At 42.1% G+C, this 119114-nt stretch overlaps 7 protein-coding genes across 16 annotated transcripts in view; 4 read left to right on the forward strand and 3 right to left on the reverse strand.

Moving 5' to 3' along the window:
- Positions 1-126, reverse strand: part of plekhg2 (pleckstrin homology domain containing, family G (with RhoGef domain) member 2) — a 54652-nt gene extending 54526 nt beyond the window's left edge. Inside the window, exon 1 of the mRNA XM_076146181.1 lies at positions 1-126. This exon is cut by the window's left edge and continues 90 nt beyond it. The gene's annotated coding sequence lies outside the window, so the exon portion shown is untranslated.
- An 11743-nt stretch (positions 127-11869) lies between these two features.
- Positions 11870-22212, reverse strand: spint2 (serine peptidase inhibitor, Kunitz type, 2). Of its 3 annotated transcripts, none has more exons than XM_076146215.1 (11): positions 21606-22212; positions 18402-18572; positions 16864-16932; positions 16619-16675; positions 15891-15926; positions 15527-15688; positions 15386-15436; positions 15035-15202; positions 14830-14874; positions 14639-14747; positions 11870-14521 (listed from the first exon to the last, which is right to left on the reverse strand). In XM_076146215.1, the coding sequence occupies exons 1-11, from the start codon at positions 22030-22032 to the stop codon at positions 14434-14436; spliced, it is 1383 nt and encodes a 460-aa protein (XP_076002330.1). In that variant the 5' UTR covers positions 22033-22212; the 3' UTR covers positions 11870-14433. The 3 variants fall into 3 exon arrangements, with proteins under 3 accessions (XP_076002330.1, XP_076002323.1, XP_076002315.1); XM_076146208.1 differs by having other exon boundaries at positions 14639-14744; positions 15386-15439; XM_076146200.1 differs by having other exon boundaries at positions 15386-15439.
- Positions 22213-23888: 1676 nt separating this feature from the next.
- On the forward strand, positions 23889-31909 carry ppp1r14ab (protein phosphatase 1, regulatory (inhibitor) subunit 14Ab). The gene is made up of 4 exons (XM_076141103.1): positions 23889-24424; positions 29334-29414; positions 29510-29542; positions 29743-31909. Exons 1-4 carry the CDS (start codon positions 24233-24235, stop codon positions 29878-29880), a joined length of 444 nt encoding a protein of 147 aa, XP_075997218.1. The 5' UTR covers positions 23889-24232; the 3' UTR covers positions 29881-31909.
- Positions 31910-35218: 3309 nt separating this feature from the next.
- Positions 35219-69203, forward strand: exoc3l2b (exocyst complex component 3-like 2b). 2 transcript variants are annotated; one of them, XM_076146234.1, is made up of 15 exons: positions 35219-35640; positions 47959-48444; positions 48540-48775; positions 61734-62011; positions 62161-62427; positions 63350-63468; positions 63807-63921; positions 64047-64157; positions 64669-64769; positions 64989-65105; positions 65249-65384; positions 65711-65833; positions 66076-66231; positions 66327-66448; positions 67240-69203. In XM_076146234.1, exons 2-15 carry the CDS (start codon positions 47996-47998, stop codon positions 67526-67528), a joined length of 2619 nt encoding a protein of 872 aa, XP_076002349.1. In that variant the 5' UTR covers positions 35219-35640; positions 47959-47995; the 3' UTR covers positions 67529-69203. The 2 variants fall into 2 exon arrangements, with proteins under 2 accessions (XP_076002349.1, XP_076002341.1); XM_076146226.1 differs by lacking the exon at positions 35219-35640 and adding an exon at positions 39830-39945.
- A 737-nt stretch (positions 69204-69940) lies between these two features.
- LOC142995254 (uncharacterized) lies at positions 69941-74618 on the forward strand. The gene is made up of 6 exons (XM_076146245.1): positions 69941-70253; positions 70669-70882; positions 71027-71421; positions 71591-71660; positions 71753-72518; positions 72994-74618. The coding sequence occupies exons 1-6, from the start codon at positions 70134-70136 to the stop codon at positions 73784-73786; spliced, it is 2358 nt and encodes a 785-aa protein (XP_076002360.1). The 5' UTR covers positions 69941-70133; the 3' UTR covers positions 73787-74618.
- Positions 74619-75194: 576 nt separating this feature from the next.
- On the forward strand, positions 75195-81727 carry rnf168 (ring finger protein 168). Of its 2 annotated transcripts, none has more exons than XM_076146264.1 (8): positions 75195-75361; positions 75994-76228; positions 76351-76549; positions 77218-77288; positions 77503-77658; positions 79215-79306; positions 79746-79818; positions 79981-81727. In XM_076146264.1, the coding sequence occupies exons 2-8, from the start codon at positions 76064-76066 to the stop codon at positions 80743-80745; spliced, it is 1521 nt and encodes a 506-aa protein (XP_076002379.1). In that variant the 5' UTR covers positions 75195-75361; positions 75994-76063; the 3' UTR covers positions 80746-81727. The 2 variants fall into 2 exon arrangements, with proteins under 2 accessions (XP_076002379.1, XP_076002371.1); XM_076146256.1 differs by having other exon boundaries at positions 75195-75318.
- A 5214-nt stretch (positions 81728-86941) lies between these two features.
- LOC142995280 (vascular endothelial zinc finger 1-like) lies at positions 86942-116842 on the reverse strand. 6 transcript variants are annotated; one of them, XM_076146291.1, is made up of 9 exons: positions 116755-116836; positions 110729-110880; positions 110380-110505; positions 100201-100949; positions 99165-99234; positions 94765-94933; positions 89959-90000; positions 88965-89033; positions 86942-88763 (listed from the first exon to the last, which is right to left on the reverse strand). In XM_076146291.1, the coding sequence occupies exons 3-9, from the start codon at positions 110395-110397 to the stop codon at positions 88399-88401; spliced, it is 1482 nt and encodes a 493-aa protein (XP_076002406.1). In that variant the 5' UTR covers positions 110398-110505; positions 110729-110880; positions 116755-116836; the 3' UTR covers positions 86942-88398. The 6 variants fall into 6 exon arrangements, with proteins under 6 accessions (XP_076002406.1, XP_076002399.1, XP_076002391.1 ...); XM_076146284.1 differs by lacking the exon at positions 110729-110880 and having other exon boundaries at positions 116755-116842; XM_076146276.1 differs by lacking the exons at positions 110380-110505; positions 110729-110880 and having other exon boundaries at positions 116755-116830.
- Positions 116843-119114: the final 2272 nt, after the last annotated feature.

A 119114-nucleotide genomic window follows, 5' to 3' on the forward strand; every position in this document is an offset into this window, starting at 1 on the left:
TCTCTCCTCCTCCCTCTTCTCCCCCTTTCTTTCTCTCTCTCTGTCTCTCTCCCCTCCTCTGTTCTTCCTCTGTTCTTCCTCGGCATTGGAAGGGTCACAAACTCTCTGTGTGCTGCAGGATCCGGGAAGAAAAACAGAAAATAAAGTCGTTTAACTGCAGAAACAGCAGTCCACCCAGTGTGTGTGTGTGTGTGTGTATGTGTGTGTGCGTGCGTGCGTGCGTGTGTGTGTTTCTCTCTCTCGCACATATACACACACACAGGCACGGGTACAATGTCTTTCAGTCCGATCTGAAGAGGGTGGGGAGGGAGGGAGAGAGAGAGAGGGACTCGAAATTGATCAGTCTACAGTGTTACCCTTCGAGAAGTTGTAATCATTGTGAGTTTTTTCCTCGGACATGTTCTGGTGGGGTGGGGGGAGGGGGGGGGATCGATGACTTCACTGCATGGGGGCACACAGAGCTGGAACAGATGCTGGGGAGACCCAGATGGGGCCAAAGAGGGAGAGAGGAAAGTGATTTTTTGCAACTTAACTAAACTGATGTTAAGCTGTTTCTGTGAAAAGAACAGCAACAGTCAATGTGGGGCGGCAGTAGCTTAGTCCATAGGGGACTGAGCTGGGAACCGGAGGGTCGAGTCCCCGTGTGGACCAAGAAAGTGGACTGTCAGCTGGAGAGTTGCAAGTTTGCCTCCAGGGCACTGCCGAGGTGCACGTGAGCAAGGCACCGAACCCCCAAATGACCAATGACCTGACTAAAATAAAGTATCTTATCTTATCTTTCCTCGAAGCTGCTGCAATGTCAAGAAAAATAATCTGCACTGGGAAAGTTGGAATTGGACAACTAATGGGAAATAGATGACTTCATTTCAACAAGCAAATTCAAGGTTTTGCACTGGATGACCTCAGTACAGTTGGTCTGTTGAGAGCAGCGAGTTGCTTCAGCATGTTTCAGTCAAAGGTGGAGATTTAACAGCAACGTAATGTTAGATAAGAGGAAAAGTTACTTAGTTTGGATTATTTACTGAAAATAAAGTTTGGAACAGGAATATTTACTTTATAGTGTTAGATCTGTAAGGTGTGTAAAGGTGTATGTGCAGATGTACTGGTGTCTCTTAGTGCACAGCTGTATTTTAATGGGTTCGTGTGTAAACTGGTGCGGCTCCTCAGACCTCATGTCTCAGTGTGTGTACATGATGTCACGTCTCCACACGTCCAGTAGTGGCTCGGTGACTGAATAATGTCTCATCCAAAAACTGTCTAAAGTTTAACTGAAGGAATCCAAGTGCTCCTGGATGACTCACACACACACACACACACACACACACACACACACACACACACACACACACACAGACAAACAAACTAATGACTACCAACAGGAGGTAAACACAGCGGGTCGCCAAGGTAACTACAGGTGTAGACAACACTGGAGTAAACTCACCCAGACTTTTAGACCTTTAATTAACTTATCTTCTTTAATTAGACTGATGGGTGAGTGCAGAGAACAAAGCCTGAAATAATCGGGCACATACCCTAATCTGGTCTTAATCCAAGATCTCTACTGCTGATCTTCTTTACTATAGCATTTAACAGAACTGTAAACTGTGTAGTTGCTTCCTTGTTTGCATTCCCAATACATTTCCATGTAAGTATGATGAAGGTTAGAGAATGTAAAGGAAGTGGTGTGTATCCCTATGAGCAGTGGGGGCAGGGCATTATTTGTCACATCTGTTTCTTCCTTGCCAGCAGTTTACCAGTCTGGACCAGTCAAAGCTTTATACTGGGAGGACAAACACACACAGAAAACACTTGGAATGCGTACACAAATAGAAGCAGATGTAAACAAGTGTGAACACTAAAAACATAGACACACACACACGCACACACGCACACACAGAGTCAGTTATTGCTGGTAAGCTGGCACCATTCCTGACTGTGTTATTCCAAACTCAGACATTCCACAAGTCACTTTCCTCCTGACAATTACCCTCCAAACGCTCAGTGTGTGTGTGTGTGTGTTTGTGTGTGTTTGTGTGTGTGTGTGTGTGTGTGTGTGTGTGTGCTCGCCTGTGCATGTGTGCATATGTGTGTGAAGTGGAGGTCAGAAGGTCGTCCTCAAACAAAAGTAAAAGGACAGTGAGTCTGAACTCTGCAACAGCCTCAAACATAAACAAGGAAATAACCTCAAAGTTAGTTATATTTAAACCTCTGCGAAACCTTTGCAACGCTTTAATGGGCAAAAACCACATTGAGCTCCTTCACATCTCTGTTGCTGCAGCATTGCAGTGCACACAGAGTGAAAATGTGTGCAATTTATGTACTGTCTCTTTAAGGCCACTTTCTGACAAGCTCTATTCCGAGTGGCCGGCTGCCTGTAGCCGACACCCTGAAACACAGATGCAGGCTCACTCGCTTCGCACCTACTGTGTCTCTAACAGGTATGTGAGTGGATACATTTGTGGGTTGGCGTGTTGATTTCAAAGCAACCATTCAGGACCTTCAGGTTCAAGCCCCAGGAGTGTGGCTTATGGGACACATCTCTATAGATGTAAAATGTTTATGCTTTGGCAACGTTCAACACCGACTACACCGTAACTCTACTAAAAGCACAAGATGTGCCCTTTAAGTATAACATGTGTTTAATATAGATAAGATAATACATATTGTTAGAGTTGTGCTTTATTGAAGTATACTATAAGTTAAGTGCACCTAAAGAAATTTAATTCAAAGATTTTCTACTGAAGCTGTAAAAGATTTATTTGACAACATAATATTTTACTAACATATATTTAAGAAGAACAAGGATCCTGGCAAAGGGAGGATAAAACATTTGCATGTTTCTGGGAATGATGCAGGGTGGCACGGTGGTGCAGTGGTTAGCACTTGTCCACGACACGAGTCCAGGCATTTCTGTGTGGAGTTTGCATGTTCTCCTCTTGTCTGCTCCGGTTCTCTCCGGGGACTCAGGTTTCCTCCCACAGTCCAAAGACACAGGTGTGAATGTGAGAGTGAGTGTTGTTTGTGTCTATGTGTGCCCTGTGATGGACTGCCCACGTGTCCAGGGTGAACCCTGCACTCGCCCGTTGACAGCTGGGATTGGCTAATTGATTGATAATGGATGGATGGACTAATGGATGTGAATGATGCCACTCTCGCAAGCCACGCAGCTGACAGAAAATAATGCATTGATAAAGAAATCTCTGAAAAAGTTCCTTCTTTCTCATCCCGATGATTCCAGAGTGATGATGGTCTGGTGGTTTCTGTGTGTGAGATCATCTAACAGCCACGCATGAAGTCACCAGCACTTGTATTGATATTCCATCTCCACTAACCAACCACATTTCCACTCCTAATGACATGGCAGCAGCCGTCTCGGCTCTGTTTTCCTTCTTATTACAGGCTATCTGAGAAAGCACCACGCACCCCGAACCAACTATTTGTGTGTGTGTGTGTGTGTGTGTGTGTGTGTGTGTGTGTGTGTGTGTGTGTGTGTGTATGAGTACAGATATGGGGAAATAGAAAATTAGGACACCAGAGATTGGGGTGTCATCAGCAGTTGTCTTTGCTGAAGTTTGCACGTGTGGTCGTACATGTGCATGGTTGAGTGAGTGTATGCATGTCTTACCTTAACTTGTAAATGAAGTCCATTTGCCTCTCCTTCTGGAAAAACATCTCTATGACTTTGGTGTAAGAGTCATCTTTATCTTCTTTTAGTTTTAAAAGTCTCTCTGTCTCAATAGAGATTATTGCTAGGGATGAAAGTCGTGATGCGGTGCACTTGACTTTCTCTACCTGACTTTTTTAGCCTCCCACAATGCCATTTGTCTGTAACAGCTGAAAAAGAACAATAGCAGAACAAGCCAGTGTGCTCACACAGACAGACACACACGCCCACCTCAGTGAGGCAGAGGTACCGGCTGCCTCCCCTCCTGCTTTTTCACTGCAGCGTTATGTCGGATCAGCAAGACTAGTAACAAGTCAAATATTTCTTTAATTATTTTTAGTCATTATATGTTGTTTTACATTTCATGATGACACAGGGGAGGCTCTGCACATTTAGTCAAGTCGAGTGACTAGCTCTATCTATCTATCACATAGAGCAGCATTTGAGTACCAGACAGCCGAGCGAATGAGAGCATGATGGGAGACAGAAGACACATAATAATGAATAACCCTCAAAAATGCACAAAATGCATGGTTCAAACACATACTGTGACATTAGTTCTGTGGCAGTAAATTCTGTTCATTAAATCACAACGCAGCTCAGATCATTGATGGTCTTTAATTAGCTGGCAATGTGTGTGCATGTGCACGTATGTGTGTGTGTGTGTGTGGACTGTGGCTTGGGCCGAGCCATTTTGTCCTAATCTCACCGTCTCTTGCCAAGAGGCACTTACATCTGTGGCATGTGGCATGTGGTGTGTGTGTGTGTGTGTGTGTGTGTGTGTGTACGTGTGTGTGTGTGTGTGTGTGTGTGTGTGTGTGTGTGTGTGTGCATAGTTTGACCTAGATGTTGTATGATCTTGAGACTCAACACCACTGCCAAGCCAAAAGAGAGAGCGAGAGGAAGGAGGAAATTCTATACTTAAAGAGAGACACTTTCCATAGTTCACAAACAGCAACATGGGGACAAAATGAAAACAAAACAACAAAGTGAGAGAGGTGAAACGAGGACTAAAAAGAGAGAAAATTGAGGAAAAAGAAGAGGAAAGGAAAAGAAAACAGACTATGAGTGAGATGAGTAAGGGCAGAGGGGAAGAGAGGATAGATGGAGAAAGAGGAGAGGACGGATGGAGACGAGAGATGGAAGTGAGCAAAGGAAGAAAGTATTGGAGAAGAGCGATAAGGATGAGACGATAGAGGAAACATTCATGAAATGTCTCCCACCCTGTCAGACACGAGTCCCAGTATGTGACAGGTGAGCAGCAGAAGACGGAGATGCTCGCTGTGATTGATGGGCTCTTAACTGTTCCACATATTTGCTTGCAATCTGAATCAGGTTTTGGTTGGGCCTTGAACCTGTATTTATACATGGGCCACAGCTGTCTATAAGTAGTAAATAGTAAGCCTTGGAGCTGCACAGACCTGCCGTTTATGGAATGCAATCAAACGTTACATAATGTGGGTTTCCTCCGAGCTGATACGGATACCTGTCCATTTAAAATGAATGTTGGGTCCAAACCCATGATTTATGTTTGCCATTGATATGCTGCCGCCTTTCAATCACTCATGGGAACAGAGAGCAACGCTAAATTCACAGACTGTGATTTGAGAGTTGAGGAAATAAATAAATAAATAAAAAATACTTTGAAATAGATGTATTTAATGACTCCCATGTGATCTAAATCTGACCTCAATATTTATATAAATAATCCAATTCATGACCACACAATATACCTGTAGCCTCCTGGGAACCGAGGGAAAAAAATGTCTTCCAATTCCCCTTTTAGTGTGATTTCCTACCTATTTAGGGTTTAAAAACATCTTTCAATTTATTTAAAAAGACCATTTTAGTGTGAAATATCATGTCACTGGAAAGCCCAGGATGTCTTCTGTACAATGCAGCAGGGATTGATAGAGTAGCTCACAAGAGTAAAAGGAGATGCATGTGAACAAAATGTCCACCAGAGAGGACACAAGTCAATTGGCTGGGTCTCAGTGGAAGGGTAAACATGCAGTCTGACTGTAGACTGTTCAGCTGATATACTGTAAAATATGTGTTTGGGAGCATTGCCAATTCACAACATGAAGCTGCCGTGTGTGTGTGTGTTTGTGTGTGTGTGTGGGTGTGTGTGTGCGTGTGTTACATTCCTGTATCCTGAGAAGCACTATGTCTTCCTGCTGTTTGAGTTGGCAGCTAAAAAGATAATGGCTGCTATTACAGCTAAGTGATGTATGAGAGCTGAGAGGACGCACACACACACACACACACACACACATATTTCTAGGAAACAGATTTCAGACAACAAACTACAACTGTTGTAATCTTCACTGTCAAAAACATATTCAGGTGTCATCTCTCCTACCCGTCTGTCCTATGCTCTCTGTCTCTTTACTCTTTCATCCTGTTCCTCCCCTCCTCCTCCTCCTCCTCCTCCTCCTCAATTCTTTTCTATTGCCTCCTTCTCTCTTCTTCCCTCAGAGGCTCAGGCAGCACAGAGAGTGATGAATCCTATGCCCTGACCTCAAGGTCAGTGACCAGGAAGTTGACAGGAAGTGACCCTCTGGTCTGTGTGGCTGAGAAGCAACAAGCCTCAGCTTCCTGTCCAGCCCGTCTGTCCTAAATATGAAACTATTCTTATCAGTATCACAGAAAACGTGTGATGACATCGAAATGACGTCAGGACTCTGAAACTCTTACACTGACCATGAACTTAAATTATCCAAATGCTAGACAGAACCCATGCGAACAGAGTGTGTCAGTGCTGCTGAGGAAGGCTGAGTCACAAACAGATTCAGTGTAAGGTTTGACTCACACGTACGGAATCATAAAAAGTGTATGACACATGGCCGATCCATGGGCCTAATGATAGGAACACGGTACAGTCATACCCCCCCCCCCCAAACACACACACACACACACACACACACACACACACACTTACTCACACACACACACACTCACACACTGTTCTCACCCAGTTCTTCACACAGAAGGTAAGGAAGTTATTATCTCCACCAAGAAGGTAATTTCCTATAAAATGTTGTTACTGACTGTCTGACTGATCTTTCTGAGGACACAAATCATCTCACTTTCTTACACACTGAGCTCTGACAAACGACGATCAGATAAGAGATTAATCAATAACAGATCAATACATTTATACCACAGATCTCAAGTGTTATTAGCATTATTAGTGTTTATTGAAGCGTGTTCAGTGTGTTAAATTCCAAACAGACGCTGGCACGGCCCTACTTCCTGGCAATGGCCGTAAAAACATAGGCATGGCAACTGCAGTGTGAACGTGTGCGTGTGCGTATGCGTGCGTGCGTGTGTGTGTGAGTGCGTGTGCGTGTGCGTGTGCGTGTGTGTGTGACAGAGAGAGACAGGGTGTAATATGGGACATATGTGAGAATGCTTTTTATCGACTGCAGCTCGGCCTTTAATACCATCATTCCCAGCAGGCTGGTCAACAAACTGCTTGACCTGGGTCTCGATAGCTCCCGTTGTATGTGGATTAAAGACTTTCTTTCCAACCGCACACAGACAGTCAAATTCTGTTCACAGCTCTCTCCCAGTCCTACCACCAGCACTGGGGCGCCGCAGGGCTGTGTCCTCAGTCCAATGCTGTATTCACTCTACACCTTTGACTGTATTTCCACACACCCAACTTACACAATAATCAAATTTGCCGACGACACAACGGTGCTGGGACTCATTTCAAACAACAATGAAACACACTACCGTGAGGAAATAGACAAGCTGACAGACTGGTGCATGGACAACAACCTCACACTCAACATTAGAAAGACAAAATAACTCATCATTGACTTCAGGAGACACCATGAGGACCACAGTCCTCTTGTCATCAGGGGAGAGGAGGTGGAGAGAGTTCGCTACTTCAAGTTCCTGGGGACTTACATTAGTGAAGACCTCAATTGGACTGTGAATACCTCGGCCCTTGTCAAAAAGGCGCAGCAGCGACTCTATTTCCTCGGCACACTGAAGAAGAACCACCTGTCTGCAGAGCTGCTCAGAGCCTTCTACCAATGCTGTATAGAAAGCGTTCCCAAATGGAAGCTCGGTATGCTTGGTATGCAAACTGCACTGAGGCAGATCGCAAAAAACTCAAAAGGACTGTTAAAACAGCAGGAAAAATAATTGGACTTCCCCTGCCCTCTCTGGAGGACATTTTTAAGACTCGTTCTCCGCAGAGCCAACACCATCCTGAAAGATGCATCCCACCCTTGTAATTCCCTGTTCTGTCTGTTACCCTCTGGAAGGCCATTCGGATCACTGATTAGCGCACCACCAGACTGTAAAACAGCTTCTTCGTAAGGGCTATAAGTGAACTCAACAAAATCAAACATTAGACAAGTTACTACCCCAAAAGTCAACTGCAATATTGGGACATCTTGAGCAATGGGACTACTTATGTTTTAATGTATGAATGGAACTGTGTGTTATTTATTTATTGTTATTTATTATTTATTGTTTATTTATTGTTGTTTATTTATTGTTTAATGCTGTTTATGTTGTTGATTTATTACGGTTCTAAGATTCAGGCACAGCACAAATGCATTTCATTGTATTCCCATGTACAATGACAATAAAAGCTATTCCATTCTATTCTATTCTAATATGACTCCATGGATTAGGTAGTTTTTGTTGAGTCAGCCTTTTGAGTGTAATGTTCTCACTGTGAGGTGTGTGTGTGTGTGTGTGTGCATGTGTGCGTGTGTGCGTGCGTGCATAGGTGTGTGTGTGTGCATGTACGCATCAGTGTGTGGTGTGTCAATGTAAACTTGTGGTGTCTTCAGTGTGCGGTTGTCTGTCTGAGAAAAACAAAACAAAAAAGAGAATGGTGTAGTGTTAATATCTCTCTCTCTCTCTCTCCATGTGTTCATGAAGTCAGCAGAAACTTTAAACGTGTCTACCATTTCAGCCTGGAGGCAACAGACACACACACACACACACACACGCGTCATAAAACACCCACACATAGACTATATACAGTCAGGCATCATGAAATTCACACACCAACCCTGTGGCAGAGTGGCATTGTCGTGTATGTCTTGTTTGTCATGTATTAACAGCAAGTGATTCAACATAAGAACACCCACACACACACACACACACACAAAACAAAAAAAACGGTGAAATCTTCATATGGGGAAATTGCCAAAATTATTTATTTATCTCCACTAGTGTCCTAAAACAATTACATTTTAGCACAATTCCAGACACTTTTAAAGTAAACGAGGACATCTAGTGGCGAGAGGAGAGAACACAGGCTTTGTTCCTCAAATTAACAAATAAACTACATTATTTCGATGGTCCAATTCTCACACTGATTGCTTTGCACATGTGGCGCAATGGAAAGCAAATTCATGTGCCTTCATGGTGCTTTCGTTTTTGTCTCTACATAAAGAAGCTTTCTGCCCAAAGTCACATTAAGTCATCAACACTCAGGTCAGGATAAGAAAAACTTGGTCACTGTCTGTCCATGTTTCTGTTTGTCTGTCTAGCTGTTTATCTCTCAGTCTGTCGGGTAGATATTTGCCCTGGTTGAGTCAGGCAGTTAAAGAGGTCAGACAAAGGGGCAGTCTAAACACACACGCACTATTTAAGCCTACATATTTCCATTATAACGTGTAATATTTCTCAGGCTTTTTATAGTCAACAATTTCCTTCACTGTGAACCTCTCTTACCCTCCTTCCCTCTCTCTCCCTGTAGCTATCTCTCTGTCCCTTACATTTATCTTCTGCCATCTTTCACCACAATCTCATCTCATCCCTTCTCTCTCTCTCTCTCTCTCTCTCTCTCTCTCTCTCTCTCTCTCTCTCTCTCTCTCTCTCTCTCTCTCTCTCTCTCTCTCTCTCTCTCTCTCTCTCTCTCTCTCTCTCTCTCTCTCTCTCTCTCTCTCTCTCTCTCTCTCTCTCTCTCTCTCTCTCTCTCTCTCTCTCTCTCTCTCTCTCTCTCTCTCTCTCTCTCTCTCTCTCTCTCTCTCTCAGGGATGTCTGGTGACATTTTGGCAACATGACAGGCTTGAAAAGGACAGAGAGAGAGAGGGGGAGAGAGAGAGAGAGAGAGAGAAAAACTTGGTCACTGTCTGTCCATGTTCTGTCTCTAAAAGGGTTGTCTGGTAACATTTTGGCAACATGTCAGGCTTAAAAAGGACAGAGAGAGAGAGAGAGAGAGAGAGAGAGAGAGAGAGAGAGAGAGAGAGAGAGAGAGAGAGAGAGAGAGAGAGACATGGAGTCATTCCATTTTGTGGGAACGTCTTTAAGAGCTATAAACCTCCTATCAAATCACACACACACACAGCTTCCACAACTGCTTTCAATTTGAGACAAGGTCAGTGACATTTCACTGCCTCCCTCTTCAAAACACACACATCCTCTACCTCTGTTCCTCTCTTACATGTGGTCTTAGCACGTGTGACACTAATAGTAACATTTCAAACCATTGGACAGGTGGTGGACACGAGTTCAGACATGCATGGCCCATAGAGGATGAACCCTGAACACACTGGAGATATCATCATGTCATTTGATGTCATCTCATATTGTGTTATTGCTGCTCACACTCAAGTCATGTGTTGCTATATCAGGATTCTGTATTATTTGTCAAGTTATTTCCTTTTCATCAGACCGTTTTCTTGCCATTTTTGTAAATGATCTTCTATTCTGTTGTATTGTATGGAAGGGGAGGTGACGGAAGAATAATAGAGATAAAGTGAGGGAAGATGGGGAGGGAGAGGGAGAGGGAGAGAGAGAGAGAGAGAGAGAGAGAGAGAGAAAGAGAGAGAGAGAAAGAGACAGAGACAGAGAGACAGAGAGACAGAGACAGAGAGAGAGAGAGAGATTGTAGAAGTAGAAGTGAAGATGTGGAGAATGAGGAGGCACCTTAAGATTGAGTCTACCCAGGGGGGAATGACGATTGATGGAGGGGTGCCCCACATACACACACACACACACACACACACACAAACACACGGCAGACAGGCTAGGATTAAGTCATGGCAGAGGAATGCTGAGTATCTCTCAGTCTGTCTGACAACCAGTTAAATGGTTTATGTATGTAGAGAGAGGGGTGGAAAAAAGAAAGAGGAGGAAAAAGAGAACATGAGAAGAGGTGGAGGGAGGGCGAGAGAGAGAAGGGAAGAGGAAATGTGAGCTGGTTAAGAGGAGAGGAGAAGAGAAGAGAAAAGGGGTATTCCTCACTAATAGGACTCAACATAGCCCAGATTGAAACCAGATGGCCAACATACACACAGCAACAGACATATTGCAAAATAGCAGGCATAACTTTTTACTACTTAAAGTCTTGCTATTAGTAACAATGAAAGAGCAACGAGTGACACTGGGAGTCAGCAGTAATATTAGAATAATACTGGAAAGGCTTTTGCAGCGTTTTCTTTCCAGATGTTTCCTATTGGATGGGACCATGGAGCATGGAGCCATGCAGGTCATAGTCATCCAGCTGGGATAAGATAAGGTGATTCCAATAATGACCTGTTGGTTCTGGCTAAAGCTGTGTTGAACAGTGGGAGGCAGTGGCTCAGTGGGTAGAGCTTCAATTTGGGAACCGGAGGGTCGCTGGTTCGAGACCCTGCCGGGGTGCCCCTGAGCAAGGCAACGAACCCTCAATTGCTCCCCCCTCTGCAAAGGGTGGTAATGTAATGTAAGTCGATAAAAGCGTCTGCCAAATGATCGTAATGTAACAGTGAACTCTACTGAGTGAGGACAAACACAGCTCACTGCTGCCCTCTGCTATCCACACAGGAATTGAGCTCCATCACACAACCAGGTTTCAAAGAGTTGTGAATTCAAAGCAATTTATAAATATCAATATCAAAGAACTTAAAACAAGACTAAAACTAGGTTATATATTTGTGTCACTATTAAAATGCCAGTTAATAATCAATGGGGGGCGGAATAAACAAATAATAAACAAGGATGGCTAAAATCATGGAAGATTTCTCACCAACTTTTACTTATTTTCCCATGAATATTTAGGTCATATTAAAGTGAAACGTTTCCTTCAAAGTTTCAGCCATGTTTCTGTTCATCATCGTCACTGTGCTGGTGACATGACCTGACTTAATTTGACATTACTTGAGTAATATTGTTTTGTGTGATTGAATTATTGAGTTCCTGTTTTTGTCAGGAAACATTATGTGATTTTAATATTGATCGAAGTGATTAGATGTCCAAATGGTCTCAATTTATTGATATAGATGAAAGTTACTTTACAGAGATTATACATACAAATAAATCAAAAAAATCCATCTAACATTGCACACATCTACATTCAGAAATCAATCAGATCACGGATCATGGATAGAACAGAGGGTTCTTTATCGGTGCTCAGACTGGCAACATTTCAAGTGTCTGTGAGTTTATAACTGTTTCTGTTACCTTTTCCACACACACACATGGCCTGATGCTGAATAGAAGCATTTTTATGTGGATTTTTGTCCTTCAAACTATCACAGTCATTTTCATGCTCAAAAAGCAGATACATGACAAAAGAAAGCTATGTGTGTTTTTTTAAACAAACATTCTTTGGGGTTGGTTATCTTAAAATTATGTCAGTAAAAACCACAAAATGTATAAAAAGTTGAATCCAAATGAACTGATAGTGACATAACCCCTTTGGGTCAATGCAAAGTTCATGTTCCCAACTGCAATTTTAATTCCATTGATAGTTCACTTCCTGCAAATACAGAAAAACAAAGTCAATGAATTTGTGGAATGCTACCAGTGTGTGTAGTAATTTCTTGCATGTTAAGCACACCTGAATAATCAACAGTTTTCATTTTCGGTTATGATTACAATATGCTGAATGCATAAATTGTAACTTCCATTATCTAAAAAAAATCATTAATATATAAATGTTGCTTATGTGATAGTTAAAAGCAGTGTGTCCATCTTCAACAGTAAATTCATTAATATGGACATAGTGCAAAGTCCCAAACGCACCAAAATTTGATAAATGCTGCTAAATCAAATGATGATTGGTTACCTGGAACATACTTATCTATAGGCCATAGGCACCCAAACACATCACAGGAATACAAACCTAAACTCAGTACGTTTAATGAGATCAAAAGGCAAACCCTTCCTATAAAGTTACACATTTCCCATTAAAATTAAACCAGATGAGTTAGTTAGTTAGTGCACATTAACCTTCACCTGCAGTGTGTGAAGCAGTGGTGGTTTGCAGCCAGCAGTAAACATTTGGCACAAGAGGTGATGAAAACATCTCAAGTCCTTTAAATGCATTTTCCGAATTGTTTTCACTTAAAAGCACAAATTGCAGCCCTAAGCTTTAAGATCTTACTTGGATTCAATTATTTGTTTTTCAACACCATTCAGAATATGAAATGGTTGCAGTAGTGATTTGCCTGATTTCATCTTGAGAATGAATGGATGAATTACCTCAACACAATGCCAGAAAGTCTTATCTCTTCCAATAAAAAATGTCTTGAATGTGAGCCCATAGAGGCCTAAATTAGTTGAATGTGTAAATACTTTATTATTTGTAGGTTTATCATTTATTGTGGGTTAAGAGAACCAGGCTCTTATGTCATGGACTTTTAATGGACTCAATTCCAATTCCATTCATGGCAGTTCTGCAGCCTGCCTGTTTAGTCAGTTAGGTAAATTAGTTTAGTAGAAACTTTTTATCAACTGTTCGAATTGATCAAATCCTTACCACTGGCTTTAGCTCTTTCAACTGAACTGAGAACCACCAACTGCGATAGAGTCCAACTTAATCCTATGTAGATTACACAGCAGGAAAACTCAAATCGAGACCAACATCGAGACGGATAGTAAAACCTGAAGTACAAACACCATTAACTAACTTTTGGTGAACTTTTAAATAATCAAGCATCTTCCTCTGTTTTTCGCTGTGACTGTGAGAGGTTGAACAATGTCAGGGTTGAGTTTGTGTATTACTGAGTCCGTTGTTTTAAAAGTCAGTCTCTTTTTCCTCCTCCATCTCCTTCTTTTACCAAAGTACGAAGCGAATAATCACCGTGTAGAGATTTGGCATAACCTTGCCTGACCAATAAGAAGGCCGTCTTGGACTATCCAATCAGAAAGCAAAGTCTATCTGTCCAAGACAAGACTGCCTTCTCATTGGTCCGTTGGGTACGGCAAGGTTCTGCCAAAGCGCTGCACTTGTACTTTGAGTTTGTGTTTGTTGCTACACAGAGTGGAAAAATCTGGAGCGCTTAGTGAAAATGTGGTCCGAACATTTGAAAACCGATTTTCTCAATTCAAATCTTTTCTACAAGTATGCAAAATGTATTAATAAGCACATATCATTTCCACACATTTGCATTTTCTTTACAAACTTAATTATTTCACAGGATATTGATCTCAAAGATGTGGGAACTATGGGGATGTTGTTGAGAAATAAACTGCTGAGTTTGGTGCTTTTTCTAATGTTATTTTAACTAAATGTCCACTGTAAAGGAATTAACCTGATTGTTTTTCCTACACCACCCTGGAGTCAATGCTTGTTCAACATCTTTCACTTTGTTTCTTAACTTGCTGTCTGCTGACATGTTTCAGGGGGTATCCAATGAGATTAAGGCATTTGTAAGGGTGGACCAATGGCTGAGAGACCATTTCACAGGCAAATCACAGCAATAACATTTTTCAACACAGGTGGAATAACATTTTGACCCTCCACCTTCCATCCATACAGCTGTCCAGGAGCCTGCATTGATCCCAGGTGAACGCAGGGTCTTGGTTCAGGCCTTGTCCACTGTAGGGATCTCTGGGAGGGACAGAGACTCCACTGAAGACTGATCTGGATCTGTAAGCAGCTCCTCCTTATCACTACGGAGAATAGAAGAAAACACAGGAAAACAGGTTCAATGGCAGCTAATGATGAAACGAGTGATTAATGGCTGGTGTAGTGGTTGGGTTGGGTTGGGTTCAGTTGGGCTCGCCTACCTGACAGAAGATGGCCTCCTGTGCAGTTTGTTGCGGCGCAGCACGATAAAGACGAGAGCAGCCAACAGCAGAACAGAGATGACAGCCAGCGTGGTGAAGAGGAAGACTGCTTCAGGAGGAAAAAGAAAAGGTGAAGACCGAGCAGCAGCTTTTGGAGTGCGAGGTGATGGTTTGTTTGTGGTCGAGTTTACCTGCAGTCCAGCGGCTACGAACTCTACCGCGTCCATCAAAGCGAGCTGATGGGGGCACCAGAGGAAAGCCAACAACGTTATTACACTCGTTAAAACATTAAATGTGGAATAAACGTTCACTGATCTCCACTCTCCATCACATTTATACAGCTGTGTATATCCATTCATACTTCGATTTACAGCAGACTGGTTAAACTGTATTTGCCTTCATCGTTGCAGCGGGCCATGCACTCCTCTGCAGTGACGAAGCGATTCATGTTTCCACCGCAGCCACCGTAAATGAACAAGCGGCATGTTCTGCTGTCTGGGTGGTAGTAGTACATGGTGAAGGCAGCGCGGCAGGGGCCAGTGGCTGAGGCTGCAAGACAGTGCTCTGGGGACAGGGGGCAGTGTAACATAAGTCACTGGAGGGTTTTTTTTTTTTTTTACAAGGGAGTTTGCTGAGGACATGATTTTTTAAACATATCATTTTATTCAAATCTGACAAATGAATGTTAACAATTTTAACTGAAAAGCCTTATGATGTGTAAGTGTAGCTTTGTTTGTGGGTTTGTACCTTTGTAGTCCTGTGTGGAGGGGCCTTTTCTGCCAGATGGCAACACTTTCACTGTTGGAGGAGAACGGAATGATTAACATCCAGTTATGTTTCGGGAACAAGAATGACAAAACACAATAATAAGAAGAAAGCACATCCCACCTGAACATGAAGACATGCAGCTCTCCTTGGTCTCGTAGTTGTTGTTGTTGCCTTGGCAACCGCCAAAGATGAAGGATTGACAGGTGCTTGTCTCGGTGTCGTAGTACCAGTGTTGAAATGCGGCTCTGCACGGACCGGCCTTTGGCTCAGCTTCACAATACTCTGTTTGGACAACAGCAGGATCAGTGCATGTCACTGGTTGATGCAGGTGGTAGTAATAATAAAGATGTTTCATATTGTTGATACATTAATGGAGTAGTGCCATCAGAATGAGACCCGTTTAATGGATATAAATACATTTAATGTTATCATATAGAAAATAAGATCTAAATTATAGTAAATACAGAGGAGAGGACAAACATACCAGCAAATGTTTCAGCAGATACTTCTTGACGAGAGGCTGAGAAAGAGACGAGACGGTGACGCAAGTTTTATGAGTCAATCATCAATGATCCTTTTATCAGTCACACACACACACACACACACACACACACACACACACACACACACACACACACACACACACACACACACACACACACACACACACACACACACACACACACACACACACACACACACACACACACACACACACACACACACACACACACACACACACACACACACACACACACACAGGGAGTGTGAGCTCATTCTGACAGCTTGTAGCACACATTACGGCTCATTCTGGCTTATAATTAACTAATCACAACCCAACCAAACACAACCAGAAGTCTAAAAACTAAAATGCTTGGTAAAGCTTTTGGGGAGGACTTTGTGGTCCTCCGCTGAGTATTAATGTGAGGGCGTGTGAGACGAACAAGCAATCTAGAACAGCACACAGAAGAATGTGACAAGACCGTAATGTACTGATTTATGACACGGACTTCTCTGATTACTCACACACCCTCCTTTCATTCCCAGACATTGCCTTTCACACAACCATAATCCAAACCCTTCACCTTAGACACACACACACACACACAAATCCCTGTGTTTGTATTACTTCAACTAAATATTACACAACAGGCTCATGAATAGCTTGTGGTGGAGTAGATGTGGTGTAAATACACCGCTTAGCTTTCTTACCATTTCGGGCAGAGACGCCATCTTCACTTTTAGCCTCAGATACATAATCCAAAGCAACTGGAAGGATGGAGGGACGGGTGGATGGAAAGGTGGAGAAAAGGAGGTAAAGATGGAAGGAAAGAGAATATGAACAAAGTCAAGGAGGGAGAATTAATACAATTAATTAGTACTACTATTACTGCCAAATACTGTTACTAGTAAAAGTAGTCAGTACTCGTATGACGATAGCTGTGATAAATGTATACCTGTATCCTGGATTAGAGCCCTTCGAATGGTTTTGGGCGCAGCAGTCGACTCATCGGGAAGCACAGAACCTGAACGTGCACGCGCACACACACAAACACACACACACGCCAAGCGCAAGGTTTGTATTGGTTACAGGCACAATGCGTTGCAATGTACAGTGCGTTAATTATTCAGCTTTGTTGTTGCTGCAAGGTCACACAAAGATAAAAGTCTGCAACCAAGACAGAAAACAAGAGGTTCAACTGAATACGGAACTGAACTCACATAAGACTTCATCAATAAAAGCAAAGTTTAAAATAAAAGTAAAGAAAACATTAAAATGCATTTTGTTTATGGTCTTTGACTCACGTGAAAAATTAGCACTGTCCTCTGTGTGTGTGTGTGTGTGTGTGAGGTGAAGTTATTGTTTATCTTTAGAAACACAGGTCACCAAACCAGCCTGACTAGTTACATGACACCTCTCACACACAGACACACAGTGTGAAGAAGAAACCCTTCTCACGTGGCTCTGTGGCACAATGGAGAGCGCACCAGAGTGGAAATTTCAAAGTTTGTACAGTAAAGCTACAGAGCACCGAGAACATGTTAGGTAAATGACACTGAATGGGACAAACAGGAAGCATGGACAATCACAGAGAGTCAAACTTTAGTCCATGTTTACTGTGCTGTGAGAAAAATCATCAAAACAGTGTTGGAAGAACCTTCTGGAAGATTTTACAGCGTGCAGTGAATGAAATGTTTAGGGTCTGACTGTTGCAGCCCCCCGACCCACAACAGGAAGGCACCTGACTCTGTGGTGCATTGGACTTCTGCTCAGACACTAGGCAAGGAATTCAAAGTTATGGGTTCCAGGTCCCACCACAGTGACATTTGTGGCGTGAAGAGGTGACAAAATTTGACATCAAGCAGGATACCTGGGATTTCATGAGGCTCAGTCAAGTATTTACTCCAGAAATGTGAGTGGAAACACAAAAACTGGTTGGTTAAGTTAATGCTTTAAGCACTTGCCATATAGAGTCCTGACTAGATTTGAAATCTTTAAAGGTTTAAAATGTCCTATTTTTCATGCTAGTATGTATAGTGATAAAATAAAGCTGGAATTGAATTGACATTTGCATAATAAAAGTTGTCTTCAGTGTCATAGCTGTCTTGCTGGTCAAATATCACCGGACTATTCTTAATATCAGTTGAGGGGAAAAAACATCAAGTTTGTGTGGCAGAGGAAAGGCTGTGTCATTCCCTACATCCAAAGTGTTCATCCTCTTCCTCTACGGTCACCGTTTCATAACATAACACACTCAGCCTGTTATGCTCGAATTTCATATTGAACTGAGCTGTTGCTTACCAGTAAATACAAACATACTGTCAAAGTCATTGGGATAAACGTCTTAAAGACCGGAAACATCTGAACCAAATTTAAGGACAATCAATGCAATTTGTGGGCTAAAATGTTGACAGAGAGACAGACAGACATTCTATGCCTCTTTAAAACTACACTGCTCTTGTTGCGACAAAAACAGTATTTTTGATGCGTTACCTGTGACTCCGCTGCAGGCAGCTTCACACTCCTCCTTTGTGTCGAAGTTATTGCGATTGGCTCCACAGCCACCATACTGGAATATTTCGCAGGTCCCATTGGTCACATTGAAGAACCACCTTGGGAATGCTGCCCGGCAGTTACCGATCTTCTTCGGCAGGCGACAATGATCTGCAAGAGGCGGCAGAAGAAAGCCTTTTAATGTCATTGCATCAGTACAATGACGTGGAATGAGAGCACGTACATCACACAAACTGCTCAGATATATTATAATATATAACGTTTAGATCTATAGTAAAGCTGCTGTTAACCAGAGAAGGAGAAAGCCAACCAACACACACGTCATTATTTAAATAAATTTGCATTTGTAAAGCACACTGCTTCCTCATTCTGCCAGAATGTCCAGTGCTGAAACCATGCTCCAGATCATGGCTTTTATAACTAATGTTTTTATTGGGAATGCAAAAATAAGTAACAAAATCTAACGTCAAAAGATTTTTCCATTTTTGTCTTGACAAGAATAACCGAAGGGGTTTGTGTTGTTGGAGCCACTGACACAAACATTGTGTGGCATGTTTCACTAAGCGGGAAGTAGCCAGATCGTGTTTCAATGCTGTTTACCAGGTTTCCTGTGCTTATCAATGATGTATGTATGATGTCATGATCGTCCCTGACAGCTTTATGTGCAGTCAAATATGTCACAAGACTGATAACATGTTTAAGCCAGCGAGTCATCACGCTTCAGCATACATCTGATTTACAGGGTAAGGTGAAACACTTCAGCGTGTACGTCACTGCCAGTATGAGTATTTAACCCTTTAGGTGAGAACTTCTACCTTTTAAAGGTTCCGTTTCTGTAAAGCGAGCAAACGGGTTATACCAGACACACCGCCTCTGACTGTACAACAAGCCAACACAATGCCACAAACGCTATATCGGGTGAGATGAAAAGTTTAATTCAGTGTTTGATTTAAGAGAAAAAAAACGTTTAGTAATAGTAATACCTTCCTTCTTTCTATCTCTCTCTCTCCTCTTCTCCCTCTTTCTGCAGAACAAATGATCTCCAAAATATCCTACAGTTGTGTGAGCAGTGTCATGTAAAATGTTTGCTTCGATAAAAACAAATAGCAAAAAAAAATGACTGGGACCAATGTGACAGGAAAGCAGGATTGATCAATCAGCTACTAGGGAAAGGTGAAGTCATGAGGTGACGTTGCGTGTGGGAACACAGCAGAACAGGACCGGCTGCATTCCCTCATTTCCATTCACATCAACAAGGAAATGACCAACTTTAACCTGGAGCAGCAGCGGCCTGACACTGAATCACTCACTGTCCATGTCCTGCTTGTCTTTGTGTCTCTGATCACTGCAACCTTTTAAAGAAATGTTCCTGAACTCACAAGCAAGTCTTGGATTAAAACCAACATTACAGTGAATTGTGTCACAGTGTTGGCTGATGAAATATTCTGTCGACAAGTTAACCCTCTGGGAAAACACCTTTGTTGGACCATCGTCCCCACATCAGTGGCAGTATGTAACTGCATTTAATTTAGCTTCTCTAAAAGCAGTTACATAAGATGAAAAGGCGCCATCAATTCCCATCAACTCACAGGAGAAAGGAAGACCATTTTAACAATCAGTGATTGATGAACTGATACCACTTTGAATTGATCTCACTCAATCACCACTGATAACGATACACACTGATTTCAGTGTATCTGATGTTTCCGTTTATCCGCTTGAGTTTAAACCTACAACAGTCAAGAGATGTGGAAAGATTTTGTTATTTACATACAATGATGATTACTTCTCCTTTCCTCCATTTCTGCAATAGATTGATCCTTTTTCTGCTATGTTGTCCCCAGTGTCCTCAAACAAACCCAACCTTTGAGGCTTAACATAACTAAAACATACTTACAAACACCTTACAATACTTTATCTTATATTCCTAAAGTACTTGTCTTGCTCTGAAGTTAGACTGCCATTAACACCCTTGTGTGATAATGATATAGTTTGTGCTGATGAATTCATCAACAGAAAGATTTTAGTCGAAGCCTTTTTCATGTTTGATAAGAGGAGGAAGTCCAGAGGGGCTAAATCAGGTGAGTGGGTGGGCGTTCAACAAATGTTTATGTCATCAGGAAGAGCAGCCAGGAAGTCTTACACACAAGACAATTCAGAAATCTGACCAAACAGCAAATAGGACCATAACAGTGATTTCCCACGTTTCATCATTTGAAGTTGATTTTGATTGAATTAACTCAAACCAATGGCTTCCTTGAAGAAACGACATCAACACAAAAACTGATAGATTTGTTGAATTAACAAATCTTCATGAATTGAAGTAAAGCCACTAGTATAGTTCTTTAATTCCCCTGTTAGGATGGTCAATCTGTCGTAAGATGTATCACTGAGTGCGTTTTAATGCTGATTGCAGATGTACACTACACAGAAATGTGTGTCGTCTGTAGAAAACTATGCAGATGTAAAGCAGTCCTCATCCTGACCACAAATACATCTTCACTCAAAAACAAACTAATCTATCAATCCACCACAAACCTCCATTAATCTGTGAGACCATGAGCCTCCTTCACAGAGGTGACATTTGTCAACAGAGGAGCTGAGAAACATTACAGCCTAATGTAAGACTAAGAACCTGTTTCTTTCGTCATTTATTGATTTAAAACAGACCAGTCAGAGAGAGAGAGAGAGAGAGAACACTGAGACCCGGCGGAGTACTCAATAACCCTCTAAATCTAAACATACTGACCGATGTGGATATACGCCCTGTGCACACTGACTTCATGTCAATTTAGAAAAAGTCCTGTCCACACATAAAATACCAAACTTTAAAGATAAATAGATAGCATAAATGTCCTTGTCTTTTGTTTGTTAAACAAAACAGAACATGGGATGTTGAAACCTCAATTCTCTCATCATGTTTAATATAGTAAATAATATATATACATTTATACAATGTTTTTACTATATAGAATATAGTATAGTATATATATATACTTTATAGAATATAGTAAAAAGTGTACAGGTACAACAGTAAAGAACGCTTGTCAGTCAGCTGCACACTGACAAAGCATTCATTCGCAGTTCATTAAGAGTTTTCTATTAAGAGTTCAGATCCTATATTTAATTGACTTTGATTTGGCTAAAACACAAGAAAAGTGAGCTGGTAGTGTAAAATATCACCTTTGTTTGTGTCGTTGCTTCTGGCCTCCAGGTCGTCTGTCTGCGGTGGGACCGTCTCATTGCTCTCCAATGTAGCGGTGTGTCCCTCCAGCTTCTTGCGGTAAACCTTGAACTGCGTGCTGGATTGGAGCTGGCACGCGCCCTCGGCTTGCTCCGTGCATTTGACAAGATGACACTCCGGGCTGCCGTCCTGAGGGAAGCCGAGCAAGGCCAGGTGGCAGTCCGCATTGGCGCAGCATGCTTCCCGGCAGCTTTCCGGGTCCTTTAAATCTCTTCGAACATCCAGCCTGACGCCTTTGGCATCTGGGTGGAGACCCTGGTTCTCCTCGACGTCCGTCTCCCATTTACACTCCTGAGACAGACCGGGCGAAATAAGGAAGACAAGGGCCAAAAGGGCGCAGAGCCCGAACAAACGCAGTTCAACCATGGCTTCTCTTCCCCAAATCCTTTCTTTGTTGTGTTCGCTACCAAAAACGCAACTTTGTATTCTGTTATTAGGGAAACGCTTGCGGATTTCGTCGAATTACACTACGTTTAACGTGAGTCAGGTTGCGCAGAAGAGTTGCTTCACTTCCTCATTCGGTGACTTTTTGTTGTCGCACAGAAACTCACCTGAGCGACAGGTTAGGTCTTAGAAGCCACGCCCATGATCCACACAGTACAAGTTTAACGACTGTAACAAATTCCAAAAATATGAATTCAAGAGAAATCACATGTATGATGTGTATGCAGTATGTAAAAGTGTAATTGTTATGATTTTCTAAAACATGTAATGCGTGTCAAAAGCGTGTTAAAAGGTTGTTGGTGAGAAAAGCCCTTTTCCGTTGATATTCTCAGGTGTAGATTTGATTGTAATATTGGTATGGACTTTTTTTGTCAGAGGACCAAAATGTGGGGTTAAAAGGGTCGTTCCAGGTTGTTCAAAACAATGGTAGTTGTAATTAAGTAGCAACTTGATACTTGAGATTCCTATTCAAATTTATAGCTAGAAAATAGGAGTTATTGTGCTCTTTCATTCAGATTACTTCAATGAATAAACTAATTGAAAGCCTTTCTTTGTAAAGATTGACATAATTGTGAGATGGTCTCTTGGTCGTTACTTGTAAAGGAAGTATTTCTATTTTTCGTTGCTCTTCACCTACACACCACTAGATGTAGCAGATGCTGCTCTTTTTGAATAGATGGATTTTATTCTTTTTTTTCTCTCATTTTCGTCCCCACTGTGTCCCTGGGCTATTTTGGAAAACTGGGTTTAGCTGTATTCCCTTTGTAATGCTAAGGTATGCTACACCAGAAATGTTCATGTTCTGTATTTTCAACTACAAATGGCTGACTGATAGCACAGTTCGATTAACCGAAGTATGTATTGTAACATTTTTTTTTTTTTCAATAAAAGAACACCTGTCCCACCTGATATTTGTACCACATTACACAAAAAGTGAATGCAGGAAGTTCTTGCAGATAAACACAAGATATTGTTGTTCATACAATCCACACAGCCTCACATACTTGTATTTACCTACAGTGCTGTTAAAATGAGTTTGTGACAGGCTGTAATGGGACAGAACAAGATTACTAAGTAAACCCTAACTAATTCAGATACATTCTCCTTTTCTGCTCGCATTCTCAGCACAGGCCAGTTTGAAAATGATTTAGCTTCTGCACCGGTACAACAGAGTTTTACATTATAAAAATAAAAGCAATGGTTAGGATGTACTTGGTACACATCACTCATACGGGTGATAACTCATATGGAGAGACACATGCACACACCCAAATGCTCTGAATATTCAGTAGCACTATGACCCCGCGAGATCAACTCCAGGTCTACTCATGCTACCTTCAATGTTTCTTCGTAAACTCCAGTACTAAATTTCATGATAGTGTCGTCTTATTAGTAGCATCATTGTTGTAAATTAAACGCGTCGAAGTTGAAATAAACATTCATTGTTCAATCATTGGTCTTGTTGGGTTTAACTGTCTAGTATTTGCGTTATGTCAACCGGATGGAAGTTTTCCACAACATGGGAAAACGTGTATGTTAGTGCTTGTTAATTTGGATGTCACAGCTTGACCTAATTTTCGTTGTTAAATGTTTCATTATTATTACATTTTTACACATCAGACATGCGATCGTTGCGGGAGGAAGTTCATTTCTGTGCGCCCTTGTTTAGTTTAGCGAAGTCATTTGAAACTGAAGAATCGGTTATTTCAGGCAGCATGCGAAGGCAGCACGGGGGCATGGTTCCCTCTCTCTGTCACTTTCGGTCTTTCAGTGTCTGTGTCTTTGAGACGCAACGGCTCCACTCCGACAGGATTTGACGTTTCTTTTATTTGTATCCAGATATAGTTTTTGTTGTACAAAATCTAATTGCAGGGGCTTTATTTTGGGAAACGGAAACAGCTGGATTATTTCAATAGTACCATTAGGAGTATTCGTATTATCAATTATTATTATTATTACTATTATTAAGTCATTTTAATGTATAACGGGGTATTTATTTCCTTCATTAAAGCTGATTAAGTAGAACAGTGATTAAGAATCAAGGTGGCACATGCATACTGAGTAACAGATTGGACTGAGGGCGTGCAGAGTTTTGTCGGTATTGGTGCTCCACCTGGACCTTATGGCGGCTCATCGGGTCGGTCGTCGGGTCACTAAGGCGGGCAGCAGTCAGTCCCCCGGCCGGGATCCGGCTCTCAGCCTGCAGCGACGCCAGGCCCGGGTCACCGTCAAGTATAACCGCAAGGAGCTGCAGAGGCGGTTGGATGTGGAGAAGTGGATCGACTGCGGACTGGACCAGCTCTATATGGGCAGGGTCAGTAATTCACTACCACTACAATACTAGTGTTCATATTACAATACAAAGTACAATACTTCTACCACCAGTACTCATATTTATATGACAGTATAAAGCTTCAAAATCTATTGTTAATATACATTCTAGGAGGGTGAGTAGCAATTATACTTGTGATATTACTACTAATACTCAAACAAGCATTACGATTTTACTATTGCTACTACAAAGGCGAATCGGTACAATATGATACAATCTACAATATTGGGACCCTGATACTACGGGTACTGTTAACATAATTATATACAAATGACTATTGATAATTATCGATAATATTTGAGTGTAACTCAGTTTTTTACTAGAGCTACTGCTGCTACAACTAATACTAGTGCTGCTGCAGCTGCTAGTTCGCTGCAATAATACTATTGCTACCACTGTTAGTATGAGTAATAGAAATGTTGTTATTGTAGCTACATTACAGTAGCTATGGCTGCAAACTGTTCTTTTTTTCTTTTCTTTTATTCTTTATAATTCTACTGCAACTGCTACCATTGATTGTGGCACTTCTACAACTACTTCTGCTGCCTCTACTCCACTATTACCACTGGCTGCCATCTGTACTGTTACCATTACTGCAAATAACATAATATTCACAGGTTTGAGCTCCAAACTCAAAAAGTGATGATTTTAAGAAACATGTAGAAACTTAGATGTTTTTATTTGTGGTGTAAAGGTAGAGTAGAGAAAGACTCTAAACTTTTGTAGGGAAGATTGAAAGTCTGCATAGAGAGACATAACGAGGGCTGACAGCAGAATGATAGCTGCAGGGCTGTGTGTGTGTGTGTGTGTGTGTGTGTGTGTGTGTGTGTGTGTGTGTGTGTGTGTGTGTGTGTGTGTGCGTGCGCTTGCGCGTGTCTTCATCCTTGTGTCCCTGATTGCTTTAATGAGCAGAATGAAAGTTCAGGGGGAAAACATAACCACATATTTAAAGGCATATCAGTACATATTTTCGCAGATAGTGGTCGAAGACTGGTCGCTCCAGTAGCTCCCGAGCAAGATTTTGGACCAACATGGCACACCATTTGAACAATAGGGATTTATTATTGCTGTTGTTGGGAATCTAGAGCGGCACGTCAAGACATAACACTGGCATTACGTGTTGAACTGACAGACATTTTTATGCACACTGCCAGTGTCGAGCATGTTTCCCTACCTGATCCCACGCTATTCAGTGTGTGTCATTGGAGAAAATCCATGTTCCCTTAATAACTGCAGATGGGCGAGTGGTTATCTGACTGGAGATGAAATATTGATAGTGAAAACGACTGCTTGCAAAATGAAGTGTACAGAGAGGGAAGTTAATGATCAGTGCCAGGAATCCTCAATAAAATTTGTGTGTGTGTTTGTGTTTGTGTCTGGGCACACTCCACAATCAGGACTCCCAAGGGGCTTGTGGGGACAGACAGCCATTTTCCTCTCATAACACATTCACACACACACACACACACACACACACACACACATACACACAAGTGCGCGCACGCTCCCTGGGATGTCTTTTGGGCTCCTTTTAAGGTAACATGACCCAACACTGTGTGTCTGCATGTGCGTGTTTGTAAATGATGGGCTAGTTCAATGAGAAGCGTAGCAGCTAATAGCACAGGGAGACACAAAAAGTTTCCTTACGCACGCAGTTATTCTGTTTAGCATCTAATCATGTAGTGGTTCCCAAACTTTTTCTGCAGGGTCCCTCTTTTGTAGATAAAAATATTTTCGCGCGCCCCCAGCGTTTCGGTGAGAGTGTGAGTGTGTGGACGAGCGAGAGAGAGAGTCCGGTGGTCCGTTGAGGAAGCAATGGTACGGTTACGGGTTACGTATGAAGATATGAATGTACAGTGTGCTAGAGACTGGTGAAAATAAAGCTGCCAGTGCGCAGTTACGGAGCATCAACTTCGGCCTCAGAGGAAACATCTCCCCTGTGCTCCTCAACTATGGTCTGGACAGGAAAATGTTAACATGACGCTAAACTAGCACGTAAAGCCGTGCTGATCAAAAACAACAACCAGGCCGCCGAGTCGCAGTGAAAACAGACAGATAACAGAGGATACAAACTCATGGAGCAATAATGTTATCTGGACGCTCATTCTCCTGCTGCCTAAGTATTGCCCCATTCATTTGCCTTGTTGTGGCCCCCCTACAAAATCTCTGAGCCCCCTAGGGGGCGCGCCCCCCACTTTGGGAACCACAGATTCTAATGCTTAAGCAAACCTGGCACAAGAGACTTAAAATTAACAAATAAAAAGTGTTTCTCATCCCCTCACTGTGCACTGAATGGACTGTGTATATATATGGACTGAATAGACTATATATATATTCCCTGAAATACTAAAGTACTGGAGCCTGTCCGAGCAATCCTTGGGCTGGGGACACCTTGTCTCTAATGTCTTGAATGTTTTGTCCCCCCGCGATTGTGAAGCATGGAGGTTGACATATGTTTTTGTGCATTTCCACCTTAACTGCTGAAGGCGGCGGTGGTGCTGCTGTGTGGGCTGTGCAGCTTGGTGAGCTCAGCATTACTGCACCCCTGGACAAAGACCCTAAACCAGCCAACAGAACCTGATGTTAGCAATACAAAACCTGATAAGTGGCCAAGCCGTCGTTTATCTCTCCATTACTCTGTCTGCATGTCTCCTCCATTTGTACACGCCCCAACCCCCCACTCCCCAGTATTCTTCTGCTCTGTCCTCTTCCCTCTCCCTAAATGCAGCTGAATGAGGTTGATACACGAGTCCGAACCTCCGGGGACGGTGGAGTTATTGACGAGTCCGAGATGGTAAAAGCATTATAGGAGACAAATCATTAGACAGCCCTTCCCCCCTGTCTCCTTCTCCTCCAGCTACTACATATTAATGCGTGCGTGCGTGCGTGCGTGCGTGCGTGCGTGCGTGCGTGCGTGCGTGGTAGGTGTGGTTGGTGATAAATAGATAATCACATCTGCCCCTGTGGCTCATTTCCTGTCAAAAGACCCCATCTGCAAGCACATACACAAACACCCACACACATCCACACACCCACACACTCCACCTCATTGGTGGACAACTTCACTAAGCCAATTCACCAAAGAATTCTACTGGATTGTTTCATTGGAAAAAAGTAATTGCCTCACATACATTGATGTGTAATATGTAGAGAGTTCATAAAACGTCTTGGTTTATTTCTAGTAATATTTTGAGTAAATCCTCCTTTTCTCCTCTCCTCCAGCAGAAGATAGATGTTTTGATGCATGTTTTCATTTTTGTGCTCTAGCATGCGTTTAGCTCACAGCATAGCACCATCACATGAGAAATATAGCATGCTTCTGCCAATGATGACTTCACATGCTCGCCGTCAGCCTTCAGAAGTTGTAATTACCACAGATGATGCATTCAGGTGCTTGAGAGAAACATTTGAGTTCCCCACAGATAGTGAAGGATGGTTTTGGTCTTGCACATTAGCCACAGCAGCTAGCCGTCTCTCCTCATGTCTTTACTATGTCTACATCTGTTCAATAAAGCAGATACAAGATCCAGAGAGGAAACAGGAGGCAGATGTGTGCCTGCAGCTAACCAGCTATTAGCATATTGATTGATGAAGACATCACTGTCTGCTGTGTGTGTGTGTTTTGTGTGTGTGAGAGAGAGAGAGGGGGCGGGGGGGATGAAGGGGGGATGGGAGATCGAGGGCAGATGTGTATAAAGGTCCCATATGTCACCACAGAACACAAAGACAGACACACACACATACACACACACAGACGTTACACCAGATAAAATTGAGCCTCTATTACTACAAAGACACAAGTGCACACACACAGATTCATTGGTACTTAAATCCAACCACGGACCCACTATTTTCACTGACACTGGACTCACACACACACACAGAAATCATGGATTTCTGTTGCCCATATGTGGTCAACAGGAAAGGACAACTGAAGACACAGGAAATGGTATTGGAGGGAAAAATGCTAAATAAAGTCAACGGAAGATTGATTATATGTGTGTGTATGTGTGTGTGCGCGTGCGTGCGTGTGCAAAACTGGCATTTAAAGTTGAAAGAAAGGTCTCAGTGGCCTTTACTCTCTCTCTATCTCTATCTCTCTCTCTCTCTCTCTCACCCTGAGGCTGATGGAGGTCGGGGCTTATTTTTCCACACTTAATTTCCCAAACTGATTGACCTCAAACACGTTGTCTCTCTGTATTAGTAGACAGAGAACAAAGCGTTCAAAGTGTTATTTACTTCCTTCTTGTTCTCATTGGTTGAACCCTGAAGTTTCCAGCTCAGTGTTTAGGTTTCCCCCATCTGCGTTTCTGCCTGATTCATACTGTTGACAGTGTGAACAACCCTCCACACACACACAGACGCACACTCACTCCTCTCGTTTTTGTGTGGACTTTTCTCACCTTGATAAAACCGTGTGATGTCGTCATAGTTTCACAATATAATTCCTGGCTGCTTGAGTGGGATGTTTTATGTAGTAGTATCTGTGGGGCAGTTAAGTGAGGCTCATCTCAGCCACACACAGGCATCCTGATACCCAGTCTACATCTCTTCAAGTACAGCAAACATACTAACGAAACAATAATACACACATTTTCTGAACATTAATCCCATTTCTTAGCTTCCTATTCTAGAAATGTTTTGTTCTCTGTTACATCAATTCATTGTAGCGCAGTGCTGGTATGTAAACACCATGGTGATGTTGTGAAATGATTGGATAAACTTCAAACTTCAAGTGTATGAACAGCTGTGTAGTCTGTCAGCTGTGTGGACTTTATTTGGCGACACAGTGAGGCTCCTGTGGACAGTGACGTCCAGAATGAAATGAGGAAGACATTCTTAGAAACACGCTGTCCTCTGTGTGTATGTGCGTGTGTGTGTGTTTGTGCAGGAGGAAGACATGCCAGAGGAGGTGAACATTGATGAGCTGCTTGACCTGAAAACTGATGAGGAGAGAACGCACAGGCTGCAGGTACCTGTCTGTCTCACTGTCTGTCTGTCTGTGTGGAGACTTGTCTCACCCCTCCCTGTGTCTTAGATTAAACACAATGTCCTTTGTGTTTTCAGGAGATTCTTCACTCCTGCAACAACAACACAGAGGTGAGAGAAACAGAACTTTAGGGGTCTCTGTACTCAGTGTGCACAGGCTGGAGCAGATCTGTTCACCTTCAGCTTTGTGCTTCATTGTTGATACTAACCAGAGAATTGAGGCATGTAAACGCCTCATCCTGTTTACAGCTGTTTACTGGATATGATCCTCCCCCCCCCCCCCCCCCCCTCTCTCTCCCTCTCTCGCTCAGGTCTTCATCAGAGACTTGGTGTTGAAGCTTCAGGGTTTGCAGAAGCAAGAGGACCTTCACAACGATGGCATCGAACTCCCTCAGCTCCACGTCTACCCTGCCCGCTCTGGATCGGCCGACAGGGAGGTGCTGCACTGAGGAAGCAAGCTTGCCCTGACTCACCCTGACCTCTTAATTCCATCCCAAACTGAGTGTATACATGTATGCATCCACTCCAAACTGTCTGGTGCAGCAGTAAAAACAAATGTACCCCCAAACACCTCAGATTCAGCCATCAAAACACACATTACAAGAGGCGCTGCAATGTAAAACAATTAGGAGGCACTACAAGTCAAGTCAAATCAACTTTATTTGTATAGCCCAATGTCACATACGACGTCTGAAAGGGCTTTACAGACCCACAACATCAGGAAGATTCCCGACCTTGCCCAAAGCTCTCTAGGAAGATGGGAAAAACTCCAGAGAAAACCTTAATGTATAAGGAAAAAAAGGAAGAAACCTCGGGAGAGGCAATTTCAAGAGAGATTCCCTCTGCATGAACGGCTACGTGTGCAATAAGAACTTCCAGTGGGATTATACAGACGTACATCAAAGCATGAAGAGCAGTAGACACAAACATTCATGCGTTAGGAAATAACATGCAAGACTGAGTGAGAGAGAGAATGATATAAGCGAGCAAGTGTAGTCATTTTATTGAGAGTCTCTCTCCTGGGGCAGCAGTTGAAACCAGTGGCACAACCAGTCCGGATTTCAGAACTAACACACCTCTTAACTTGGAACTGTAGCTCCTCAGGTTGGGTGGCAAATATTTAACACTTTTGATAAAGAAAAGCCTGTAGGTGATGTTCCTGATCCAATTTCACAGTCAGACACACACACACACCAGATCTTATTTGCAGTGTAAACAGAGACGGTATGCATGAATAGCCGCTTAGGCATTACAGCAGTGTGTGTATTCCATAGCAATTCCTCTTATTTTACACAGAAGTTACACAGATATTTTAAGGCATTGTTTCTTGTCTTTACACCTGTGTGGTTAGTCCTGCAGCTCTGTCACCTGTCACCTTAGATGATTTCAGATTATCATGTTGACCAGTGGTGCCAAATATGTTGACGCGATCAACCGATCGATCGCAAAGGTAGGTTTGCCTATGTCCATCCTTACTATGGCATTTGCCTCTGAATTGAAGTACAGGTAGGCCAGTCTGAGATCTCATCTTTTCTAACACGCAGTTCACCACGCATGTGTGGTCAACCGCGCCAGCTGCAAATCACTGGCGAGCTGATTACCTAGCTAGCCTTCCAATTTATACAATTCTACTAAAGAAAAGGGTATAAAAATGAGTGGAGAAGCTAGACCAATTAAGAAACCAAAAACTTACAACTTCCATCCTGAATGGGAGGAGGACTCTTTTTTCACAATGTCAAATTCAAAGTGCGAATATGCAAATCTACGATTGCTATTTCGAAGAAGGGAAATTGGGAGCGGCACTTTGGGACAGACGGGCAGATCGAGCAAGACAGATTCCCCCCCACCCCCCAATGTTTAGCATTTTTAATGTAGGTAGATCATTTTGACTTGGTCTTTTTAAAAGTAGCTCCCAAGCTGAAAAATTGTGGGCACCAATGATGTTGACAGTAGGCATGTATGTGCTCAGTATTGTCATGAGGTCAACTTCAGCATTATGCTGCCATATGTTCATACAGGTTTACTTTGGTAATTGTCTAACATGTCTGGAACCAGGAGTGCATGACAATACGGTTACATATTAATACCTGTTTTACTCTTTTTCCTGTTGATTTTCTTTCTCAGTGGACTGTGAAGTGTCTTTGTTCATATATTTTGGTTCACAATAAACTTCTAACATGTGAAACCAAACTCAACTCATTCATTGGTATTTACAAATACAAGAATCAACAGTTTGCTGGATATTTCCTGAACTTTTAATAGAAACGAACTGCCACATACTATTTCCCCATAAATTGAATTTTATTTTCTTAAAACATGCGTCTCCCAAGAACCTTTGAACTCTTGGCTCTCTGTGCTTCTTTTGTAATCCTGTCTTTTTTATAAACTCTTTTTCCTGCTCTTCATATGTGTAGCTGTCATCAACATCTTCTTAGCTTTGTACATGATTTCAAATAAATCTTTGCATTTTTAAGTGATTCGCTTTGTAGCATCTGTCTGTCAGAAAATAAATATGAGCCGTTGTTAACTCTCTAAAGTCTTCCAGCACTTTTCATTCATTTTTACTTGAATTTTCATAATTTCACTCTTTCTAGTTTTTTAAGCCATATTTGAAATGTACTGCTCTCTAAGAGACAAACAGAGCCACAAACCAAACTTCAATCAAAACGACGATAAGGAAACATTTCAACTGCAACAGCGCCCTCCACTGAAATCAAAAAGGGATGCATTTGTTCAACAGTAATTTAAGACGGATCTTGTTCTTGTTCTATTCGTGAGTGACAATCTCCTCTCAGGTCAGTCATCACTGTCAGTTTTCAGAATGTCATGAATATTTGTGGAATTCATTTACAAATTATGTATTATTATAGAACAATTAATAACGTGATTCTAAAATCAAGCAAGGGTTATTACATTCTGCTGCTATTTGGCTATTAACAATTTCTACAACCCATGTCTTGATGGGTTGTGGACTGTCCAACCAGAGACAACAAAACACTCGACCTGCTGTATGCCAGTGTTAAGGAGGCATACAGCTCCGTGGCCCTTCCTCCACTGGGAGGGTCTGATCATAACCTGATCCACCTGCAGCCACTGTACACGTCTCTCGTCCAGCAGCAGCCTGTGACTACAAGAACAGTGAGGAGATGGTCACAGGAGGCTGATGAGGCTCTGCAGGGCTGCTTTGAGGTTACCGACTGGGACGTGCGCTGTGACTCGCATGGAGAAGACATTGATGATCTCGCGGACTGTGTAACAGGGTACATCAACTTTTGTGTAGACAGTATTTTTCCCACACAGACTGTAAGCTGCTTCCCCAACAACAAACCTTGGGTGACCAGAGATATCATGGCCCTCTTGAATGAGAAGAAGAGAGCCTTCCGTGTCGGTGATAGGGAAAGCATGCGCTGCCCAGCTGTGTGGAGTCCTGCAGTATATATATCTTCAACCCTGAGCCTCAGCTTGGAAAAGGTCCCGGCGCTGTGGAAGACATCCTGCCTGGTTCTAGTCCCGAGGAAGTCACATCCCAGCACCCTCAACGACAACAGACCGGTGGCGCTGACGTCCCATCTGATGAAGTCATTGGAGAGACTGGTCCTGTCACTCCTTCGGCCCCTGGTCAAACTGTCATCCGACTTCCAACTCTGCTCGGAATCCTGCCACCTGCAGAAGTTCTCAGATGACTGCAATAGTGGGCTGTATCACCAAGGGAAAGGATGAGGAGTACAGAGGCGTCGTGGACTCCTTCGTCGAGTGGTGTGAGCTGAATCACCTGCAGCTCAACACAGACAAAACTAAGGAGCTGGTGGTGGACCTTCGCAAGAAGAAGTCACCCCCCACACCTGTGTCTATCAATGGGATGTCTGTGGACTCAGTGCAGGTATACAAATACCTGGGAGTCCATTTGGACAACAAACTGGACTGGTCTAAGAACGCTGAGGCTGTTTACAAGAAGGGACGGAGTCGATTCTACTTCCTGAGGAGGCTTCAATCCTTCAAATGTCTGTAACACCATGCTGAGGATGTTTTACCAGTCTGTGGTTGCCAGTGCCATCTTCTTTGCGGTTGTGTGCTGGGGCAGTAGGGTGAGGTCAGCAGATGCCAACAGGAACAATACGATCATCAGGAAGGCTGGCTCCGTCCTGGGGGTTGAACTTGATTCGTTGGAGCCTGTGCCGGAGAGGAGGATGCTGTGCAAGCTACGGAGAATCATGAACAATGACTCTCACCCTCTCCACAAGGTGCTAGCCTCATACAGAAGCACCTTCAGTAACAGACTCATTCCTCCCAGGTGTACTACTGAGCGCCATAGGAAATCCTTTCTCCCTGTGGCCATCGGACTCCATAATAAATCTACCTCGGGTTGGGGTGGGACGGTGGGGACATAGGCATCTGAGCCCCCCCCCCAACCTGCTTCACTGTCACTTTATAGTATATCGCACTACACGTTGCTGTATGTCATATATACACATGTGTATGCTGTAGTTGTATAGATTGTAATTACTCATACCTCACAGTCAGATGCACATTTGCACTTTGTAACCATGTCCTCCTTATGTACTCATACTGTCATGTACTGTTCCCCCATTGTATGTACTTCGTACCCCTGTTGTGTGTACTTATGTTGTGTATAATTATCTACTTGCATTCTTGCATGTTTCTATATTGCACTAGTTTAGGGGATTTCTGGTTCTCGTTTTCATTCTGCACTGTACTGTAACTGTTGCACAGTAATTTCCCTCGGGATAATAAACTTTCATCTTATCTTGATGTTGCGTTTGTATGTGTAGTGCTGCCCTGTAGAGGGCGGTAAAATACCACAAACTGTCCATCCTTCTTTCTTATTTCCTGCAGATCAGTTGATATAAATGATGAACTGTATTGAGTGTGTCTATGTATGTGTGTATGTGTTCAGTTAACTAAACACTCTTTGGCATTCACCCTCACGATGTGATGGATGAATATGATTGGGGGGGGGGGGTGCGACGCGATTGAGCACAACACTTATCCACCAACATCAACGGTTTGGCTCGCGGACTAATTACGTGAAGTTGGATAATTTCCCACGACACACCTGACGATCTCTCACGCCACACTAGTGTGCCGCAGCACCCCGGTGGAAAAACACTGTTCTTGGGTCTATTGAATATATACTGAACTGTCACTTTAACTGCTCTATCAGCCCCAGTCTCCACCAATCAGCTGCTTCGCCTTCTTTTAAACTGCCATTATTCCCTAAAACTCATTCATCACCATTTTGTAAAATTTTCACTTTCTAATTTTTTTTGAACAAACGTCATTTGAGGCCAGCTGAAGGAATGCTGAAGTTTTTTTTTGGGAAGATTGAATATCTGAGTGACCCATCAGGTGACGAGAGCAGGTGGTGAATTCACGATGTTGAGGCAGGAAGCTAATAATCATAAAAACATAAACATTTGGGGAATTTGGAAGACCAAACAGTCAACTGTAAAGAAGTGCTAAATTGCCCCAAAGCAAGGCACTGTTCATGTGTGTGTGTGCGTGTGTGTGTGTGCGTGTGTGTGCGTGTGTGTGTGTGTCTGTGTGTGTGACCAAGATTATGGTAAATGCAGGAAGGTCATCACTAAAGAGACAACAGATATTAACACGCCGTTGCCAGTTTACCTTTGAGCAAGGAAACAAATTCCAAATACACTGCAACCTGAACACTCAGAAGGGTGTGTGTGTGTGTGTGTGTGTGTGTGTGTGTGTGTGTGTGTTGAGGAAGAGGAAAAGATGACCATTTCCTCCAGCAGTTAGAAAATAAGGCAAACAGGAAGAATGAGCAGCACTTCCAAAGAGCCCAACGGGGACCAAGTGGGCCAGGATAGAGACCAGGCAAGTGAATATCAGCGAATAGAGTCCAGAGGAATAGTGCAACAGGGTAAAACAAGTAAAGACAAACAGAGAGGAGAAAAGAAGTGTAGCACAGGGAGAAGGGGGGAGAAGGAGAGGACAACAGAGCAGAGAGCAGCACAATGGAAGCCCACAGAGCTGACCTGAGCTCCGCATACATGCATTTCTAAAGTAGAAAAAGAAAAAATACAAGATTGTAGACGGGAGAAAAGAGACAAGAGTTTTTGTGGATTACAGACAATCAGCAAATCCCCCCCCACACACATGCGCCTGGTGGGAAAGATGTCACAGTCCTGAGGAAAAATTGTGGACTTCTGCAAAAACAGAACAAAAAGGTAAGAACTGTTTCCTAAATCAATGGGTGTGTGTGTGTGTGTGTGTGTGTGTGTGTGTGTGTGTGTGTGTGTGTGTGTGTGTGTGTGTGCGTGTGTGTGTGTGTGTGTGTGTGTACGTGTTTGTGTGCGAGTGTGTGAGCGAGTGTGTTTTGTGAGTGCACCCTTCAAGTGAAACCAATGAATGTGTATCTTCAATCATATTCATTCATCACAGCGTGAGTGTGAATGCCAAAGAGTGTTTAGTTAACTGAACATATACACACATACATAGACACACACACACACACACACACACACACACACACACACACACACACACACACACACACACACACACACACACACACACAGTAAACACAGGCAGAGAGAGGTGTTAACAGACGGAAAGGAGCACAGCAGGTGTATTGATGATTTTGGCTGAATCGGTTTGTCTTGATTTCTGAGCGTATTTTGCGCACACATTTAAGGCCAGGGAACACACACTCTGCTCTGATTGGCTGGCAAGCTTTCATGAGAATCACACATCAGGACACTTCAGGTTTCGGTCAGCAGGTTTAATTTATGAAAGTCCCCATAGCAACAATACTGATGTTTTAGGCCTTATCTCTAGGTAATCATGTGAAACAGGTCATTGCCACTACAGCCTTTGTTTTAGCAGTATGTTTGTGGTGTGTAATGTAGTTGGGAGGTCAGAGGTTTGTCACTTCACCTAAATTGCACTTCATATAAGCTTCACCAAGTGATTGATGATGTCGATTTCAGTTTCTGTTACTCATTAAGTAACATAAATCTAATATTACACTGTGTGTAGTGGATGTGAGAAATTATTGTTATCTACAGAAGGGGGGCCCTTCAGAAAAAGTTTGGGAGCCACTGAGTTAAGAAATTTCGGGTTGTTCATCTTATGTTTTATAATAAATAAAAGTAAACATTTGCAATATGAACCTGTACTTCTTTGCACTAAAACAAAGGGAAAACTTGGAGTTGTCCATTTACATCCATTTATAGGTTATTATGCTATGATTTTACAAATCCAGCCCACTTGAATCTAAATTGGGCTGAATGTTTCCCCAAACTTAAATGAGTTTGACAGCCCTGCTCTAGCTGTTTCGAAAAACTGGAATTAAGGCAATGTGAGAATGTGTGGTTGGGTGGGTAGTTGTGTGCGTGTGTGTGTGTGTGTGTGTGTGTGTGTGTGTGTGTGTGTGTGTATGTGTGTGTGTGCTGACAGATTGATACACTCATGATTGAGTCCAAGTCCTCAGTATTCCCCAAACCTTTGTCTTAATTTGTTTTATTTGCATGCTGTATTCTTATGTAACAGTGACAATAAAGGAAGATGTATACAATCGGGGGGAAATGATTATGACGTAAATGATGCGATTAGGCCCTGCTTCCTGTTTCAGAATAAGAGAGCGATAATGAGGCTACACTGTATAAAGCCTGTGATCTTTGAACAAACAACTAATTATACACAGTAACAAACTGTCAACACACACACACACACACACACACACACACACACACACACACACACACACACACACACACACACACAGCACTGCTTACAATCTAATTTCAGCTATTACAGCACAAATCTTCTAATCTGTGGGAACAAAACAATTTCAAAATGATACCAAATGACATAATTACGTTTCAGTCGTTGGTTAGGATTTGTCGACGTGAAACCTTGTTAAAATAACGACACTTACAAAAAAACTAGATAAAAAACCTTTGCACAGCCTGCAGACTGTGTAGTCTTCTGCTTTGTGATCTGATCCAAGCACAAGGGATTTCATTACAAAACAGTTTTTATTTGATCTGGATCTGCTGGATCAGCTCCACAGCTTCCATACACACATTCAAGGTGGCTGTGAGTATTTTTCATATGTCCATGACCACAAAGATCAACTTGTAGGGATTTGCACTTTATAGATGATAATATCTATATATATTATGATAATTGATATTGAGGCGAGCTGCGGGCGCGAGATGCAAAGATGACGAGAGTTTGTTTTGAACATTAATCAACTTTGTTGAAGAACCAGTGGCGCCATTAGGGAGGGGCCAGGGGGGGCTGCGGCCCACCCACCGGCCACTTGACCTTCCATCACTCACACTATCGTGCAGTTGCAGATTTATTACTGGATGTTTCCTTTAAAAAAGGGTGTTGACTGCCAGAGAGACCTCAGGTAAACTTGAGGAGATTCACAGACATGTCAAAATGTTATTGTTCCCTCCAAAATTAAGTGATTCATAAATTAAATATTACTTCAAAGTGGACACAAGGCAGAGACAAAGTAGATACACAGAGATAATTTAAAAATAAATGATGATATGATCTGCCCCGTCTGTCAACAGCACACACAGACTCTTTACATAATAAATGAAGACGATACAAATCAGTTTTCCAAGCCAAACACACAGCCACCCCCCTCCTGCTTTCTACTCCCTGGACAAGCTGATACAGACTCATTACAGTAATATCTGAGAACCCAACAGAGCATATGTTCCAGTCTAATGCCTGTCTGTCTCATTTCTGTCAACACTGGGGTCCTGTTTGTAGGTTACATCCTTGTGTTTGGCAGAAAAACAGCATGCTTAAGAATAAAATCAGATTCTTAATTAGTTTCTTTTTCAGAACCCAAACATCAAACAAGGCCTGAACACTTCAACACTGTATGCCTGTGGAAAAACAGCACCCTCTGCTTGCTTTGTTTTGTGAAGCATAGTAGTTGATTTTCCTTCATATCTGACAGTCTCCAGTAAACTCTAGCTAACATGCTTCAAAATGTATCAACTATAAAGTGACATACAACTCTTTGTCTCATTACATGAAGTAAAGTCAGGTCAGGTGGATCCACATGGCCCCTATACCTACACTGAGCTTTGTTTGAGGGGTTAAAGGTTATATTACTTATTGAGCGTGAAGCTGGACCCCTAAACACGGTCCTGCACTTTACATTCAAGACTGCATGATAAAAGCCAGACTGTCACACTGGCTCGCAGTTACATCATAGTGATAAATGTCAGTGACAAGTGCAAGATAAAAGTTCTCTATGCAGAGGGACGTGGATCAACGACAAAACACTGCACTAAACTACATTGTAGAAGGAGTTTTTACACAATTCATAGAAGTTAGTACATAATCAAATTGCTGATATGACACCGAATGGGTGCCAGCTGAAGCCTCTGCATGTTTACAGAAGAAGAGAAAGTTTCAGAGGCCAAATTAGATGACCATGGGTGACACAAAAATGCTGGGCATTTGCAAAACAACATAAAGAATAATGGCACACACAACTACAGCAATCAATCACATTGTGTTGTGTCAGACTCAAAACTTATCAAACAACCCTATGATCAGCAGGAATGTGAAGTACATGTGATTTCTCTATCTGACTATTGATTAAAAGACTTTCTTTGGCTCAAGGCAAGGTAACAGAGGAGTGGGTGTGTGAGTGAGGCCTGTGGATTTAACCAGAGTTAATGAGTATTGAGCGAGGTTAATAAACGTGTGTGTGTGTGTGTGTGTGTGTGTGTGCGTGCGTGTGCATGTTTGTGTGCTCGTGTGTGTGCTCGTGTGTGTCTATGGGTGTTTACACAGGGGAATGTGACACTATGGTCTTCTTCAGCCATGTTGCTGAAGAGAGAGAGAGAGAGAGAGAGAGAGAGAGAGAGAGAGAGAGAGGGATGCATATATGTCTACTTAGAGAAGAAACAGGAAGCAGGAAGTGGAGTAAGACGAGTAAGAACCTTTGTCAGATAGATAGATAGATAGATAGATAGATAGATAGATAGATAGATAGATAGATAGATAGATAGATAGATAGATAGATAGATAGAAAAAAGAAAGAAAAACAGATAGATCTATAGATCTATATATCTATATATCTCTAGACCTTCTCTGTGAGAAGGCAGTAGCTCCGCTTCGGAACCGGAGGGTCACCGTTTGAGTCCCTGCCGAGGTGCCCCTGAGCAAGGCACCGAACCCTCAATTGCTCCCTCCTCTGTAATGGGTGGTAATGTAATGTAAGTCGCTTTGGATAAAGGCGTCTGCTAAATGATCGTAATGTCATGTAATGTAATGTAGACCAAGGGTGGGGAACCTCCTTTCATGCGCTGCCTCTTTAGGGACAGAGCGTAATTTCTGAGTGTCCATGAACGCAGCACGAATCAGCGCTTTAACGTCGGCTCCGTTGCGTTCACATTTCAGTGTCACTTTCCTCTCTGTCAGCTTCACTCTGTGGGATCGCACCTTCTCACCTGCCTGCTAACACATTGTTGACACGATGAATCCCACAGGTAAGACACCACACTGCCAACTCTTTCAATCTCCACCGTCTGTTCAGACTTTACTAGCTTCTACTTTACAGAAGAAGTGACGCGGTGCTTTATGTGGGAAGAAGCAATTAATGTGTGATTATAAAAACACGAATTACTGACTTTGCTGTTTTTTTTCTCGCGATAATCACGAGCCTATTTAATCATGTTGATTAAAATGCTCTTTACGCTTTGTTGTACACTTTTGAGCATTGACACTCACCCCCTGCTCCATACATTGAGCTCCGCAGCAGAAGCAGTAGTGAGGGGGAAAAGTACCTTGCTTAAAGGCACCTCAGCAGCGGTACCGAGGGAGGGCACAACGCTGCTCGGAGACCTCACAGAATCTTTCAGAAATGTCGTTAAAAAGGTATAAAACCAGGAAAGATGTTGCATGGGAATATTCAAAATCGAAACAAATTAGGGAATTTGGATTTTCTATGCATAAACAATCTCCGACAATTACTCATTTGTAACCCAATATTATTAGAATCCAGTTGATGAACATGAAAAAAAGTGTTTTAGACAGAAAGCACAACAACGATGATAATGTTTCAAATGGAAACAAGCTCAAATTTAGTGAAAAGGATGATTCAAAAAAGAAGACATGTTATTGTCGGTTTTTAGCTTACGACTTTTGATAACCATGTATAAGATTGGAAAAGTTGAGTTGAGTTAGTTGATTTAGTCAATATAATGAATTAGTTTTGTCTTTTGAAATGTGTTTGTGAAGAGGTTTCGTGAAGCTGCAGAGCTTTGACTTTCAGTGACTTTGACAGACTACACGCGGTGCGTTCAGGGAAGCAGGAAATGTCATGAATGAACAGACTCGCTCAGCGTCTTCTCCTCAGGGTCGGGAGAGGAGGAGACTACTAGTTAGTTCACCCTCAACTAGTTAGTTCACCCTCAACCCAAAATAACACAATTTCACTTCATTTTCACGTCGTTCGTTTTAATTGAGACCTTCACACTCCCTCCACTTAAATATGTTTTACAGGTTTTTCGAAAATATAAAGCTTTTCACAAGGTAAAAGTTTAGGTGGTAAGTGGAAGAGTAAATCAGAAAGGAGAGCAGAAACACAGTTCAGTTCTTAGTTTGATGGCGTCAACATCAGTTTAGCAATTTGTGAAGTAATGAGACATTTCTGTCAATCCTCTTTTGCTCCATTTTACAATTTATTTGAATTACAATTTATTTTAATTGGTATTTTAAAAGCAGGATCAAAATCTTGATTGAAACAATTCATATTAAGATTCTGACCCCACATTTAAACTGGACAGTATATTGTATTTGACGTATGCTCTGCCCTATAGATACAATAAACATGATGTCTAGGACAGGCAATAAAATGTGTGTAAATCAGGTACAGAGTCTGATATTTGGGTGTTGTGATAAGGGCACGCTGCAGATTTATGTCTCCTCTCATATTTACATTTTACGTTTGTACATTGATGATCTGTTTCTCTCTCTCTCTTTAGCTCTCACTCAAACTCTCTCTTTCTCTCTCTCTCTCTCTGCCTGTCCCACACACACACACAAACACACACACACGCACACACACACACACACATGCACTCAGATTAGACCTTGCTCCTTGAGGATGGAGCAGTTAACGATTTACTGCAGGACACAAGGAGTGTCAGCATGGAAAAGCACACATGGACCCTGAAGACACAACACCCACATTATGGGCAGACAGGTTTTATACAAACATTTGTGAGCAGCTTTTAAAGGCTTGAATGTCCTGTGAAGCAGAAGTTAACATGAAGAGAGTTTCTGCTTCAACATCCTATTAAATCCACTTCTGCTCCATATTCAGATGAGGTGTGTTTAGCCTCAGCACACAGACTGGAAGCAGGTGAAAACTGATGCCTGGGTTAAATAAATGATGATTTACAAGACTGTTGGATTGTTTATTACACAACATTTGTAAAGAAATGTAAATGTAAAACATGTTGGGAGCAGTTTGCATTGGAGGTATTTTTTGAACAACCTCACTGGGTGCAGTGACTACAGGCTCAATGATACTTTCCCAGTCTGCTTAGCTATGAAGGCCTGTATGACACATTTTGTAAGCTGGTGGCGTCAATGGTCAATGTCCGTGCTGACTTGGCGCTAGTGTCTGTCATCATTACTCATTGTTGCTCAAAATGGAGTCTAGGTGGCGCAGTTTCTGAAGTCGAAACCATGTTTTGTTTAGCGCAGAGCTAGTGCTAAAGCTAGCTCACTTATGACTATGATACTATGGTGAACACTTGATTACAGAACACTGGACATTTGTTTAGGCTTAGAATTCACTGTGACTATGCCAGTATTTATGCAAACATTGTCACTTCTATATATTGAATATAGTGTTATGTTTACTTTATTTCCCACATACCATAGCTATTACTTACTTACCAGGTGTAGTGTAACTTGTGGGGGTGTGTTTTTGGTGACTTCCGTGTTCTTTTTGTTGTGTGTGTGGTCTTGAGGAGTTTAAGCTAATTAAGAGTTTACTTTAGCTCTTCAACCAAGCATGGACTATTTTGTGTTCCTGCACTACCTTATCCCACAATGCCACATTCATGCAGTCAGTTGTTCAGAATAAAACCCTCTGCAGTTGGTCAAGCCATGTATGAGTGAACCTTCATGTATGACTGCTGTACAGCTAACTTCACTTACACTGAGCCAGTCTATGGACGTTAGCCTATTGTCTAGTGGTTTCTCCTGAAGTCTCTGGTGCAGACTGGCTGCCAGTTGCTGTGGATTCGGGCCAATAATTTATTCAACAATCTGACATTCACTGGGGAAAGGGTATTAATATGTTTTTCTGGACAGCTGCTTTCACCCTCAAATCATGGCTGAGTGGACGTTCTTAACCTAATGAAAGACAGATGCATCTTGGGTAAATGTGACTTCGGTTAAAGCAAGCAGAGACATTTGCCTGTCTGTGGTATGCAATCATTAAGACCTCATTGTGTATGTGTGTTTGTCCGTGTTGAGGATAGATAAGGAGACTGTGTGTGTAAGTGTGTATTGTATTAGTACTTGACTGACTGTGAAGCTCTTACCCTTCCTCCTCCTCCTCCTCCTCCTCCTCCTCCTCCTCCTCCTCTTCCTCCTGCTCCTCAGGTTTTCTGCTGGTACCCATATTGTTCCAGTCACATGTTATTAGCCATCAGTCCTCTGCCCTGCAGGCAAACTCATGCAGCCTCTTCTTATTATGGGATATTTTTTGGAATTGTGCAGGATCCGTCCTGTCTGTGACCGAACTGACAACTGTTTGCAGTGGCTGTAATGGTGCACATAGAAAGCGGAACAATCCAGGGAGTAAGAGAGTAACTAAGTTAGTTCCTCAACTATCAGACTTATACTGGAGAAGGAGCTTAAAATGGTTTCCTGGCCCTGTGGGGCACAATGAAGTAAAGTTTTTGAGTTCCTGAAATAGTTCCTGTGAAAGGCACATTAGTAATTTTCTCAGTTGGGTGAATCTGACTGAGACCAAGCTGCCAGAAGTGGACGCACAGGGTCACCTTTGTATTCTTCATCCTTTCAATTAAGTGCATGATGTTCTACAGTGCAGTCAGACAGAGGTCAGAGGAGCTGTGCAGCAGTATGTTTGTGCCAAAAAATTGAAGTGTAAAAGGTCAAAGTTCATTTCTAAGTGGATAAATGAGAGCCAAAGAAATCCTGGTGCTGGTGCTGTCCGCGATTTTCGTTGACGGGTGGGGGGGACGGGTGCTGCCACCGCCGAGTGTGCCGAGGTCGAGTGAGGCCGTTGCCGGTCGATCGCGATCGACGTATTAGGCACCCCTGGTCTAGACCGTGAGATGAGATGTGGCTGTGACGGCCATGAGGGGACTTTGAAGCCATTAAAGTGTTTTTTTTTTATCAGAGCTGCTCAGCCCTGATCAATCATCGACTCCTCTGTTACACAACTAGAAAGGACAAACTGCCGTCAGTTATTGGATGTTTAGGACTGACACACTTTTACTGTTGCTAAATGAATTTACTTCTTACTTACTAATACTACCAGTATTATCAGGCTTATAGCTAAGAGTTTTAGGACTTTTTTATAGTTAAATTTCAGTTCTGTTGTTGTTTGATCTTATTCTTTATAAGATTATAATGATGCAACACTTCACACATGACATGAATTTGTTACTGCTGTTACATCATCTATAAGTGAATGAGTGGCCAGTGTATCCAGCCTCTATAAAGCAGCAGCCTACAGCACTGTTGGAAAAGCTCTACTGAACCTGCTCATTTTTCATCTTTCTTGGTTTTTATATTGAAGCAAGCAGCACTGTCAAAGTTCCAAAGATGCTCATAGTATTCCCAAAACCCTGTTTTAGCCTGAGTTTGCACACCAAGCACAGTGGCGTTTGTAATGCTTTGCTTCTAAAATACAATGAAACATCAACTTTTCTAAATAATGAGCACAAGCAGTTTCAACACATGAACAGCTTGCATTTGGGTTTACAAAGCTGTTTAAAAAAATGGAAAATTAGGAAGTTCTACCAGGATGTGACCATCAGCTGTCAGCTTTATCAACCAATTCCTTCCTGCTGTTGATGGTTGATGTACTCTGTGTTTTTTTTCCCAGCAGTCATACATCAGCTTATTATCTGTATAGGTATTAATCAACATGAAACACACACACACGGCCTGAGCTCTCCACCCATTGGTCAAGGTAGATGCTGGTGACATCGACCATTTGGTTATCACCTTCACTTCCTGTTTGTGTTGTGTTTGTGTGTTGTGTTGGTCAGGAAACACGGTAGTCTGATTTCCTTTAGGTTTATTACAGCTGTGACACTTTGCTTTTCCTTTTCTAACTTTTGAGTCGTAACTCTTAGATTCTAATTTATGCAGCTGTGGGTCATTCTTCAAAATGAAATAATTTGTCTGTTGTACCCATTTGCACTTACTACTTATGCAAATGTTTTCCTGCTAACATCTATGTGCTTTCACTTATACTTGAAGACTTTTACTTGTGAGGAAGAATTTGTCTATTGTGGCACGAGTAATTTTACTTCAGTAAAGGATTGGAGTACTTCCTCTTGCATTCTGCTTCAGTGTGTGAAGCTGACTGGGAGCGGATGTTGTTCACGATGTTGGTTTCCAGTCTCACCAGCTCAGGACACCCCTGCTGTTTCCAAAAATAGACATACACACTCACACACACATTCACGTATACGTAGTACATGAGCATGAGCACAGGCACTCATATGAATACACACATACTGTATGTATGGACATATTTGTGAAGGACAGCTTGCAAATACACACACCCACACCTGAGCAAGCTACACACACTACTGTACTTGTATGGACCTTGGTCGACATATTACTGTTCCTATCGCATAAGGTGAACCTCAACAGTCTGAGTCCTTCAAAGAAGCTTTTGAAGAGGGTGCAGCTGGTTCCCATAAACTGAAACTGGTCCTCACAAAGATAGGAGTACAGTGCGTTGGCTGAAGTTGGAAGTGATTCAGCGGTGTTGGATCCATAAATACCCGGCAGCCCTGTCGGCAGGGTCAGGAAACCCACACGGAGCCCGGCAACGTTGTTTTGTTCAGGAGGGTTGGAGGGCATCACGGAAGCTTCTGGATACAAACAATGGGAGCGGAAAGGACAGCGATAGTGCAACGGAGAGAGTGAAGGACTCCTGGGTTGGCTTTTGGAATCTTTGGATCAAGGGCGTGTTCGTGTCACAGCCTTCACATATCCATGGCATGTATTTTTCTAATCACCTAGAAAGAAAACATCCAGGGTATGAGGATATGTTCAGGCCAGAATCAGGTGTGATGCAAAACCAAATTGTACAGTCGCCCCCTACTGGCACATTGAAGACCTCTGGGTTAATCTGGACAGCATAAATGTAATGACAAATATTGCATTGCAATATTTGAGTGTTTACATTACACATCTGTCAATTTGTCAATGAAAACATTAGATAACGAGACACATAGTTAGCATCACATAAGCCGGACTACATAAGGTAGCTCAAGGAATTGTTAGTGGCTCCGCAGGTCTGGACATGCTGCTGAACCAGAAATACTCAATTACTGGTGTGTGCTTTAGTCCTCTTTAGTTTATTCTCCTTTAACTTGTCCAGCTGAGAAGCAAGATTATTTAATCTCAACTAATAGAACAAACATGAGTTGTTCTAATAGGAGTTGTGGCTTTTTCTCACACCTGCTACTTCTGACTGAAGGCAGATGTGGAGTGAAAATGGAAATGGTTTTATTATAGTTGAAGATGGTGTGTGCGATTAAAGTGCGTTTGCTGCTGTTTAGTGAGCGTGTGTGAGGTAAAAACCAATTCATGCACGGTGAACATCTAAGAGTAGCTGTCAAATCAGGGATTTTAGTGAAAACAGAGAGTGATGTGCTCAGTGAAAATGTTTTCCAATCCAACTCTACCCTTTTCTTGTTTCCATGGAATTCTGCACCAGGATTTTCACTGCCAATAAACGTTTCTGATTCTGAGTCATCCAGTGACCAAATTTAAGAGGTTTGATTGGTAACTTCTCAATCCAATGCAACATGCAATGTTTTTGTTACTTCAGTCCCATTCATTGAGGCGCAATGATTCTCACGTCCAACTTCCAGAGGGAGCTCAGGCTCTGTGAGACAACATAGACAGGGTCACATGCTGAACGTACAGTTCAATCAGAGACACTGACATTAGTTTAGATCAGCATTTATTACACAAATCGTCATGTATTTGTATTTGGGAGCGAAGGCTCAGCTGCAGTGTAGCTCCTCATACATTCATTGCTGAGGGGGATTCTTCTTTGAGCACAGATTTTCATTGGATATTCAACTTGAATGAACACAATGCACAGGATATAATGTCATACAAAATACAATTGAGTTGGTTGCGGAGGAGGGCTTTTGCAGCCACAATATGCAGCATTGCATGCATTGATGTCATATCAGCTGTGGAGGATTTGTTTCTTTCTGTAAAACTGCAGACGGTCTCGGATTCGAACATGACTCTGGCCCCTCTGGGTGCCGTTTGCATGTTCTCTCTGTGTCTGCATGGATTTCCTCTGGGTGGTCCCATTTCACACATCTAAAGACACACTGGCTAAGTGCATTTGCAAATAAATTGCCCATATGTGTGAATGGGTCTGTATGTGCCATGCTTTATTTGCCACCATCCAATATTCTAGCAAACAAGTCAATTGATTATTTTGTTAATGCTCTTATAATTGTGTAATTCTTTACACATTGAAAGCTGTAACTGATGATCTCCCACTCAAGCATTAAACTTGCCCACAATTGTCCTACCTGCAATGTGAGTGCAGTACAGATAAGTATTAAGCTGCTTCCTGGGTTACACCTGCTGTCTGTTAATGGTTTATGATTTCATGAGCCTTTGTTTTAGTGGCACATCTCTATGGAAACAAGAGATATCAGCCGGTTTATGAGCAGGCGGTCGAACAGAGGCTGTAGGATGGTTTTATCTCCGAGAACCTTCATGTTAAGGAGCGGATTCTTTATGACACATTGTTTTGAACTTTGCAATCATCTAGCACGGGGAACTTGTCTTTTTTCAATATAACTTCAAATGTTATATGACTTGCTTTGCCATCTCAAAAGCTGCAGCGTTAAAATATATATATTATACTATATTTACATACAAAACTCTTTTACAAAAACAAGGCCTCAAAAACAGTGAATTCCATTTGTTACTGCCTGTAAATGCCTCACTGAAGACTAACCTCACACTGATCCTCGTATGATTGTTTTAACAACAGGTTTCTCTCTAAAATAGAACTAAATAACAAACAGCTTAGCTTAGGATGACAATTAATTACTTGTGTCTCTTCCTGGGATGCTGCTTCTGTATAAATGTGAAAAAATATTTATATTTATATTTATATATATTTATTCTAGTGCAGTTGATCTGTATTTTGATGGATTGTCTGACAAAGCTTCAGCTAAACTTTGAATCATAAGTAACGTATCGCACTCTCTCCTTATCTCTCGCTTTCCCAGGCTCCTCCCCTCCCCCCACCCCCCTCTCAGCTTCATCATGCCCATCTTCAAAAACCTCCCAGTGCGTCTGAAAGGCGGCGGTACGACATTAGACAACGCCTGGATCCTTCGCAGGATGAGCCTCAACATCAACCCCCACCACCACCACAACGCCTTCGACAACAGTGGGGACGGTGACCACAGCAACCCCTGGTCACCAGGCAGCTCCCTCCTGGATGGCGACGCCCCCCGGGACCGCAACCCGTTCGAGGATGAGGAGGACGAGAATGAGGCCAATGAGGGCAAGAGGGGAGGAGGTGGAGGAGGAGGCTCCATGAAGGGCTCGTTCAAATTCACCTCCCCGCTGAAGAGCTTGGGTAAGCTGGGGAAGAACCTGAGGGCGTCGGTGCGGAGCAAAGGCAGTGCCACACCATCGCCACAGGGGACGCCCTCACCTGCAGAGAAGAAGAAGAAAGGGAGGAGGAGCTCTGAGGGAAGTCTGCTAAGGTAAAGATTTACGTACTTCTAGTGATTTAAATTATTGCAGTATTATTTTATTTGTGAACTACCTCAAACTCACTGTTCCTTCACTTGTGTGCCAGGTTTGCAGGAAAGTATCGGGATTCCCTCAGCTCACGTAAGGAGTCTCTGACAAACGGGGATCTGAACTGTCTCGAGAGTGAGTGCGACTCCACCAGCCACCGCCTGTCCTTCATGAAGATTGTAGGCCGGGGCAAGCTGAAGAGGGAGTCCATGGCCGACCACACCTCCCAGGGCCCAGAGGAGCAGGCTGTTCAAGAGGTGGTGGAGGAGGTCAAACCCAGAGAGCCACTGTCTGGTAAGACAAGAACCGCCTCACCTCTCACCTCCTTTTGGTCATATTTTGTCCACATGGCCTAACAATCTGTTCATCTAAGTTTCATTCACAGAATGCTAGGGCTGCACAGATTATTTTTTCGATTTGTCGATTAATCTATAGATTATATTTATACTATATAGCAATTATTTACCCCAAAATAAATATCATGATGCCTTTCAGTTTGCACTGCGATCAGTCGGTCTAGGGGGGGGGGGGGGGACGCAGGTCAGTTTGCGCTTCCGCTTGTGAACAGCACGTCAGCCGGCAAAAAGGCCAGCGAGCCGTGTGTTCGCCACCCCTGTCCTAGTGTATCATGCTTGGTTGGCGAAAACCCGAAGTGCAACTTTGCGATGCTTTCACTTTACAACGCGGTGACTTTTTTTCGCCACAGCTTGATCTCACCTGTTATGCAAACCGCCGTATTTACGTAGTCCGGTAATCGGTTTACGTCGACGCGTCACACCAGCCCTACAGAATGCTATTGCTGACCACCACCTAATGAAATGTGTGTGTGTGTATGTGTGTGGTTGTCTTCTGTAGGTAAATGTGCACACAAAGAAAGGTATAGTATATGTGTGTGTATTCAAAGGTGTTGGGTCAGTCTTGGAAACTTTCTATTGTTCATTGTACCCTTTACTTCGGTCATTTGTATGGATGATTCAAGTGAGTGTGTGTGTGTGTTCTCTGCCTTCCCACACCCTTGTTTACATGCGAAAGTCTTTCTGTGTTAGAAAGACTGCCCAAATATCTGGAAAAGCTGTGTGTGTGTGCGTGTTCGCGGGTGTGGGCGTGGGTTTATGCGCGTGTGTGTGTGAGTTGGACGAGCGAGAGAGAGACCGGTGGTACGTAGAACGTTGGCGTGAGCAATGAATGTTACGGCTACAGGTTACAGCATGAACATATGAACGAACAGTGTACCAGAGACTGGTGGATATAAAGCTGCCAACTTCCCAAGAACGACCGAACTTACTGTGCGCTATTCTGCTGCTGCTGCTGGAAAAGGTGAGGGGATTAACCCCGAAGTAACTGAGCATCAACTTCGGCCCTGGAGGAAACATCTTCCCTGTGCTCCTTGACCACGGCTTGGGAGCCGAACAGGAAAAAATTAACAGTAACGTTTATGTTCCAAACATGAAACATTCTAATGTGTATTCACAGTCTCAGTGTTACTTGCCAGACTAGCATTAGCTACTGACAGAATCGCAGAGGAGGCGGGAAAGCCAAAAGCTAAATCAAAATATGAAGATGAACAGCGGACGTTTTAGCTGCGCTATTTTCCCTCTGTCTCCCCTACAGGCCGTGTCATGCTGGTACTGAGAACACTTGTTATGGGTTGGGCCGGTCTCTCGCTCACTCTTCTCCGGTCCACTCACGCTGGCAGTCACTGGGCAGCTCATCCTTGTTCCTTGCTGGCTTACTGCGCTTTTTGTTTATAATTTGAACATTCTTTATTAGTTTATCTTTAAGCACTTTACCCATGTGGGTTAATACTTTGTTATCGTTTTCCTCTCACAACACACACAATCTCAAACAATTGTCTTTTGTTTCTGGTTCTTTTCCCATCAGTTCCCACGTGTTGTGAGGTTTTTTTTCTTTTTTCGAGAGAGGTTTTTTTACCGCCACGTTACACTCCTGTATTTTCAATTACTCTCCATAACCTCTTCTCTCTGGCTCTTTTGTGAAGTTGAACCATTTCAGGTCATTGATGGTCTGGTAACAGTGTGGCTCTTCAAAATGTTGTTTGGTTTTGTTGTGGCTCTTTGAGCTGGACTGGTTAGCCACCCCTGATCTATTGACTGTTAGAGGAACTGTTAGCTGCAGTCAACAGTTTTGTAAATTGTATCTGTTGTTATTCTGCATGTTCCATACTTGACAGAAAATCCAGAACTTCTCAGTTAGTTCCAGTGTTGCTGGGGAAATGGGTTACCTCAATGCACTGAACATGTTGGCTCACCCATAATCACAGTTAAAGAGGGTTGTCGGTGGATGGGTGGATTGTTGTGACTGTAATTAGAGACGGTGTGACATTCTGGAATCCATTCTTTCTTATAGTCGACATGTAGTTAAGCGAGTTGAGGCACGGGTGCTCATACACACTGAATTTGGTGTGTAAACTGGAAAGTTGTGATGGGGGCAGGTTGAAAATGTCAGCTGGTAGCTTACATGAGTTAACTTCTGAATTTTCTTGCACTCAATTGTGAATGATCATATGTATCGTCCTAATGTAAGAAAAAAAGTCCTCCCACTTATTTAACATGTTCTGGAGCTAAATCACAAATCTGTCTTTAAAAATCCACAGTTATATAACTTTATCTAACAATGATGCAGAGAAGAACAAGAGTAATGATCATGTTTTGGGTTGGTTTGAGTGTGAAGTGCAGAGAAAGTTCTGGTAGGGGCTTGTTTTGAGATGCTGCTAAACCACCATATCAGCAGCTTGCATTACAGTGTGTGTGTGTGTGTGTGTGTGTGTGTGTGCGTGAGCGCGCGAAGGAATCGGTGCTGTTGATACTTGCATCATTGTTATCTGTCCTTCACATACACACACACACACAATCCTGTAAAAACTTTTTGATCAGTGTGCAGGTTGCAGGGAGTTGATTTGTGTATACAGATGTGTTCACTTTAAAGTCCAGTCCAACCAGTTCTCTAGTACAGTGATTCACTACGGGTCGTTAAGGCTCCACAGGGGGTCGCAAAAGCCCTCTTGATTGTAAGCGTGTAAGAATTTTTCTATGAATATTTATATAAGAAATACATGTCTCAGCATTTTATTCATGTCTGTGAAGACAACTACATTTAGAGATCATTTTAGAAGTCTCTAGGCCTATCTTCATTAATATAGAAAAAATAAATGATGATATAAACTTTTTTTTAAATCTCGCAAGGATAAGGGCACATGTAGCCGTAAACACCAGCAGCTACGCTAGCTGAGCAAGCCGGCTAAATGACCTGGTCCTGTATTACAGATGTATATCGCAAAAACAAAGAGCTGATGGAAAAATGGCGAAGCGTCAAGGAGGGGAGAATACTGAATTTCTCAAGAAGAAAAAGAGGATTTACCGTTTACAGTTATATTGAGTTTGGCTTAACTGAGGCAATGAACACAATTAGAAGTGAGAGTGCAGTGAGAAATTGGCGAATGAAAGTATGAAACCCTGCAAACCGGGCATTGCTCCAAGAACTTGCACTTCACGCAACCACCAAATTCATGTCAGAGACTCACCATCAAAACAAAAGCATGCAACAAGCAACAAGCTTGATGGGCACAATGACTTTCGTTTGGCCATCAACAAAATCACACCTGACATCCCATCACTGGCTCAAGAAACACATGCTCAGAGCTCTCATTAAAAGCCAGCCTGCTTGGACTATGGAAATGTATGTATGATGGTGAAATCATAATACAGACATAGAATTGTGTTCCTAAAAATATAAGAAAAAACTGTCTTGATACATTGCAATATTCACAGCAAATAATCTGTCATGAAGTTTATACAAATTGCTGGTTTTACACAAACAGGTGTTAAGTTCAGCATCATTGTACAGTCAATTGTTCTGTGCTGTTATTGTTTTTATGCACTGAATATAATGAAATATACAGACAGACATATCACAAAAGAAGTAGACTACTTTTCCCCCTTTATTGTAATTGTATGTGGGTGGGGGGCAGAGGGCGTCGGCAGTATGTATGCATGGTAAAATAGGGGCCCCTTAACAAAAAGGTTGGGAAACCACTGCTCTAGTCTAGTCTGGTGTCGATTAACCACATTTATATTATTCCCACATTCTTGTTTTCATTTAGGGAATGCTTTATTGTGCCCAAAACACATATACCCTTTTGCTGTCACTTCACTGAGAAAACACTGAGTTTGAGGTACTGTCGCAGAGAAAGGTCATCTTTGTTGTGATTGGCCAGCTGTGTCACTTTCAGATTCAGTGTGGATTAAATAATACTGTTTTTATTAAATAGAATCACTATTTCACTGCTTTTACACAATATTGAGAAACATGTCCAGGAGATCCTCCAGAAGCTGCTACATGTTCAAATATACATTTTTTAAACGCTAAAACATTAACAGCTCTGCATCCAAATTCAGTAAGAACCATAATACCTTTCAGCTACAAATCCGCAAAATCAGAATTAGTCTGCTGTGTTGTAATTAGCTGTTCTGGTGTAGAGGGCTGACCTGAGTTTGACTCCTACAGATGGTGAAAGCCTCTGTGTAGCCGTCCTATCAATCATTTGTTGTTGTTGTCATGCATTCTGGCTTCTTATAAAAGCGTGCAGAGCCTCCATAGATACAGATCAGTCTGTCTGTAGGCAGGTATGCATGATGCGCATCTAACTCAAAGCCACAATCCACACACTGCCATGTTTGGATCTACATGGCAAGTGGCTGATGTCAGTCATTTTGGGAATACAATGTTCCTGCACTATCAGTTCACTTCACAGATTCTGATACTCCGATGGACTGAAACCCCTCCTAGTTGAAGTGTCCGTGCCAACAATTCAGACAATGCTGAAATAATCTACTTTACCAAAGATTGATGTTTAAGGGAAAAGGTTCAGAAAAACCATAGAGAGATTATGTTACATTACAATCTGAATAAAAGAGGATTGGGACGATCACATCTCAAAATAGTTGCCTACTTATGTTGAACGCACTTATTGGAAGTCGCTTTGGATAAAAGCGCCTGCTAAATGACAGTAATGTAATGTAATGTAATGTAGTTAACTCTTACTCAGGTGAAAGCTGTGGTTGCACTGATATTCAACCCATTCTGTCTTTTTTTGGGCCAGTGACCATACATTTTCACAAGGGAAGATTTAATTTCAGTTTTTACTATTTTGAGTTTATTGGGGAAAATGCCTCAAAATTCAGTGTAAACTGGTGGACAAACCTCTGTGAAAAGTATAAACCAAACTATCACACAAAAATGTATAATTTATCTATTGAGCCGTGTGTATGTGCATGTGCGTCTGCGTGTGTGTGTGTGGGACAGCCGGGATGTTTTGTGGTTTAGACATGGCTCATAGAGAGAAGAGAGAGTATTGTAGTCTGTAGTCTGTGCTGTGTGTGTGTGTGTCAGGGTGAATGCCGTTCCTTCCATTTGACCAACACATGACCTAATTTCTCGCAGTGTTGTTGATACGATGCTGCTGCATCTTGTGTGGCTGTGTGAACAACAGGCAAATCTTTTCATCAAGGTTTTTAGTCACTTGGATGGGAGAGCCACAATTTGCCGTTATGTAAAAATACAAATATGTAGGAATAAAATGAGCACCGGTGCTGCCTTACATATGGACTGTACTTACATAGACTAGCAGCATATGCTGTCCTGTTAGTAATTATATCAAACTGGATTTGGATATTTGCTCTATGTAGTATTTTATTGTTTAGTGCGTCTTGATTTGATAGGCAAAACTGAGACTGAAATCACAAATGCAAAGCACAGACAGATTATAAAATGAATGAGACGTGATCACAAAAAAATCGATTGGATTTATTATCTTGGATCTTAACTTAATTCAATTCAGTCTCTAGGCCTATCTTCATTCATATAGAAAAAAATAAATGGTGATATAAACTTTTTTCGCATGATGACTGTAACATTAACTTAAACTGGTTATAAAAACTTGATAATTGCAACATCAGTCAAATAACTACGATAACTTGGTTATGAACTCGAAATCAGGATATTTTCAATAACTCGATATCTGATCTCTAATTTAGCATTAACTCAGTGTCTTGAATAACGCCTTGAGAACAATCGATACTTAATCCAGATATGAACTCAATATATTTGAAAGCTTGGGTTTGACCTTGATAAATCAGTCACTCAATACCTCAGAGGTGACCTCTGTAACACCAAATGGACCAGAAGGAGGTTCAAATCTCTCTATCTCTCTCTCCCTCTCTCTCTCTCTCTCTCTCTCTCTTAAAAGGAGATGAAAGACAAAGTCAACTTTCCTCATACTATGTGAGTGCACCACGCACACTGTGTGTGTGTGTGTGTGTGTGTGTGTGTGTGTGTGTGTGTGTGTGTGTGTGTGTGCGCGTGTGCAGTAATCTCTTGTCGTGTTACCATAGCTGGTTCAAAGGCACAACAAAGAGGATTATATACAAGTAACAGACAGGAAATACTTCTCTCTAACATGAATTATATTATCATTTATTTCTCATTATTATCATATGATTTCCACAACTAACACATTGCACACAGCTATGGCTCATGAAGCTGGCAGCTCTGCTCTGCTCTTTTCAAGCTGTGATGATGTAACAATTTAAGGCTTCATTCATTGAGCCCCTTAGTGAGGAAGGTTTGTTGCTGCATAACTAGTGTCATCACATCACCATAGTGTTATGATTAGATGCTCATATGTGTGTGACGTGTGCGTCTGTGAGCTGTAATGATAAACAACGGCGTCTGTGTGTCAGCAGGCTGACAAACTGACAGCCACAGGAAGCCTTAAGATGCTTCACCCTGCAGACTGTCATCATCAGACGTTTCCACACTGCACAGGCTCAACCGGCTCAAAGACAGTTCAGAGTAATAAAGAGATGCCTTTATATGTACGTATATATATATATATATAGAAAGAGAGAGAGAGAGAGAGAGAGAGAGAGAGAGAGAGAGAGAGAGAGAGAGAGTGTGAGAGAGAGAGTGAGAGAGAGAGAGAGAGAGAGACAGAGATGATGATGATCTTAAGGGGTAGTTGATTAAAATGTCCATCGCCTCCTCCTCCTCCGTTCTCCCAATGAACCTTCAGTTGACTGGAGGAGGAAAAATGTAAGCAAAGAGATCACATTACAGCCTGAGCATCCATACAATGCTGCTACTGTTCACACACGCACACGCACGCATGCACGCGCGTGCGCACACACACACATGCTGTGGACATACACTTACTGTACATGAAAGACACTGTCATAGACAATCCTTTCCTAAAATAATCACCAGTCAATTGAGTTCTGACCACATTATTGTCATCATACATTCTCTCTGTCTCTCTTCTCTATCTCTCTGTATTTCTGAACAGACTGAATGTGAGCCTCACAGGTTCTCTGACTCAGCAGCTTCACTTCTTCATTCCACTGGTTTCAGTGTCTTTCGTTAGAGACACAGAGTTCAATGTGTTCTTCTGGAGAGAACAAGAAGCAGAAAATACAGGGAAAGAAATCCTCTCAGGGAATCTCAGGGAGTTTGTCGAGAGTTTGTCCTAAACAGAATGTTAGTTTTAGAAATTCAGGAAATTTGTGCAAAGACAGTGAAGTTGTGGTTGCCTATGATTGGCTGAAAAACAGATTTCAATGAGCCACCATCTAGTGACCATTAGAGGTCAAATACCACATTGCTGGTTTTTGCTGGTCATATGATTGTTAAACCCAAATTGACTCTTAAGGTGCTGAGGTTGGTATGAGGAAGAGCTTTGAGTGACGGTGGGTGGGGTGGGTGGGACTCCCTACATCCAGCTGGAAGACATTTCCTTTGACGGCTGATGCTGAACAGGGAACAATAAGAGCCGTGTTAAGTGTGTTAGTGTGTGTGTGTGTGTGTGTTGCTCCAGCACTTTTTCTCCTCATCTTTATGGTCTATATACAGTATGTGTGTGTATATTGTTATAGCTGTGTTTTACAGGGTCCCATATCATCTGGATTGAAAGCACTTTAAGTACTAAGGTATCACCTTACACAGGCCCCACCCTATGCATGTGTGTGCGTGTGTGTGTGTGTGTGTGTGTGTGTGCGTGCGTGCGTGCGTGCGTGCGTGCGTGTGTGCGTGTGTGTGTTTGTGCATGTGTGTTTCTCTTCCCCTTTCCCAAGTAGTCTTATTAAAATTCACCCACCTCCTTCTTACCTCTGCTCTCTGTAGCTAGCAGTTGGGCCTGTGGAGTAGACAGCAAACCCCCCCGCCCCATTTCTCTTTGGTTACAGATACTTACCATGTCTTGTTGCAGTTGTGTTTGACCTTCTGACCTGCTTTGCTCATTACAATGGGAAATACACGTTTTATTTGTTTATTTGTTTATTTGCACTGCAGCATTTTTTTTAGTTAGGGAAGGAGTCCAGATTTATTTGAAAAATTCCAAACCTTGTTTCCTTATGTTTTCAGCTTGAAACCTATCAATCGACCAGAACCAGGATCAACCAATCAGATTACAATGATAAGCATAACAAAACCAGGGTATTATACGGCAAATCTCTATTTGATTGGTTTTGACTTGTAGCAATGCAGCTCTAAACTTACAAATACAAAAAAGACAGATTTACACCTCTGAAGTAATAGGTCAAACCTTGGCATATGGGACTGTCAGCCTTTCTGGCAGTGTGAGTTTAGGTGGAAGGAGCCAGCGTGATGTGTCATTGGATGATGAAAACAGTGGGCTTAACGTTACAGCTGTGACATTTTAGAGGATCCTCCTTGAATGCTTACAAACTCTGCTCCCTTAGGATTGATCACACTCAATCATTACAGTCATCTTTACTGTCCAGGCTTGTCCTCCAGCGATGCCTGACAGAGCTCCATGATTTTCCTGGCAACACCCCGCTTCACACAGTGACACCTAGCACTGGTGACCAGCCCAGTCTGTGCTCAGTAGCTTGGTTCTCCTTAAGACATTGCTCATGTTTTAAGCCACTTTCCAAAACATATCCAAACATGAGATGTGACTAAATGGGTTTTCGTCAGCTAATGTTTGTGTTGTGAGGCTGTTTGCTGACTTTCAGCTTGCGCCCTCTGTCGTAGAGAGAGAGAGGCAGGGGTGGTGTGGGCATCTGATCATGATGCCTCCCAGAAGGTCCCTTAGGATGGAATTTGGCCACGTCCAACTGGGAGGAAATCATAGTGCAAACCCAGAGTGTGTGGGATTATATGTCTCATCTAATCTGTAGACAACATGTGCAGTGCTGTTCCCAGACCCTATGAGTCGTTAGAGGGACATCTTGGTCACTTTACTTTGCGTGTCGCTCTAGATCAGTGATTCCCAACCTTGGGTTCCCGACCCCCACTAGGGGTTGTTAATGCTCCACAGGGGGTCGCAAAGCCCTCTTGATTTTAAGTGTGTAAGAATGTTTCTATAAATATTTATATAAAATATGCATGTCTCAGCATTGAATTCATTTCTGTGAAGAAGACAACTACATTTAGGGATTATATTAGAAGTGTCTAGGCCCATCTTCATTAATAAAGAAAAAAATAAATGATGAAACTTTTTTTTAAATCTCGCAAGGATACGGGCACGTGTAGACGTAAAACCAGCAGCTATGCCAGCAGAGCGCCCTGTATTACAGATGTATATCGCAAAAACAAAGAGCTGATGGAAAAATGGCCAAGCATCAAGGAGGGGAAAATGCTGAATTTCTCAAGAATAAAAAGAGGATTTACCAAGATAGTTATATTGAGTTTGGCTTCATTGAGGCAATGGACACAATTAGAAGTGAATGTCCGGTGAGAAATTGGCGAATGAAAGTAAAATATAAAAATATGAAACCCTGCATACTGGGCGAAGCTCCAAGACTTGCACTTCACGCAACCACCAGATTCATCTTGCCATTCGGCACAACATACCTGTCAGGGACTCACCATCAAAACAAAGGCAAAACAAAGGCTACCAACAAAATCACACTTGACATCCCATCACTGGCTCAAGAAACACATGCTCAGAGCTCTCATTAAAAGCCACCCCACTTGGACTATGAAAATGTATGTATGATGGTGAAATTAAAAGAGAATCATAATACAAGACAAAGAATTGTGTTCCTAAAAATATAAGGAAAAATTGTCTTGATACATTGCAATATTCACGGCAAATAATCTGTCATGAAGTTTATACAAATTGCTGGTTTTACACAAACTTCCTACAGGTATTAAGCTCGGCTTCATAAAAGAAGTAGACTACTTTTCCCTTTTTGTAATTGTATGTGGGTTGGGGGAAAAGGGGGTCGTCAGTATGTATACATGGTAAAATAGGGGTCCCTTAAGAAAAAGGTTGGGACCCACTACTTTAGATCAGAATCAGAATCAGAAGAGCTTTATTGCCAAGTACGCTTCACTTACAAGGAATTTGTTCTGGTCGTTCTGGTGCGATCAACGTATAAGAGCAACAGTAAATCTACAGTAAAAAACATACATTGTTACATACAGAAATTGTAACTGAATGGGTCGGAGTGCGAAGATTAATAAAATATAAACCAAATGTGAAATATTCAAACTGTGCAAATAATTTAATTAAAACACACAAAATTATATAAATTGTTTAAATCAAAATAAATTAAACGTGCAAGTTACAAGGTACAAATGTGCAAGTACCAATAGTTCTAATTGTATGGTCAGTGGAAGACCCGGGCCTTGTTGATGAGACCCACTGCAGAAGGGAAGAAGCTGTATTGGTGGCGTGAGGTTTTGGTCCTAATGGACCTTAGCCTCCTGCCAGAAGTGAAGGTTACAAACAGATTGTGTCCAGGGTGAGAGGGGTCGGCCACAATCTTGCCTGCCCGCCTCAGGGTCTGGGAGGCATACAGATCCTGGAGGGACGGCAGGCTGCAGCCGATCACCTTCTCTGCGCAGCGGATGATATGCTGCAGCCTGCCCTGCTGCCCTGCCCGGGCTGCAGCGAACCAGATGGTGATGGAGGAGGTTAATGCACTATAATGCTGTGAAATAAATTTGTAGGTATGTACGGGCCATTGTAAACTCCCAAGGCCTCCCACACAGCATCCCAATGTTGGTATATTCACTTTATCAAATATTGCTATCAAAATAAAATACGAATACAAAAAAAGAAAACTTTATCAAATTGAAGTCCTTGGGGAACCACCCCTTACTTAAAAGGGGAAAAGGGATAGCAGATTAGATCTAAGCCTCAAAGAGTCACCATAAATCTTAATTATCAATTAAAATTATCAGATTAATTAATTTAATGGGAATAATTTAAAGATTTGTGCTCAAAATCAATCTGGAAGGGTGAGACTTGGCGTGAGCAGAGGATGAATCATACAACATTCAAAGCCAACAAATCAGACACTTCTGTTATAATATGAAAGGATTTATTAACTCACAATAATAACTAAAAGTCATCACCATAAATATAATAAACCAGAAAGACAGGAAGTTCAGAAAATAACGGATTCAATCACAAGGGAATTAAAGCTTGAGTGTGTGTGTGTGTGTGTGTGTGTGTGTGTGTGTGTGTGTGTGTGTGTGTGTGTGTGTGTGTGTGTGTGTGTGCGTTTGTGTGTGTGTGTGTGTGTGTGTGAGAGAGATGATGGCCAAGTTCTTGACACACCCACTAGTAGGGCCTGGATTAAACTATAATGGGGAATCTAGTTTAGTAAAAGGTCTATACAAAATGGCGGGTAAACACATGTGTGTGGGTGGAGTTCCAGGGTTCAAGGTTCACTACTAAGATGGCGGATTCACTCCTAGTATAGTATGTGTATGTGGGTGTGTGCGTGAGGTTAAACTGGGTGTCCCACCCCTCAGAGAAGGAGAGGATGGAATGGAGTCAGTTCTGATGAAGGTGATTTATGCGGCAGGCTGGTACGCTCAGAAGAGTCTTGTGATACACAAAAACCTTGAGTCAGACACACGGCGGCTTTGCTCACTATCACAGTTTACCACAAACAAAGGAGTGAGAGAGAAAAAAGAAAGGAACAAGAAGACGGCGCGCATGCAATTGGTGTTGATTAACACTGATGAAAAATTAAAAGAACACACATTTTGCTTAGTTAAGAACACACAGTATCCCACATCTAATGCATATAACATCACTTTCTAACTCTATTTCTGCCCAGACGTCTAGCCTTACTTGGTGGAATTGCGACCTTATTGCAATTCACCGTGGAATGGATCGGGCAGCCTGTTATGTTGAGAGTCCAGTTGGGCCTTCTTGGCGGATTTAGGCAGATTTGTGCGCTGGTGAGTTGATCACAACTGCAGAGCTTCAAATCTTCTGGTCCAAGTGGGGAGATATGGAAGTTTGTCTACAGGGAATTGAAGAAACAGGAGGAAACCACTTGCCGTCTTGGTTTGCGATCCAGGTCGAGCAATCAAAGAAAAAATCTCGCTGGCAACAGATTCAAAGAAAAAGGTGTTCACTGAGACAAGGCCTTTGTCTTTGTCAGAGAGAGATAGGGGGGACTTCCAGTCGTCTTCAGATAGTTCTGGGTTCACTGGATTGGAACATCCAGGGCAAATTCTTAGGTCTCCTTTCTGCTTTGAGTTGAGCTGGAGAGACTGAACTTTGGGGTTTATACTGCAACTGACCTCACAGGCAAGGGTTAATCTTTTGGCCAAAAGTCTATGACATCTTCACATCAAGGTGTGAAGAGGGGGTTGGTCCACTACAACTCTGGGGACTGTAGTTTACTTGTATTGTGAACAAAGGACCGCATGGCAGGTTTGAGGCCTGCTCTGTTTCCCAACACCAACAATGCGAAAAGGGTTAACTAAAAGAAATACTCAATCCTGATCAGAGATTCTTTGGGAAGCAGCGTTTCTGATCTATGTTTGGCTGCGTCCCACCCCATCACTCCAAGCTGTCCCCCTCTGAGGAGACATTTGAAGTTGGAATCAAACGAAGAAACCTACCTCTAGAGTAGGGGTGGGCAAACCTTTTGGCTCAGGGACCACAATGATATTTATATTTGACAGACGGGCCAGGCCAGTGTGAACATACATAAATTAGGTGTAAAAGCTATTGCATACATCCCCCAAATGCTCACTGAATGCACATTTTGCCCTTTCTTTCTCTTTTTTTTTTATATAATTTCTGCATTGCCAACATGCAAATGTGTTCAACATGCTGATTTTATTAGAGAGGAATACGGAGACATTAATTATTATTCATTTATTTATTATTATTATTATTTTTTAAACCTCTTGGGGTATTTAAGTATTTTCATCTGTTAACCAGGACTTGACTGTCTTTCAGTTCTGGAGATCCTGCAACTGGTAAGAAACCGGGATCTTTTCCTGGCCGACACTCACATCCTGGAACTGGAGCAGGAGTGTTACGAGGCCGCCATTGCCGACAGGGTTGCTGCAACAACAGCAGAGGAAGTGACCAGTGCCAGCAGCAAAGATGGTGGCCGCAGGAAGGCAAAAGATGTAGAACTGCTGTATGAAGAGCTGCAGAAGGAGCTGCGGGCTGTGGTTAGGGAGTCACTTCGTTCACCCACAGCTGGACCCAACCTGGGCCTGGTGGTGCAGGTGAGGATCGTTCCTAACCTGCTACTATGTCGGGTGTAGACACGTTGTTGAAATCATTGTTTGTAACATTTTGAGGGCTATAATAGAAAATGCAGGACCCAGTAAATTGTTTTTTCTTTGGTCTTCTCATCATCTCTTTTTCCCTGTAGGTTTTGCAGCAGGAGGAGGATACAGACAGGGACTGGGCCCAAAGGGAGAACACAGGGCCCGGTGGACCGCGACCTCGCCGTCTGAAGCAGCGGTGGAAGGAGTCAGTGGAGGAGGCCGCCGATGGCTCCCTCCCCCAGAGAGCTGAGTTCACTGCTGGGGAACTGGACCGATACCTGGACCGGCTCAGAGCCCGTGTAGTGGAGGACCTGGGGGCAGCCAAAAGGAATGTGGTGGCCATTTACCCCGAGGATTACCAGCCCTTCCAGGTGAGATCTTCTAGCAAATACTGGTATCTGGGTTTTTGTAGTATTGTAGTTGAGATAATAATGAGAATGTTTAATTGACTGATGGTCACCAATGAAATTGCATATGCTCACATAACACTAGAGTTTATTGATACAGAATACAGAGAAGCACGGCAACAATCACAATAATGATATCAATACCAATAGCAGGACACAGTCTTCATCTCTTCATTTTGTGAGGATGTGTTAGGTTTATTTACTCTCAGTGGCCCATCACCTTTGTCACCAGTGGTCTTCTGCAACTGGGAAGTTGAATAATGGGGGTTAGATTGATGCGCTACAATAATATTTTTCAAGTTCTACTGTCCTCATATTGAAACAAATATGGAACAAAAAGAAGAATGCACCGGCTCTGATTGACTCTCTTCCCAATTTGTCCCAGCCGAACATTTTTGTCTCGTTTTTCTTTATTGCAGAAATTGTCAGTAGATTCCGTCATAGTTTTCTCTCGCAAATTAACTTTTATTTAGTTATTGTCTCATTTTCGTCAGTGAAAAAAGTTGTCAAAGAAAACAATAAGTCAACAAAAAAATTAACACTGGTTCAAAGCATATGATGATGTCATTTTATGCATATAAAATTTTACAATTTTAATCCAAGTTGTTTTTTTTATGGTTAATATTCACAAAACCTTGGTTTATCTTATACATCAATCTAGATAATATTATCTATTACCACTGGGCACTGCTACATGCTATAGGTGCCACTACTGCTGCTGCTATTGGAACTTTTTTCCATTTCTCCTCTTCTACCTGCTGTTGTTACTGATACTTACTCCCAGTGTCACTGCAATATACTATTACTGCCACTGTCGGCTGTTGTTGCTGCAGAAGGCTTTTCCTACTGATTATATCCTTGTGCGACCTTTGGCCTTTTATGTCAGGTATACGTGCAGAGCTACCACCAGGCAGTTGCTCGGCGACTGGAAGCCATCACCAACAACCATCTTGAGATCACTGACATCTACTCACTTCTGGACTGGTTGCATAACATATACAACAGGTACACACACACACACACACACACACACACACACACACCACACACACACACACACACACACACACACACACACACACACACACACACACACACACACACACACACACATACACACACACACACACACACACACACACACACATACACACACACACACAAATCAATAAGTGTGAAGGTGCACTAGAGCCTGATTATTGGAGCAGCAAAAGTGCTGACACAGATAAGTCATTTTAGGTTATGACATGTCACATTGAATGAGAATGATAAATGCTGTAAAGTCTGGCTTTGCAAACAACATATGGTCCATTCTGCGTGTGTTATCGTGTGTATTTGGACAGAGACGTACTCGGGACAGTGTGTATCACCTCTTCATTCAACCATGGGCAGTTGGCTCCTCTTCTTCCTCCAGAGACAGTGGACAGACTGGAGCTAGACTGTCTCAACTCTGTCAGGGTGAGACACAAACTCGAGCTTGACCTGTGAGCTGAGCTCTCACATAGGGAACCTCACAGAAACATTGATGCTAAGTATGTGTGTGTGTGCGTGTGTGTATGTGTGCTTGTTTTCTCCCTCTGCAGGCTAAAGTGACCACAGAGCTCAGCCAGCTGTTAGATGAGGAGGAGAAGAGATGGATGGAGACGTTGCACATTGAAGAGTACCAGATCACACTGGCTCAGACTGTTATACAAGTACGCAATCTTTGTTTAGTTCTTTCTTTCTTTCTTTTATCACAGCTTCACCCCAGCTGATATGAGCAGGGAAGCAACCTGTAGTCTGAGAGGTTTAAACACAAGATAACAGGTCTGAACAAGATTGTTCTAGTTCCCTCCAGCCTAAATAAAGCTTTGTGAGTCAGGGTAAAATGTTATATAAAGATCGGTTCCACTGTGTTTTGCACTGTAGTTGATTTCTATGCAATGCTTCTGTGTGTGTAGAGCGGAAACATTCCCTCAACTGCAGCCAAAGTCAACAGCAAGCACTTCCTTCTCAAAAACAAAACACACATACACACAAAGATACATTTTGTCAGTAGGATATCCCAAAAGGTACACTATGGGTTTCTATACATTCTGTAGATAGATGGGTTTAACATTTGGATATACTGTAGCTATCAAACTGGTACAGTTGAGCCCAAATCCAGATATTGATCCAGATCTGAGTGATGATAATATGATACAGGTGCCTGTGTGTGTGTTACAGAGGCTGCAGGTTGATCTGGAGAAATCAGCCTCCATCAACAGGAGTCTTGGTTCCAGAGTGGCTCAGTGTACCCTCAATGGTCTGGCTGACTTCCTTTATAGGTATATCCACACACAAATGCACAGACATTATAATAGAATTCTTCTGACACTTAATGATGCATTGTACCCTCTCAGTAAAGCACTGTGTGTGTGTGTGTGTGTGTGTGTGTGTGTGTGTGTGTGTGTGTGTGTGCGCATGTGTGTGTGTGTGTGTGTGTGTGTGTGTGTGTGTGTGAACGCGTGTGTGCGTGCGTGTGCGTGCGTGTGCGCATGTGTCAGTTTCCAGCGTAAAGTGGAGATGTTCCACGAATGGATGCAGAGCGGAATGATTGCAGACAACGAGGATGGATACATGTCTAAAACGATCGCCCTGGTCAACTGCTGTCCTCCATTCAGGTACACATACACAGAAACACGTATGACACACACACACACACACACACACACACACACACACACACACACACACACACAAGCACTCACTTAAGGAGCCTGCAGGTTGATTATAATATTGAGTGTGTATATGTGTGTTGGTTCAGGGGCTTTGTGCAGCGTTGTGCTCAGTGTGATCCGGTTTCCAGTGAGGACTCCCTGCACCGAGCCACCAGAGCTCTGGATCACATCATCAACCAGGGAGTCCGAGTTCTGTCTGACCACCTCTACCAGCACATAAGGGTATGTACACACACACACACACACACACTCACACACTCACACACTGAGTGGAATGTTTAAAACAGTGCTGTCACCAGATACATCAGGTGTATTTTATTTTAATTCAAGGTCCATGAATGAATATTAAATAGATTCAGAGGTCCAGAACAATGCCAGCATAATGCACTAACATTAGTAAAAGTAAATTGCTTGCAGACTTCCTCTCTGGTTCCTACAAAACTCAGCAAAAGGAAATATTAGAAACACACCAGACTACAAGTGTTTGCCACAAAATCTGACTTTTAACCTGACAATTAATCGCCCCCACCCCCTGCCTCTCCTATCAGCCATTCTTTGATAAGCTGGTAAAGAGGAAGTGGCTGAACAATGCAGAGCCTTATGAGCAGATCGAAACTGTGATCAAAGATCACTTCAAGAAATATCATCGTATGGAAAGCCCACCCTACCAGGTATGCTACACACACTCTCTCCCACTGTCATTCAAATATGGAAATTTACATTTACAAAACACCACAAATGTGAGCTGTGCACAATCTGCGGGACAAGATTAAAACACGCGGGGAGAATTATAATCAGATTGAATGATTGTAGAGAACGTGCAAAGATAGAATCCAAAAGCTGGTGTTTTTGCCCTTTACCTTAAAACCTGCTTTGTACTTCTGTGATTACATTTTTCTCTTTGTCCGTTCAGCTCCTGGTAGCGGAGGCTCACCGGCGTGCAGTGACAGAGTATCTTCGCTCAGTCATGCGAGGCAGAATCATCTGCACATCTCAGAAGATGAGGAAGAGAATGGCTGGCCGGCTCAGGGACGAAGGCAGGCAGATCAAAGTCCTGTTCAAGGACCTGGTCAGTTCAGTTTAAAGGTCAAAGTACATAATTAGGGTAAAATGTTACTTCTGAAATGTATGCATTATCCCTCTCTGTCTCTCTCTCACTCTCAGGAATCTCCATCCAGCTGGTTGGACAGTGCCCTCTCTCATATCTCAGAGATCATCCAGCTGGAGGACATCCCCTCCATCCAGATGGAAGTGGGCATTCTGGTCAGGGAGTTTCCTGATGTGAGGTACGGTTTGTCTGTTCAGGTTCTGTTCACAATGAGGGCGGCACAGGCTCTACAAATCTATAGGACTACATTGTACTGTGCTTTCTCTTCATCTTTTTCTAGCTCTCCCTCTCTCTCTGCCTGTCTCTCTGAATCTCTTTCAGACATTGTATGTGATTGGGCTATACAAATAACATTGACTAGACTTGACTTGACTCTCACTTATACTGTATCTATCTCAGGATATTACTTATATCCAGACATATGAAATCACTGTGTGTGTTCGTGTGTGTGTTTGTGTGTGTGTGTGTGTTACTGAAGACAAAGCATTAACACTTTGCTTCCTCTGAGAGTGTGACATAGCTGCCATGGATTTTCACCTTTACCCCAGTGAGCCCGAAACTTCCCTGAAAACTCTCATAGGAAACACTGTGTGTACGTGTGTATGTAAAACCTCTAAAGACAGGCCTGTGGAATGTGTTCTATAATAAACCTGGCACTTTTGTTATTGTTCTTCTAATAACTATGCTGAGGTTTGGCTGTATTTAGGAGTGATGTATTCTTTTGTACTTTGAACTGTGACATAGTTCCTACAGGTCAAGTGTGGGTCAAATTATGAAAAAGAAAAAGTAGCATGTTTGGACTCATCATTGGTGAAGCACAAAGACAGAACATAAAACATTTTTACAATTGTGCAGCCTTGGTTGCGTTCTAAGCTCTGTGAGTGACTTCTAGTTTTATTTGTGATTTTCCACAATGCTTGAGGTCGGCTTTAGCTTTCAAAAACATCTGATAAACTTTCCTGTGTCCAGGAAGAAGCATGTGTCGGCCATTTTGAACATCCGAGGAATGACTCGTCAAAGGGAGCGCCAGGAGATCCTCAACATCGTCAAAGACATCGAGAACAGCGACGAGGGCAGCTCCGCCCGTCTGTCCCGGGACCACGCCCTCTTCCATGAGATTCCAGTCACATCAGAGGTCCACTGCCTGAACGTGGGCCTGAGCCGCATCGCCCTGACCGCCTCATCCTGCTTCAGCGCTTTGAGGCTGCGGAGAAAAGTCCGAGCCCCCATCCATGAAAACCCAGATGACGTTCTCTAAGCAGCCAGTTAACCCGATTCCTTTTTTTGGTTAAACGCTACTGATCACAGCTGAGCAGATTTTGTTTGGATAGTTTGACTGGGTTTGTCTGATTGGAATTGGCTTTAATTATTGAACAAAGAAATCAGATCTAAAATACTAACAATTATTCTATCAATCTAAATACGTCAAGTACAAATTTACTGCAGGTACCATCGACTTTACACCTGCTACTGTTTTCATTTCCAAAATTCAGAGGCACAGCATCAGCACCAGGATGGATCAGTATGTGCTATCAGAATAATGCTCATGGTCCGGCTGGATTTAAATAGTTTTTCCTTAAAATATTCCGTTATTTTTAAAGGGAACCAATTGTTTTGTTTTGATTCAAAGGTGAGAATAGCTTAAATCACTAAAATATCAGAGCATTGTTTGTTTCAGCTACACATACTATTTATACTGTAAATATATTAATATATAATGATTTCCAGCTGGAATTTACTCATTTCCTCCACCTATTTTTAGTATTCAAAATAAACACATTTTGTTTTGGCATAAAAATGCAAAAATAATGTGTAAACATGTTTAACTGCCAACATATCTGAAGAAGAAAAGCAACCCTTGAGAAATTCAGCTTCAAACACATGCATTTACATTATATGCAGTTTTACATACATGCAGTTACACACAATGCAATTACACACATCTGAAGTTCACGCCCCTCTCCTACACACACACACACACACACATACACACCAGCGCTCGTGGAGCAGGTTGGGTGCCTTGCTCAAGGGCACCTTGGAAGTGCCCTGGAGGCAAACTGGCAACTCTTCAAGATGCCAATCTGCTTGGACTCGAACCGGCTACCCTCCAGTTACCAAGCCGAGTCCCCTATGGACCGGGGCTACTGATGGATGTATTTCGATAAAAGCAAGAGGGAAAGAAAGAAGTCCCTGGAGAACGAGGAATTATGGGACCTGATGGCAGGATGTGACACTAACAATTAAGAACAATCACTTGTCTGATTATACATTGGAGATTTAGATCAATATGTTTAACTTTGAGATGAACACAGCACCTTAAGTAAAGTCAACATACACAATCTTACCATGGCTTCCACACTCTTGTAACCTCTCAGGAGGAAGCAACCAATCAAAACATTTTTTCTTTACAGCTCCACAACAAACTGGAATGGAATTCTAAAATATGACAAAACATGTTATGTTGGAAAATCACTTAAGGTGATACAGCTTAACATGTGACAATACCAGTTTAACAGTTAACATTTGTAACAGAGACGTTCTGGAAACTTGCACATTAACCCTCCCAGAATATATATAAACAATAAATATTATACAATAAATAAATCTGTGGCAAAATACTTGCAGGACAAACTTGAACATTTTACAGATGATTTATTAATCAGACACCAAACCAATGTAGAGAAACTTGCTGTCCAAAACTGGAAGATTGTATTTTTTTTTGTTGCACATTTAAGAAAAGAAAAAAGACAAAAGTCAATGTAAGGTACTGGACAATGTTGATTATCTGAATCTCTTTAATGCTGATTTTTCTCCTTGTATTTAAACCAGTAATTATTGGGCTTATTAAATACTTTCTGGTGTGTTGAGGTGTATGTAATGCAGATATTTGTTATTGCCGTTCAGTGATTAAATGTTTCTGCCTGTCATAGTGATTCCTTTGGTGTTGATTCAATATGTGTGAAACTGGTGGCCGTTGGCTGGTTTGAATATTTCAGACAATGTGAAAATCAACCCTTATTTGAATGACTCCTTTGATACCTTCTTCGAGCCAACTTCAAGACAAGCATGAAACTGAAAAATGATGAAATTGTTATGGTCTATAAGTAGACAGAAAAATACATTTAGTCTAGTTTATTGAACTCTTTTTTTAAATTAAATTGGTTTTTTTAATCCACTTACATTTATGACTATCTCTTAATTACAATATGTCTTACTGTATAAGTATATGGCTTTGTACAACTTTATTAATTTTATTTAAGTTTCCATATACATTCAATCAGATTAACATAAACAGATAAATGTGTAAATTCACAAACTATTACATGAATAAAATCAATAAATACTGAGGTATAGTTTTACATTTGCCAATTTAACATTTTTACAGTATTATCAAATTATTTAGAAATTTTTCAAATTGTTGTCATTTTAACAAATTTTTAATTTTCTAGATTTGGGTGGGTGATCATGGTCAATTACCTGTAAAATGTCTTAATTAAGAGACGGAGTAATAATTGGATGACTACTCGATCTTGGAGAACGTATGTTTTTAAACAACCTCTAATGTAGTTATTTACTCTAAAGCAAACCGACTCGTTGGGGCTCTTATTCTGAAGGCGACACCGGCACTTTGAATGAAAAATATAGTCGACCTTACTTGGTGTGACCCGGATGCAAACAAGTCGCAGGTGCCATCTTGGAAGCTCAGGAGGCGACAATCACCCTGTCTAGTTGTTTTTCACTTTCTACGTGACACAACTCACATCTTCGCCTCGACTCTGACATGTCTCTTTGATCGGTCCGGGTGAGAGCGGAGTAAGGCCTAGGGATCGGCGTGTACGAAGCGGCCCGGCGGGGGAGACGACATGGCGGAAACTCAAACTTTTCTGATCCAAGCAGAGCAGATCATGGAGGCGGCGGTGGAAGCGACGGTGTGTGTAATCCAGAAGATGCTGAGCACCCAAGAGGACAAAGAGGAGTGCAGGGTGAGCGGCTGGAGAGGGTCGAGCCGGGTTAGATATTTTTCTTCAGTCTAGTAAAGAGAAGAGGAAAAAGTGCAGGCGGAGAGATGGAGGAGAACCCAGAACACCCCACTCTCACTTCCGCCTTTTTTCAGTCAGAAAAAGTATCCGATTTTTGGTCAAATAATTAAACTTTTTGACAGTTGACACAGTACAGGATAAAATGGATACTACATAGGGTATGGAGGAATGCGACAACAATTTTCAATACGCTTATACGATATTGGAAAGGAATCGGAAAGTCAATGAAGAAATAGAAGGATACCATTGTGTGTGTGTGTGTGTGTGTGTGTGTTGTGGTGTTGATACAGTGACATGCAATATCATCCTATCCTTTTTCCAAATTGATGCCTAAAATGCTTGCTTCCTCTCTTTTCAGGCTCAGTTGACCTACATCATGGATGTCATGGCTCGAGAGGCCATTCGTAAAATCTACAGAGTTTTCCAGGAACTCTCTATTAGCCTGGCAAAGGAAAACGAAACCCTAAAGGGTCAGGTGGTACATCTGGAGGCTGAGCTGAAGACAGAGATCAAGAAGAACTATGTGGCTGAGAAAAGCGTGACGCAGACGGTCTACAAAATCAAACATTCAGGTCAGTTTAAGTTTCCAACGTCACAGAAAAATAAACAGTAGCTCATTATATATAGTTAAGTCAGAAATGTGAAGGTCAAACCATCACTTGATCCCATTTTAGTTTTGGAACTAAAGGATTTTTGTGCTGACATTGCTACCACAGAGGGTCCCGCCCTGTCATTGGACAGCAACCTACCAGCAGCAGACCCTGCTGCTTTGGCAATGGCCATCCTCAACTCTGCCAAATCTTCAATCAGAGCGAGAGGTAACCCTCAGGTTCCTCTGGTGATCATCAGCCAGCCTGTTGCGGGCCCAAGCCTGAGTCAAAGCAGCCCTACCCAACTTGGTACCTCACTCTCATCAACAACTCAGGTTGACCTTCAGGCTGAGGTTTTGACAGAGACCGATGTTTCCAGTCCAAATGAACAGACGGGGAGTGTATGCCACACCTCCCCTGATCTGACACCACTTCCTGTGGCTACTGAGCAACTGCTACCTGACCCTCCAAGTGCAAGAGTGATGGAAGTTACCTCACCTGAAACAGAAAATTATCTTGTTGTAAGTGTGATATAAAAGTGTGTATCTGTATATGTAAATATACAGACAATGCAAAAGGTCTCCTAACCAGACAGTGGATCTCATTCTAAAGCTGCCATCACCTTTACACATCTGCTGGTTTGATCTTCTCTGTAGCGCTGATTTTGATGACAAAGTTTTCCTTTTCCAGGAAGTCGAGATGAAGACAGATGATATTATCGAAAGCCCTGAAGAGGAAACAGTCACCGAGGGTCACATGGGTTAGAATGAATTCAGATTTGATTGACCACTGACGTTAAATTTTTTTTAACCGCTTTCTGTCTGTGATAACTAACCATTTATCTTTTCTCAGCTCTCAGTGATGAAGACATGAAGGAGCAAGAAAGGAAGAAGAGGAGAGATTTGTACAAAGATAAGCGATTCTTTTGTGAGCTCTGCAACAAAGGCTTCCATCAGCACCACCAGCTCAAAAAACACTTAGCGTGTCACATCAAACCGTTCCCCTGTGACCGCTGCGAGAAAGGCTTCTACAAGGAGAAGACTCTGCAGAGACACCTGCTGTCCCATAAAGTGAAAGAAGCTCAGGAGAGCGATCCGGAAAAACTCTTGCGCTGCGATCAGTGCGACAAGAAGTTCAGTCTGCTGAGAAACCTCAGAGTCCACCAGATGTTTCACCAGCTGCAGAAGAACCCTTTGCAGTGTGACATGTGCAGCAGAACGTTCACCTCCAAGGGTGCCCTCAGATACCACAAAGTGTCGCACTCTGAGGTGAAGCCTTTCATGTGCGACGTCTGCGGAAAGGACTTCACCAGGAAGAAGAGTCTGCGGGAACACCAGACCATTCACACTGGAGCCAGGCCATACCCCTGTCCCACCTGCGGGAAGAGGTTCTCCACCGCCAGCAACCTGCGCGTTCACAAGAGGGCACACTCTGAGGACCGCCCCTTTAAATGTTCTGAGTGTGACAAGGCCTTCAAGTGTAAAATGGGCCTGCTGCAGCACCGCATCGTCCACTCTGGGGAGAAACCTTTTGTGTGTCCCACGTGTGGACTTAGTTTTGGGCTGAAGTACAACTTTCAGAGGCACCTCCGCCTCCACAATGGCGACAAACCCTTCAGGTACTCACATTTACACATACTTCATGGTCTTTTTTGGTTCAGGAGGTTTTAGAACCACTGCGGATATTTCAACACATCGCTATCAGTGATTACTATGGCTAACAAATTACATTGATGGCGTATTTGTGAATTGCGCTCTTCGACACTTCTTATTTGGGTGTTTTTTGCAGCTCCTGCTAACAATGCAGTGTTTGGTTAAATGTGTCTAATTGATTGTGATTGCAAGAGTTCTCCATTCTAGAAGTGGAGAGTTTTAATCAAAATATTAACATTGTTTACACAGACATTTATGTTGATTGCAACACCAGTTTCCCATGGTGTTAATATTTTATTGATATGATTTAGATTGATTTTCAAACAATAGCATGGGACATTATTGTTTTAGATGTGAGAATAGGGCGACACAATGTCTTCATACGGTAAATATGTCTTAATTATTGTACCTAATGACATTAAACTGTCCATTGTGTCGTAGGTGTGACAAGTGTGAGCAGGGGTTCTCAGGAACCTGGGCACTGAAGACGCACATGCTTGTCCATGGTGTCGAGAAGCCGTTCATGTGTGACCTCTGTGGGAAGACGTTTTTCTACAACTGTCAGCTGCAGAAGCACCAGCAGTTGGTGCACGATAACAAAGATGCGGTCAAGGTTGGTAGTGGGCCACCAAGGCGAAGACTGAGCAGAGTCAAGCCCTTCAGCTGTAAAGTCTGCTTGAAAAGCTTCAGCAGCAGTACCACTCTGAAAACGCACGAGAAAAGCCACGCTGAGAACAAGGAGTTCACCTGCAACACGTGTTTGAAGTCGTTCCACCTGAAACACCTGTACCTGTACCACATGAGGCAGCACAGTGGCGAGAGGCCGCACGTCTGTGCCATCTGCCAGAAGGGATTCATCCTGCTGTCGCAGCTGAAGCAGCACGAGCTCCTCCACACCGGAGTCAAGCCACACAAATGTGACCAGTGTGGGAAGGAATTCAGGACGCCGCAGAACTTCCACAGACACATGCTTGTCCACACCGGGGAAAAACCATACGAGTGCATCATTTGCAATAAGAAGTTCAGGCAGTCGAACCAGCTGAAGTCCCACATGCAGATCCACACTGGGGTGAAGCTGTACTCCTGCCAGCACTGTGCTCAGGGCTTCTCTGACTCCAGACAGCTCAAGAGACACAACTGTGCCGATGACTATCAGAACTCATTAGAGCCCAGCAGCAAGCACAGGAAACAGAAGAGTGCCTTCCCATGGACAGAGGGCTTCACAAACAAATGACTCAACTGCACTAGATTACTACTGCAGTTTCTAGCTATTTATTTTTTATTTCAAAAATAAATGAAAATAAGATGTTTTTGTAGTAATGTAGAAATCTATGTTAAAATGTCATTAGTATTATTTCTATTGTCAGCATTTACATTTTATTAAATGTCTTGAAGTGATGATCTAGGTCACTGACATTGTTAAAGTATTTTTTGGCAATACATGGCAGGTCTGTAGTAGTCCCACTAGTCTGTAGAATGAACTGCTAGAGAGCCAAGGACCCTGTCGAACGGCCTCTAAAACCTACTCTGCATGAAGTCCTACCCTTAGTTGGATAATCATTTGTCCAGCGTCAGAATGTCTTGGCTTACTTTCCTGTAGAAACGTCTCTGTTCTTTCTCACATCGGTTTACTGCAATGTTGGCCCATAACGAGACAGATTTGAGAGAATCTGGCAGAGATATACATTTAGGGCGTTAGGAAAAATAGTACCCTATCATAATTATTGTAACACATTTCTATTCCGGAAACCATAAGATACAGTTTGTTGAGCTTTTATTGTGCAGTGCCTAATTTCTGTCTTTGCACTTGAAGAACTAGCACAGGGTTTAAGCGGGGTCCATTCAAATAACTGCAGAACCGACAAGTGAGGCCAAAAAATGCTTCTACAAAGAATTGGAGTGATCTAGTTCAGACACAATTTTCCTTAAACTCTGATCTGTATCAGAATCAGCAGCTCTCAGTTGTTTGTCTGTTTTTCTTTTTTATCAAAGTATTTTCTGAGCTGAGCTGAAATTGTTTGCATGCTTCTGAACATCTGTTCCACATTAAAACATGAAAAAATGAACCCACTCCTTTTTCTTTAAGAAATAAAATAAAATCTAGCAACAAGGAAGCATTTAGCTGTACTTTAAGGCTGACATATGGGTGCATGAGCTGGTGATATGATGTACCAACGTGTTGTAACAATATATGTCCAACAGGGGGCAAGATGGACCTTCAACAAACTTGCAAATTTGTGTTTTGAAATCGGCTGTATCAGGATCAGACATACATCCAAACATAAATGCGTTGTAATCCTGACCGAAATTGCCGAAATCAGGCCAATCCTGTCTAAAGGAAAAACATAGGCATAAACTGTGTGTGTGCGTGTGTTTTCTTTCCTGCAGCCTCATTTCCCCTCAGCTAAGTGTTAAGGAACGTTGTTCAAACTTTCGATCGAAAAATATAAACAAAGGCGCGTGGCTACTGAATGTTCATCAGACACTCAATATCCAACTATCTTTTATTTGTGATGATGCGCATGAACACCTGCGTATCATGTATGCGCAGCAGTCCAGAAAATAACAAGTGACTAGTGTTATTTATTCGTCCCAATTCAATCCCGAATGTTCGAAAGACCTACATTTTCGCGCGTGCGCACTAAAGCAACCAGTTCGTTCACGCGGGAGCTCAGTTATCCGGGTATTGCTGTTGTCGGGAAGCGAAAGGAGAAATTTGTAGCCCTGAAGTTCTCTTGATATGCGGCGACAGGACACCAGCTTGAGGTAAAAGCTTACGCGTATGTTTGCTTTGCCAGGGAACTAAGTGGTGAGTGAACAATGTTACGGGCTATAAACGTATAGTTTGAAACACACTGGCCTAATTTCTTACAGTCAGCGCCGGGTTTAGCCCGGGTGCTAATGCTACATGTGTTTGTCAGGGTTCAGTAGCTAACAGGCCTCACACGGCAACCCTCGCCGTTTTAGGGTGTACATTACTGCACGCAGGAGAAAAACAAAAGAATAGTATAAGCAAAAGGTGTGTGTGTGTGTGTGTGTGTGTGTGTGTGTGTGTGTGTGTGTGTGTGTGTGTGTGTGTGTGTGTGTGTGTGTGTGTGTGTGTGTGTGTGTGTGTATGTGTGTGTATGTGTGCGTGTGCGCGCGCGCAGTGCAACCTGGTGGTGAAGGTTGTAATGTGGTGACAACCTGCCACTGTAATTGTAACTTGTGGACCATGTGGTGATGCAGTAGGCTAGGATGCGCCGCTAAAAGCTTGATCGACCCTTTAAATTAAAGCATTTAAAACGTCTGGTGATGGTGAAAACAACCCAGTTCAAGTTTAGGTGGAAAATGTCTCGGTGTGCATCTATCCCCCAGTGAATGGAATTTAACTGTTTGACACTCATGACGGTGATGGTTCACTTGTGCAGCTCTCAACCATGTTTGTTTGTTCTCCTGCAGGTTGGTCTGTTGATGCCTTCAGTCCTCTAGCAGAATTGTGACTAATCAGACAGAAGACGTGGTGGAGCAGATGGCACCAGTGTCGGACATAGACGTGGAGGAGGCGTCAGTTTCTGAGGCAGTGGGGAGAGGGAGGAGAGGACAGTCACTGTCCCGGGAGGACTGCCTATGTCCTGTCTGTCTGGAGATATTCATGGAGCCAGTGACTCTTCCCTGTACCCATACCTTCTGCAAGGTCAGCATCACATTGTCTCAAATTTGATTTTAAGTGTGTAATCAGATTGATCAAGTCTGGACAGTCAACACGTCTTACAACAGCAGTGTGACCCAGAACTGTCTCCTTTTCTTTGATATCAGGCTTGTTTCCTGGAGTCAGTGGACAAAGCCACACTGTGCTGTCCCTTGTGCAGGAAGAGAGTGTCCACCTGGGCCAGGCAGCACAACAGAACGAAAACGCTCGTGAACGTGCGTCTGTGGAAGCAGATTCAGGCCAACTTCCCTCTCCAGTGTCAGAGAAGAGTCAGTGGGCAGGATGCTGTGGATGAAGACCTGATAAGTACAAACACTCAACGCATCACATACATCACATAACACTGATATCTGCACACCTGAAGCTTTGGTCTTGGTATTTGATTTATGGTAACCAGCCTTTGTCAACCACACATCAGGGAATTCTTTTATGCAGATTTCCAGTTACAGAAAATAGTCAAGTTGCTGTGTGAACTTCTAATGAGATATTCGAAAATCTGAAGATGCTCTAGCTGCAGTTTGACTGACTTAAACTTGAGTAACTTAAACATGAGTGGAACATCAGGATTCAGACTTACTGAAGTGATTATTCAGAAAATTAATACTTATAACCATCACTTATTTGGTTTAGTATACAGTATAGTTTTAGTCCTTCAGAAGAAGCATTTTTTAAAAAAAATATCCATGTCAGTGGTATCAACAACATTTAACAATCAACATTATGTGGAATTCCTCAGTGGTTCTCAAACTCCCCCCCCCCCCCTCTCTCTCAATCTCACTCACACACACACACACACACACACACACACACACACACACACACTAATGGTGTAATACTGTGAAACAGCATTTCTGCTTTCCACCAATTCTCTCTCTTGTTGCCCCCCGCTGCAATACCTCTGTGCCCCCCACCTTGGGAACCACTGCTGTAAGTCATTGTTATATTAACATGTCAATTAATGGCTGTGTGTGTAGTGTCGGTGTCTTCTCCCAAAGTGTGCAAGCCGGGAGAGGTGAGGCAGGAATATGAAGACCAGATCAGCAAAGTGAGCTCCATCCTCATGAATCCATCTTTCCTTTTCCTCCAAATCAATCCTTATTTTCCTTTCTTGGTATCAGGAGCAGTTGCTTATTGCTGTTAGAAAGTAGATTTTTCGGTTTAATCTTTCCCAAGCTAGAAAGTGTTTTACTTTGAAGTGGGATTTTGTTGTCTTTTCATATTGTATTGATGTTTTGTTTTATCCATGTCATTTCTGTTAGCTTGAGCAGGAGAAGCGAGCGCTGGAGGATGAGGAGAGGAGAGCCAGTGAAGAGTACATCCAGACGCTGCTGGCTGAGGACGAGGCGCTGCTGCTAGAGGAGAAGACGAGGAAGGAGGAGGACGAGCAACTGGCGAGACAGATCAGCCAACAACTGGTGTGTCCAAGTTTGTATACAGTGCTGCTTGAAAGTATGTGAACCCCTTGAGCAGTTTAGATTTTTCTGTTTTATCATGATTTTCTTATTTTATCATCACCCGTTTTTATATATGACAGGTTTATGTTTATCAGTTGCATGTACTTGTTTAGCGGGAACATGTAAGAAGCCCAACAACTCTATGAAACATGGAATTAGTGTATGTTTAAAAGTAAGTGAACCCCCAGCTGCATTGGTAAAAATCGGGAAGGAAGAAAGAAATGTTGACTAGGACCCGTGGAATGTGATACACACTTAACACAAAATGTATAAGGAGAAGAGGGGACTGTGGCTGCGGCCGATGACATGTACAGTCATGATCTTTATAACAGCGTTGTTGGAGATAAATGGTTGTGTTTAGTGTCAAAGTAGAGCTAGTGAGGCCAAATTATCCCACTTCTGCTAGTTTGGTCCGTGTGTGTAGCACATTACCATATCGTGATTATTTATTATCATTATTATTATATAACTTTAAAAAAAAAAAAAACATACAGGAGGGAAGAGAGCCAAAGAGTTGGAGAGAGAAAGCAGAACTGAAACCCTGAAGAGAACCAGGCTATGTAATGTTTAAGATAATTAAGTCAGTAGGGTGACAAACAGGGCAACAGCAGAGAGCCACAGCCGCCGAAGGTTATGTTGAAATGACACAGTAGTGTGGACGCAGTTCTGGATGACATCACTGTTGTCAAATCGATGACCTTTTAGGTACAGTTTTTACAGGATAACATCATACAGCAGTGCAGGGAGCTACAGATCACATCATAGGCTGTGGTGGGAGAAAAGGGGCAAAGCATTAAAAAAAAAGAGACATGAGGAGGGAAACATAAAGGGAAGAAATCCCACCCAAAGACCAGAACAGTCACACATCCCCATATTCACACGGGGGGGTATGAGTCCTGGCCTGCCGGCGATAAAGAAACTGTTCTGTTTCCAGGTTTCCAGTCATTGATCTGGCATAGACAGTAGATCTGTGAAGTAGGAAAGAAATGGTTGCCATTTCTGATAGAACTTATCAGTGTGTCCCCTCACAGTGTACTTGGTTTTCTTGAGTTTAAGAAAAAACATCATCAGCCATCATCAGCCTTGTGAAATAGATGGAGGTGTGAGGGATCTCCACTGCAAAAGCAGGCGCCGTCTAGCAAGCAGAGACGGGAAAGGGATCATTTATTTTTGCGCACTGTTAAACTGGTGTGAGGTTCCGAATATGGCAGAAGGTGGAACAAACGTTCCCAATATGTCAGACATATTGTGTTGAAGAAACCAGACCAGTAATTGTATAGCCTGGGGCAGATGGAAAACATGTGGCTTAGGTCAGTGATTTTCAACCTTTTTTGAGGCAAAAAAAAAAAGGCACTGTTTTTACATGCAAAAAATCCTGAGGCACACCACGCAAACTTTTGTTGAGCGGAGGGTGCACTGGCTTAGGTTACAGTGAGGATTCAAACATGTATCACATGTGTCCTCTACTTCTGTGTACCCCTGTTTAGATCATGGTTTCATGTTTTCATGTTTTGCAGAATTCAGCTCCCGTCTCGCAGGAAAACAGTCAGGCTGCTAACGTCATTCCAGCCAAGAAGAAAGAGAAGGTCGGGCCTGGACAGATAGAGAGGTGGGTTGATTCATCACTTCACACGCTACCAACAGGAACTGTCAGAACAATTAAATCATTATTTCAGGCCATGTGCACTTCAATGGCAGGAGGAGCACTCAAACTGGATCATCAGCCGATCAGGATCATCAGATGTTATATTTAAATTGGCAGACACGCACCTTAAACTACTGATGAGTTAATTTGGCAAATTATTAAAATGAAATATACCAGTCCTAAAGAAAACTGAAAGAAAAATGTTGCATGGCCTTAATCGCTGCTGTTTGCTTGTAGGGGTCAGTGTTGCTGGATTCTGCATCGTCCCTGCTTTGTTTTGCTTTGATTCAAATTTATCATGCAGTGTGTGTGGGTGTTTAACAAAATCTAAATAGTTGTTCCTTTATCAGATTTAAAACGGTACTGGTTGATGGTTTGTGTGTTCTCGTTCGTTTGTTCTCAGGTTCTTGTGTCCCATTGCACCTAAATCAAGCGGCTCAGACTCCAGACCCACCTCCAGCTTTATGGCGAACAAGGTAAGTTGTTTGTCTTTTGTGATTGATTTGAATATTGATTCTGCATGCCAGGGGCCAGTGTCTGGACGCACTATTTATTGTATTCATTTCTTGTGACATTGGCGAAAGCATCTTTTAATTAGGTAGACTGTGTAACCTTGAAGTTTATTTCCTCTGTCACAGGAGAACATCCTCCTCTCCCAGGTGAATCTGAGTCCCTCCTCCACAGAGCCAGTTGAGGGTCCTGTGGCTGGACTGGACCCCAATGGCACGCAGAGATACACAGAGGACTGCTACAGACAGACTGACGGATCTGAAGCTCCCATCAGCCAGGCACATTTACTGCCGACCACCAGCCAAGACCATCACGCCATCAGAAGTTCCCTTCACGGGTATGCAGGATCTCCCTCAGTTAAGAGGAAAACCTCAGAGTTGGATGTCGTCGAGGAAGAGGAGCATGAGATGAAGAGCAAGCGTTCCGTCACCTCCTTCTCTCCCTCCTCCTCTTTTCACAATACTTCCTCATTCTCAGAGCACCACCAGGAGCCAGAAGGAAGTTTAGCAGCACAAAAGGCTCGAGAGGAAATCACTAAGTGGGAGGAAGAGCTGTTGAGCCGCCGACAGCAGGAAGAGGAGGACCGGCATATGGCTCTGCTCCTGCAGAAGGAGCTGGATAGGCAGGAGAAGCAGCATTCCACCGACAGAAGCAAAGGATCCAACGACGCCTACCTGCTCCGAGAGAAACACAAAGACAAGACTGAAACTGAAAGTCCAGCTAAACCCCACAAAAAGACTGCAAAGACCCCTAGACGCCCTCCTCCCCCATCCTCAGCCATTAAACAGGCTCCAAAGATGACCTCCCTTAGTCCTTCCACCAGTGCCTCCACCTCACTGAGCAGAGGCAAGCAGGCCACGCTCACTGACATGTTCCCCAGCCTGGGTAGCTGAGTGGCCCAAGCCCATTCCAGAGAACGACGAAGAGCTCACCACGAGCTGCTGTCTTCATCACTGCCTTTATTGTGTCATTTCATCAAGTGCAGTTAAGCCGAGTGTCCATCAGATGCCTCTCCTTGCTTTAGGCTTGCAGTCTTTTTGTTGAGCGCACTATAGCGTGTATTTGGAACTGAAATACTAAAGATTTCTTTTTGACAGCTTTGTTGAGGTACTGTTAAATTATTTCAAGGTATGGTTTGTGAATATAATTGGATTTATTAAAATTTTTCCAAGTAGAGGACTCTGATGGGCATGTCGGAAAACTGGTGTAAAGGGCCAACTTGGTGAAATGGCTCAACATTTCCCTTCCCCATAGTGGTATAAAACTGCTTACTTTGTTGTTCCTTAGTCTACATTCACAGTGTCATATACTAAGAAGTATGCATTGAACATTGTCAAAGTGTGAAAGCCTGAGTGCGGCCATATTCTACACAAGCTATTGGCATTATGGTTTGGGCAGTTATTCACAACATGGTTCACTACCAGCTGATTTCAAAGCGCCTCTTCATTTTGAGTTCTCGTAGCTTCAGTGCCTGTATGCTCTTGAATGCTGTTTTTAAATATTTCAAGAAGAAAGTTGTCATCTTTGGGTTATTAAAGTCCTAAGAACATTAGATGCTACATGTACAGAAACATGGTGGTGCCTTATTTCACTGTTTGGGTGTGAACTATGGATGAGTTTGTGATGGACACTAATCTTTACATTTGCTCTTATGTGAGATGTGCCTTAAAACTACATTACAAGCTGAACCAACCAGATATTTTTTCCTTCTTTTGGTCAGGAATCAGTAGCTGACTAGCTGAAGCTTTTTGTATTGGTGAAATGTGATGACAAACGTTGTTGCTGATCCTTTCCTGGATGGTTAAAACGTAGCTGATACAAATGAAACTGTTCAGATTTAAAACTCAAAACAAGGACCCAATGTTTTGCAGAAAATTTTAAAAAGTTGGATATCATCAATTGTTCACCTTCTGTCCGTTTTATGGGGTAAGTAATCTGAATTACACATTTTCGTATTGACAATCCATTAAAACACGTATGCTGAAAATGTTCAACTACAAACCCCAATTCCAATGAAGTTGGGACATTGTGTAAAATGTAAATAAAAACAATACAATGATTTGCAAATCCTTTTCAACCTATATTCACAAGAGTACACTACAAAGACAATATATTTAATGTTCAAACTGATAAACTATTGTTTTTGCAAATATTCACTCATTTTCAATGTGATGCCTGCAACACGTTCCAAAAAAGTTTGGACAGGGGCAACAAAAGACTGGGAAAGTTGAGGAATGCTCAAAAAACACCTGTTTGGAACATTCCACAGGTTAATTGGAAACAGGTGAGTGTCATGATTGGGTATAATAGGAGCGTCCCCGAAAGGCTCAGTCGTTCACAAGCAAGGATGGGGCGAGGTTCACCACTTTGTGAACAACTGCGTGAGCAAATAGTCCAACAGTTTAAGAACGTTTCTCAACGTACAATTGCAAGGAGTTTAGGGAGTTCATCATGTACAGTCCATGATATGAAAAGATTCAGAGAATCTGGAGGAATCTGCACGTTAGCGGCAAGGCCGAATACCAACATTGAATGCCCGTGACTATAAAAAACCGACATCATTCTGTAAAGGATATAACCACGTGGGCTCAGGAACACTTCAGAAAACCATTGTCAGTTAACACAGTTCGTCGCTACATCTACAAGTGCAAGTTAAAACTCTACCATGCTAAGCGAAAGCTATATATCAACAACACCCAGAAACACTACCAGCTTCTCTGGGCCCAAGCTCATCTGAGATGGACTGGCGCAAAATGGAAAAGTGTGCTGTGGTCTAACGAGTCCACATTTCAAATTGTTTTTGGAAATCATGGACGTTGTGTCCTTCGGGCCAAAGTGGAAAAGGACTATCCGGATTGTTATCAGCGCAAACTTCAAAAGCCAGCATCTGTGATGGTATGAAGTGTTAGTGCCCTTAGCATGGGTAACTTGCACATCTGTGAAGGCACCATTAATGCTGAAAGGTACATACAGGTTTTGGAGCAACATATGCTTCCATCTAAGCAACATCTTTTTCAGGGACGTCCCTGCTTATTTACATTACGATCATTTGGCAGACACGTTTACCAAGTTGCTACGTTACCACCCTTCACAGAGGGGGGAGCAACTGAGGGTTCGGTGCCTTGCTCAGGGGCACCTCGGCAGGGACTCGAACCGGCAACCCTCCGGTTCCCAAGCGGAAGCCCTACCCACTGAGCTACTGCCTCCCTTTCAGCAAGTAAATACCAAGCCACATTCTGCACCTGTTACAACAGCGTGGCTTTGTAGTAAAAGAGTGCGGGTACTAGACTGGCCTGCCTGCAGTCCAGACCTGTCTCCCATTGAAAATGTGTGGCGCATTACGAAGCGCAGAATACGACAACAGAGACCCCGGACTGTTGAGAAACTGAAGGAAAGGTGATGTAACACAATGGTAAACATGCCCCTGTCCCAGCTTTCTTGGAACGTGTTGCAGGCATCAAATTCAAAATGAGTGAATATTTGCAACAACAAAGAACAATCTAGTTCATCAGTTTGAACATTAAATATCTTGTCTTTGTAGTGTATTCAATTGAATATAGGTTCAAAAGGATTTGCAAATCATTGTATTCTGATTTTATTTACATTTTACACAACGTCCCAACTTCATTGGAATTGGGGTTTGTCGATAACTCCAAATGTTAAATGGAAAAATAGGTTAAAGCAAACATTTAGCTATTTCTTTAAAAAATTGTATTTTATCATTTTAAATAAGTGAGCAGGTTATAATGAACAATATAGCAACCATATAAACATCATAAAACATCACTGGCTCAATTTGGCACCACTTAAAATAGTAGCTAATGGCGATAGCCTCTTCATACAAAATACAGTTGACACACCAAGTTTCTAACTTTAATAGTGAACAAGTGAAAAGAAACACCCAATTGGTTTTGTTGTCACATACATCCATAATTTGGCACAAATACCCCATCATGTGAGAGGCACTTTGGTCATCAGGCGACTGCAGACACCGCCTGACGTTCAGAAACAAGAAACGGACTCCTTTGACCAGCTGGGCTTTTCAAACAAGACAGCTTCTGTCAGGAAGAGCAGCTAAGCTATGCATACTGAGACAAACACAAAATACTTTCTTCCCTGGGATTCAACATGGACAGCCCACCACCATGTCAATTATTTTTCTTTTGTTTAGACAAACCCAACTAAAAGGCACAGAAAACATTTTTACACAAATTATTCCCAATAGACATACATTGTTCTAAAAAGTAGGAATGTTTTACCTTTCTGCTAATCGGAAAGCCTAGCTTTAGTATTTACAAAAAAATTACCAGTTAATGTTCTGATACAAAAACATTTATAAAAGGTTATCTTTTTATTCTTGCATATGCATAACTATAACATCCTCTGAACTAAATGGTTTGTACAAAGAAAACACATTCTGCCAAATTCATCTTAAAACTCAATGAAAAAAAAATACAATTCAAATCACGATTTGGCAGTGAAATGTAGTAATTCACATTAGGTTGCAGTAAAATTAAACATTAAATGTCACAAAAATATTTACATGACAGTGACTAAAAAGACTAACAATGTGTCAAGGTTGTTCCTGAAGTACAGTACAAAGAAAGCTGATCAGTTTGGTTGCCAGGCCTGTGGCTATTGGAACTAATGAAGGCACCCTTTACACAAGAATTCCATTATAGCACATCTTGAGGAATGAGCATTTCAGTGTGAAAACTTTCAGGGACACGTTGCGGCCACTAGAGGACAAATCACATACTATTCTTCCTTCCACCCTCTAGTGTTTTTTAAACCCAGGACAGAAGACTAGACAAGTTCAGCCAATCACGCTCAACACTGGAGGAAAGAAAAAGGGAGTTCAGAGTTCTTGCATGGAAAGGCCCTCAGCTAAACACAGTGCAAATTAAACCACTTCCATTTCCTCAGGCACACAAGGCCTTGAATGCTGTACGAACTAGCCTGTTGAGGCTGAGACCACACAGCATACTTTCACAGCATGTCTGCATTAAAACAAGCCTCCTCATCAGCCACTGGGGAGTGCTGTGGTTAAAGTTGCTGATATACAATGCAACAGTGTACAACTATTAGTTCTCCATGAGGGATGACAACACTGTTTCATACTATTCGGAGAAATGCCTAGTAAATACATGCCTATTAATTACCACAGCTTTTCCTGACAACTCCTACCACATGGATGCAGCAAGGAACATACCCCACTAACATTTCCACCAAGCTTTAAAATGCCATCTGTAACTTAATATGTTATCCAAGTCCATGCAGAAGCAGAATACAGTTAGACCACATACAGAAGTGTTCTAACTCCATGACAACTATCTAGTTCTTAACCCTAATCTATACAGCTGGGACACATTAATGACATAAAATCCACCCACAAGTTGAAAACCCCTTGCCTCATCTGCATACTCCCTCTAATTAAGTTATTTTGAATCAGGAGTTGTGCCTTATAGATATGTACCTGCAATGTATGGTAAAATATGAAATTATAACCAAGAACATAACTGGCGTCTGTCTGTCACAGCAATATCTTGGGCACTTGTGATCCGTTTTGGATCAAATTTAGCAGGTTCATTTTGGGATGTTTTTCAGCCTGATGGTGGTGCTTTAATAATCACTTTCTTGTTTTAAAAATTGATGGACGATCGTCCATTTTTTAAAATGTGCAATGCAGTGCAATCACAACCTGCAGAGCAATCGCAATCTTGCAGAGATAAGAAGTTTTACTATAAGGATTCAATTGAGTCACAACATCAGATATCACTTGTAGTCCTATGCCTTATTTCCCTTCACATGTTCATTCAACTCAAAGAGAAGGTTTCTTCTCATCCAACGTGGCAACTATAACACTACCGAAGATTATCTGTTATCGGTTGACAACAGAAGAAATAACTTGGCAGCCTGGATGTGACCAAAAAATAAAACGAGCCAAGGTTGACATTTCTAAACAGGACAGTAACGTATTCTGTGTTCTTTGGCCTTCTCAGTCCATCACGTTTACATGTTACATTTACAAACACTCAATTCTCCAGCGTATTTCTCTTTAAAGGTAAAAATGTGATTCAGCTGTTTACAAACACCAAATCAATAGGATTTTGTAGGTCAGAGTATATATGACATTTTGCATAATCATCGCTGTATGAGGCGAATCTGCCCTTTGCCCTCAAAGCACATGAAGGCAGCATACTCCTGGTTACAACGTTTACATACCTGAATACATCCATTTATCTGTACTCAGATAAGCCACCACTTATCCAAGTTCATTGCGGCCCCTACCCAGACCTCATGGCAGTGGATGACATTTTAAGCAGTGGTTGTTTGTGTCAAACCAGGAACACACAAGAACATCCTCCCAAATTACATGTCAAAGCGATTGTGAGCATTGTGTTACTGCATGAACTTCTTGTGGCAGCATGTATGCAAACTGAAACCGAATTTGCTCACTAGACGTTGCCCACCTTTATATTGGCTCCTCTGGATTGAATGAATCTAAATTGGCAGTGATGCAGTAAACTTGTGGTTAGTAGAGTGTTCCTCTCCTTGTTAGGCAATTTAAATAGCTGCAAATTTATAAAAAACTAGTCAATCTCTAAAATGGTGAAATCTCAGTAACCTCCCTGTGTTTGAATGACAGTGGCAGGATCCTACACCTGTAAATTAAATCAATTCAAACAGTCATTTAAATTTGTTTGGGACACATGAATTTTCTATTGCTATTTTCAGCTAAAGGACAAGTTTTCTGTACTGTATTACCATGTCCTCGCCCACATGCTTACAAAAACATATATCACAGGAAACCAGTCCAGCAGGGATAAGTTACATTATTGTCAGCAACCTTAAAACACCGAGAGAGGAGGGGTTGATGGTGAAATGCAATGTGTCTGAAGAGTCTCTCCAAAATCAGCTAATTCATTTTTAACAATCACCTTGTTACCATGGAAGCCATTGTACCATTTACTTTATTTAAATTTTAAAATACATAAATTATGAATATTGAAACATTCACTAAAATAACAGGATAAATAATGTGACAAACAAGCCACCATAAGAGGAAGCTCTTAAGAAAAAATGTGGCAGTGCACCACATTTTTTGATTTGTTAACCACGGTGGATATCAACTATGTCAAACATTGCCTGTGCTGGAAGTTTATTCCACAGGACACTTCGCCCATTCTGAGACTGTCCTTCAGTGGCTAAAGACAAACTAATGCATGTGAAAGGCTTTGTAACTCCACAGCATTGTGCTCATGACTTACATCACTGCAACAAGCTGCCTCACCCTATCTGTACTAGTAAATAAACAATCCAAGTTAAATAAAGGAATGATATCAGGGCTATAACAACTGCCTTATAATGTCAAAACTTGTCATTTTTTTCTCTTAAGGGGATTAACTTCTCATGTTAATGTGAACTACAAGTAAATGTTATTAAACAGCATTAAACTCACCTAGGCTTACACATATCCTGAAAAAATGAACATAACATTTTGACTTAGATTTAGAGATGGACAGATTGAGGCTTGTGAGGAAACTGGTAAAGTGATGGAGGTTCCTCTTCAACTTCAGTACAGTGGTGGTGGAGTAGCAAAGGAGATGAGGGCTTAGGGGCTGACGCACGCAGGCGCCTGAAGCACGCGCCTATAAATTACAACACAGCTTCTTCAATCAGTTCTTTGATTGAGTGGAATTAGACGACAGAATGAATTCTGTATCAAATGCAGAAATAATAAATGTAATACATCTGCCGCCCCCTAGAGGGCCGTGGTTCCCACTTTCCCACACCTCAGAAATATTGGATAACACAACCAGATATTCAGTCTGTAGTAAACTTTTGAAAAGGCGCACATAAGCTCTGACCATGAGCAGGACAAAGGCTGTCATACTTGCACATACTGAAAAGGGTAACTTTTCAGTATGTGCCGTGGCTCCGCCTCCATTAGCTTTCACTGCACTTTGCTGTATTTCCCAGAAATGATAGTGTGTTTTGTTGTATAGCCACTATTCTTAATAAGTTTGATGTTTATGCCTGTAAGGATGTGATTGTTCAGTGGTGTTGAATATAACATTGTTCTAAAGTCTTGTCCTATTTTCTTATAGGACAAGAGCTTCTATGTGCTGTTAATCTGTTGGATTTTGGGGATAGGCTGCACAGAGGGAATTCTGATGTATGTGAAAATTGGATAATTCATTATCGATAAGGTGAATGGAAGAACAAGTCCTGATTTCACTGTTCAACTCCGACATTAAGAGGCTTTCCAAAGCTAACAGTAAATGTGTTCTGTTGCTATGCTGCCCAAAACAGTTTCCAATCTGTGTCCACAATGCTCTGTTGCTGACAAGTGAACATTCAGCATCACTATTAGATTGCAGATATGGTATATTTTATAAATAACTTAAGTATAATTACATATTGCAGCTATGGCTATTTTTATATTAAGGTATGGACCTTATAGCATATTCTATAATTGAAAGCCCGAAGTGTAATTTGACAAGTTTATCCATTATTAGCAAGTTACAGGCGCTAAAAGAAAACTACCAAGGAGGGGAGGACGGCAGAACTTGGGACAGGAAAGACATGCTCTCCATGGGCCTCATGGCAATGTTGAGTGGCCCTGTGATATTCATGGCCATGGGGGTGGTGAAAGCCACAGGATGGGCAATATTCATGTGTGCCGTTGAAGGTATGTTTACTGAGGTGAGGTTCACAGGGCTGGTGATGGTGACAGGGTGGTGCAGGTTAAGCTGAGAGTGGATATTGACCGTGCTGGTAGCGATGTTCATCTGAGCGGCGATGGTGACTGGATTGCTAGCATTGCCACGAAGGTTGACGGCTGAGGTGATGGCTGCTGAGTTTGTCACTGGTGTTATAGAGGCTGAGTTTTGCACACTGTTCGTATCTGTGTACAAAAGACAAAAGCAGACAAAAATAAGTTTGAGTGAATTTAGGGGCTGGATTTCCTTGTGGAAACGTACTGCCCATCCAAAATAAGAACCTCCACATCCATCTCAGCTCCTTGGCTCTTAGCTGCATCACTGAAAATCCCAATAAATCATTAATACATGAAGTCAACTGTAGTAAGATTGCTGAAAAAACGTACCTTTGGAGTGAGAGTTGTCAATTAGGACTTGGAAGGAGTTATTTAAAATCTCTCCTACCGTCAACTCACCTGAGGGGTAAATTCAAAAAGCAGGATCAATAGACTAACCAGCTAACCTTGCATATTTTTCTAAATTCAAACAGCAATTTTATACAGTCACATTATCAAGATTTTGAGATGTGTGTACATGACAGCTGGGCACACAACAAAGACAAGTAGTAGACAAGTTAATAGGATTTACACGTCTGCACATACTAATTGTATGCATAGCAATGGCAGATGCACATATTGTTCTCCACATACAGTACTTCATTTGGATGTCTGCAGACGTATTTCACGCTACACTTACAAAGTTTCCAGTTCACCTATCCTGCCGCGTATGAAGCAGATGAGTGTGGAAACAATATTGCAGCTTTTTTCCTTTTGTTTTTCTTACTTCCACTTGTGCCTTCACACATTGTTATCCCATCCCACTGCCATGTCCATGTGCCTGTATGTCCATTATAATCGCAAACAATTGGTTGCTGCGCACAGGTATGCTCAGAGTCCGAGTCTTCATCAACCGATATAGAAAATAACAACATTTACGTTAAGCAGAGCATAGTCTATACTTTATGCTTTATTGTCAACCCTTGTCACAATCATTAACAAAAGTTTGTATTATCAATGTAGTATTGTAGCATCAGCTGTCATATTTTCTGTTTTGTCACTCTGACCAACATCTACACACAGATTAAGTTGAATACAACCAGCTGACATCCAGAAAAAAGCAACTTGCCTGAGATCTATGTGGTATTTTCTCTGATTAATGAATTGATCCTGCTTCATGAAATGTAACCTTACTGTACTTATATCAGCAAAAAAAAGCGCAATGACAGCACCAGCCTAATCTCAAAAGAAAGATGTCTGAAGTCAGGGACAAAGTAGAACATTGCATAAACAAACTGGCCAAATAGGAGTGTCCTGCAATTTCTGCTACTAGCTGCAGGATTACCTTTTGGTGGCCCTGAGTGGTTCCACTGCCAGTCACTTATGCCTATTAAGGAATACAGACAGGGGTTACAAGAGCAAAGGGCAAGAGTGTCGTCACCTGGGAATCAGCTTCAACAGTATGGTTTAAGTGTTAAGTGTATGTAAGGGGGTTGGGAAGGAATATTATTTACTGAATATTGTGTGTCAGGAGAACAAAGTGATGCTGCTTATCTTTGCTGGTGTATATTGTTCCCAAGAGCAAAGGTGACAAAGATATTGAACTACATACTGTACACTAATCATAAATACATTATCTAATAAGTAAATCAAATTAATTGTTAAATTGTTCTACAACATATCTCCTAACTGAACTGAAGCACTTATCACCCATGTAAAATGCTGTTTTTTCCCTCCCTGGGAGACCAAATAACCATTGTGCCTCTAAAGTACATTGTTACAACAGAAAGTCGTCATCGTCATAGCCCACACCTGGCCACAGGGGACTCCAATCACTCTAGCGACAATCACTACAACTCCCGGTGACAATCCACAGATGTGGTCACAAACTTGATTTAGTACTAGGCGTGACCAGTGTCATATTGCCCATTCTGCCACCGTTATCAGATCATTCCCTCATCATCGCTGACGCATCTGCAACAAAAGTAAGTCATATGCCTATTTTCACCATATTACAGACCGTAGAATTATTGCCTACCAGCTGAAACTGGGAGTAGAGGATGCCACCATCTTGCTGCTTAACTGTGCTTATGCCCATTTAGTGAGACGCGGCAGCACTGTGAGAGTCATGTTCTTTGACTTCTCCAGTGCATTCAACACCGTCCGGCATGCCCTGCTTGGGAGTAAGCTGAAGGTGATGCAAATGGACTCTCCCCTGGTTTCCTGGATAGTGGACTATCCAACTGGTCGGCCAGTTTGTGGTGAGCAACACTGGAGCCCCACAGGGTACGGTCTTATCACCATACCTGTTCACCCTGTGCACCTCAGACTTTCATTTCTCCTGCCACCTGCAGAAGTTCTCAGATGACTCTGCAATAGTAGGCTGCATCACCGAGGGGAAGGATGAGCAGTACAGGGGCTTTGTGGACTCATCAAGTGGTGTGAGCTGAACCATCTGCAGCTAAACACTGACAAGACGAAGGAGCTGGTGGTGGACCTCTGCAGGAGGAAGTCACCCCCACACCTTTGTCAATCAAGGGAGTGACTGTGGACTCAGTGCAGATATACAAATATCTGGGAGTGGAACTGGACAAAACTGGACAAACTGGACTGGACAAAGAACGCTGAGGCAGTGTATAAGAAGGGACAGAGCCAACTCTACTTCCTGAGGTTCTTCAATGTATGCAACACCATGCTGAGGATGTTCTACCAGTCTGTGGTAGATAGTGCCATTTTCTTTGCTGTCGCGTGCTGGGGCAGCAGGGTGAGGTTAGCAGACGGCAACAGGGTCAACAAGATCGTCAGAAGGGCTGGTTCCATCCTGGGGGTTGAACTGGATTCGTGGGCGCTGGTGTCGGAGAGGAGGATGCTGCAAGCTGCATAGCATCATTAACAATGACTCTCATCCTCTCCACCAGGTGCTGGCCTTATATAGAAGCACATTCAGACAGAAACAGACTCATTGCTCCCATGTGTACTACTGAACGCCACAGGATATCCTTCCTTCCTATGGCCATCGGACTCTTTAATAGATTAACCACACGCGAATGCTGTACAAGTTGCATAAATTGGAAATTGGAAATACTTCTCACTTCCCCAGCCAAATGCACATTCTGCACTTTGTACCCTTGTACTCCTTATGTACTTGGGATCCCTATTGTTTGTACTTTGTACCCCTTATTGTGTGTGCTTGTTCCCCTTATCTTGCATGCATTCTTGTAAGTTTTTTTTTGCAATAGAGGTGATTCTTTAATTTCATTCTCCACTGTACTGTAACTTGCACAGCAATTTCCCTCGGAATAATAAAGTTTTATCTTAGCTTATTTAAAACTACAGACTGGCAGATGTTCTGTGATGCAGCCGATAGAGACATTGAAATAAAGGCAGAGACAGAGGCTGTGTAGCGCCAAAGTGCATCGATGATGTCTTTCTGTGGGACATTGTCAGGACTTTCACCAACCAGAAACCCTGGGTTAATGGTGAGTCCGTGCTAAGCTCTTGGCACGGTCATCTGCCTACAACTCCGGGGACCTGGAGGCCTAGAGGAGGTCCAGATATGACCTTCGGAGGGCCATCAGAGATGCCAAAAGATCCCACAGGGACAAGCTGGAGTCTTTACCACAGCTCTAACTCCAGATGCATGTGGAATGGACTACATTCCATCTTAAAATATTAGGGGAGGAATAGCAGTGATGCCTCCCCCGCCACCTCTCTCCCTGATGAACTGAACACCTTTTACGCATGGTTTGAGGCGAGCAACAACATCCCCGCTGTGAGGCTAGCTAAGGACCAGGATGACTAGCACTCCGTCCCTAATCACGGCCGACATGAGGGCTTTTAAAAGAGTAAACCTAAAGAAGTCTCCAGGGCCAGATGGCATTCCAGGCCGTGTCCTCAGAGCCTGCACAAATTCACCTATATTCATCTGAACCTGTCTGTAGTTCCCCAACTTCAGACCGCCATTGTCCCTGTAGCTAAGAAACCCACCATTACCTGCCTGAACGACTACTGCCCTGTATCACTGACATCAAGTCCTTTGAACGGCTAGTCAGAACTCACGTCTGTTCCACTCGTCCTAATACCCAATTCAATTCACCTAGCGGTCAAACAGATCCACAGACGACGCGCTCTCACGGACAGTACATACCGCCCTCTCCCATACAGTACGTCGTGAGGATACTGTTTAAGATACTTTACAATCATCATGTTGCATGCAATTCACAGCAAATCCCCTCATATCAAACACACACAAACACAATTTGATTTGCACCCCCTCATTACACACACACACACACGCATTACAGAGGGGGTGCAGCCATGCTACAGCGCCCATGAAGCAGTTGGGGGTTCGGTGCCTTGCTCATGTGCACCTCGGCAGTGCTCTGGAGGCAAACTGGCAACTCTAACTCCAAACTGGCAACCAGCTACCATTCTACTTACTTGGTTCACAAGGGGGACTCGAACCGGCGACCCTCCAGTTCCCAGCTGTCCACCCAGCGGACTGAGCTACTGCCACCCCACCCCCTGTCTGTAGACTACAGCACAATTACTACAGCTGGTCTCCTAAACAGCACCCCCCCTGTCTATCATCGCACAATTGCTTTTACAGCATATCGCACAATACATAGCTGTATATCATATATACCACGTGTGTCTGCTGTATAAGGTGTATAAAGTGTAAATATGTAATAAATAAATATTCATTACATGATCATAGCCAGTTGCACATTGTACACCTTATTGTATGTTCTTTTTACCCCTTACTTACTGTGCAAACATTTTTTGCACTTTTAATCTCCACTGTACTGCAACTGTTGCACCGCAATTTCCCTTGGGATTAATTACATTACATTACATTACGGTCATTTAGCAGACGCTTTTATCCAAAGCGACTTACAATAAGTGTGTTCAACAAAGGTAGATAAAAGAACTTCAGGTCACAAGAAATCGTAAGCGCGATGAAGTTTTATCTTATCATATGCCTTAGCACCATGGGGGCTTTCAACTGCACTGCTCCCAGGCTCTGGAACTCGCTTGCCCCCACACATTTGACAGTCATACACCATATCTTTCCTTTATCTCCCTCCAATGTTACCATTTTATATTCACGCTATTTTCTTGTTGTTCTTGTCTGTACCAGTTGATTTTTACTCATATTTGTTTTTTTACTTTTAATTGTGTATGACTGTTATGCACTGCATGGTGAAATGTGTGCATGTGATTTTGAAAGGTTCCCTAAAATAAAATTGTATTATCTATATTTTCCCTCTTACTTACTACTCTGTTACTTTCCCTCTTTTATTTTTCTCAAAAATGTAGAACCAATTCAATACTTTTGAAAAAAAACCAACAGCCAATCCCAGTAAGCAGCAAACTCAGCAGGATTGTGAGTCCACACACAGGGCACATAGAATTATATTATCACACTATCCGTTAAATGTTTATGTTCTTAACCGGTTCAATCTTTCATAACATATCGACAGTCAATCATTACCACCCCAAACCGAGAATCATCATATTTCACCGGTGTTGGTATCTTGAAACCCCTACTGCAGTACAGTTGTTAACCACTGGGTGCCAAAAAACATGTAGGTGATTAGGTTTTTTTGCTGATTATCTCTACAATTCTCCTTTTGGATCACACCTGTTCAATATTTACCAAAGCAACAGAGTGCCCTCTGCTGCGCAACAATACACATAACACATATTCCATACGGGATGCTATACAACAGAGCGAAAGATTTCTATGAAGTCATCCAGACTCTCAACCGGCCTCTATTTCAATGGCATTTGCATGTGTGTGCCCGCCTCCAGTGGCTGATCAAACTTGCCCCATATGATGACAACAAATACCACTATGGGTGTATCGGGGGCTGCCAATGGGGATTAATTGGTGATGCAATATCGTTGTCAATTTGCTCGCTCATGTCCTGAGTCGAATAAGTACGTGATAAGTTTTGGTAAAGCCTGTCTGATCTCATGTGTACATGGCACAGAGTTTTCTGGTTTTATTTTATAACTGGAAGTGATGTGTTTCAGTGATGCCATTCTCTCAAGACAAATTTAATATTTTACAATGTTTATGTGTTAACATGAAAAGTTCACAAGCAATGGTAATCAGCGAAAAGGTAAAAGGAGCCAGGTGGCCTACCTTTATTATTACATTGGCTGTTGAAGCCGGCCTGGCCATGTGTCTTGAGGTGACTGGTGATGTAGGCAGCGCTTAGCATTTTGCCACAAATGTTGCAAGTCACTTTGCCTTCGTGCCTGATCATGTGGGAGCGTAGACGGTCTTTGGTGGCAAAGGCCGAGGTGCATGCCTGAGAAAGACAAAAAGTTAGCACATGTATTCTATAATATAATAAATCTGTACTTGCAGAGTTATTACTATAACAACGACCTTACATTCACATACTGATAGCAGGGGCATACCATGCAAGAAGCCAACTTGCACATCAGGATCGGTTAGAGGTTCAGTCATGTTCAACAACACTTTGACATGCTCTTTAGGAGAAGCCTAGAATTATATGAGCTGTGGTTTATTGCAGAATGAATTTACAGATGAGAAGCCTCATTGTTGGTATGGTGCTCTAGCATATCTGGTGCATATCTCTAAAAAATGTTTGAGATATGCACACCAAAACAGGCAACTGTGAAGCAATAAGATAAGATAAGAGGTTTATTATCCTGAGGGAAATGACGATCATGTCCGGAGACCCTGTGCGTAACCATGGACGCATTGTTTACACCAGGGATCAGCTGTTATCACTTAATAGCATGTCGATGCTAAACAACGGTAGACCCGATGCTCCCCCTGAGCTTGAAAGAGATTCTCAACGAGCTGGGAAAAGGAGATGGGGACATTATGCTGGGGCTGTGGTGCGAGCGAGGAGGAGACGATACAGACCTGTCCTCCCGTCCATCATTATGGGGAATGTAAGTCCATCTTATTTTTTCCAATAAGATGGACAAGCTAGCAGCGCTGACCCAGCCCCAGAGGCAATACCGAGAGAGTAGCATCATGCTGTTCACCGAGACATAGCTAACGGAGCTAATACCGGACACGAACGTCGAGCTGGATGGATTCAACCTACTCTGAGCAGACAGGACGAAAGAGAGCGGCAAGAGGAAAGGAGGAGGGCTAGCAGTGTTTGTGAATGATAGATTACATTACATTTACATTACATTACGATTATTTGGCAGACACTTTAATCCAAAGCGACCTACATTACATTACCACCCTTCGCAGCGGGGGGAGCAATTGAGGGTTTCGTTGCCTTGCTCAGAGCCACCTCGGCAGGGACTCGAACCGGCAACCCTGCGCTTCCCAAGCGGAAGCTCTACCCACTGAGCTACTGCCTCCCAGAGATGGTGTAACCCGGGGCAAATCATTATTAAGGAGCAACTATGCAGGAGGCATTGAACTGTAAGCTGTTATAGCATGTGGCCATATTATCTGCTGAGGGAATTTTCGCATGTTACTGCTATAGCTGCGCATGTTCCCCCCTCTGCTAACGCTGAGGTGGCCTGTGAAGTTATTCATTCCACCGTAAGCGGGCTGCAGACTTGAACACCCAAATGCCCTCCTACTCATCTCTGGAGACTTCAACCATGCCTCTCTTTCCTCAGCTCTACCCACATTCACCCAGTAAGTTACATACTGCACCAGAGACAATAAAGTTCCGGTTCCGGCGCTGTGCAAGCGGCAGCCAACAACAGTTGCGCTCTCTCTCTTTCTAGCCTTTTAGCTGTTTTCTATTAATGTTATGTGTTTTTGTAGCTTAATCAGAGAGCGAGATCGCTAGCTAATAAGACGGACGAGCTAACGGTCTTAGTGAGGACTCAGCAGGTGTATCGTGAGAGCACTGTTTTGTGTTTCACGGAGACATGGCTCCACCAGGACATCCCGGACTCCAACGTGAATGTCGAAGGCTTCCAGACTGTTCGGGCAGATAGGATTCACCGAGAGAGCGGCAAGAGAAAAGGTGGTGGGCTTGCTGTTTATATTAACAACAAATGGTGTAATCCTGGTCATGGCACTGTGAAAGAACGTTTGTATAGCCCAGACATTGAATTGCTCGCTGTGAGTCTAAGGCCGTATTATTTGCCGCCTGAGTTCTCACATGTCATCCTCTTGTCTGTCTACAATCCTCCCTCGGCGAGCGCGTCACTCGCGGGTGACGTCGTCCACTCATCGGTCGCCAGATTCCAGTATCAACACCGGGACGCCTTCATCGCAATATCTGGGGACTTCAATCACGTCTCTCTGGCAGGGACACTGCCCACGTTCAAGCAGTTTGCGGACTGTCCAACCAGAGACAACAAAACACTGGACATCATGGCCCTCTTGAATGAGAAGAAGGGAGCCTTCCGTGTCGGTGATAGGGAGGAGAAGAAGCAGGAGGGGGCTGGAGCGAAAGCTTCAGCAAAACAACCTGAGAGAGGTGTGGAGCGGCACGAGAACAATCACTGGCTACAAGCGGACCGGTAGCCAGTCAGCAGGAGGGGACCAGGACAGTTAAACCTGTTCTTCAACAGATTTGATGAGAGGCCCATTGCCCACTCCTCCAGCTATTCAGCCATCGACCCCCCTCAGCCCTCCAGCCAAGCTGACTCCCCTCCCCCACCATTCCCCCACAACAACACCATACCTGCTATCCTCCCCCTACCTCAACCTTCCCCCACCAATACTAACGCCAATCAGCTATCACCAGTCACCCCACTGCTGCAACCCCCACCACCATTGTCTCTTGTCTCTCCCATCTCTGCCCCCTCCCCTACACTTATCCCTGCTCATGGTAATCGCCCTCCCCCCACAGCAACACCAGGAGGGAACTCTCAACCCCCCCTGCCTCACCATGTCCATCACAACAGAGCAGGTGAGAAGGGAAATGAGGAGGTGCAAGGCGAGGAAGGCTGCGGGACCAGGTGACATCAGCTCAAGGGCACTCAGGTCCTGCACAGATCAGCTGAGCGCGATTGTGGAGTACATCTTCAACTTGAGTCTGAAGCAAGGGAAGTAACTGAGCTGTGGAAGACATCCTGCTTAGTACCTGTGCCTAAGACCCATCACCCCAAGGACTTCAACGGCTACAGGCCGGTGGCGCTGACATCACAGCTGATGAATACCCTGGAGGGACTGGTTCTTGACCACCTTCAGCCCCTGGTGAGACCATCGAAGGACCCACTGCAGTTTGCCTACCAGCCCGGCATCGGGGTGGATGACGCTGTCATCTACCTTCTCCAAAGATCCCTCTCCCATTTGGGAAAGGATGGCAGCACAGTGAGAATCACGTTTTTTGATTTCTCCAGCGGACAGAGCAGAATCTTTCTGCTCAGGAGACTCCGGTCTTTTGGCGTGGGGGGGGCTCTCCTAAATTCCTTCTCTGTGGTGGCACTAGCCATCTTTTATGAACAGCCACTGACAGGAAGAGACTGAACAAGCTGGTGAAGAAGGCCAGCTCTGTCCTGGGATGCCCTCTGGAGGTGGTGGGGGACAGGATGACGGCCAAGCTGTCATCTTTGTTGGACAACTTGTCTCATCCTTTACAGAAGTTTCTAACACCCCAGTGCAGCTCGTTCAGTGACAGACTGCTTCACCCGCGGTGTCTCACGGAGATATACCACAGGTCTTTTCTTCCTGCAGAAGTCAGACTATTTAATCAGCACCTCTCCCAGTTAGCCCAGTGTAATGATCAGACTGTGCAATATGTAACATATTCATTCATTCATTCGCAATTTACAACAAATACCTAGTTGTATTGTTCTTTACTTATGCTTTTTTTTTAAGCATATCGTTAAAAGTTAGCCGACACCGGCAAGTACGCCGTTGCACAACCGGCCGAGTCCGCACCCTCATCTAATGGTCTATGAGAATAAAGTAGAGAGTGCACAAGACAGTGTTGTTATAGGCTGTAAAGTAATACAACCCCCCCCCCCCGTTGGAGAGGTAGATCGCTTACACTTGGTCTTCTTAAAAGTAGATCCCGAGCTGAAAAAGTGTGGGCACCCCTGGTTTAGCGCTATCCACTTTGCGGCTTTAACAATGTGAATTTCCCCGTTGTGGGACAATTAAAGGATTATCTTATCTTATACTTGCTTGACTGCAACATTCGGCTCTACTTATTAATGCGAGTCAGGCTTTTCCCACATGAAGATTATTAAGGCCAAATACCATTCCACCATGACTGATGATCATTTGGAAGCCTGCTTGAGGCTACTAGCAGCTTCTGTCCGGACTATGCAACCCTGGCTGACTCCATTCAGTGCAAGTCATCAGAGTAAGGTAGTGACCATAAATGTATTGTGCCATAATGGTTCAAGCAGTGATGCAAAGTACAGCAACATTTATTGCATTTATAAAGTATACATTATATTTATACTATATATAAATATATATTTTTAATGCAGGTAATTTTAAAAGTAGCTTGCAGGCCAAAAATCTGGTTAACCTTGTATGCTCCCCATAATATGCATCAGGGGTATATATGGGTGACACCAGTCTAACCTAAAACTGGACATGAGGGCATAAGACGCAGTAAGGAGTCTTACCGTTACTTGGCACTTGAATGGTCTCTCTGAGGAATGGACATGCTTGACATGACAGCTTAGGTGATCAGGCCTGTAGCATTAGATCAAGACAGAAGAAAATCCCAATGGTCAGTCTCACAGATTTAAGTTATGATGGAGTTTTACTGACAATACAATCAGGTTGTCTTTGAAGATATTTACAATGTAAGATAATATCTTAATTTGTTTTAATCTGTGTCTCATCAAAAGAAGCTAAATACTTTATTCACAGGCTTCACGAACCCAATCACATCATTGACTAAGTTAACTACTGTTTCAAAACAGCAATAAGCTTGTTGCTACAATTCTACAAACATTTAACTAACTAACTAACAATTGAGTTCTGCTTTTTGCAGCAGTTTATCAACACCAATGTCGGAAGCATTCGAAATAATGTGGATCTACTAAAGAAAACACTCAATTGATATTGATATTATATTGATATTGAGATTGATATTGAACTATTGAGATTGGACGAGTTCCTAGAACTCGCCTTTGGTAACGGTGTCATGTAACAATGTGTGCAAAACGTTTTTAGTGATGTAGTAGGTGATGGTGTTTTTTACCACATGGTGCCTATGTGAGCCGTTTCATAAAAAAGAAAAGAAAACACTCAAGGAAAACTTAGATTTTTCTATATAAATGTGTAATATTCTAGTGTGGTTTCTAGAATAACAGACTAAAAAATGTAATACAGACCATAGGTATACTTGTTAGGTATAGACCAATAATAATTTGAGCAATATTTAAAATTTGACCTTCAGTAGGAAATCAGTATCACTGAATTCGCTACATTAAATAGAAAAGGAATTTGCATGACAGAAACAAAAAAGTTAAAAGCATGTAGCCAAAGTCACAATAACATTCTTCACTTTAGTAGAACGAAGCAACGACAAACAAAAAAGTTGTTAAAGTTGTTAAATCTAACTTTAAATTTTAAATTAGTATGCTATGACAAGTTCCAGTTTTTGTAAATTCATGCAATAATTATAATAGATAAAAAATGCAATCAAAATACCTGGAGAAGCCCTTCCCGCACACAGAGCAGATATAGGGCTTGTGAACACCACCATCATGGGAACGGACATGGTATGTCATGCGATCTTTTCTTTTGAACCTTTGGTGGCAGATGGGACACTCAAATGGCTTCTCGTCAGAGTGCGATAGCTTGTGGCGATTGAGGTGGTATACATCACGGAATGCCTTCCCACACATGTCACAACCATGATTCTTTTTTACTGGCTTGGGGGGCTTCTTAGGGATACTCTGCTGCTGTTGGTGTTGCATTGGAGTCACAATGCTTGTGCCTGTGGATGTGGAGGTTGTGGCTGTAGTTGGAATACCAGCGGCAGTAGTGATGTATGAAGAATTACCACTGTTTTGACATGACACAGTGGATATGAGTGGCACCGTAGCGGGGGCTGTCTGTGCCTTCTTAGGCCGTGAAACCATCTTAATACCGGTGTGGCAAGACTCGTGCCGCCGCAAATGGTAGCTGTCCCGGAAAGCCTTGTTGCAGTAGCCACAGATGAAAGGTGTCTTGGATTTGGTCTCTTTTTTGATAGTTGCAACAGGAGGCTGTCCACGACCTCCTCCCCTAGTCAAAACATTGTCTTTTAGGAGTTCTGCAGCACTGACGGGTGGTTTCTGATCCAAGGGGATGGGTAACACCGGTTTCTGATCTGGTGGATCTGTTCCAGAGTTAAGGAGAGGCAAAAGGCTGTTCCCAACCACTTGGTGTTGGTGATGCAGAGCCTCATTTGCCTGCTGCAGTGATAAAAAGTGAAAAAGCCATGGCAGCATGTTACACATCAATAAAACACAAATGAATGCAAAGGCAATGAGTGTGAACGATAAAGTTTTTAAGTGCACGAGTCCTTACTAGAGCTGAACAATTTGAGGGAAAAACATTGCAATACTTTTGACAGATATTGCAATTTAATTTACAATTATTATTTTTTCTTAAAAGTCATCCTGTAGTTAAAAATTCATTATGTGCTAGATTTAAAACGTGACAGGATATTACCATGGGATACCATAAAAAAATGAACTGCTCTATTTTAATGCAAAGATGACAAATATAAAATCACATACTGTTTATCCAGAGATTGGACGAGTTCTTAGAACTCGCCTTTGGTAACGGTGTCATGTAACAATGTGTGCAAAACGTTTTTAGTGATGTAGTAGGTGATGGTGTTTGTTACCACATGGTGCCTGTGTGAGCCGTTTCATAAGTTACAATAGCTGTGCACTTATCAGCGAAAGCATCCCGGGGGACTGTGTCAAGACAGCACCAATCATGATATATTTGTATTATCAGCACGCGGAACATGTATCTGTAGTAGTCAACTGAAACTGATTTTGTAACGGTTCACAGTGAAAGTAATTTCTGCACCGCTGCCAATGTAAAGTCATACCATGCGTTGTTAGTCGAGGAAATGTAACCCCATCAATACTTGAAACAGACTTCCCCTTTAATCTTAGTAGCTCGGGGTTGAAGTATCTCGGCATCAATGTGACTCGTACATTCCCGGACCCTCACTGTAACCTAAGCCACATGTTTTTTAACTGCCCCAGGCTGCACAACCGCTGGTCCGGTCACTTCAACCCATTGTCTACCATATTGGGAACGCAAGTTCAACCGTCCCCTCATATTTGGTACCCCATCTGACTCACGCCAATTTAACACCTCAAAAAAGGAAATTGTCATGTTCACCTATGAGGGGCCACACAGATAAGTTTTATCAGAGATGGCAACCATTTCTCCCTTACTTCATAGATTTTAGCCTTTACAGGCTACGCCAGACCAATGACTGAAAACCTGAACACCGAATAGTTTCATTTTATTTTTCATCTTATTTTACATCCCAGAGGGGCCAGGACGGGGCTGTATGAATGCAGGATTGTGTGACTGCGGGGTTGGGTCTTTGGGTGGGATTTTCTTTGTTTTCTCTTCACTATAACCTATGATACAATGTGTAGTATCCTACATTGCTGTTTGACATCATCCTGTAAAAACTGTATTTACCCTATGAGATCATTGCATCAACATCACTGATGCCATCCTGGACTCCTGGTGTCCACACAACTGTGCCATGTTCTCACAACCTCCAGCGACCGTGGCTTCCTGCTGTTTCAATTTCAATCTGCTTGTACCTCATAATATAATACAACCTTCTTTCTCTTTATCTCTCTCTCCATACCCCCCTCCTTCTGTATAAAAATTATCTCCAGCATGTCCTATAACTGTATGCGCACTGTCATGTAAAATTTTTGCTTCAATTAAAACAAATATGAAAAAAAAGAAGTACTCATCCAAGTTAGGAGCACTGCATAGTGAGTTTTCAACCGCGGAAAATAGCCCCGATAAAAGGCAACAAATATACAATTTTATGAGGAATGTGAATGACAAGTGTGTGCGTGTCTCATATGCGGTGCAAACGCGTTTGTGGAGTACCACTTCACCACAGTCCACAGCAACTTTTCATGGGACTTTCTGGCTGCTAGCAGGGCGTGAAGTGTCATTCACCTCCCTATACAACAGTTGTAGTAGAGGCCCGGCAGAGCATCACCAGGGATGAATTTCAACGTCTGGTGATGTCTATGGGTTCCAGACTGTCCAGGCTGTCATTGACTGCAAAGGATTTGCAACCAATTACTAAGAGTGACAATTTGATCTATGATTATTAGTTTGTTAATTACTTTTGGTCCCTTAAAAATGGGGAGGCACATATAGAAATGGTTGTAATTCCTTCACCGTTCACCTGATTTGGATGTGAATACCCTCAAAATAATTAATTAAGTCTGCATTTACAGCACATCTTGATTGTTTCATTTCGAGTTCATTGTGTAGGTGTACAGAGCCAAAATTATGAAAATTGTGTCAATGTCCAAAAACCTATGGACCTAACTGTACCTTCCTTTTCCTTATACATTGTTTTTGCTTTTTATGGGGGTTCCCCCAACCCCCCAAAAACTCTCTAGGAAGACCAGGAGTTCTGGGGTGGGTTGGGAACCGTGTGCTGTGTGGGCCTGTAAACCCCTTTGAGACATTGTATGTGATATTGGGTAATACAAATAAATTTACAGCAGAGTAGCCACTTACTCTGTCAAATATTGAAGCAAACACAGAAAAATCTTTTTTTTTCTACAAAACATTTCTTTATTTGTTTTATGCTTTTTGACACAGAGGGGGCACTGACCTATCTAGTAAATCTCCTTTCGATAATGGCGAGGAAGACATAAACTTGTACATATTACATTACATTACAGCAGAACATTTATTATTTCTATATGGATTCTATTTAATGTCCATATGCGAATGTCCATTTTCGTTTGAAAACTTTGAATGAATATTACGTACTACATATGGTTGTTTTTTTTGTTTACTTCTTGTTCTGAACACAACATACATATAAACATCGAACAAAAAGTTTGGAAATTTGTGTTTGGTATATTATTTCTCTGTTGTAACAATGCTTCTTGGCAATACATTTTATACCGTTGGAAAGCCTGTTTAGTCCCCTTTTAAACGGTGCCCCATTTGTAAGGAACATGCATTTGTGGGATGAACAGCACAGCTGAGTATGTAGGTTGCGTTCATGAAAAATTTGCCTAATCTTCTCTGCCAATGCCAAACAGCTTATTCTGCTGTTGCTATTGACTCTTGTTTGGTGGATTGGATGATTGAAGTCTAACAGCCAGGAGCCTTAGTAGCGTGTGGAAGAACCATACACAGCCACAACAGCCTGGCACCTCCTCCTCATGCTGGTCACCAGCCTGGTCAGACACTGCTGATATCGAGATGAGATTCTGCAACCAGTGGTTCTGCAACCAGTGGTTCTGATGTTATAACACAACATACATATATATATACATATATGTTCAGAACAAGAGATAAACAAAACAAAACAAAAAAAAATATATATATATATATATATATATATATTTTTTTTTTTTTTTGGTATATATATATATATATATATATATATATATATATATATATACACACACATAAATATACATATATACATACATTCATACATATATATATATACATATGTATAAATATATACATATACATAAATATATAGAAAAGTATTGGCTGGCACAAGTATATATATATATATATATATATATATATATATATATATATATATATATATATGTGTGCCAGCCAATAGTAAGTATTGGCTGGCACAGACATCAATTGGAGATATAATTCTTGACAGTCATAAGTATGAAATACATTGAATAGTCAAACACAAATTACATACTGTTGAATTCCCCTCAGCCATTAATGTTCTGTTCTGTTACTCTGAAACTCAGCCAGGCTCCAGGGCAGGATCTGTGTATTAAATAATAATGAAAAAGAAGTTCAATTTTGTTTGACAGACATTTATTATAAAATGTAAGTAATGAAAAATCAAATAAAGTGGCATACCTGTGGGATCTCCTTGCAAACATGTTCTTTTTAGTGGATATGTTGATGCAGTTGCCACACACCTATCAGAAATCAAGAGCCATTATTAACCAGACATTGCAGTTGATCGGACACAGTTAAGTATACATTTTTCTATAAAGAAAAGATATGTAATAAAAATGCCCTCTCAACATCACACAAAAACAATAAAGAATTAAATATCAGATTTACTACACAGGGTGATCTTTGAATCAACACTCCAAAATACTGAATTTAATGAAACATACACTATCACGGTGTTCGCACCACATAAAAACTAACCGCATTACAGTGTTTGGACTCTTACAAGTACACACAATAGCTGATCACACTCCAGATCCAATAGCAAAATGTTAGCAGCCATTTTGAAGAAAAGACAACAATGTAATGATCAAACTACAAGCTTACCATGTTGACACATCCTCCTGCATCTTTGTTTGATGTACTTGTTGAGGCACGATGCCTCATCCCACACAGTGAAAACCAATCAGAGCTGTGGTTCAGCTGCATATCATTTGCAAACCGTCCTGCTCACCCAAACAGCTTGTTGAGACAACAGAGAGATGGGGTGAGAAATGACTGCTAAAGCCAGGCTTTTGAGGATTTTTCTTTCAATAAACACACACATTCTTCTTAAGGACATATAGGATGATATTCCATTGGTTATAGTGAGCATAAAATTGGACCTTTAACATGTCATGCCATGACGACAGGATGTGTCTTTTAATTTTTCTGTACATTATCTGAAAGGGCTAAAAATTCCCCAGTATATTCAATGATGGCATGTCAATTATTGTTTAATTAAATCCACTGTATGTTGCATACAGGCGTGCTGTACATATTGTACTTTTTCACAATCACAATGTCAAGCCAAAATGGTAAAACCAGGCTTAGAGTGAATCCATAACACTATCTTATAAAAAGGATTATGATAATATGTACACTATCACTTAGAGCAGGGGTCTCCAACCTTTTTTCCTCTGCAAGCTAATTTGACAAAATAAACGTATCGAGAGCTACTCATGTTTTTCATTATTATTAACATTTATCCACATGGCTAATTCTCCACCCAAACCAGCTGAATAAGCGTCTTTTGTGTGAACATTTACAAAATGTTGATATCCAACACTCATTTTGTACCAAAAACATTCAGCAACGTGTTCAGTGTGTCAAGCTTACACTAATATTCATATTAAGCTCGTAGAGAAAAAAAAACAACGTTATTACTTATTTTACTACTACTACTATACCTTTCCTATTTTTTGTCTGTCAACAAATCACTGTCACAATTTCCCTTCACATTCCCTGTAATTCTGGGAATTTCCCGTAGTTCCCATATCATCTGTACTCCACATGCATTCAGTCTGTTCTGATGTTAGTGAGATTACACAGGGTGTGTGGTGTCTGCTGGAGTGTATCCTCTTAAGTTCACTTTGTTCGCAACCTGCTAGCAGTCGGAAAGTCCCGTGTAAAGTTGCCGTGGCCAACAGGCTCGACAGATGCGCTCGCACCGCAAATGAGACACACACACTTGTCATTCACACTCGTAAAATTGTTTGATTCCTCACGAATAAAGGCTATTTTCCGCGGTCATTGTGAAATCCGGTGCGCACTTGCTAGCCTGGTAACATCGCCTAATGTTAGTGTCATTGACGTAACCAAACTTGACCGCAGCATCATTTGTTTGGCTGACAGCTGACTGGCATATAATCATTGGCATATAACAATTGAACAGTTTACCTTTGAACAGAGTATCACTTTTTCTCCTATCTTCCCATCTTTTATCCCACTCCCCCACTTCTTTGCTCAGTGAGAGAATTGAGCTCTAGCTTGTCCTGCCAGGATATTTAATCTGGGCTTGAATGTAGTCAGGGCCATTTTTATGCACATGTGAAGGTGCTCAATAGTGAGCCTGGAACAATATTTAGTTTCAATAATATTCATTGTGGAGAAAGCTGCCTCGCCGTTGTATGTGGAGCCAAACATGGTCAAAATGTTCATGGCTACGTTCCTCAGACCTGGAAAAACTGTCTCAGAGACCAGAGCCAGAAAGTGTTCTTCCAAACTGCTCTTTCAGGGTCACATCTCCTTGGAAATCAATAAATTGCATCTGGAGAGGCCCTGCATTTACCCATTTAAAGTGCTGTGTGACTTCCATTGCGAACCCCCTGACATCTGTGATGAGAAATAGGTTCTGAATGCACATGGTGAGCTGCTGTCCAAAGCTGAAGCTGTCAAAAGGGTTGCTGAAGTTTACAATCAGTTTATCAATACAGTCAACAAAAGGAGACATCTCTCTGTCCCTGAAGCTGTTCCTGCACTGCTGGCGTCTCCCTGCAGCTCTTCCTTGAACACCTCAAGTTTCCTCTGAAAGGAGAGGACAGCTGTCATCAGTTCACAAATTGAATTGTCCTTGCCATGTAGCCTCAAATTCAGTTCATTCAGATGTGAAGTGATATCAACTAAAAAGGCCACATTATCCATCTGTTTGTCATTTTCTAAGAAGAGAGAAAACTGTGTTGCCTTTCGACTTCTTAGCTCTGCCAAGAAAGCTGCTACTTTCCTCCTGATGGACCAAAAGCGCTTTAACACCCTACCTTTGCTGAGCCACCTCACATTGCTGTGCAGGAAAAAAAACATCAGCACTGACATGAACTTCTCTGAGGAATTCTCTAAGCATGCGATTCTGGTAGGAAGAGGTTGCCCTGAGAAAAATGTAATTTTCATCATCATATTCATCACCTCAGCATGCTCATCTGACAGGGAGGCGCAGAGGACATTGATGAATGATGATGATGAATCTTTCAATCTTGCTACAGCTCCTTTCTCTCTCCCTACCATAGCAGTACTTCACTTTTCTTTGTGGCAGATGATGCTGACATGGGTATTTGCTTTATTTAATCACAAAGCTCTTGTTTTAGCTTGGGTTTCCATAACACCTCAGCAGTGCCACATGCTGATCACCACCATGACGCACTGCATTTATGCAGAAATTTGTGCAAAAGGGGCCCCGATCAAGTATGGAGTGCATACACATAAACACACTTTTCAGAAGGCTGACATTTTCATTTTTTATTGGTCTTTTGAAATATTCTCATTACAAAATTAAAAATCCGGCACTCATGTTCGAGTCGATCGCATCAGTTCACTCCGACTTTCACACTTTTCCACACAAGCAGATCATAGTTGTTACATGTATGAATTGTGCTCGTCCTGCATCCCGGGACGCCTTTGGGCCACACATCAAAATTCTAACAAATAAAGGCTTGAAAAATATACTTTGTGTGTAATGAATCTAAAAATCTGAGTTTCACTTTTTCAATTGAATTACTGAAATAAACAGCATTTTCCATGATATTCTAATTTATTGAGCTGCACCTGTACTTTCCCTCTTCTTTTTTACTGAAGAACATATGACTTACTTAGCCACTAGTAGTCTGGTGGTCTCTCTCAACAGCGCGGCCATCGGGGTCAGTGACCAGAGACACGAACTGCTTCTGTCGGTGAAATTTGCTGCCTTCGCAGCAAATTAAAACGTTTGCTGGCAGGCAGCAGTCAGGTACAGACCGACACTGGTGTGCACAGACCTGGGAATGCCGGCACCAGGCGGGGGCCACGGCCACCCTGATACATTTGCTGGCCACCAGGCAGGGGCCAAGGGGGGCCATGGTCACCCTGATACATTTGATTATTTCTTTCTAAGAGAGTACAGAGAAAGGAGGGAGATTTAGTGTAGAGGTCAGTAACATTGAAAAGGTTACAAGGAGTGGTAAAGAAAAATAACGGAACAAACCAAACATGAACAGGCATAAGTAAGGTGAGAATACAGGTTGATAAGTCACTGGCCTCAATCAGACCTAAATCATGGTCTTAATTACAGGGACCAGGGACCTCATCAATAAGCTCTACAAAACCACCAAAAAAGACATGGAAAGTGCTCAACTGTAGGTGCGATATCTGTGGTTCGAGAGAGATACTTATGCAATTCCACCAGGGGCCTCATTTATAAATCATTGCAATGAATGCTGAACAGAAAACAAGAAAACCATAAAAAAACTCATACCCCGCCAACTACACTGCCTCAAATAATGATAAACGGTTAATGGAAATAAATTAATGCAGAGTCTATTGTTCTGTTAAATCTTTAAGATGCAACATAACTTCTTCACAGTTTTGGTTGCTATGGATGATGGTCCCGATCTCTTTGAGATTCAGGAGTTTGTGTTTTCTCACAACAGCAGCATTTCTGCAGCTCTGTGCACTCAAACCATGGGCTCTCTGTACATCTCATCTGTGCTCTGAGGGTTTGGAAGCAGAGTGAGGAGCAGTGCATACAAATGGGTAAGGGGGGGCGCTATTGAACAACCAATGGAGTAGGACGCGTCCTTGAGAGTCTCCCGGAGAATCTCATCTAAAGTGCTTTTTAACAGCGTTTTCTTTACCAGTTTTCATCGATACATCACTTGACTGAAGATTCCCCAACAAATTCTCGCTAGTGCATCGTAACAGTAAACACTATGAGCCCGAAAAAGCCCAGCTGAAACTCACCTCCCCGAGTCTAGCGATGACCTCTACTTCTGCCCTATCTTCCACAACTTGAGAGTCTCCCTCCCCGAAGACTGATGTGCAACCCGCAGATGGAGATCCCATAAATCAGTTGGTGGTGCTAGTCTAAAAGCTAAGCCAGGATTTCCAGGTATTGAATTCCCAAAAGTTACTGGCAATGAGACAAGAAATGGTGGCAGGTTCTCAAACGATTTTGTATCGTCTACCTTAATATGCCAATTTAAATAAAGGCTTTATAACATTTTTTTTTCCTACTCTTCTACTACTTTTCGATTTAAAACATAACTCAACATTTAAAGAGTAGGGATGATACACACATGCAGTTTTTTCTGTGTATATTGAAGAGCTAAAATACTTCTGTAATTGCTGTTATATATTTTTCAAAGAGCACCTGCATTTCCTCATTATTTTTTCGTTACAGTTCCACATGAGCAATTGGTTTTTTCCACGTTTCCCATAGTTCAATGAAACGCATTCCATTTGATATTGACAATTTCCCTGAGCACTCAACAACTTCAACTCAACACTGACAATCACTGGTGAATGTTTAAAACCAGTGCTCCGCAATTAACCTCCTAATTGAGATCGCAACAGCGATGTCTGATAACCATTCAATCTCTGTTTAGGAATTGAATGACGCGTGAGAGTGAGATCAATCTATCAGACAGCAATGCAAATTTACTTCAGCACCTTAAACAGCATAGAGAAAAGTATGATAAATGCATGGGAGTGAAGGCCCTAAAAAGTAAAGACACAGGAGGTGAAATTCACCCTGTGAGCAACAGAGGATAATTACAGATGTGTCTGTGTGTGTTGCGCTATACGACAAGTCCTCATGGAGAAAGACTTCATAAAACATTTGCCAAGCAACATAACATGCCCATACATACCATCAGCAAAGAGGGATTTCAGAAGATGGTCAACACCTTGGACAGGAGGTACAAGTTACCCTCACAAACCTATTTCTTTCTCCGAGTTGCTATTCCCAACCATTACAAAAAGTGCAGTGCCAAGATTCAAGTGCAAATGGAAACTATTCAACAAAGCAGGACAACTGAACATCAGCCTAACGGTGCACTTTGATGACATCGCCTATGAACTGAAAAGCTGCTCTCTACTTGAGTCTTCACAGACACCCTGTCAGGTGAAAGGTATGTGAGCATATCTTACCTGAAGCCTCTGGTGCATCTTTTGAACACATCGGTCCTGGCTGAAGTGGACTCTGACCTGCCCAAATCCTTGAAAGAAAGTGTACTTCCTTACATTCCTCAACCCAAGGTTCCAAGCTCAATACATCTGCGTAGAAGAGACAGTGAGGAAACCACTCACACAATGTTTGCGTAGATGTTAATCATTCCATGTAACGTAATATTAACCATTGTGTGCGTTCTGCTTTTCAGCAGCAGCCGGTAGCACAAAGCCCCACACCAATGATATGAGATAACGTCTATTGTGATTTGGCGCTGTATGAATAAAGTTGAATTGAACAATAGAGGAGAGCCAGGACGTGGGAGCTGACCTGCAGCTAAGGCCAAGAAGAAAATGTTGGCCAGTTTCTTCAAGAGCAGCACACACACACAATGCCAACAGCATCAGTGGCAACCACATTTGATCCTGTGGCAGAGACCAGAGAAGCAGTGGCCGCTGCATTCAATACCGTCTGTACATGCCCTGTGCAGAGAAGAAGAGAAGATCCACTGAATTGGTAGAAATTCCACCAAGTGAACGTCCCTCGGCCACAGAAGCACAGAAATATACAAGCAACAAGATCTGGATCAGAAAGAGCTTTCAACATTGGTGGTGATACAGTGTCATCACTCCTGCCTAAAACCAAACAAGGCGGATGTACTGATATTTTTGGCAAATAACCTTAAGTTATTATAACTTAAGTTAGGAAGTTAAAACCTTTTATAAAGAGTATTACACTTAACAAAAGTAAGTGTTAACAGGCTAATGAGTCATTTTCATTTTATTTCCAATTTCATTTTGTAGTTGTTCATGTCCCATTTTACAACATAATCAATCATTATGTAACAATAAACGTTCCAGATGGCTTGGCCATTTAAAATGTGTTTTTTGAGTTTTCTAACTAACAGTTAGTTAGAAGAGTTTGCAGAAGCCCCTTTATTTTTAGATTTTTTTTTTAAATTTCCATTTTTTTGAAATATATTTTTAGAGCAGCCTCATATACCCTTAGTATATGTTTGAGATGAGAAATACGCATTTCAAAATTTTAAGTAATGAGAAATACGCATTTAAAAATTTTAAGTAATAGTGAATTTTCCTTGATACTAAAGCAAGCAGACTCATACCATTTGTTTATTAAATAACAATCGCAATATTGTCCACGATAATCGCAATATGAACTTTTCACCAAATGCTGCTGCACTATTTCAAACGGTACCCAACAAACTGAATTCTTGATAACTGCTTAAGTGGTACATATCAATGGTCAATTTCACTAAACAGACTAACAGCAATTACATGTAGGACAGTCAGTGTGTATGCACACAAAGAAATCTTGTCATCGTTTTCTGTGAAGTAAGCTACTTGGCTTTGAAGAAGTGATCTTCTATTCTTTAAAAAAAAAAAAATCAAATTTTCAGTATAGCCCATTACTTTTTACAAAAAAAATCACGCATTCAAACGAGGTTTAAGTACATTTTCTTCACTTTTATTGAAGGGGTTTTTTTTATAAATATAGTTTTCACCATTTAGGTACACATTTTATACATATGGTGGGTCAGATTATCAAGTGAGCTGCCTACATGGTCAGCTGCCTACGTAGGCAGCATCATGCTGTCAGTACTTGTTATACTGTAAATCTTGAAGTCAGTTTTTTTTTAATCCCCAAATCCATTACTGTTGCCGTTTTAAACTATCCCATTTTTAATTTCCCTTACAAGTCAGGTTATTTAGCAGATTTGCCTAGAATGTACCCACCCAACACCCATTTGATATTTTTGAAAGCACTGGGAATTTCTTCACAATCTAAAATAAAACTTAACCATTGATGTTTACCCCAGTTTATGAAGGAAGTTTTACCCTATAAATAATACTAACTTTATTTATATATCACCTATAGTTTACAAAGTGCTTTGACATACAATCCAAACAGGAATGATGCAACTAAAAGTATAACATAACATTACAGAAATAGAAATATAGATGAAATAGAAATAAAAGACCAGAGTTTTCCAGTGCGTTGTTGGGGCAATTGATGGCCGCCATGTCCGCTTTAAGGCTCCAGGTAAGCCAGGGGCTCAGTGCTATGGCAACCGGGAACTTTCCCCCTCAGTGCAGGTGCGAGTGCGCAATCACCAGGGAAACTTTCTTCATGGATTTATTAGCTTCCCTTTAATAAATACTTCCAGGGCAGATTTGGTCCCTAAAAGTGAAAAGAGAACACTTGTGTTTACGAAAACAACCGAACAACTGCCTAGCCAGTAACTGACTTACCACGGTGATAGATTAGTTTCATAGCATTGTTGATTTAAATTAAATTGTTCTATTTCCATGTCAAAATTAACTAATGCTAGCTAGCCCAACCCATTAGAAACAACGGGCCGAGGCAGCACAAGTAGCTAACATGCTAATCCACAAAAAAGGATCGATGTACAAACGTGTCAAAATTAGCATTTATACAGCTAATTATTAATTAATATATTACACTTATTATAACAAAACAATGCCAAACCCAATCCAAAAACTCCACAGTAGTATAAATAACTTACGTTTGAAAATTACTTGGTTGTCTCTACCCTCATACATGCATCCGCCATTGTGGAATCAAAAACAAAATCAGAGGCTCTGCTAAACTGCATTGTTGGATTGTCATGCCATTAGTCATCATAGCACAATGACTTAAAATTCAATCAAAATAAGGCATCTTAGTAGCCTTAGACAGCCTTCGTGTCAGGGAGCACATGATGACTTTAAATGCTGACTATGTAGGCAGCTCACTAGGTATTGGGACAGACCCATAGCCTTCCCTATTTCAGGCAGCGGCCAAATTAACATAAAGTTTTGAATTTGGCTGCGTCCATGCAATGACTTCCTGATGTCTGTGACCTATCAACATCACAACTCTTGATACTTTATTTCTGAGCTTTCACACAGGGTCAGTCCCAATACCTAGTGAGCTGCCTAGATAGTCAGCATGTTTAGCCATCATGTGCGCACCCCTGACAAAAGGCTGTCCAAATTCTAAGACTACTAAGATGCCTTATTTTGATAAAGCTTTAAGTCATCATGCCAAGGTGACTAACTTAGTTAAGGAATTCCACAATGCAATGTGGCAGAGCTTCTGGTGACATTTTTCAGTCCAAAATGGCGGAGGCAGACGAGCGTTGACTGACTGACCAAGTGATTTTACATGTACATTTTTCAAAAACATATGTAAAAATAAGTTATTTCAACAAACTACTGTTGAGTTCTTGGATTCATTTTGTCATAGTGTCACGTGAAATGGTGTAATTTCTACATGAGCTGTATTAATGCTCATTTGAACATTTTTGAGACTCGATCTATAGATCAATGGATTAGCTTGTTGGTTTGTTGTGTGGCCACGGCCCTTTGTTTGAAATGAGCTGCACTAAGTTAACACCAACATAGTATAATACATTAATTAAAATCAACAGGGTTATTTAACTAATCTACCACCGTGGTTACTGGCCCTTATCTGTCAGTAACTGGCTAGGCAGTTATTTGGTTTTTTTTCCACAAACATGAGTGATCTCCTCACTTTTAGGGACCAAACCTGCGCTGGAAGCATTTATTAAAGGGAAGCCGAAATATACATAAAAGAGCTTTCCCTGGTGATTGCCCACAGCCTGCAGCTGTACTAGGGGGGAATAGGTCCCAGTTGCCCCAGCACTGAGCGCCTGGAGCCTTAAAGTGAATATGGCAGCCTTCAATAGCCTCAGCGTCACCCGTCTTTTTTTTGTTTCTGTATTTATATTTTTGTAATGTTATATGTAATACATGACGCTGACTGATTAGGCAGCCGACTTCCCTGTCTATGTAGGCAGCTGACTATTTAGGCAGCTCACTAGGTATTCGGACCAACGCGTCTTCTTCAAAGAGAAGTCAATGTTACTCCAGGAATGTTATTTTTTAGTTGCTTTTCTTTTATAATTCTGAAAGATTTCCTATACATCCCACATACAATAGGCCTACTCCAGATGTCAAAATACACTTAGTATTTCAATGAACAGGGAATAAAATCATTTAATTGCTATCTACTATACTAGATCAGTGACTATTTCATTCACAGACAAGGACCAATGACACCGGTCATAATAAAAACCTGAATGTATATTTATAAGAACCGTATTCTAGAATCAGTACACAAAATGTGCAAAAGGTAAAACAGACCCACTGCTGAGCCCATCAGAGTTCAAATGGTTCAAGAGATGAAATGGGCTGCAGAGCATGGGAAAAGCACATATGGGTACATCCTGATGATAATTTATATGGCTACGCCCTCTGCAGAGCAAAGATATCTAAATGAAATCTGAACATGGTTCCCCAAGGTTTTGCAGCATGATTAAGGCAAATAATTGAAAAGTAGTATAGAAGCTAATGGAATTGTATCAGGTCATGCAGAGCTCTCCATACCAGCCAGGGTAAAGTTCGGAAAATTTGCCATGTGCTACGGAAGAAGCATCATGCATAACTCGGTAACCATGAGCTGTTAACAGGACAGCGGATGCAAGTTTGTGGAAGAATTATGAATGTGGACAAAAAGAGGTTCTCAACTGGATATCCCATTTGGAATTGCAATATCGGCGGAAGAATATTATCATGACTTATCCTTGCCTGGATGGCATACATCCTTTGAATGGTTCAAAATGAAATCTGTTTGTTGGTTATTTTCTTAACCCCCTGGGAATGAATATTGTGACTGCACTCTTGTCTGGACAAGAGTGCTAAATATTTGTACACTGTGTGCACAATTATTAGGCAAGTGAGTAATTTGACCATATCATCATTTTTATGCATGTTTTCCAACTCCAAGCTGTATAAACTTGAATAATATAAATATGCATTTCTGGTTCTAAAATGTCCTTTTTATTGTCCCTGTTCTAGTACAAGTTACAAAATGAATGCATGCATCATGCACTTAAAAGTAACTCCGGAAGGGTTCCTAGACAACAATCATGCTTCTTTTTTTCTTAAAAGGTTAGTACATGGTGTGTTGAATTTATTACACTAATTTCATAATGTATGGTTTTATATGTTTTTTTACATTTATGTTACTGTATCATGAGGACTTATTACATCATGAGTTTCTATATATGATGGTCACAGGACTATGGCTGCTAAAATACATAAATGGTCATGTTTACAAATGTTTGGTCAGTCAGTAAGTAACTGAACCTACAGTGCATTTAAAAAAAAAAGAAGCTATATTGTGTTTGATACTCAGTGACAGAATTCAGTATAACAAGCATCAGTGACTACTGCAGAGTATAAAGCATAAAACATTATTGAGAGACAACTTACAAGCCCAAGAAACGTACAGTAACAGTGATTTGCAATCCTAACAAAACTGTTAATAGTTACTGTTATATAATTGATGCAACTGTGAATCCTTGTTAGAGCTTTAATTCAAAATCTTCCATACAAAACGCACACAAGTTTTGAAGTCTAGTGAATGAGCGATGTACAGCAGAACTATGTGTTGTATTGACGTTTGCCCTACTGCTGCACCTCTCTGCTCAAGAGCACCTGCCTTTTAAATAAAATTGTTCGGAAATGTTTTGCATTACTTGCTTCAATTCATTCTGCAAAGCACGTTAAACTCTCCCACGATTAACATGACTTTCCAAGGAAAGTTAATCTGAGGAAACTGGACTTTCACCTCTCATCCGAACGGCTTCTTCGGTCGATGTTTAATACGACTCACAAGTTTACTCAATATTTCTGATAAAAGCGTAAAGTTTGGGGGTTCCGCTGCTACGTTGCTTGCGTCCGCGTGCCGAGTGTGTATGTGCGGTTAGCTTCTCGTTGACGTTGATGCGGCCAAATAATTGCATTCCGAATTTTAAGAGAGTTGAGTGAGTAAGTCCTTATATGTCACCGCCTAACAACCACCGTTATCTGTAGTGCAGTGATGGTTGCTCCTGGATTCCACCTTAGCCAACTGCTTACCCGCTTGAAATAGCAACATGCAACAGCTAGACATGCAGGCTAATTTTCGAGCGCGCGCGTCAACATTATAAACTCAAAGAATGCACATATGGCGGATAAGTTGATCATTCAAAACAACTAGTTGAGATCGCGGAAGCAATGGTAATGATTCGGCTTTCAATGGCCTCAGTAAAGCATGCACAGTCGAGGGTTTTTATGTTCGCTAAAGCTAAGCCTGCTTAGCAATTTGCTTCAGAAAGCCACACAGCAGAAGACCTAGCTACTATGCTAACGCTAACATCTTTGTTTTAACTGTTTTTAGTTGGTGGAATTTGTTTCGCTTAGAACATTTTTCGCATTGTGAAAACCTCCACACAATATCTGAAGGCATGAGCGTATCGCAACACGTACCTGAAACAGAAACGTACTCCAGCTCGGTTCCATTGCAACACTTGATAAATCTGCAGGGAACCTACGACAAAGCAGCCGAACATGGCAGCTTCAACTTCCGTTAACCCCTGTCCAATACAGTCTTATTGGGACGTCTGGACTTTACAGAAACATGTCAAATCCTATCTGCACAGACACTGGGTGACAGAAATACATCTGGAATATGTAAACCAATAGTGATGTTTCTATACAAAGAAACACATTTGAATTAGAGATATTCATTACATTACAAATGTTAAAAATATATTGTAACAGGGCCACTGAAAATCTTGGGGTGGCCAAAACCAGAAGTGTAGCTCAATTTCAGGAATTCTATGACGCTGTTGTAGGATAAAGGCTAGGTTAAATTATGGCAAAGAGTAAAGGAATCACCTACTGATATACTTTAGTTTCTAATGTTACTAATTATTTGATGTGCATAGACTAATACGGTACAGTTAACATTTTAAGTTCCACAACAATCTGTTTTATTGTGTTATGTATTTGCATATGTGTTAGTCGATTCATTGTTTTTCAAAGGGGCTAGTTGTCCTTGACAAATATACTGCAGTCAGTACATTAATAGTACTGAACAAAACATTTAGTGGGAACAAGCCTACTCAAGTTTAAAAATACCACACTGGCCTGCAATTCTGTTCAATATAGCTTTATTTTGCTGTTGCTGCATATTCTTGTAAATTATAACTCGTATACATTACATACATTATATACAGTATACCTACAAATCTCTTTTATTGGCCCACTGGCAGATGCAGTCAAAAATGCAGAACTACTAAAACGCTTGTTAAAAAAACTTTCACTTTTGTTTTTTGGGGAACACATCCACAGAATCCTCCAGATTTATGGCTGGAGCCCTTCTTGACTCTATGCTTAACACCCCCAAATAGCTCTTGGCCGGGAGATATCTTGTTATGATCTGTAGCGATCACGTTATTTTAAGGTAGGACCTGTTGTGGCAGTACCACAGTGTTGAGCAGAGACTAGGCAAAGTCTGTTTGAGTAAGCGAAGTTTATTCACATTTGCAAATGGAGAAGAGATACGTGTGCCCAGGATGCCCACCTAGCTCTCTTGGGCCCTCAAAGAGAAAAACACGGGCGTATATAAGAATCAGTTAGGCCCGCAACCTGTATGTCCATGTAAGGTCAAAAGAACACTGTTACTGGGCACCGAACAAATGTACACATTGTGTAAGCATTTTAGTGTAATCTTGGGTTGCGATGATGTGAAGATGAAGGAAGGAAGGAACTCCGCTGACACTGTCTTTGCTTGTATAATGGGGTTTTATTATACAAAGTACAGCATCATAACAAGCACCATGGAACGCTTGTGAGAGACTCTGCAGCCGGAATGAGTCGCTCCCGAACTCCGACTTTCAGACGTATTTATACAGTTGATTGTCACTCAAGAAAAGACCCGTTTCAGTGGATATTGACAAACCACCTGGGACCCCTGTAAACACTACATGACCATATTTGGTAATAGTTCACTTTTATGACGGTCATCTATATGTCAGCTGTCTAAGCCCAAGGCTTAAACTGCTGACCTCCGGTGCCATTTACATTCCTTGTCCAGTTCAGTCCACTTTTCCTTTGTCCATTGTCAGCTGTAAGGCCTTCCCTAGTAGAATGAATATATGTTCTTATTGAGATACTAGATATACAAGCAAAATATACCACAGCATACAAATACATACTAATACAGAGTAATACATAATAATACACAGTGAGGGTACACAATTGTCATTACATTTCCCCCCTTTTGATCATTCTTGATCAATCTACAAAAATCACAGTATCAAAAGTAAAATGGAAAACAGTATAAAATTCACAGTATAAAAAAATCCCATTATAGAAAATCATTATCACCAGCAAAACATCCCTCTTGGGGTGGGTTTGTGTGGGAGTAATTATAACCTGGAAAAACATTAAACATTGGTATCCTCACTGTCGGGAGGAAGCAGAAGAGTTAGAATAAGGGAAAGAGAGCAGGCAAAGGGAAAAGGGGAGCAGTGAAATTATTATGCAATGACTGATAATGCAGATTGCCAGCCAACCGCCTGTAATAAACTCGGACCACCAGTCAGGTCCTGCGGTGCCATCAGCAGACATGACTGTCTGGAGAGCAGTTATATTAGCTAATGCGGTGATTCTCAAACTGTGGTACGCGTACCACCGGTGGTATGCGGGCCCCCACCAGTGGTACGCAGCGGAAGAAAGAAAAAACTGAACCATGGAAAAATTTAAATGCAACTTAAAATAAATGTTTGCACACGGCACACTACTACCCCTTACTGATAGTGGCGCTGCGTGCAAACGTCAAC

The sequence above is a fragment of the Genypterus blacodes genome, unplaced genomic scaffold (genome assembly GCF_046128005.1).
Source record: "Genypterus blacodes isolate CSIRO-AG114 ecotype Tasmania unplaced genomic scaffold, CSIRO-AGI_Gbla_v1 ptg000003l_1, whole genome shotgun sequence".
NCBI classification, from domain to species: Eukaryota; Metazoa; Chordata; class Actinopteri; order Ophidiiformes; family Ophidiidae; genus Genypterus; species Genypterus blacodes.

Coding starts and splice junctions, on each gene's coding strand:
- rnf168 (XM_076146264.1), top strand. CDS start 76,064: ATGGCACCAGTGTCGGACATAGACGTGGAGGAGGCGTCAGTTTCTGAG. Junction 77,289..77,502: donor ATGAAGACCAGATCAGCAAA/GTGAGCTCCATC, acceptor CATTTCTGTTAG/CTTGAGCAGGAGAAGCGAGC. Junction 77,659..79,214: donor GACAGATCAGCCAACAACTG/GTGTGTCCAAGT, acceptor CATGTTTTGCAG/AATTCAGCTCCCGTCTCGCA.
- ppp1r14ab (XM_076141103.1), top strand. CDS start 24,233: ATGGCGGCTCATCGGGTCGGTCGTCGGGTCACTAAGGCGGGCAGCAGT. Junction 24,425..29,333: donor ACCAGCTCTATATGGGCAGG/GTCAGTAATTCA, acceptor GTGTTTGTGCAG/GAGGAAGACATGCCAGAGGA. Junction 29,415..29,509: donor AGAGAACGCACAGGCTGCAG/GTACCTGTCTGT, acceptor TTGTGTTTTCAG/GAGATTCTTCACTCCTGCAA.
- LOC142995254 (XM_076146245.1), top strand. CDS start 70,134: ATGGCGGAAACTCAAACTTTTCTGATCCAAGCAGAGCAGATCATGGAG. Junction 70,254..70,668: donor AGGACAAAGAGGAGTGCAGG/GTGAGCGGCTGG, acceptor CTCTCTTTTCAG/GCTCAGTTGACCTACATCAT. Junction 71,422..71,590: donor AAACAGAAAATTATCTTGTT/GTAAGTGTGATA, acceptor TTCCTTTTCCAG/GAAGTCGAGATGAAGACAGA.
- LOC142995280 (XM_076146276.1), bottom strand. CDS start 116,787: ATGGAACCGAGCTGGAGTACGTTTCTGTTTCAG. Junction 94,934..99,164: donor CATTCAAGTGCCAAGTAACG/GTAAGACTCCTT, acceptor TGTCTTTCTCAG/GCATGCACCTCGGCCTTTGC. Junction 89,034..89,958: donor CCACTCAGGGCCACCAAAAG/GTAATCCTGCAG, acceptor TTTACCCCTCAG/GTGAGTTGACGGTAGGAGAG.
- exoc3l2b (XM_076146234.1), top strand. CDS start 47,996: ATGCCCATCTTCAAAAACCTCCCAGTGCGTCTGAAAGGCGGCGGTACG. Junction 63,922..64,046: donor ACTGTCTCAACTCTGTCAGG/GTGAGACACAAA, acceptor CTCCCTCTGCAG/GCTAAAGTGACCACAGAGCT. Junction 66,449..67,239: donor AGGGAGTTTCCTGATGTGAG/GTACGGTTTGTC, acceptor TCCTGTGTCCAG/GAAGAAGCATGTGTCGGCCA.
- spint2 (XM_076146200.1), bottom strand. CDS start 22,032: ATGGTTGAACTGCGTTTGTTCGGGCTCTGCGCCCTTTTGGCCCTTGTC. Junction 15,927..16,618: donor TGGCGTCTCTGCCCGAAATG/GTAAGAAAGCTA, acceptor TCTCTTTCTCAG/CCTCTCGTCAAGAAGTATCT. Junction 14,522..14,638: donor AGGAGGCCATCTTCTGTCAG/GTAGGCGAGCCC, acceptor TATTCTCCGTAG/TGATAAGGAGGAGCTGCTTA.